This window comes from Mercenaria mercenaria, chromosome 3, assembly GCF_021730395.1.
Source record: "Mercenaria mercenaria strain notata chromosome 3, MADL_Memer_1, whole genome shotgun sequence".
Taxonomy (NCBI): domain Eukaryota; kingdom Metazoa; phylum Mollusca; class Bivalvia; order Venerida; family Veneridae; genus Mercenaria; species Mercenaria mercenaria.
In genome coordinates this window covers 61,988,253-62,098,583 of record NC_069363.1, presented here as the reverse complement: position 1 = coordinate 62,098,583, position 110,331 = coordinate 61,988,253, and the positions used below count along the sequence as shown (strand labels likewise).

General features: G+C 34.6%; 1 protein-coding gene and 1 long non-coding RNA gene across 2 annotated transcripts; one reads left to right on the top strand and one right to left on the bottom strand.

Annotated features, from left to right (window-relative positions):
- Positions 1–12,455: 12,455 nt before the first annotated feature.
- On the bottom strand, positions 12,456–89,745 carry LOC123524565 (tyrosine-protein kinase SRK2-like). The gene is made up of 12 exons (XM_045302851.2): positions 89,684–89,745; positions 80,200–80,280; positions 75,372–75,452; positions 39,815–39,914; positions 39,359–39,463; positions 34,375–34,466; positions 32,813–32,971; positions 29,509–29,655; positions 28,406–28,665; positions 27,509–27,662; positions 21,129–21,260; positions 12,456–20,659 (listed from the first exon to the last, which is right to left on the bottom strand). Exons 1-12 carry the CDS (start codon positions 89,703–89,705, stop codon positions 20,442–20,444), a joined length of 1,551 nt encoding a protein of 516 aa, XP_045158786.2. The 5' UTR covers positions 89,706–89,745; the 3' UTR covers positions 12,456–20,441.
- Positions 59,634–60,499, top strand: LOC128555666 (uncharacterized). Its single transcript, XR_008370253.1, has 3 exons — positions 59,634–59,823; positions 59,990–60,090; positions 60,394–60,499. It is a non-coding gene; the product is annotated as an uncharacterized LOC128555666 (long non-coding RNA).
- Positions 89,746–110,331: the final 20,586 nt, after the last annotated feature.

Sequence of the window (110,331 nt, the reverse complement as noted above, 5' to 3'; positions counted from 1 at the left end):
TTCCATTACGTGTGTAAGAGATTCTCCTGGAGGGGATTACTTTTATTTACACTGTCCCATGTCTTTGGAACATGGTGGGGGTAAGAGTGAGGTTAGGTGCACCATAAACCGGTTTAAGCTCCCCAGTGGTGTTTTTGCCACTGACCGTTCCAAGGCGGTGCCCCACTGTGTTCCTTTGTTTGTTCGTTTCGTCTTATGTGTTGGCTTTGTGTGCGTGTGTGTTGTTCGTTTTGTCCTTATGTGTTGGCTTTGGGTGTGTGTGTGTGTATGTGTGTGTGGTGCACGCGTCTGCGTGCTGGGGGTTTCGTTTTGAGGAGGCTACGTTTTTGGTGCGTGGCATTCCCTGTTTGATATTTTTCTTTGTTTTTTTATGCGCACAACTGTGTTGTTTGTGCCGTGTGGCGGCCGTAAAAAGTCTCCACGTACATTCAATCAATGTTGTTATATTTTCATCCTTCAGGGATTGTTATTCGCTCTAAACTCTCGGCCTCTGTCAAGATGAGAAGTATCTTATACCGCGTTGAAGGTTCTGTGTTCACTGACATTCCGGTCCATGCTAGTTATCCCGTCCTCTTGTATTCTGGGACCTCCAGCGCCTTTTTAACTGGCGCTTAACATTTTCACTTAACGAATTGAAACTGATGACTGATCTACCCGAACGCCACTTTTCACAGAATGGTATTATAATTATTACATTTCATGAGTATATATAATAGAGTATCGAAATTAATTCTTTCACCTCTTCGGTTACATTCTACATCTTCTGTTCATCTGCCTAAAGATAACAGTACTTTTTTAAGACATACGCCATCGATTAGCCTTTCTCCACTTAAGCTACATTCTGTTCAATCAGTTTATATTCCACGTACTAGATTAAATTCTCCAGCTGTTTTTCGTAATAATCTGTGTATTTGTCTATCACCTTTAACTTCTACTATACTGAAGAAATATAAAATTAAACATAAAAATTTTCCACAGAGATGTAGAGAGTACCGTTCTATTAACAAATGCAATTCTAAGAGGTGCGGTTGTTGCAATCATTTATCGCACAGGTCTACAATTACCTCAAACGTTAACGGCAGAACTTTTAATGTGGTACTTAATTCTGACGTTGATTGAAATACGTCCCACATGATATATGTACTGACTTGAAACGCACCCAATTGTGGTATTCAATATGTTGGCCAAACAGGACGTTCTTTAAAAATTCGTTTCCGTGAACATTCATACAAAACGTAGTCGGAACAAGTTTACTACATTTTTATACCAACACTTTCGTAAATCTGGCCATACATTTGATCAGGTAACAATGCAACCAGTAGAGCAAATCGTATATGATACTAATTCCACATCTAGTTTTAAAATTAAAGCCAGGCATGTAGCAGAATTCAAATGGATTAAAAATTTACAGTCACCGTTTCCGTTGGGCTTAAATGATAATATTTATCAGGAAGGTAATATCTCTAAAAACCCTGATATCGATATCTTTTCTATTTTAAATATTAGGAAACGTAAATCCAGGTCTCATGGAATTAGACGAAATGGTAATGTTAAACGCAAATCTAAAGTCAATATATCTGTTGCTGACCTCGATTTAATTCTTTCAAACTCTGGTAGACATTCAATGCTTTCTCGTCTTACATCTTTATCTATACAGTCTCTTAAAAAGCTAGACGAAGAAGCGGACCAGTATGTTATTCAAACAGATCCGTTTTACACTGTATCATATCTTATTCAAAGTTACACACAACATGTTCTCCGTCCACATATTGACACCCAATCTGACCATGAGAGACATTTTCTTAAAATTTATTTCATGAACAAAGGTATTGACTTCATCGATGTACCTAGTATATTTCGTGATAAACGTGTCATTGATTCTGTGCCTAAATATTTCAGAAACTCCGAAGTTCCCATTATCTGTTATAAATATAAAACACCTGTAAGAAATGTTATTTTCAATTACAATAAAATTGTTTCCGACTTAGATGTTCAAACAAATACTCCTTCTTACTGCGAATGTAAAAACTCAAAATTTTGCTATTCAGATGCAGGTCATGTCATCACTGGTAATTTTGATATTGTTAAGGACAAGCGTATTCGTAATTTATTCTTTAAAGGACCTAAATATAGAATTTCTTCAACTATTGATTTTAATGCTTGTCGTGGTCAGATTGCAGAATCCATCGAAACCTTTTGTGTTAAATGGTGTCGTCGTGAGAACGCTGATCCCAATGCATTTACGACTTGGAAACGAAATATTTTTAACATTGTTGATTCTCGAATAAAATTTTATCAAACTAATGAACACCTACTTCCACCAAAACCCAAGTTTACTTTAAGACATTTGAAAAAGGAAATCCAAGAATTTCATTCTAAGTATGTCTTAGTTCCAGCAGACAAGGCGGCCAACAATATTATCATCATTTGACGCCTACATTATATTAATGTTTTACAAAACGAACTAAATAGCACTAACACTTATACATTGAGTCTTTCTGTTGAAAATAAGTTGATTACTGATCACATCACTGAAGTTTCTAATTTAAAAGTTCGTATAGACGATCAACAAATTAAACTACCGAACATGTATTGGATTCCTAAATTGCATAAACAGCCATATAAAGCTCGCTTCATCACTAATTCAAGCTCTTGTACAACTACAAATATTTCAAAATTATTAACATCATGTCTAACTGCTGTGAAAGCCCACGTGGAAAGATACTGCGATAAAGTATACGAAAACTCTGGTAAACACTTATTTTGGTCGATTAAAAATTCTGGTGAAATCCTGGATAAGTTGAAAATTAATAATTACAAGGTATCTACAGTCAGTACATACGATTTTTCTACTTTTTATACCACTTTACCACATAACTTAATAAATGACATATTAACTGCCCTAATTCAAAAGACTTTTGCCAGAGAGAATGCTACATTTATTGCTTGCAATTTTGATAAAGCTTTTTTTACTAACAATATTATTAAACATTATACAATGTGGACCTGTGACGAAGTTTGTAAAGCTCTTTCCTTTTTATTGAACAACATTTACATCAGGTTTGGGAATGCAGTTTTTAGACAAGTTGTTGGTATTCCCATGGGAACAAATTGTGCACCCCTTGTCGCAGATTTGTTTTTATATTGTTATGAAAGAGACTTTATGTTGAGCCTCTCTCCAGATACGCAGGCAGATATTATAACGGCATTTAATAATACATCACGCTATCTAGATGATATTCTTAATATGGATAATCCGTTTTTTGGTCAATTGGTGGGTACTATTTATCCTAGGGAGCTTCAGTTAATTAAAACTAACAATTCGGATACTGATGCTTCATTTTTAGATTTACATCTCTCTATTTATGACAATTTTATACATACCAAAATTTATGACAAGAGGGATGATTTTAATTTTAGGATTGTAAATTTTCCCCATTTGGATGGGGATGTACCTCAGGCTACATCTTATGGGGTATACATTTCTCAATTGATTCGGTTTGCTAGAGCGTGTAGTCATGTCAAGCATTTCAATGAACGTAATCAATATATTACAGGTAAACTTCTTCAGCAAGGCTACCGTTATTACAAATTGCGTAAATATTTTGCTAAATTTTATTATCGTAATTCTGATTTAGTTTTAAAATTCAATAGTAATTTAAAGACACTTCTGCGAGAAGGTATTTCTAAACCCGTTTTTTATGGGGATGTGGTTTACAAACTTCGTAAGATCTTGGGTCACGGTAATTTTCCAAATGTATTTGGAAAGATTATCAAACGTTTTATTAAAAGAGGTTACGACCCAACTGTTTTGAGACATACCGCATGTTTAGTGTTCAACCCGTTTACAGTTGGACACTACGCTTCCCTCTTTGATTGCGTCTGACGGAAGAGGGGGAGGACTCTATGATAGGCAGTTTTTAAATCCTACCAGGACTGAACTGTTTTGATATTTGTCTTCTGGCCTGTTTCGTCGGGCCCTTAAGGGTGTTTCTCTTGTTGCTCTGTCTTCTGAAAAGGCATTTAGTACATACGTTTTAGGTTCTTAAGGTTTGTTTTTTATATATATTTATACACGAGCATTTTTGTGTTTTACATGACATGCCTTTTTGTTTCCATTACGTGTGTAAGAGATTCACCTGGAGGGGATTACTTTTATTTACACTGTCCCATGTCTTTGGAACATGGTGGGGGTAAGAGTGAGGTTAGGTGCACCATAAACCGGTTTAAGCTCCCCAGTGGTGTTTTTGCCACTGACCGTTCCAAGGCGGTGCCCCACTGTGTTCCTTTGTTTGTTCGTTTCGTCTTATGTGTTGGCTTTGTGTGCGTGTGTGTTGTTCGTTTTGTCCTTATGTGTTGGCTTTGGGTGTGTGTGTGTGTGTATGTGTGTGTGGTCTGAGATAAGAGATTCGTACTATAATCTTTTATGAACGTCCATGATTTTTTTGTAAAAAGTGATGTTTTTCTAACGACCTAGACTTTCTTAAAACAAATATTATATAAACATTTTTGATCAATGGAAAGCTTATAAAACAAGCAATATATTAATTAATTTTAATTGTTATTTTGAAATAAAATAGTTAAATTATGAACGCTCAACGTACAGTGTTTTTCTAAAGTTTTGAACATCACTACACCTCTATTAAAAGTAAATGTCATCTTAAACGGTTATCATTTAAAAAAAGATATTTGAATACGAAAATATTAAAATTATAAGTTTTCAAAATTTTGAAAATCCATAAATGAGCGAAAAAGTTATTAAAATAAAAATTATCCGATCCTACACACAAACGGTGGAAAAAACATTGTTCTTGCCCACAATCAGATAGACATATGTTTATGCATGATATCACGGCGATCTCTCCTATAAGGCCTACAACAACATTTACAGTTCGCGAAAATGTGTCCAGTCAGCGTTGAAGTTTGAAGATGCCTTTTGATAGGCACGTAGCCTTTGTCTAATATTTTGCGTGTATGATCCATATTCGTGCAGGGTAGTTTACGGGAGTTGAAAAAAATGTTCTTATTCGGGATATATTGGCCAGAGATATCAACGATAGCGGACGTGACACTGGAAGCACACACATTTACATCTTCGTTTCTAAGACTGTTCCAATTAGCTTCTACAACTTTTCTGTCTCAACAGGTTGGAATTACTGTCGTAATATCTTCAAATATGTCGCTGAAGTTTTTGCGAAATAGTTTTACTGAAATTGAACAAGCAATAAACTGAGCAATGATGCCGGAAATTTTGTCGGAAGAAGGGATCGCCGACAACCAAAATATCTAATGGTGAATTGTTGGAAACGAAGAGAAGATCAGTGATTGAAGAAGTAAGAAAATATGGACACAGCGAACTAATTTTCCTACAGCTGCTAACAACCTGTGTGTTCACATTAAAATCGCCTGTAATGATAATATCTCTGACTCCTGTATCAATAACGAATAAGAAAAGCGGAAAATCAATGGTCTCCCAACACGACATAACAAAAAACTTTTGATTGAGCCTGTTCATGGACGGTAGTGGAAATGAAAGCTGCAATTCACACCTTTTATCCCCGGGTTGAGCAGAAGTCAACATTTACACATGTTACAAGTACCGAAATAAAATTTAGAGACAACCGAAGATGTGTATATACGGCAGTGTACATGATACCTTGAAACTGCTAAAGGACAAAATTAAAGTTGTGGGTCAGACCCTTGTACTGCACCCTGTAATTCACTGGCAACCAAAAGAGCTCCTTCAGAACCGGTGTTATATGATTGCGAGGGAGCGCCTTAGTGGCATTTTGCAACTTGTTAAGTGTACTGTTTGGAATACCACTTAACAAGGCATTACAGTAGTCTAACCGTGAAGTAACCAGGCTGTTGACAAGGGTATTTTAGGCTTCACTGGTAAAATGTCGTCTGATGTACCTATTCTACATAGCTGTGCATATGCAGCTCGGCACACAGAGTTGACCTGTATTTCAAACCACAGGCCGCCTAACACAACATGAATGAAAATGTTATAGGCTCAAATTGACAAAGCCTCTTCATGGACGGAACTGTAAATGAAACTAACGTACACACCCTTTAGTCCCGGTTTGAGCAGAACTCAACATTTTCACATGTTACAAGTACCGGACACCCGCAGGTGTATTTATACGGCGGTGAAGTAGAACTTTCAATGATACACAGAGTGTAATTCATAAAAAGCGGCATATGTTCTCAAGTTAAAATAAAGTTTGCCCTAATTGAGAAAACAATGGGCAGAACTTAACAAACTGGAATTTAGAGAAGAAATCTGAGGGTATGAGTCTGCGTATCACAGAAACTGCCCAAAGAGAGAATTAAAAAGCAGGCAACATAGCCCAGTGGTGATTAAACTATACTCAAAGTTTTCAAAGCCAGAGTATTGGAACCACCCAAGCCGAAATTTTCAAGCTGAAATTTAAACAGTACATTTATACAACAAATATTTGCTGAAGGATATGAAGAGATCGGAATATAACGGCTCTGATTAAAAGACCCTGGGAGTTCTTTTCACAACCACAACACGGCACAGGAAATGCTGCTGTGATATAAATAGAAATATCGGAAAAGCACAGGTCGCCAAACACAACATAAATGCAAATGGTGATAATAATACTAGGCAAATTTTATGGAATTTTCAACAGGAGTAAGTTAGTTGACACTCGAGTTTATGGGACGATAGAACATGCCAAGTAATACCTTTTTGGTGTTGTACAGCTTCAATTCCAACCATATACATTCTGCAGTGAGAATCTCTAGATCTTGTTTTCTGACGAAATTGATATGATTTTAACAGCTTTTTACCCAAACATTGCTGCCACCAAAACGGTCTTTACGATTGGTTTGTGAAAACCTTAGAACAGTATATCGTCAGTGGAGATAAAGTCACTTAAACAAATTGCCGAAAAGGTTAAGACATCAAACGACCCAAGGTTACCTGCTTTTAGTTCAACTTCAAAGTGTAGGCTTTGGACGATTTAATTGACTACCGATAAGTGATTCGGGACCATGAACGACTGATCGCTGGAAGTTTATTCTTAAGTGAAAGCTGGTATGGTTAGTTCTGGAGTAGGACGTACGTCCCTAGCGACCATCAAGAGAAAGTAACTCCACGTGGCAAATGTCATTAAGAAACAAACCATACCTGACATAATACTGAATTACCTATTAGATCGGTATTGTAGTGTAGAAATCTGACGAGTATCCTGAATTACATAAGACAAGAACATTAGATTCCGTACAGCACAAGTATTTAATGTTGCAAAACTTAATAGTGAGGTGACAAGAAGCGAAAACTTGAAGCGAGGGCGATAATGATGCATGACATGGGTTATGGACGACTTACGAAGGACCAAGAAATATCTACTAGTGTAGAAGAAACTCATAACCAGGTGTTATGCTGAATAAACAAGCTACTATTGGTCAGTATTCTTTATTTCTTTAATTTCTACTTCTTTTCTGCAGAGATGACGAAATATAACCAAATACCATCCGAGTACGCCAGTTATTCAGTTGTTATTACCTTTAAATGAAATCTATGTTTCGCTAATAAAACTTCAAGAGTTCTTTATCTATCAGTATTGTACATTCCCATAACTTTTTCTCAAAATCGTTTAGTATTTTTCTATAACATACATATGAACTTGGATATGTAGGCGACAATGCAGACATTAAAGACAGCATTCTGATTCTTAGATCAGTGACGTGTGTAAGTACCAGGTTACACTTGTCGATTTAAATACAAAATTCACTGCTTCAGTTAGTATATATAAAAAACTCTTTATATTGTGAAAGACATAAACTCCTGTTCATTTGTATGTACGCGCATATTAAATACATGTTACTACTTAATGAACTAAAGTGACGTCGTAATCTTATTTAGATTTTGATACTACACGAAAATTGAAACAGAATAAAATATACCAGTATTTATATTTGCTTTTCATCATGTTTCCCACATAGCCCGCCCACTTAGCTCAATAGGTAAGAGCGTTGGTCTACGGATCTCGGGGTCGCGAGTTCGATCCTCGGGCGGGGCGTATGTTCTCCGTGACTATTTGATAAACGATATTGTGTTTGATATCATTAGTCATCCACCTCTGATTCATGTGGGGAAGTTGGCAGTTACTTTCGGAGAACAGGTTTGTACTGGTACAGAATCTAGGAACACTGGTTAGGTTAACTGCCCGCCGTTACATGACTGAAATACTGTTGAAAAACGGCGTTAAACCCAAAACAAACAAACATAACACGTATATGTCTATGGTAATTGTTTTTCAAAAAAATAATAAAACAATAAATGGTCTGGATGACCAAAGGTCGCCAGATCTATAAATCGTGACAAAAGGGGAATGATGACCTAAACTCATCTGAACTTGTGCAAAAGTTGAGCCTCTTCTGGTTAATGGTGGGCAGAATTTTCAACAAAATAATAGTTAGAGATATGCCATCTCATGGTGCTAAAGACGTATGAAATAAAACCAAAATGCTGACGAGGTCGCCAAGGAAAGACTGATGTATTCAAAAAGTGGAGCAACGTAGCTAGCATTGAGCAAAATTCAGGCGAGTTAATTCATTCTTGATTGATAAAAAAATTTGAGCTGGTAATAAGGTTATTAACCATTGACAACTGATTACTATTCAGTATGGGAAGTGTAATGTTCAACAACAAGTCCTTATTAACTTTTAATACCATCTTTTTCGACATTTCACAAATTATCATTTCTTCTTATGTGCTTAAAACATCAGAAATTTACCAATTGAGACCTTTTTTTACCATATTATTTGAAATGGGATCGTGAATATATACCTGTGTTCAAATTCTTCAACTTCGACTCGTGCTTGCTCAACTTCTCATCCCGACACTTACATATTCAACTTCTGTGTGTTCAATTTCTTACACTGACTCATACGTGTTCAATTTCTAACTGACTCATGTGTGCTCAACTTCTAGTTCTGACTTGTGTGTGTTCAGCTTCTCACTTTGACACTTTGTTGTAGATTTCTTTCAAACAATTAACCAATCCTGGTGTAAATAATGGCAAAAAAGTACATATTTGTATTTAGCCTTTGCTATTTTCGTAAGTTGTAACGTCAATGGTACAGACTTACGGAGAACATATTTTCAGCTTACACTGGTCGAAGGTCATCACAGTTTTCGTCTTCCTCTTACCGGGTAAAGATTAATGTACTTTTTAAAATCGCGTTCAACATGCAAGATCCATTAGAAAGTTAAAAAAAACAGGCAAATTCAGTCAACTGGTATCCCGAGCCAAATGGGATAAAGGTCTTACCCTTGAAGAAGAATTCATTGTCTACAAAAGCACTTAATTGCGATTTAAATTCAATTACTTTGAAAGCTATTCATTCTTAATTATTGATATTTTTTCTATATAAGTTTACAATGACCTTGACATAAGCTACTGAAAATGAACAAAACAAATGTCTTCTTGAAAGGTACCTGCTAATGGATCAGTCAAGACTGTACCGTATAGCGTTAACGCAAGCCGAACGTATAGGAAAACTGCGGCAGAAAGTTATCCGGTGAAGAAAGGCATCCCCCGCTGCTGTTCGGTGTTCTCGCGATCGGTGTATGGGGCACATCAAACGGGAAAAGAAAACGCACAATGACCGCAAGATCAACGCACATACACAGAACAAACAACGTTCAATTAACGGACATCTCCGTACTAGTAACGGACTTGTACCGATTAAAACGTAAGTGCATATCACGAGAAACTGACAAAACGTTCTTCGAACGTTTGACGAATGTATTGTCAGTTATCGTCCGTTGAACATACGTTACATGCGTTGCATGTCCGGTACAAGTCCGGCCGTGAATCAGGTCGATCAGACAAGTACGGATGTGAACCGGACAAGTACAGAAAAAGGAACTCAAGACTAAAGAACAAAACGCATACTAGCGCATTGCTACCGTACATTGAACGGACAAGTTAGTCCGGTGGTGTACGTTCCAAATTTTGAACATGCCGGACAAGGAGAGAAACGGAAAAGAAACGCATGCGAACGGACACGAACTGATTGAAACTTTTGTTATACGTTGGACGTCCGTTAACGCTATACGGTGTAGTGTGACTGACCCATTACCTCGTTTCTATTATTATACCATTATTATGCAAGATTTATATAGCGCCCTTTTCATTATAAACACTTTCGAAGGCGCTTTACATATAGCAAACGCATCCACAAAGCGCGAAATTCATCCTCTACTTGTACAGACACAGAGCGATTTGACCGGAGGGACAGAGTGAGATAAAGCCCCCAGAACAGATAGAGAGAAATCAGTTTTAGATACAGGAGTGTCCGGCTAGCTCTTTGCGAACATACAGTCTGGTTCTTTCCTGGGAAGAAGCAGTACAGATCTCTTAGTTAGGTAGGGACACTCAAGAGCATCTCAGAAATTTTCAGTGCCTGCACCGGGACTCGGACTCCGGACCTCTGGATTGACAGTCAAGCATGTTACCACTAGACCATCGGCCCACCCATTTCTAATTGAAGTTTTTGTGAGTAAACCACTTTATGACCTTGACCTTGAACTTAGCAACACAAAATACATCTTACACCATGGTCTATACGCAAGCCTCCTAAATTCCAAGTTTAGACACTATTCCCTACTTAAGTAATTGATTAGAAACATTTTCTATTTTTAGTAACAGTTACCTTGATCTTGAACTCAGCGACCAGAACGCATACCGTACATCAGTTTCTAAGAAAGCTATAAGCTTAGTGCATATTCACTTACGACCATTCCTAACTCGACACTTTTTAAGTTCGATTTTCTCGAATATGGTTCAATGTTTTAGTTTGAAAGTATACATTAAGTTGTTTGGCCGCGTTTCTTTATAACAGTTAACCTTTCTACCATGTTTTATTGAAATCCTACATATCAGTTTTGAAATATGACTCCGGGCGGACAAAACATCGAATAAAATTACTATATATGTAATTGCAAAGAGCCATAAATCTTGTCTTCCTAAACCAATCTAAATGGAAATTGCAGAGCCGCATTGTCCTATAGCAGTTAACATTTCTACTATGTTAACTGAAATTCTTCCAACCATGTCTGCGATATGACTCCGGACGGACAAATTGGAATAAAACACTTTATATACATAAACAAATGGCCATAAATCGCATTTTCCTACAGCAGTTAACATTTCAACCATGAAATGAATACTCTGCACCTTGTCATAGACATGGTTTCTGACGGTCGGACGCACAAAGCCGAAACTATATCCTTCCACCTTAGGAGTCAGATAATAATTTAAGATGCTAAGTTTCTATCACGACAGATAATTACTAATACAAGAGCTGCTTGTAAAAGACATAAATTATGCCCATCATGATGGGTTGTCCAATTTTCAGTCCCATGAACACTATCATTATGACCTTGAAACGCTAGCCAAAAATTGCAAAAGGGGTCATCTACTTCATAAGCCCAATCATTCTATCAAGTTTGAAGATACTGGGTCGAGTGGTTCTCCAGTTATTGAGCTGAGACCGTTTTCAAGGTTTATGAACCTGTGAACCTTGTAGTTTGACTTACTGACGCCCCCGCACCACCTCCCAAAGAAATAAACAATAGTCATCTACTTCATAAGCCCCACTGAATGTTCTGGGTAAAGTGTTATCAAGAAGTTGAGCAGAAATGGCTTTCAGGTCCAAATAATGCTATCAAGTTTTAAGGTTCTTTGTCAAGTGGCTCTCAAGCTACGGTGAAGAAATAGTTTTCAATTCTCAGGTTCTTGTGCTCTTGACCATTGACCTTTTGATCCAATTAACACAACGGGGCATCCACTTCGTAAGTCCAATCATGTTATCAAGTTTGAAGGTTCTAGTACAAGTTATTTCTAAGTTATTGAGCAGAAACGGTTTTCAAGGTTCATCCGTCTGTGACTATAACCTTTGACTTGACTGACAAACTCCAGATACAATATATTATTTTTACTTTAATATATAATTATTTGCCCAATCATGCTATCACAGTTTGAAGGTTCTTGGTCCAGTGGCTTTCAAGTAATGGTGGAGAAATAGGTCCTTGAGCCCTTTCCTTTGACCTATTAATCCAAATTACAAAACGGGTCATCTGCTTCATAAGCCCAAACATGCTATAAAGTTTGAAGGTTCTAGCTAGGTCAAGTGGTTTTCAAGGTATTGAGCAGAAACGGTTTTTAAGGTTCAAGACCCTGTGACATTGACTAACTGACTTCAAACAAAAATAGGGTAATCTACTTCATAAGAGTAATTATGCTACCAACTTTGAAGGTTCTGAGTAAAGCGGGTCTCATGTTATTGGATAGAAATTATTTGCTCTACCGACAGACTGACGGATGGACCAAAGCGACTGACATGTGCAAAGCGATAAACTTCCGCTTCTTCGAAGGGGGGTGGGGGCATAATAAAAAACACTAATTCCCAGCATTATATACATATATATTTAAATATCTATATAAAATGATAAAGTTAACAAGGAATGTGTGAATATACACAACTATTATATACCTGTACAACATTTCGTCTGGGAATGGTCACATTAAGAGATATGTTTCAGTTCAGAGGCAACGTAATACATCACATACAATAACAGTTTATTTAATTGCTCACATCATTTACCACTAATATCTAGTATTGAAATACTACCACTACTGTATGTTACCATTTTATGAGAGTAAAACAGCTAAAAATACGGCTAGACCAAATTTTAGAATACATACTCACAGTAACAGTAGAAACTGGGTAGTTATCCTAAAGTTAAGTGCGTACAATTTCTACAATGGACATTTGTAAGTATATTCACTAATATTCAGATAACTTAAGGTAACACTTTGTGTAAAGTGACTTACATTTTTTAAAAGGACATGTGTAAGTGTATACATTAACTTCAGGGTACTGTATGAGATATATGGTCGGACAAGCGTGAAAAAGAAAGGTGTAACAGACCAACATTGTGAACCTATCCAATATGATATAAACAATATTTTCAAAGTCTTAAACACTGCAATGCAACACTGAATTTATTCCTTCCATATGTACTTATAATCTGTCTATACACATGAAGGAAAACGTTTTTAGATTTTTCAACATAATACCCGATTTTAATCAAACAACACTTTACTTATTGTCTGGTGAATATACCAGACAGAAGAAGTGACAAACAATATGTCTCTGAGCTATACCGGACTTCCGAAACATTACTAATTGTTGATTTCCAATTTCTGACTAAAATGTTGCGATGAAGCCATTCCAGAGTCACAGTACATCATATGTATACAATTTCATTTATAATGAACACTTAAAAATCAATTATCCCATTTAAACCACTGGTACTAGAACAAACAGAAAATACAAGTGTACATGTAATACCGTAACACTAGGTATACTATATAATAAATACTATAAGAACCATGGTCATGAACGGGAAAATATACTATACATTTCATGCCTAAAACCCACAGTTCGGTAAATGTGTACTATGGATATTAAACATTGTGTACTGGTCACGTTTCTTCGATATTTCTTATCTTAGAGAAACAACGCATAGTTTATAGTTTTTTCAACGTTGCAGAAAAAAACTTTGTTGAATTTCCATGGTGAAGTCCCGGTCTAGATTACAAAACTATCCCGAAAGGTTAATGTGAAAATGTATGTCAGTCGTCGTTAAACAACACATGTACGCTGTCTATATTCAGCATATGTGCAATACGAATTAAATAAACAGTACAGATGTATACCAATGTATGACTTCAAATTCAAAAAACATTTCTAAAAGGAATTTCATTCATCATTTCAAATTTTATTGTAAAACTGAATATTTTGCATTCTGTTTTCTTTAGTTAACATTTCGCCCAATATGCGCACACTGCTGTGACCTCTAGACCGGAAGTTCATTAGGGAAGTTCACGCAAGTTTTTTTTCTGTAACGTTGACGAAAGCATAAAATATGTAGAGTATATCTGCAATATGAAATATTGAGACAACGTAATTGGTGCACGACGGAAGATGACTTACCGCTTGTTCAATATGATTGGTACCCATTCACCGATCGTTTTAGGTAAGAAATGTACGACTGAAATGGGTTAGTGCACTTTCCCGTTCATGACCATGGTTCTTACAGTATACCTATGGGTAGGGTATAACATACACAGTTGCATTTTCTTTCTGTTCTGGTGCCAGTGATTAAAACAATACATTCAAGATGCTCAGTATCTTTTGACAGAATTTTGCCATTACTTACAAATTCACCAACATTAAAACATACCATTTTACAGGAAAAAAATATAAAAAGATATCCTGTACAATGATGTGCTGTTTCTCATGTCTTCTTTTCAGTACTATTTAAATCAACTGAAAGAAACATGATGAATAAATGTCGAAAGTCTAAAAAAAAATGATCACTTTATCAAATCATGTTTTAACTGCTGAAACATTTTCATATTATGAAAAATTATTACTCACTGAACTTTCAAGAAATTACATGTCAAGGTATACATAGAATCTATGAGAACGCTAGAGGAGAATAAGGAACATTTTGCACATGAACTCCTGTTAAATCATTACTAAACATTGATGCTATTTCTATTTATTTTCATAATAAATCTTACTTCATGGTTTGTTGTATACAAATTTTGTAGTCTTTACAAAAATGACAAAGAGGACAAACATACATAAGGTTTGAAATGTTCAAAGTTAGGAGATATAAAAACACTGGAACAGTAAAATATATATAATGAAACAGAAGGTGTTTTTGTCACAAAAACATATGTCTCCCACCTATAGGTGTACCTTAAGCTCTGGCGGATATTTAGTGCAGCGAAGCCGAACGTGTCTGTGATATGCACACCTATGATTGGTTCTGATCAATCCTGTGAAGTTTCGTGGCAGTAGTTTGACCTGTGAACGCCGGACAATATTTTTTTAATTTTTAGCTCCGGTGGTGCGGAACGTGCCGGCAAAATGCACAAATGGGCTTGGTACTGATAGTGTGAAGTTTCGTCGAAAGCCAGCAGTTTGACCTGTGAAAACCGGACAAGGTTAATGTGGATGGATGGACAGACGGACGAACGGGAAGACGGACGGACGGACGGACGGACGTCCGTACAGACGGCGAAGGCAAAAACAATATGTCCCCCACCTATAGGGGAGACATAATTATCAGATGTAATAAAGTTAAGAGTACAGATAAATTTGTTTCACACAGGTAAACAGTGACAGCAACACTGACTGCGTATAGAAAATACATTTAAAAATCACTAAAGCACAAATGAAATATATAATAAAACTGTTGTAAAAGCATCTAGTTTGATAATTTTTCTTTATCAAGACATAAAATAGGCTATGGAAATTCATGGTCCCCTGTGAATGCCACATGGAATAATCTGTGTATGTATCATAATAGTTGACCTAAACCTTCGTGAAAAATGGTCCGAGATGCTGGTGATAGATTTCAGTAAAGAATATATGCATTAACTGTTATTCTATTTTTCTATTTTTGTTTTAAACTAAGGAAAGCTGTGAGACCGCAGAAGAAAAGTATATAAAGTATATTCCTGTATACCAACTGTGATATCTTATATACCAACAACAATTCTCGATGAATCAGCCATAAAGAAACTTTCAAATATTTTTTCGAAGCGATGATTTTTTGAAAAAATATCTACAATGACATGACATAATATGGTTAACCAGTCTTCTAAATGAAAATATGAAATAGAGATATATGGGGATATCATGTCCTATACACTTCTCAAACGGTAACGGCAGGCCTGAAGTAGTGGTCATTAGCATGACTAAAGGTTTAAGAGTGCAAATAACCAATTAAGGTACAACAATGCCATTTATTGAGCTGTTTTATTATATTATACCTAAACATAGCAATGACTACCTGACTGTTTGGATCAGTTAATCATATAAAATATCGATGTTATTTTTTTCGCGATGACACGGGGTAAAATGACATCAAACGTTATACATTGTATATCCTTCAGGGTTACTGTGCCTGACACTGGTAGCTGGCCTGAGTTACAGAATTTTTCCCTTTATAGTTTTGTTATGATTCAAAGTAAGGTATGTAAAAACATTATACTAGATTCGACTGTTAGAAGATTCCAAGCAAACAACTATTTCATAACATTTAAAAAATCTGTAAAAAGGCCCTTTGGAAGCAAAGAATGCATCCAAAAGGAATACTGTTCATGAGAGGTAATGAAATGTGCAATACCTCTCACGCCTCTAGTATCGGCTTTAAAGCGGAAGTCTATAACATACATGTTGAATGGACTCCATGCTTCCAGAAGAAAAGAAAATATATCAATACTTAATTAAAGTACGGGGAGTCATTTTACAGCGGCCGCACAGCAAAAAAAAATTACTGATGTGGTAGTTAATATAGTTGATAAAAGATTCTTTGGAAGTAAAGAATGCAACCACCTCTCACGACCTCCTAGCAAAATTATGGCACTGTTACGCACTTAGTACTTCAATAATGTAGTACCAACTTGTTGACCTTTACGCATTCTTGCATTATTTACTTTTATAAACAACATTTTCTAACACCACCTAGGGTTGAAGAATGAACTTTCTTATTCAACCGAAGGAAAGAATGAATTATTTTATATCAATAGATGACCTGTTTGTAGAGATAGTACCTAAAAAATTCAAATTCATCTTTACATATTTTTTCAGAGTGAATGATAGCTAAGTACACCAATTTTCTAAATATATTTATGGTTTTCCTCTACTCCATGTAAAAATAGAAATATTTGATATTTAAAAAATGACTTTTTCAAAATATCTGAAGCAAAATGAACTCTTGTATTGACCGTTTTTCAATGATTTTAGGATTTCCCAAATTATAGTCTGTAGCAATAGTATCCACAACTAAATAAATTCAATAGAGTATAGTGTAAGTTTAGTCTACTTTCAACACTTTGAAAGAGCCTATACTGAACTGCATTTTGTCTTTTTATAAAGTCAAATTCCAAGACTAGCCAAGAGTCTAAAACGCTTAAAAAAATCTGAGTGAAAGAGAATGACATGCTCTTTATTATAAGCTTACCAAAACCATTACATAAATTTAAAAGAAGTTATTAAAGATTTTATAATGTTAACAAACCCCTAGACCATTTTACCATCAATATTTTCCACTCATAAATGCACTCAATTCAGGTGATAATTGCTGATATAATTGTAAATGAGAGGCCCCAACAAAAACCTTTTTGTGTAAACAGTTTTAGTTGTAAATTAATGTTGATATCTGAAGTTACCCGCTTACTTTGTTAAAAACAATAAATAAAACACCTTATAGCTTGTTTAAGGTAGATGACCTGTATCTAAGATCATCACATTGAGTAAACTCCATATGCTTTTTCAGCATTTATTCATTTTTTAAGGAAAGCAATGATCATGATAGTTCCATCCAGAGAATGTTAAATTGCTTAAAATACATTACATAGAGTCATTACCTATCAGCTACCTTCAAATATTGTAATTACAACCATTACCTTAAAACATTGTAATTATATTCGATGACAATGAATTTTTGTGTTACATTATTTGAAGCAAAATACTCCTGAACTTAAGGATGTACGAGCGTTTTTTTTCAGGATATCCACCATTTTGAAAAATGTTTCTTCGAATATTGCTTTCTAACAAAAGTTTTGTCAAAAATTAATGCTAAATATTTAAAATATGGCTAATAATGTACCATTTAACCAAATATATTATGCTTTTTGCGGAAAAAATATTTTCACCCTTATTTTTGGCTGGCATTTGCCTAAAATTGACGCAATATTTACAATGGGGTAGGGGTAGGTAATTTCAAATATCTATTAAAGTAGATCAGGTTTGGTTTTGATATTTTTCTGACTGATAAATGTAATGTTAAGCTATGAATGAAATAAAAGTTTTCAAGATAGCACTTTTTATTATTTAGAAAATATAAATTAAAACAAAAAGAACAAAAAATATCAAAATTCACCACTTTTTAACAGTTTTTTCTTAATAAATCTCTTAGATGCACGGTGATCCCAACTCCTTTTCTTTCAATTTCGAAGCATTTTTGTGTGTCATTAATGCTGCAAAATATTTTGAAAATCTTTTTTTGAAGATCTAAATACGTTTTTTCCATTGAAAATAAAGTGGGTGGGGTAATTATGTCAACATGTAAAAATTAAAGAGATCTGTTAGTGACATTTATGCTTATATAATACTGACATCACCATATATTCATATTAACCTGCAAGACCTGAAATCTCTATAAGAATAAGTAGGATATTATATGTTTTATAAAGTACCAAAATTTTTTCAATTTTACAAAATTTCAGAAATGCGTAAACAGTGGCTGAAGAAAAAACCCTATAAAATTAAAACGAGTTCGGTGACCTATGTTTTTTCCGCTCTTGTTTGTCTTAGAAACTAATGTTCTTCAAGCTCACAGGGTATGAAAAAATTCTTAACGTAAGAAAAAATTCGCTTGTACATCTTTAAGAGAAACTCTTCGAAAGAAACACTTTCAAAATGATTCATTGAAGTGATAAATATACGCAATCTAGCTGCTTTGTTACACAAAAGTGATACCAATTTAACTTTTATTTGTTATTTCTCATTGTTGGATATATAAATTTTACATTATAATATACAGTTCAACCTCTGCAGAGCGGCCCTCTCTTAAGCGAAAACCTCTCTATAACAACATCATCAAAATTTCCCTAAGTTGAAATATACTATCAATTTTACCTCCTCAGAACAACAACCTCTACATAACAGTCAATATTAGTATCATCCAAAGGGTGTTGCTCTATAATGTTGCACTGTATAAATTTTGTGTAAACCAATGTATCACTATTGAGAACAATAAATAACTTTGACTCAAAGATATGAACTTAATAACATTTCTTAATTTCATAGATTTTCTTTAAAGAAATTTATGCATTATTTTACATTATCTTCATGCACTACTAAACTTTCTTTCAGGGCCTAACTACAACTTATAAAATAACTGTCAGTGTAAGCCATAAGAAAAGTGTACATGTTCTATATTGAACACAATGAGATTTATACAAATGTAGGTCATATTTTGTCTGCCTGATCAGTTGTTGGAAATAAAACCTATCTGATTTTTCTTTCCCTTTTGTCCAATGTTTTATGTTGGCTTCAGTTTTTTTATCAATTTAGAGCTGCCCCCCTTGGATTTAGTTTGGTAGTTACCATCTCTACTGTTTGGATTCTACTAAATTAACAAAGTTTGTTACGCATTGCAAATATACTAACATTGAGCAATTACTTGTTTTCTGATATTTTTATCACTTCCAGTTGTCTTAACCACTTAAATGATTTTTGAAAGTTTGGTAAAGAATTTTGTTGCATAAAGAGAAACACTATCGTGTAACAAGGCCACTGTTCTGCTAAATTTTAGATTGTATCAAAGAGATAAAGTAATGGGAACGAACAGATTTCTCGCTATTCATAATGATTGAATGCACATTTTGATGACAAACACATATGTTTTCAACAAACATTAAGATAATAATGTGCTGAACCTTAACAACCGAATGAGAATCTGCAGTGAAGAAGATTTGCACATTTAGTATAGGTGATAAGAGTATATCTACAACAAATCACAAATACTACTTCTGAATATGCGAGTACAAATTTTGTGTATAAAAATATATTTTTAAGGATAAAAACAGTAACATAATGTAATGACATTTTTCGTTCTTAATTCTATACTTTTCACTTTCAAATCAGTACTTGCAAGACTTTATCTTTTTAAAGGTTTAGGCTATTCTAGTAATTTAAGGGTGGTCAATCACATCTGAGCAACAGTTTATGACATTTTTCAGTTTTCATATATTCAGCCACAGATTTATTTAAGGAATAAAAAATCAACATTGCATTTAGTTAGATCTCTATATAGGAATTAATCTCTTTTCAATTTATCTTGGTTTCGCAAACGAGATGGAAAAAGGGAGGTAATAACACATTTATAAACTTGCATTTTCAATTAAATTTGGCAAAAAATGTATCCTTTACAAAGGAAATCTTAAACACCTTTAATAGAGTAGTGCTTATATTCAAGTTACCTCTTGGGCAAAGTATGTTTATTTAATTTATAAAATAACTGGGCAACTAGGATAGGGAAATCAAACTTAAGAAATACTTCCAGTATAAATTTGATGTGTATTGAGAGCACTATGAACACAAATTAGTGGACATGATCAGTTAATTAAGTTTTGAACAAATCCATTACTTAACCAAAATTTGATTAACCACCTTTAAACAAAATTGATGTTTCAAGTACAAATGCAACTTGCAAATGTAGCTCCGGTTTAGCAGAAGTAAGAAAACTGATGTTAAAGCTCTCCAGGTAACGACCATCCCTATTTTCTTATGAGTGCTAACACAGATGATCAGTTGTCCATAGCCCAGTACACTCTATTTATATTCACCATGTAGTTGTTGAAGAAATCTTTGAGATAAGCGAATGAAGGTCTTCTGCCTGCTGCCCTGTTACAACATTTCAACATGATATCATAATAAGGGTCAGGACAAAGCACTGGTCCTCCAATTGGTTTCTGCATTCGGAATCCTTCATTTACACGATTCAGTGTCTCATGGCCATTCATACCTGAACACAGAAAATAGGGAAGAGCTTATACAATATACATCAATGTGCCTTCAATGACAATTCCTGCTTGGAGGGGACTAATTTCCATGGATTTATATCAATCCAGGAAATCAACCATATCTAACAAATAATACTTTCTATTTTGGTTAGTTTTCAAATCGCCCCAAACAAAAGCCCCCCCCCCTCCAAAAGTGTTCCCACAATGCATTGGTTTAAGCCGAAATCAGGAAAAAATTACATCAACAAAATCAAAAGAGCTTTGGTATATACTGAAAGCATTCCTTTTTGAACGAGTTTAATTTTTGAATTCCTTAATGCATAACACACATATTAGCTGCACTAGAAAAATACGATGAACATCACCTACATTACCCTTAGAAATAATAAACAATTCTCTGAAACAGGTATTTTGTTCCTTCTTGATTATTATGATGATGCCACAAATATATTAAGTACTTAGGCTATTTACCAGGGTAGGGAACTTTTCCAAAAGTAATTAGTTCATACAACAACACACCGTATGACCACACATCTGATTTTATGCTGAATTTTCTGTCAAATGCCGCCTCTGGCGCTGTCCATTTTATAGGGAACTTTGTATCTATAAGAAAAGCAAAAGCTTATAGAACACGCAATGCCTCCCCCTCCCCCTTGATGTATACAATTACTGCGCAAGGAACAGAAATTATTTGGTCACTGTACACTGAACGTTTGAAGTACTGACCTCAGATCAATAATTAAATGTCATTTACCAATCATAATATGACATCCGCATCAAATGTGATCTTAGACCAAAACATTCTTTAGTTATTTGGCAAAAAATCTATTAATTCGGATCAATGTGACCTTGGTCTTTGACCTACTGATATCAAAATCAATAGGGATTGGGGTCATTGCTGGTGGTCATGATCAACCACTCTATTAAGTTTCGTGAGCCTAGGCCCAAGTGTTCTCAAGTTATCGTCCGAAACAGTTTAACTGTTCCGAGCCACTGTGATCTTTACCTCTGACCTACTGACCTCAAAATATATAGAGGTCACTTGTTGGTCATGATCAACACCCTTGTTAGATTTCAAAATCAATAAGAGTTATTTGCTGGCGATGATCAATCTCCAAATCAACTTTCATGATCCCTGACCAAAGCGTTCTTGATTTATCATCCGAAAACCGTTAAACTGTTCAGGGTCACTGTGACCTTGAGCTTTGACGCAATGACCTACAAATCAATAGGATCATTTGCTAATCATGACCAACTTTCCTATTTTCTTTCAAGATCCTAGGCCCAAGCGATCTTGAGTTATCATCCGGAAACCAATTAGTTTACGGACCGACTGACCGACCGACCGACCGACCTTCGGACGGGCATAAATATCAATATTTACATAATTGGTACATACATGAGTATTAAACAATGTTCTATCAATCATCACATCGAATTAAACTCTAACACTGCTAAATTTATATCATGAACTTGTCCATCTTTCAGTTTAGACATTACTGTTAACTGTTAATAGGGGTTTCCATATAAAAAATACTGACTGAATTGCGAACAGTACAGACCATGATCAGACTGCACGGATAGGCATCTAGGAAGCACCACAGGACTTCCGTAAGCCAGCTGGATGGTTTACTCACATGGTGAATTCAATGCCCCGAGTAAGGCTCGAACCCACATCGATGAAGGACAAGTGTTTCGATGTCAGTGACCTTAATCACTACATCTTGTTTAATCAAGAGCTGATGGCAAGATAGCCAATGCTTGACTATTCGAATTGTTGTCCCAGAGACAGTAACATTTTCCTAAATATTAAAACAGAGTTTCAATCCAGGATCAGTTTCATGGAGATAGTAACTTGCATGCAAAACTTTAACCAGAAGTTTTAAAGTTCAAAAGGGGGCATAATTATGCAAAATACATGTTATGGAATTTGATGCTATGGCCTAGTTATATGAACCTTAAGAAACGTGTTAAGTTTCAATGAAATATTTACATTAGTTTTTTTGAGGTAGTAACTTGCATGCAAATCTTTTACCCCAAAAGGAGGGCGGGTATAATTTGCAGGGTTTTCTTCCTTATAAAGCTACCACACATTAAAGAAGGCTATCCCGATGGGTAAAAGTATGTTTCATTCCCCATGTTGAAATTAAAATTCCCAAAACATTGTTACTGCCTAGGTCATTTTTTTTTTGCTTTTCAACAATAGTTGTGTAAAACGTCCTTCATTAAATTCAGTCAAAAATTATAAATATACCAACATACATTTTAAAATGTTAATCAAAAGAAATCAAGTATATATATAGTCTTCGTTATTCCAAATTAATATAAATTACAGAGGTATTTTCCCAACTATATCGATGGCATTCCCAAAATGAAGAGAAAAAGGCCTGGCTTGACGAAACTTAAAGTCAGAGTCATTGGACTGGATGCTTTCACTTAGTTTTATAACCCCGAAGACACATGTGAAGTTTCAAATCAATATCTGTTTTAGTTTTAGAAAAACTTGCATGCAAAATTTTAATCAGGATTTTCTTATCTAAACAGAAAGTTCGAAAGGGTAAAATTTGCCCAAAATACATGTCAGAGTTATGGGACTTGTTCCTGTGACGTAGGAAAAGAAACAAGAACTGTCAAACGAAACAGCGCTTTCGGCTTTTTCGATGCTAGACAGTGAAACTGGGTACATCTGAGGAAGCTGGAGCTATCACGGTAATGTTTAATTACTCCAATATGGATGAAGATACTGGACAAAAGCTTAAGACTTTTATTATTTGTCCAAAGGACCACGTATCTGGTTACGTGTTTTAGATGATATTTTGTCCATCTAGAATTACTCAAAGGAAAAATCATCAGATTTTTTTTGGTTAATCGAAAGATAATCTAGATCTACATTTTTAGATATTAACATAAAAAAGATGAAAATGGTATCCTACATTTGATATGAATCATTATAATTATCCAGAAACACATATAATGTTTCTGAACAGCTTTATTCTTAAGGACATACTATCCAGGACCTCTTTTTATGCCAATCGATGAAGTAACTTATCCTTGGAAAAGGTTTTTAAAAGAGACTTCCTGGATGTATCGTTTGAGCACTGTGTCTCCACAAGAAAAGATTTCAAAAATTCTGTATTAATGCCTTTTAAAATACATGTTATATACTTATATATCAACGATGCATTATATACTCCATAATCAGTTTTTGCTGGTGCCTTACCTTAACCATCGCACTTATACTGAATTTTTTCACCAGCATTTATACAGCATACTATGGTCCTGTTTATAATTTTACGCCGAACACTTCGATATTTTTTTGACGTTGTCATTGACGTCGTTTGATGTTGACGTATATTCCTTTGTTATGTATATTTTGATTCTATGAATGTTAAAACTAACCGACTAAAGGTTAGGGTTAGTATCACCATGGTAACAAAATATATACTTTTTAAGATACTTTTCGTTCAAACTGCTTGAATCCGGCATATACCGGAGTCTGTAATGTATCACAGGCGCATCGGATCTGTTTTATTTCACATCCTTATTTTGAACCCTGAAGAAGGCTAATGTAGCCGAATCGTTGGTGAAAAATAAAGACACTAGAAAAGAATAATAGGAACATGGTTTATGGACAAGTCCTGCAAAAGTAATGCACCATGACATTGTGTCATATCAAGTGGCTAATAATGTGGCGCTACTATTTGAAGTTTTAATCAAATAAGTGAGATATAGCAGAAGTGCATCACAATTTGAACCCGAAAGTTTAGTAAAAAGGGGACTAAACTCATAGCATTTTGGTTCAAGTACCATGAACATTGTGTTATATGATGCGGGTGACCATGTTGAACAACCATTTAAGTTTGAATAAAGCCGTCTGAAAGACAGCTATATTCCCCGCCGCTTTTATAGATAGTGAAAGAGTTGATGCTATTGAGTGGAAGCATTAAACATTTGGGTTGTGACCTTGACATTGAACTTGCATGGGTGAATTTTGAGTTATGCACAATAATATTGATACTTTTACAGTCAAGTCATATTTAAAGCCTCCAAGGGGTTTAGAAAATACAGAGCGGACACTAAATGGAAGGCTCATACCTTTGACCTTGAGCCGACATGGCGGAGGCTCAAACTTTGGACCTCACTTTTGACTCATAAGTTCTACACATCGTGTTGATAAGGTGATTATTTGACCAAAGTTTCATGAAACTCCTTCAAGGGGTTAAGGAGATACAGACCGGACACAAGATGGAAGGCTGGAACCTTTGAGCTTGAATTTTAACTTCACCTTTAGCTGACATGGCTGACTCATAAGTTCTGCGTTCTGCACATCGTGTTGATTAGATGATCATTTGACCCAAGTTTCATGAAAATACTTCAAGGGGTTTAGAAGATACAGAGCGGACACAAAATGAAGACCTTGATTTTGAACTGGTGAATTTTGAGTTATGCACATCGTCTTGATAATATTACAGTCAAATCATATTCAAAACCTCCAGGGGGTTTAGAAAATACAAAGCGGACACTAAATGGAAGGCTCATACCTTTGACCTTGAGTCGACATGGCTGACTTATAAATTATGCACATCGTCTTCATTAGGTGATCATTTGACACTAGCTTCATGAAAATCATTCAAGAGGTTTAAGTATATGGAACAGAAACGATTTTTACGGACGGAGGGATGGACAGAGAACATTCCTATTATACCCACCACTCGTGGCTAGGAATTTATGAAATCTATTTAGTAACCACAGAGATATAATGGGAAAAAAATCAAAATTAACTGAACTTTTAAGTAAAAGGAAACATGTCACTAGATATTTGTGACAGAATTATTGACCTTGTGTCATATATGAGGACGATGATGTGAAAGAACTATTTTAAGACTGAATCAAATTCATTAAGTTATCACAAAATAAAGTGAAAGTGCACCAACATTAACTGAAATTCTAGGTAAAAAGGGGCATAATTCATGAAATATTGGTGCAAGTTATAGCCCTAGTGTCATCTGATGTGGCTGATGATGTGCTACATCTCTTTTAAGTTTTAATCAAATCCGTTTGGTAAACACAGATATAAAGCGAATGCGCATCAAAACTTTAACCTATTATTTTATGTAAAATGGGGGCATAAATAAGGTGATATTGGTGCCAGGATTATGACCCTTGTGTCATATTATGTAGGTGATGATTCTGAACAATCCTTTTAAATTTGTATCAAGTCCTTTCAGTAATAATAGAGATGTGGTGAAAATTAACCTTGAATTCTAACAACTGAATTCTTAAAAAAAAAATGATACCAGAGTTATGGAATTTGTGTAATGTCATATGGGTGATGCTGTGCAACAACTATTTTCACCAAAACTTTAACTCGAAATTCTAAGTACAACGGCAAGATAATTTATGAAATATCGGTGCGAGAGTTATGGCTCCAGTGCCTGATAATGCAGGTGATAATGAGGAATAACTTTTTCAAAACTGAAGCAAATCCATCAAGAAATTACAGTGATAAATAGAAAAAAGTTGAGTGCTTGAACGGTTAAAAAATTTCTACAAAATATAAACAGGCAGGTACTATGTATGTGTACGTTGAGCTGTAGTGGAGAGGATGGGGGGAAGTTTAGACATTAGGGAAATGATTTGACATGACAGGTTTATATGTGAAGTTTCCACTACTTAAATTAGGTGACCACACCTTCTAGTGTCAATGCTTTTCGAAGAAACATAATAATTTCGAAGATCTTCGTAAAGGGTCACCCAAGAATCATTTGTGTAAAATTATTTTAAAATTGGACCTGTTGTTTCTGAAAAGAACATTGTAGAAGTTTCCAATACATACATATAGGGAGGAAATGGTCACACCCCTTGGCGACCATGTTTTTTGACGAATCAAAATTTGAAAATCTTGGTAGAGGGTCACCCAAGTACCATTTGTGTGAATTATTGTAAAACTGGACCAGCGGTTTCATCCAAGAAGATTTTTATGAAATTCTCAATAAATATATATAGGGAAAAGAGACCACACCCTCTGGCGGCAATGTCTTTGACGAATCGTAGTAATATGAACAGTCTTGGCAGAGAGTTACACGAGGACCATTTGTGCGAAATTATTTCAATGTCAGCAAGCATTTTCTTGCAAAAAGGTTTTTATACATATAGGGAAGAGTGACCACTCCCCCATGTTTTTTTTTTTGACGAATTGGAATAATTTTAACAAACTTGATAGTGAATCATACATGACCCATTTGTGTGAAATTATTTCAAAATCGGACCAGTGGTTTAAAGGTATTTTTTATTTTTAGCCCTGGCAGTCCCTATATGCAACTAAGTAGATCCATTTGAACAACTTTCGAAGAAGACCATCCAAGGAGCTAAAACGAGAAAGTGCATCAATTGTGGACACGGAAGAACGCTGACGCCGGGACGAGTAGGATAGATCTTCATATAATTCGTATAGTCGAGCTAAAATTAGTTTCAAAGCAAGCCTTTTAAATAATAGCTATATGAACTTGCATGCAAAAATTTAATCGGGATTTTCCAAAAGGGGGTATAATTTGGCCAAAATGCATGTCACGGTTAAGAGACAAAAGCGAAGTCTCAACATATTAATATCTGCATTAGTTTTGGAGCTAATAACTTGCATACAAAACTTTCACCTGGATTTTCTAAGTCCTAAAGGGGTATAAGTTGGTCCAAATACATGTCAATACATGTCATAGTTACGGAACTTGACCTAGTAAGGTTAGTTATTGACCTCGAAAAAGAAAAAAAATAAGTTTCAAAGTTATATGCCTTTAGATGATAGGTATACGTACTTGCATGCAAAACGGTGAGTAGAACATGTTTTTACTTACTTTCATTAGCCTCATAAATATCTTCCTGCATGAACTTTGCAAGACCAAACCCTGCCACTTTCACTTCGTTGTGATCGCCCACCAAAATACTAGCAGCTTTCAGATTTCTATGTACAATGTTCTCTGTCCCTAGATACGCCATACCGTCAGCTATCTGAATACACAAATATACCACGATTGATAAACCTTATAGAGTTGACACTCGGTACCTTGAATTCCAAGGAAACAAGCGTTTTACTTTGAGATAACAAAGATCTAGCTTAAAAGATTATTTAGTGCATGTTTTCTGGACGGAATTTGAAAATTGCTTCGAGAATTTTGAAATTTTGAGAAAGCGAGTTGAAGATACAGGGTTTCAGCTGTATGTAGAGCAAACAGACTTTAAAGATAAACTAAAAAAATAAGATTGAAAACTTCAATAACCCTATTTAGAATAAAACATTACTTTCTGTTATCACTATGCTGGTCTGATCAAAAACATCTTCTTTGCAATCAAAATTCTCCTGCCCCTTTTTTATGAGGAGAAGACAAGAAGTTACTCATTACAAACAAACAGATACCGCTAAAAATAATAGAAAACAAATAGGAAAATGAATTTCAGAAATTAAATATTCCTCTGGAATAAAGCAAAAAATGACACTAGTAATGAATGTAAAGAACTCATATATACATTTTGTAGTGTAAACATAGAGGTGTTTGGGTTAGTATGTCTACTTTCTTTCTTGTGGGAGGAAACTTTTACTAAGGTCTCCACAAACTCCAACATGAATTAGGTCAATGTCTCAAAACAGATACAGACTACAGATCATAGTAAAATCAGTTTAAAGAAACTGATGGCTAATATAAATATGTGTCTAAACATATGATTATCACAAGATTACAATAACTGTATCATACCTGGCCAGCCATGTGAGCTAGTGAATTGAAGCCGAGAGTTTTGCCCACATCTTTGTGTAAATAATCTAGTAGGGCCCCATTAATCATGAGCTCAGTTATAATCCAGATAGGTTCTGATTTTGTACACACTGCCATAAGCTGTACAAGTTTATTATGTCTTAAATGATGCATGAGCTTCGCCTCGGCCAGAAAATGGTCCGCCGTCATCTGACCTTGCTTCAACGTTTTCACAGCCACGTCTACTGTATAACACCAATTACCTGTCAGGTAGAAGAAAGTAATATGTAACTATGGTTACGATGATTTTATACATTGAAATCATTAATATCCGTGGGGGACTGTATTTTATAACGTTGTGCTTTTTTTCTCAATCCACGAAATTAAATCATAGCAAACATATAACAGTTCATTTTATCTTCAAAAGCTGAAATCCACAATTCATATCCCCACAAACTAGCTGTTTTACCCAAACTGCAGCATGTCATGCCGAATGAATTAAATAATTTCACAGAATAACTAACGATACAACCATAACAAAAGAGTCTTTCATCGATTTAAATCTAAAGTTTAGTTTTCTCAACACTATCTCATGTACCGCTTCTGCTGACATTATCATGCACCGGACTATTCTTACATATGCACTAACCAATACCTTCGAAAGTCTTCAATCTTCTTAAAAGTTAAAGAAGTCAAGATCCTAATTATGGTAAACATACAAAATTAACACAGGCAGCACCTGTCAATGCATAACTTGGACCAACTTGATATACCCTATATGGACTAATTTTAATCCTTCTCTCCCAATAATTGTCTCGATTTTCTTTTAAGGTAATGAATCTACAATAACAAGCAGCAATTTTCGGGTATTTACGTAAGGCAACTCGGCATTCTTCTGGCGTAAATGTAGCTAGAGACTAACATGACTCGGTACACACCGAAACATGCCAAAATCACTTGCAAAGAATATGTTATTTGTAGTTTTCATTATTGACCCACTACCATAAAACATAAAAAAGCTAACAACCTGTGTGCAATCTCTCGAGCTTTAAGAAATTAGATATTCCCAGACAATTTTTTGTATCATAATACATTAAAGTTCTTACCAGCGAAAACATCTCGAAAACAACCATTTTCAAGTTTCTTCAGAAGTTTCACCGACTCCCTTGATACTTCAAACTCCGTGAACTGTACAAGAGGTCGAATTTTTGGGCATGGAATCTCCAGCTTACAGCATAGTTCATCAGCTGCATCTATTGTATTTATAAGAATTCTAATTAGAAAAATCAAACACATAAGCCCCCAATGATGGTTTGTCAAAGTTAAATTTGTATGCAGTTATCAGTCTCTTTCATGCAGTGGACTCTGTCTATAACATGATGCTCAAGAAACAGTGGAAGTAACTTATAGATGACAGGAACTGTCTTAAATTTCAAGTTCAAGCTATAGTAATTGATAGGAAAACATCTTTCAGCCACTCCGACTCTGTAAAACCCTAATAAGACGTGTATACAATTTTTCCAGTTGACTTTTCGTTCTAATTTCAACTCGTCTCAAGCAGCCACTTGCCTTAAGCAACCAGCCCAGATTGCATCTCTCTTTTGGTTGGTTGCTTCATACAGGTTTGTCTGTAAGTGTTTATCTTATCTCCTTTAACTGCCAATCAAGAGACATCACTGTCAAGGTCCTGTTCATGTACCAAGTGATAGACTTCATAATTAAATGATTTGTTTGTGTTCTTAATTTGTGAACCTATTTTGTAGTTATAAGTAATAAGCAAATGTTAAATAATAGCTCCCTTTTCAACAGTTTGGGAATATCAATCAAATAACAACTCAGACTTGGGTAGGTGTAAAAAATTTTATATATTGATAGTGCGATATGTTATGATACTGTGAAATCATTAGTATTCGCGGGGGACTAATTTTCGTGGATTTCGTGGTTGACTCAATCCACGAAATTTAATCCCAACGAACAAGTAAAATTCCCTTTCATTTTATATTCAAAAGTTGAAATCCACGAATTCATATCCCCACGAAATTGGCGTTTTGACCAAAACCACGACATTTCATGCCTACGAAATTTAATGATTTTACAGTATGTGCTATGGCTATTTAAGTCATAACTTTGAAGCTAAAGCTTCACATACAAGAAAAAAAATTAAGGCTCTACTTTGAATAGCAGAATGTCTAACAAAATAATAATTTGCTTAACCATTCAAAGTATACTTCTATCTGGGCTTTCAATTTTATTTGTTGTTTCATGGGTTTTCTTTTCTTTTCTGATTGGTTCAGCATCATACTGACTCACACAATTATAGGTCATATGGCGAATTTCCAGCTTTTAATAGTAGAGGAAGACCTCAATGCTCTTCAGTGCATCATTACACCACGAACAGCGCCTGGGTAGAACCATTGACTTTCCGCAACCTAGCTGAATGGTTTTCTCACTTAAAAAAATCAGCACAAATATAAAAGCAAGGCTGAACCCAAACCGGTGATTCGTTTGCCAGTAACCTTTACCAACTAAGACAAGGTGGCTCTAATGTTCGGGTTTGAGTCACACAGACACAATTCAGGTAATTCAGCTAGTCATAATGTACTTCAACATTATTGTGCTCATTTGAGTTCATCGTTCTAAACTTTAATTACTGTATTTTATCACATGTATTACGTCGTGGAAGTGAAATAATGTCAATATATTTATATGATAATAAACTAGTGTAATAGAGCTTTGACGTTGACGTCGTTTTAAGTACAGAAAAAGTGGTCAATAATATGTAAGAAAGGTGAAATTTTGATGTTTCAGCAGGAAAAGCTTACATGTGACGAAAAGAACATTACGTTATTTTTCGCAAACAAGACAACCAACATGACCAACTTTATAATTCACCAGTTTCACTGCTCCAAAACATTTCTGTCACTGGCCAATTCAATCTTAAGATTTTCAAATGTATCCATAGGACAGAATTAGGTACATTACACTTTCCACAGTAGCTATGTTGTTTTCCTTTCAAATAATCAATATGATTTTAATAATTAAGACAACTGGTTTAGGAGATTGCTTTTGATGCTTTTCTATTTTTAGCTCTGATGGCAATTATTTTCGACGCCTCAGACTAATTTGAATAATTTGCCTAAATGGTTTCTGTAAAATTATGCTAAAACCAGGTAAAATGTTTCTGACATTTTTTTTTAAGTTTTCACACCTTCTGGTGGCTATCTAATTTTAGTAATGAATCAGAATAATTCAAATAAACCCGAAACAGGTTCACCAAAGAATTATTTGTTTGAATCTATTTAACTCTTAGGCTATAGCACATGAAGACATGAACACTTTTTACAGTTTCCACCATATACACATTAGAAAAATAATTTGAACAAACTGAAAGAGGGTCGCCCAAACTTTACGTATAATATTTTTTTTTAAAGTAGGACAGCAGTTTCTGACAAGAAGACTTTTAAAGTGACAATTACATGCGTATACGAAAAGTGACAAAATATCTTTGACAGCTGTGTTTTTTTAACAAATCAAAATAATTTTGTCAATCTTGGTTGAGGATCACCGAACGAGTATTTGTACGATATTACTTGAATATCATTTCAGGTACATGTATGTAATGTTAAACTTTTCTATTTTCAGCTGTAACATCCACCATGTGCAGCCAAACAAAAACGTTTGAACAAGTTTGATAGAGGATGATCCAAAGAACCTCAAGATCAAGTTTCATTGACTTCAACCACGTGTTTTTACAGAAGATGTCATTTGACATTGTTGATAATGATCAGTGATATTTCGCTTTTTTTTTCACAGCCAAATAAAGGCCATTTCTATATTTTCCCAAGATTTCCATAAAATTATATAATTTTCCGTAAGGAAGGTCATAACTTCCCTTCGAATTGAAAGAAAATGTTCCATAAAATACAAAGTTAATAATTGTACGTAAGTTGCAGTTTATGTTTTTTTCAACCCCAATCTTTTGTGCCTTGTCGCTGATAATTATATCATGTTAACTGCGGTTCAAAAGTAAGCTGACATCAGTTTTTTTTTTTTAAATTGGAACCGTTCTTGTTATTATAACATTCTAATATCTAGATTTCAAATTTTGATTTTCCTCTTTTTGGTATTCATACTGGGTAGCGCTGATTTTTTCCACTACAGATAGCCAGGGTGTCTCGAATGATAAAAAAAGTCACTAATGATGGACGGGGGACAGACGGTTAGCCATCACAATAGCTTATACTGAGTATGCTATGCTCCGATGATATAACAACACCAACTCTTGGTAATTCTTCTAAGACCTTTAAGAAATAACTAATATCAAAGAGCTTTACATTTCCTGCAACATTTCTTTAATTCCTGATTTGTTTAATGTCTCAATTAGTTTAGATCAATAAAGGTATGGCTTACATCTGTAGTGAAAGATCAGATCAAACATGTTGTCAAAAGTTCTCTTTGGATTGATGTAGAATCCTCCATTTTCTAACCTGTGTATTACGTAATGGTTGACAAACGCAACATGTGTCCTTTGATTACAATCTCGCACAGACAACGCAAATGCGGCAAGACCTGGAAGACAACAAACATATACCACAACAGACATATACCATAACAAACATATACCACAACAGACATATACCACAACAGACATATATGTACCTCAAAAATGTTTTCAGAAACTGACTAACTACAAATTTTATGCTGTTTCGAAAAAAAATCAAGGTTCTGTTTACTTAATCAGGCCATTTTATGCGTGATTTTAAAGAAAATATACCAAAATTCCTAAACTCTAATGCTTATATATCCTTATTAAAGCACTTGAAATGTGAACAAATAACTAATGTCAAAAAGCTTTATATTTCTTGCAACATATCTTGAATTCCTGATTTGTTTGAAGTCTCAAACAAATTAATGATCTTTAAAGGGAATTCCTATAGTTTTTTATGCGCATCTTTCTGCGCAGCCGACACTTTCTATGGAAAACTGAACTGAAGTCAACATTTGTTGAAACATGTTACAGACAATCTTAAATATGAGGAATCTTGAATGAAATAACATTTTTGATAAGTTATATCAGTAATCAAATGTTGATATTGGTTTATGTTGTATTGACAAGTATCATGCCTGACAGGTATCTTGCTATTTTTGTGGTTGTGTTTTCACATCGCATTTTAGTACAAAGACAGTGTTGCTCATATAATGTAAGATAATTGACTTAGTACTGATAAGACAATATCACCTTTCAGATTATATAGTATTCAATTATAGAAAGAATTAAGAATTTTTAAAACTTTTTTTTAGCTTTTAGCAGACATACATGTAATCAATTTGGCCAGGTTCGCGCCATTTCCGTCTGAACAGGTGTTGTATTCTAGCTGTCTTAACATAAAATTTAACCTGGTGACCCATACATTTTTAGCCATTTTTATGCTCACAATACAATTATCTATAAACAAGAAGAAAAAGAAAAAATTCTATGAAAGAGTTTTTTTCAAAATTAAAAAAAAAATATTCTTCACTATGGGTATTTTTCATTGAAAAAAGTTCACAAAAGTAAATATGAAACAATATTTTTTTTCATTTGTACCCATTATTGTAAGGATAGAGTATTACAAATATGACTATGATATCAAATAAGTATATAATAATATCTGTAAAAAGAAAAAACCGTATTGTGCTGCCTGCATGTATATTTTGGTTGGTATTTATAAAAAAAGCAGAAAATTATGAAAATGTTGAAAAATCGCTGGCAGTTTCAGCAACAGTGGGTGTGTTCCAAACAATTTTTCACAAAAACAAGCCTGGTGACCTATTGTTTTTATTTGTTCATTGTTTTCAGCACAAATTTTCCTATCATATATGTGAATTTAAAAAAATTCTATGAAAGGAAAAAACTATAGGAATTCTCTTTAAGTCCTAGGGGATGGATTTTCCGTGTATAAACAAAATTAGTATCATTTAAGGATAAATACCTAAGGCCTCTCTCACGAGAAAAGTTCCTGTAGGGTTGCCAGGCAACAGTAACTGTTTATCTGCTTCCTTCCTGCCTACATTAAACCACCAACTGTAATTGTTCAATTGGAACATTACACATGTGTTTTATAAAGAACTGAGGACAGATCTAATTTGTTTTACAGCAGAATTATTGTGAAAAGATAATAGGTAAGGGTAGATTTCTCGGAAGCATAGAGCACCTAAAACACAGCCTCAGTGCCACACGTTTGCAAAGTAGGCCCACAACAAAAAGAAGCTGTAATGGAAAAATATTACAGACGGATTGCTTCAAACATCTAACAAGTACATATCAATTTATGTGAAATATAGATAGAGGGGAAGGAAGTGGTAAAATGATGGGGGTGGGGGAGGAATTTGAATGGGAAAAGATGAACAAGGATGAATATACAAAGGGAATGCTACGTTCCTTAGTAACAGTCACAATACAACGTAAACCACAAAAGAGCAGATACTCATGTACCAAAATTAAACACACAACCACACACAACTAAATCATGATCACATAGAAAACATTAAGGCACTATCTTAGACACACAATCACACCCATACAAGCAGGAAAAAACAATTGTGTACCGTCTTAGGATTCCGTCAGCCTGAATAAAGCCACAGAAACTACCTCAAAGTAAAGGGGGGAGGGATGCAAAACGTCGCGCAAATGCAAGGGAAAGGAGGGGGCAATAGGGGGAGTAAGGAGGATACACGTTTTCGAAGGGTTTAGTGTAGCACTGCTACTATATTTTTTGCATTACAGATCATTTGGCGACTTTCCAGTTTTGATAGTGGACACCGCATTTTTTTTCATCACGTGCTGGCACCTCGGTAGAAGCATAGAACTTCCATAAGCCAGCTGGATGTCTTCCTCACATACAAAATTCAACGCTCCGGGTGAAGCACGAACCAACATTAAATTTGGGTAGGTAATTCAGAGACAGCGATCTCATTAATAACCACTCATCCACAGACGCCCCATGATGACACTTTGAATGTGTAAATCTATATAAATTCGCTAAATCATTGCATTTACATGAAATTTCAAAGGAAAAAAATCAATAGAACACCAAAAACTTGTTTCTAATTCAAAATGTGCCATATATCTAAATTGAATGTCAATGTAAATGTTTAAAGGCAAGGAAAATCTCCTATATAAGTTACCCCTCCCCCTAAAAGCCAGACATTTTAATCCCCAATAAACAGCATCATGTCTAGTCCAGTCTGATAAGGGTCCATAAAACCCCTGTAGACTTGACATGTAGTCCATGTCAGAGGATCATAAATTTTATTGATATATACAGATAATTGGTTATTTCCAGTGCTGTGCATTTCACCGATTGAAATACGGCTTTTTTTCAGATTATATACAAAATTATTTTAATTGATACTATACTAATTGAATTGCTCATTCTTGTTGAGTAATGTCCTGACCAAAAAAATTATAATTCTTACATCAAGACAATTCTCACCATTTTAGAAAACACTCACCTTTATTTAATGAAGAATGAAATAATTATTTAAAACTCGAGTACTTTTTTCAATTATTTATTAATTAATCATGATCTTTTTATCTAAGTAACAAAATAAAACAAGTTGCATTTTAAATAAATGAAAAAAATATGGACCTTCATAATAAAATCCAGCAATAAACAGATATCATTGTTCAAAATACACATGATTATTTATACATAAATTATTCATTATTTTTAAAAAGGTGCCTGAATGCATTTTCTTTTATTTATTTATTTTTTATTAATTAAGCAATAATGAGATATAACTGTTTTAAAGCTTGATTGATTGAAAAAAAGATATGCTGTTTTATGTTATCACTTTGTTTAGTCCCAATTTAATCAGGCTTTCTAAACTCATTATAAAAGTGAGAACTGGTTTGCTATAAAGGTGAAAAATATCACATGCAATCTATGTACTGCACAGTAGCTATACAGTAGCTTATTATGATAAACAGACGCAAGTCTATCGATCGTCCAGTCTGGTAAATTGGCTCTTACTGCCAATACGCAGACCATAGGCCACATACCTTGCATTACTTATAGGTGGAAATAGCTTTTATCTTAAAAGTATAGCATGTACGTAATTCTGAGCATTTTCTTTATTTGAACTATTTTTAAAAACAGCCATTATTTGCCAAAATATTTTTATGAGTCTTGCGTTCTAAATTATGTTCAATATTTTGCGGCTTTTGTGTAGTTATATTGAAATGTTATGAGGAATGTAAGAAAATGGATATTTTAAACATCTCTGTTACTATGGTTACTTTAAACGTTAAGATACGTAGGGTACAACGTGAAGTGTTTAGTATAAAACCTCTCAGTCATACAAATTTGTTTACAAATGAGAGAAAGTATGTAACCACGGAAAGTCGAGCCCCGCGACATATACACTTGAAGCTTATTTTAGAAAGCTATTGCGCCTACTTATAAATAATTAACTACATATACTTCTACAGATACTAGTAAAACCGAAATACACTGAAAAGTGTTAAATATCCGTATTTTTCTTCTTCTTTGAATATAAAATACCTTTGAAGGGTCATGTACTTCAAACCTGGATAAAACATGTACTCAAAAGAACAAAGATTAACGAATTATAGATTGTAGTTGCTAAAACATTAACTAACACGAAATTGATTTACAATAAGACTTTAGTGTAAGTTAATAAATGGGAGATTGGTCTTTGAGTAAAAATGACCCTGGCAAGGTGATAACAGCCCGAGGGCTTTTATCTTCTTCCAGGGCCATTAGCACTTATGCTAATTAGCTTTCTCATGTATTTACCTGTTTATTACATGTTTACCTATAATATAGTAAGAACAGTTTAATGTACAATTCTTATGGGTACTAGCATTTACCGGCATAATAACTTGCAACTTTTCACTTTCTACATTATTTGTATAAGAGGCTATATACTGTATAAAATCAAATGCCTCGATAGTTGTACTTTCTTGCTTAAAGCATAAGTTAGCGTTGAAATAAACCATTTCACGAAAAATTACACGACGTTGCGTTCAAGATGATAAACAAAAACTGAAATATTCGCTGTTTTTCCTCTATGAAACGTTATGCAGTCATTTCTATTTACGACCGACAATGTCATCTAGGTCATAATAGTCTGTCCAGTTAAAATAAATTCGAACAAGAAACTTAAAGTTGCAGTTCAGAAAAAAACATATTAAACTTTTAAGACCATTGATACCCCTCCTAATGTTGACTACTTACCTCCTCCTCAAATTGATCACTCCTAACATAAGCCTCTCCTAACATTGACCACAGAATTATTCCAAAAAAGACCTCATCTTAAAATGATATCTCCTAGCACTGACTTAACCTAATTTAGTAGATTTAGGGGGTACCTTGATATCTAAGCACGTTAATCTATGGGTCCGAGGGAATGATCTCCCGGAATTTCTTTTGGTATTCATACCTCCTGTGCTACATTCTGATGGGCACATCTGAGCTACTCTTCAACGACATATTATTGTCAATACAAAGTATATAGATATAGTTTAGATCAGGCTTTGCGTCAGAAAAATGTCCACATTCCTGTGTGAGCTGAAATGTGCCTTGAAAATCTGGTAAATACACGGCGTAAATAATGCTGGCACTTCTGAGTAGTGGTTTTTCAGTAGATTTCTCGGCGGCGGAATGATCTTCATTTTGTAGAGTGCGAGTTGCCACTTCTAGATAAAATAGTCGACAAATATATTGTATACTCTAATCTATAATTAATCCAATACAGATTCTACACTACGGTTGCCTGTATGCATAAATTTGCCTGCCAACACGCCTTAGTTTAGAAGGTTCAGTGCCGAAGTCTCTGATCATACGAATTGCAATTTCGTATAGGCACATTTCAGGGTCATTCCGCTCATTCGAGAGAAGTCGTAACACAACTTTTGTTACTGTAACGGCATTTAGTAGGTCCATATCTTTCTTCTGCAAAATGCTCGTCAGCGCTAAGATGATACTCACCACATTGTCAAATACAACAAGAGAAATGATAAAGAACTGCCTGCAGCAAGATACTGGCCTGCTTTCTCATCTCCATCTTCGTGCAGTGTTTCCTGAGCATGTATTACCACTGGAAAAGCGCTCTTGAACATGCAGACGGCATCATTCCGACATGACCACCGAGTCTTACAAAGAGTTTGCATTTCACTTGAACCTGCGTCCCTTGCCAGTTCCTAGGTAAACGCTACCAATCGTTTAGCTGAGTAATCGAACAGAAAGCTTATATCTTGTAAAGTTGTCATCATTGTTCGGACACATGGGATTTTAGGCCCAATTCAAACAGTGAGCATATTTTACATGCGGAGACCGTTCTCTAACCAGCGTTTGCACATCGCGGTCTTTTTCGGACATGTTTAATGTCCCATCATAGCACTGCGCTCTTATCTTTAAATTGTCTAGATCACCTACTTTAACTCAACAAATTTTAGAAAAATGATGGCAAGGAAAGGAGCATTTCTACAGTCCGCTAATAATGTTTTTTCTTTTATTTGAAAAGAGCAAATTTCAGCAAGTAACTTAACAATTTACCCACAAAAAATTAGAGGTGGCTTGAATGACCTTTAGCAGTCAATCATAACTTAAAACAATAAATATGCCCAGCCCTAGAGTCAAGCCTATTACCCCAACTGATTAAAAGTCTTGTCCTTTACCTATAAAGCTAACCAGACTGACAAGACATGTCTGATTGTCTGAACCAGATATTGAATTCTGTTGCTAACCAGCTAGTGTTATCTGTAGGAAAAACCTGTGATATGGATGTATCTTTGAAGTATATCACATCTTTTTAATATCATGAACATGCTATTGGTATCCTTGGTCAAATGATCAACCACTTCACTTGCCCATTACCAGCAACCAGCGTATACCACATCTCAAACATATTACACAGCCTAGTGTGTGATATGTAAATCTAGCGACTTACTCTTGAGACTGTGGGGTGTTATCATCCTTAGTGACATAGTTTCTTGGGATGTAGCCATTCTCTCCCGTGGTCAGATGTCGAGCTACCCACCAATCCGAGTTTTGACTGAAGTAAAAAGTATGAACTAAAACAAACAGCATGAACTATTTAATAAACAAACAGCAAAGACATATGAAAGGCAGAAAACTGCAGATGCTCATAAGATTTTGATTAAAGGTAGTTGCAAAAGCAATAAGGCATAATATTTTTCTGGCATACATTACGTAATTATTTTCTTATAACAACTAGTAAGAAACTCTACAGATCATAAAGATTGTTTGTTTTTACTGAAGAGTACTAAAACACTATCAACACATTAACTATGTCACAACATCAACTGTAAGTTATGTGGCCCATTTTGCAACTGGACACACAAAACTTGTGACAATTTCATTAGACAGGAAGGAAATTGTGTACCTGCTTTTCTCATCCACTTTTAACTTATCTCCCTTTCTGAAGCTTAGATCGTCATCTTTGATTGCATCAAAGTCATACAAGGCACGTACTATAAGGGCATCTGAAATAACACAGTATCAAAGTCATACAATCCACGTACTATAACATCATATGAAATAATACAGTATCAATGTCAAAGAAGGCACACAATTTACGAACATCTGAAACAACACAGTATCAAAGTCATACAAGAAACGTACTGTACGAATATCTGAAATAACATGGTAGTAAATTCATACAAGGCACATACCGCCTCGGCAGCCTAGTGTTAGAGCGTCGCTTTGAGTGCGGGAGGCCGTGGGTTCGATCCCCGGCCGCGTCATACCAAAGACGTAAAAAATGGTACTAGTAGCTTCCTCGCTTGGCGCTCAGCATTAAAAGGATAGTGCTAGGACTGGTCAGCCCTCTGTCAGTATAATGTGACTGGGTGGGGTATCATGCCACGTGCCAGTGAGGCAGCACTATAAAGTTCGGCATTGTGCTCACTGCTACAAGTAGACACCGCCGTTTGTAGGACTGAAAAATTGTTGAAAAAGACGTTAAACCCGAACACACACACATATACATACTATACGATCGAACATCTGAAATAAAACAGTATCAAAGTCATTCAAGAAACGTACTATACGGACATCTGAAATAACACAGTATCAAATTCATACAAGAAACGTACTAAACGAATCTGAAATAACACAGTATGAAAGTCATATAAGAAACGTACTATACGAATATCTGAAATAACATAATAGTAAATTCATACAAGGAACATACTATAAGAACATCTGAAATAACACATTATCAAAGTCATACTTGGCATATACTATGACAACATCTGAAAAAAACACAGTATCAAAGTCATACAAGGCATGTACTTTACGAACATCTGAAATAACACAGTATCAAAGTCATACGAGACATGTAATCAAGAGCATCTGAATTAACACAGTATCAAAATCATACAAGGTACATACAATGAGAACATCTGACTGACAAAAGCAGTTTCAAAGTCATACAAAGATCGTACAATGTGAGCCTCTGAAATAAAACAGAATCAAAGTCATACAAGGCTCGCGCTACAGTAACATCAGGAATGAAGTGTACCGTCAATGAATAAATATCCCCTATCCCATCAGGTGTTTGTCCGATGAGTGAAGTTATTTTTTAGGAAAGATATATTACAATAAACGATTTGTAAGAATGATAATTCAAAATTATGATCAAATTGCCATATAAAACCGTCAGGATACGAAATATTACTTTCCTACTGTCTCAGTAGATTACCAAACTTTGTGTCTCTACTTCAGCTTTCCGATGCTTAGCTTATTTTTGCAGTCGTTTAGTCTATAACATTCAGCTATCATTAAGATTATACTTCGGCTCTATATTTCAGAACGTAGGTACGGTTCTAAAACACTTATTTAGTCTAAGAAAGTGAAATATCTTCTTTTAAATAATTTATCCGCCCTGACAGCGTAGTTGCAATAACTTTGTCATCAAGGTACTGGGATGAATTGTAAGCTGAATCCTCGATGTGTCTACATCAATCGCTTGATACAGAATGAATTCCCTGTCATCGGTCTACCTATTTATACATCAGCATAATATTGCGCTTTGACTGGTGCTATTTATAGAACCTGTTTCTGATTGGTCCGAATACGAATATCGTATTTTACAACAAGTACTTGTTATTGTATATAAAATTATATGTGATGCTGGAATCCAGCTGTTACTGTAATATACCCCAATCCTATATCCCATATATAACTTGTTATTAAATATGACATATAAATGTGTGATCTTGATTTAGTGAACTTTTGTCTAAGGATGAGGATGATGATAAACTCACGTCTAAAACACAGCATTTTGTCAGTTCTGTCTTGTATATTAATTTCTCACTTATCGGACAGAAAAATCTCTATTGTTAGAAATGCTGGAAAATCTTATCTCACATGGGTTATCCCACACTCCTGTGACGGACTACTTCATGCACTGAATATACATATTATTTATGTAAAATAATTAAAAATCAGGTACCTTTATCGTTTCTCTCCGTTCCTTATAGTGTATTTCTCGATTCAAAATTCATTACTTTATGATAAGAACGTACCGTTACGCTACAAACGATAAAACTAAAGCGGAACTTTGTTATTGTGCGTCACTGAAATGTCATGACGTCACTTCTGCTTACGGACGTCAATTTCTCGCGTTTTAAATAGTTCCATATTTTCATGCTTGTTTTTATCATTTCTGTTGTTGTAATGTTTTGTAAGTGAGAAATAGAATCCATCATTGGTGTTCGGTGAAGATCAGAAATCCAAACCCTCGGGCGCACAGCCTCGTTTAAGACTTGAGCGGAGCGCCCTCGGGTTGTGATTTCACGATCTTCACCGAAGACCAATGACGGATTCTCTATATCTTAGGATAATGTTCAACTAATAAAACGGCATATATTTAGAGGACAGAAAACAATTTTTTTCTGTAACGTTGATGAAACTACGCATTGTTTCTCTAAGATAAGAAATACAGAAGAAGTGTGACCGGTACACAATGGAAGATAAATTATCACTTATTCAATATCTTTAGTATACATTTATCGAATTGAGAAATGCGCGATTGAAATGGGTTAGTGGATTTTCCAGTTCAGGACCCTTGGTTCTTATATGATACCTAGGGGTAGGGTATAACATTAACAGAGGCATTTTCTTTCTGGTCTGGTGCCAGTGAGCAGGGCTACTTAAAACATTTCCTTAGAAAATAAACCTCTTGCGAGTTTCGAACTCGTGCTAGTTTTCGCACTGCATTTGAAAACTAACAGCATAGCCACCTGAGCTATTTCGCCATTTAAGTACATGTTAATTTTTATTGGACAAGTATCATAAGAATGCTTATCTTAATTACCGTGACAACTGACCAACCTAAATTATCTTTCTTAGACTCGCCTGACATTTTTATTATCATTCGCCGACAGTATATTAACACATTTGCGAAATTGCATTAAATTGTATAAATTGCACAGCACTTAGTTAAAATCTTTGCCCTTGATATGCTGAAATCCAAGTTATAACCTTGGAGTAAAACACTCCATTTCAACAATCACTTAGTTTTCGTTTTGTTAATGAAAGTGGGAGGGTTATGGTCACTGAAGAATGCAATGGTGTAAATGGCCGCTCTTATGTATACTTCAAAGTGTTGATTTGCCACAATAAGAGCGTATAGTGATTTTTCTGATGTTTATTGAACTTCTTTAAGAATTAACAGACATGATGATTAATTCCAGAGTTATCTTCTTCTAGCAATACTAAACTACAGCTAATTCAAATGTTTTTTCTTCTTTTTTTTGTGGTGCCAGAAAAACGGGTCACTCTTAAGAATTTCCTTCAATTTCTCATATGATTTGTAGCATTGTACATTCCAGATAAATTTAGAAATTTTCGTAAATAAACATGTTAAGGGTTCAGCGATTAAAGAAAGATTTTAACAAAATAATTTATCTAACCATACAAAAAAGGCATTATTTGTCTTTTACGGTTTTGAAATGGAAAATTAAGAGAGAAATTTAACTTTAGCGTCAATGGGTATGACAAGATCCTGTCCCACAACATGACCTATTTGATAAACATGTTTAAGCAATAGTTTCATTTTAAGGTTTAATCCAGTACAAAGTCATGACAAATTGAAACCATTGCTGTTACTTGTTTAGCTTTATCTGTGAGAGAAGCTTGTCAAAATCCTTTTAACAAATCAAATTTTGTTAAAAAAATGAATGTCCAACTTTATCAATACAGTCATCAACTTAATCCAGAAATAATAGAATCAATAAACCGCTGAAAGGTTGCAGGCGAATTTTTTATTCCAAAGACAGGAATTTGCACTGAAATAGTCCTTCAGGTGTAACCTTTGCTGCAACTTGTTTAGCATTTTTATGTGAGATGAACTTGCCACTTGTACATTACTGGTAAGATTTGTCAGGATTTGGAACAATAATACATACAGAACTCTAGTTACTGTTTCTGGTTCAATGAAATAATTATTTAATATAGAAAAAGTGGAAACTCCACAGGTCGCTCAACACAACAAAAACGAAAATGTTGCAGGCTCGGTTTGATTGAGCCTGTTCATGGACGGTAGTGGAAATGCATGCTACCGTCCACGCCCTCTAGCCCCGGGTTGATTAGAACTCAACATTTACACATGCTAAAAGTACAAAAAACATTTTAGAGACATCCGCAGATGTGTTCATACGGCGGTGCACATGGAACCTTCAATGCTACACTAGTGTGTAATTCCATGAAAAGCGGCGTATGGTCCACAGTTAAAACAAATATTTTATATCTTTATTGAAATATCTCTATTTGAGGGTTCCTTACGGTGTTCGGTTTGAACCATATTCGGATAAGTAGATATCATTCAGTCACTCTGCTTGTTGGTGAAAGGATACGGTATAAACGCTGTTCATGCGGAAGCGAAACTTGAGTCCAATATAGATATTCGAGACGTATATCCCAAACAAGCTGTTACTAGAGATAGCACCTAAACTTTTAGATAATGAAAAACAGTGTAAAAATGATGCTGATTGCTGATATGTAAAATATAAGACTAAATATGGTACTTAAGTCTAAATTTGATCAATTTTAAGCATATTTTTAAGATTTTCTGAAGCTTCTTACTCAATTTCCATGAAGCTGCTCTTGAAGATAGTCTTCCCTATCAAGTCATTGATAAATATTTACTCCCCTATTTTACCTGGATTTTTGCGGAAAGAACTTATTTCAATGCAAAATGTTGTCAAATACATGATTATTGTGTGGCGTCAGAAAATGTTTTAAGTCCAATAAAATACACCCAGATCCACTATTTAAGTTGAAATTTAGATATAATGTTATCTGTACCATATCACACATCATACAAAAAAAAAGAAAATCCTTATCAGTATTTACTATGACAATTGATGCTAGATCTACAATGAAATGACTTATCAATATTTTTTTAACTATACATTTACTTCATTATTCCTATTAACTTGTTTCATGCAAGTGTACAGGTAAATATAGGATAGGATTAAAATGTGTGTCATTGATTGATCTCTAGTACTATGCCTACATTTGCTCTACACTTTCCTGACATTTCTCAAACATGTACTTTTATGATTTTTCTCGCACTGGTTTCAAAGCAAATTTTTTTCACTGTGGGGAAACGGACACCGGATATAGCTCAGAAAGTGATAAGTGAACAGGCAAACGTGCAGTTGCTTTTTCTTCACCAGAGGTAAGATCTTGCTGTATTAACGGTTATCTACCGTATCCACAAATGAAACCAGTGTTTGAACGAATAGTTGAATGCTTAATTTGGACTATGGTGTATTGTATAATGCTTACGATTTAGCAGATCATAAAAACTTTTAATAAAAAATTGAGATAATATTCTCAAAATTCACAGAATTTCGACAAATATTGTTAATTTTACGAAATATTTCGAATAAATTAAAATTCTGAATCGTACGCTTTTACAAGCATAAGCTAAACTAATCTTTTTATAAGAACTGGCAATGTAACTTTTAAACTGTCAAAGATATGCCCTTAGAAATGTTTTACAATAATGTACTGGCGATTGCCGTATAATGTACTGAGGATAGTTTCCAAGTTGACAAATGTGTACTGAGGATAGCATGTAAATTCAGGGACAAAAACCGTGTATTCCGCTTGATAGTAACACTGTTCATGTACAAAATATGCCTTTTTCAAACTTCTTCGTTTACTCCAGTCTTTAGAAATATTCAACTTACGTACGTCTAACACTAGTATCCAAATGCTACGTACGTCTAACACTAGTATCCAAATGGTGTGCAAGTGGTGCCTCCGTGGCCGAGTGGTTAAGGTCGCTGACTTCAAATCATCACTTGTTCCTCATCGATGTGGGTTCAAGCCTCACTCGGGGCGTTGAATTCTTCATGTGAGGAAGCCATCCAACTGGCTTACGGAAGGTCGGTGGTTCTACCCATGTGCCTGCTCGTGATGAAATAATGCACGGAGGGGCACCTGGGGTCTTCATCCACCATTAAAGCTGGAAAGTCGCCATATGACCTATCATGTGTCGGCGCGACGTTAAATCCAAATAAAAATGGTGTGCAAGTGATAACAAGACATATCACATTTTACTAGAGGCGAATAGGGCCAGGGCAACAACCTTAATGTCATCTTGGTTACCAGTTATTCGACTAATCACTAGGTCTTACCACAATGAGATGACAACTAAAACATGGATCTAAATAACAAACCAATATATTGCCGACTGTAACTGTTTGGTCTGTGTTATCTGTAACATATAAGTTTTCTGTGAATTGCGGATCAAGTTATCAACTACAACTTATCTTGAGGGGACTCCGTGGCCGAGTGTTTAAGATCGCCGACTTCAAATCACTTGCCCCTCATCGATATGGGTTCGAGCCTCACTCGGGGCATTGGATTATTCATGTGGGGAAGCCATCCAGCTGGCTTACGGAAGGTCGGTGGTTCTACCCAGGTGCCTGCTCTTGATGTACTAAGATCAACTGAATAACATAGAAAAACGAACAAGCAACACATAAGAAAACAGTAGGGCACCGTTATAGACTCACAAGCATATAAACGCACCCACACAAGTAGGAATAAAGCAATCAAGTACCGTCTTAGGATTCCGGCTGCCAAAACAAGGGAGAGCCACAAAAACTTGCTCAAAGTAAAGGGGGAGGGGATGCAAAAAGTAGCGCAAATGCAAGGGAAAAGAGGCGGCTATAGGGGGAGTGAGGCGGAGAAAAACGCTTACCACAAACAAGAAAACATATGCAACAGACAATACAAGACAGACAAAACAATCAGTTGAAAATAGGCGCACGGTCAGTATCCTATATAAAGGACACTGGGGGGTTTAAACGCGTTTAGGGCATGCCAAACTCGCACATACCCTATTTTCAACAAGTTAAACTACACAAAGTAAATGAAATCCTCGCTGAGTAAGGCTCTAACTTTAGTGCAAAAAATAACATATAAATAAAGCAAAACATAAAATTAAGGTAAATCTAAGGTATAATTACACCAATGTACTCAACAACTTGTCTGAAGTCAGAGCAACAAGAGCCTAACTCTTAAGGGCACGACTAAGAAAACTGTAAGACAAAAATCAACTCCCTCCGTCCGTTGTATGTAGGATTTAGGAGAAAAGCATCATGGAGTCCTATACTATATTAGTAATCGTACCATCAAATAGGAAAGCGTAGCAATTAACTGTGGAGGGGTCAATCACTAAATATGCACTGTGCTTTACGATTTCCGCATCGTATTCTCTTTTGATAAACTTTTTAACCAATTTTACAAATATTTGATTAAAATAAGGCCTATGTTTAATTTTCCGAATTATATAAACTACATCTTCATAGTATTCCGGGTGTGTAAGTCCAAGTTTTAAACGTGTTTTAAGGTTTGTATTGTATTTTTCTAACAGTTCCGACGATCTGTAGTAAAATTTACTTAAAGCTTTCCGCAACTTATGATAACGGTAACCCTGTTGTAACAATTTCTTGGTAATATCTCCATTTCTGTCATTAAAAACATCTATCTGTGAACAAGCTCTTGCAAAACGAATAAGTTGTGAAATGTAGACACCGTATGAAGTTGCTCGAGTGACATCTCCATCAAGATGGGGAAAGTTGACATTTTCAAAATTAAAATCGGCCCTTTTATCATATGTTTTCGTTTCTAGATTATTATTCAGAACTGTTAAATTTAAATCCAAAAAATGACGATTCTGAATCTGAAGTATTAGACTTGTTAAGCTGTAACTCTTTAGCGTAAATATATTTTACCATTTCTGAAAAATATTGGTTGTATATATTTAAAATATCATCAAGATACCTTGAGGTTCCATTAAAAGCTCCAATAATTTCAAATTGCGTCTCAGTGGATAAACTAAGCATGAAATCTCGTTCACAACAGTATAAGAATAAATCAGCAATGAGGGGGCGCAGTTGGTTCCCATCGGGATACCAATTACTTGTCTGTAAGTTTTATTTCCAAATTTGGTATCTAGTGGAAACTTTAGAGCTTCACAAACCTGATCACAACTCTATAGGTTGTATCTCTTAAATGCACTGTTAGAAAAGAATGCTCTTACTAGTTTCATTGCAAGCCAGATATTTTCTCAATTAAAGCTACTAGTTTGTCTTTAATAAGATTATGTGGTAAATTAGGATAAAGAGTAAAAAAATCATAAGTAATTATCTTCGAACATTTGAAGTGTTTGTTTTTTTTAGATTTTTGATAACATCTCCAGAGTTCTTGATGGACCAAAAGAGATTAACACCCGAGTTCTCATATACCTTGGAGCAATACTTCTGTACGTGGTCTTTAAGCATAGTAAGACAAGAAGTCAAAAGTACAGAAATGTTTTTTGTAGTGCATAAGGTTGAATTTGCAATAAATCGAGCTTTATATGGAGTTTTGTGAAGTTTAGGGATCCTATAAAGAGTAGGGAGCTTCATTTGACTGTCGTCAAGTGAAACATTAAAATTTATTCATTGATTTGTATGACTTTTTGCAATAGTTTCGTTTCCTCTAGTTGTGATAACTGGTAAGTTTTTGTATGTTTCAGTTCATTTTGTAATACTTCTGTGTAGTAAATGCGTCATATAATAATAATGATAATAGAAGCTTTGTCTTCAGGAGTGAAAACAAAATTCTTGTGTACCTTGGATAAAGCTTTCTTTAAACTTCGAAGTGAAAACGTTGGTTTAGGAGGTAATAAGGAAGAATTTGATTCAGAAAAATCAACTCGAGTTTTAATGATTTTAAATATATTTTCCATTCCGTGAGAGCGTTTTGATCTGCATTTTCCTTCCGACACAATTTTTAATATAGTTATCAATAGACTGAGTTATTTCAGAGAGACATTTTTCAAACTTAATGGATGAGGGAATTCTATATTTTGGACCGTTGGAAAAAATATTTGTGATTCTTTTATCATTACATATCTCAAAATTACCCGTTTTGACATGGCCAGCTGGTTGGTAACAGTATTTAGATTCTTTACAGATACAACTATTAGGAACATTAAGTTCTATGTCTAAATCCGAGACAATTTGATTGTAATTAATAAATATAACGCTTCTAACTGGTTTATTATATTTGTAACAGATAATAGATGTTTCTGAATTCTTGATATATTTAGGAATAGAGTTAACTACAGATTGGTCTCTCAAAATACTAGGTAAATCAATACATTCGATTCCTTTATTTATGAAAGATAATTTTGGAAAGTTTCGTTTATGATCGGATTCAGAATCAGTATGTAATATGTTATTGTAATTTGAAATTATTGTGTGCGAGTCTAAAGCATATCTAAACAGTGTCCGTTTTGTTGTATGGCATTTGATATTATATTGATACCAGCTATTGTATAACGTTTGAATTGCATTGAATTTTGTTAATTTTTAGTTGTAAATAATAGCTGCAGTTTATCATTTCCTTATCTATAATTTTCATCATAAACTTTTCATATCTTTTCCATACTTACTTTAGACTTCTAAGTAATTAAGTTTAGTAATAATGGAAGTAATCAGTGACGTATTTTAATCACGTGACGTATGAACTTAGTAGCACATGTATTTTGTATAAGTAGCACGTATTATTTATGGGAGCCTACGGAGGTATGGTGTACACAAAGGAGCAGTTTTATGCCCTGAATTGTTTGTTTTGCTATGGTGCTCACCATATGTTATATATTTTAGCTTCTTCCACCAGATGACTTTTACCTGGATATATTTTTAATATAGTTATCAATAGACTGAGTTATTTAATCAATATGATCATATCGAGGTCTAAGAAAATGTTGTGTATAAGTTTGTATCAATGAAGCAATGTCGTAAAATGGATGTGTATACGCATAAAAATATTATCAGCTTCTTGATCAATTTGCCTCAACGAAGAAACAGGGAAAGAGGTTAAACACGATAGCATAGCATGAATACCAGAGCGTTTTAGTATCATATGCCAATCAGCAACAGTCATTCTTTTGCGAAGTTTGCGTTTGATATTCCCATTTCGTCGGACACCATGGGAACGAGTACTGCGTCTTCTTGGGGAATAGATAGAGAATATATCAATTCCGGAATCTTTTGAAATATTTCCCTTTTGATAAGTGTTATCATTTAAACCTAATGGAAAGGATGTTTGTAGAAATTTAATACACTTAAGTTCAGAGACATGTCTGAGATTTGCCTTGAAGCCAGAAGTCATGTTAACTTCATGCTTTAATTGTTCAGCTTGAACAGAAACATCTTTAACCGAATGTCCATTTTTACGAAAATGATTGTATAATTTAAGAAGTTTCGAAATTTATTATTATTGCAACATTGCAACAGAGTTCCCGAAATGGTTTTAAGAGGTCTTTTCGTTTGCCTAACATACCGTATACCACAATTATGGGCATTTCATGTAAGAACAATTTTATCAAATGTTACCATATACAAATTTGTTACTTATAGTATACTAAATCATCCTTCTAATTAAAAGTATATGGTTTTGATATAATAATCAAAATTATGCTAAAAGCTAAAAGGTTAGGCATGCTTTAGTGTATACTAACTAGTGTAAGTATAAAGACCTAAAGTAGCGTACATAGTAGGGCACAAGTCCGTTACTGGTAGATAATATGGGGAGAATGCCTCCTTATGTGGCGGGGTCAACACCTGGTTATTTACTGTTCGTTTATAATTGTTTACTAACCGTGTATTATGGTAATTTCATGGTATATTACGGTAGATGTAGGTAGTTAAATAGTTTTGGGTAAAAGAAGTAGCGCGTGAAATCAGTCAAGTAGAACAATATCATGCGAATCGTTCACTTTCCACGCAGAGTTGATAGCTTGAGCAGCAGCTTAGAGTATTTTAGTTTTTATTGAAATTACTAATGATAGAAGGCACATTCCAGTATGTAGTAAAAGATACAGGTTTGTAGATATTGTTTTGAAATAGTAGTTAGCTTGATGTTTATCGTTTTAGTGGTGTATTTCGGTTTGAAGTCTTGGTGAAGTTTTGACGCCATTTGCAATTCGCTCAGCGGTTGTCAGAATGGTTATATTAATGCTCATGTTCTATAACATTTTAATGTTCTTATAGCACAGCTGCACAGTAACAGCTCGGAGAGCGATTGTGGGTGTAAGCACAGATGTGAGACAGATATATGCATTGTTGAAGGTCACTGATATCATTACATCACTGTAAGTTGTCTTCCTTACATTTGGTATTTCAGTCTTATTTTAGGAAATATTGTATGTACTGTTACTACTGTAATATTTCAGAACAGTTATTTATGGCATTGTAACACCAGTTGCAGTTACAAGTATTTGACTGCTCGGAATATGTGTATAAGGTTATTTAGAGTGAGTTAGGTATGTCAGATGAACCTATATAGTAATCACTAATTTACCAGTGTTTTATTATTATTTTTATCATTTATAATTCTGATATATTGTGGTAATATTATTTATATAGATGTATTTATATGTTTTTGTGATATAGGACAAGACTACAATACTACGATAGAACAATACAGATATAAAACTGAACCGGAGTTTGTCTATTACATCACTCAAGAGGTCACATTTTGGAGCCCCCAACAACAGGGATTGACGACGCCCTTGGTACTACCAATTTACTACTGGATAGAGGATCTCGTAGATGTTGCACTAGCGATAAACATTTTGGAAAATCTGCTCACTTTAGTGCTGACGACAAACGGTATAAGGCAATTTAAACATGTATAGTAAGTGTTCATGAATTAGACAGTAACTTAAAGATTTTATGTCGGGAATCCAGCTTAACGAGGAATTATCAACAGATTAGAGAGGATACAAATGAACTGTAGAGTGTTTATAAGACATTGTCATTAGGAGGGTGCTAGAATTAATTAGGATAATTTAACCATTTTAAATACATTTTTATTAGATTTTTAATAAAATTATTTTTAGTTTAAATTTGATGATAGGTTCAATGTTGTGAAATATGTTATTGTGAAGTAGGTATATACAATTTGAGAATATTTGACTGAATTTTTTACAAGTCGGTGTGTTACAGTAAAAACAGGCTGAATTCAGTGAAAAATTTTGGCAGTTATACATAGGTGAGTGTACAGGTGAAAAAGAATTACAAAATTTTTGCAGCATTACATTAAACACTTATTTTTGGAGTGTTAAATATTTAAAGGGTGAAAAAGAGACTTTATGAGTAAGTTTCAGTTTAAAATCACAATGTTCACTTGGTGAAGGTGCTTTGTAATATCTCACTGTAAGTTGCATGAATTTCACTTAAAATTGCTTATATTAACTTTGCTAACAGTAATTGTTCTGACAACCGGAGTGATATTTGACGTTACAGTTGCTCTAGTGTCTGGTTGGTACATAAGGGTTTCAGTAAGTAATTTAGTTTCAAATTGGTTTAAAGCATATAAGGTAAACAGGAATTAAGTAATTATAGATGTAGGAGTGTAAGTAAATTTTCAAGTAGGATTAAAAAAAAAAAAAAAAAAAAAAAAAAAAAAAAGTACTAACAAGTTTTCTTTCAGAATACAAAGTTACAGATTGTGTGAGCCCACCAGTTCCATTGAGTTTGATGAAACAGCTATTAACTGATTATCAGAACTGCAGAGGTTACAGATAATCTACTGTGAGTAGATAACCGGTCAAGTGGAAATTAGAAAGTAAATATACATTAAATAGATACAAAATAGATTTGATTTAATTAAGTTATAATTATTCTGAATAGGTAGTACATTTTATATGATTAATTGATAATAATTTTATATAAATATGCTAGTGTGTTAAATCTAGAACAGTTTCAGGAATTACAGATAACAAGAGTAGAACATCTACAGTTACCGTTCAGTTACAGTTACCAAGACCAGTTACAGTTAAAGTTACAGTTACCAAGTCCAGTTACAGTTACGAAGAAGTACTACAGTCTGTACAGTTACAGATTACAGGTTTATGCATGCTTAGTTTAGATTAGGTTAGAATATATCTAAGGAATACACTGTGATTCCTTTATTAAAGTTGAGCTATTTTTATTCACTCACATACCGATAGGTTGAGCTATTGCATTCACTCAAATGATAAGTTCTGGAAAAGTGAAACAAGCATCAAGTTATATTGGAGGATTTGAATTTCATCACACATAGTAATAATAATTTGGAGAAGAATTTCAACATTTGTGTTTAAATATCAGTGCAATTAAAACTGGTGAATACCAAGCAAAGAGACGAGTGAATGTACAGACTTCATCATACTGAATCATTGTGAAGAGAATTGAAAATACTAATTCTATATCAAAAAGTTGGAAATTGCGTAACATTCACCGTGCAACGACATTGGCGTTCCTGGGAGCAGTTGAAGTAGAATTAGTTGAAGTGCAAAGACTGTGAATGAAAAGACTTGTAGCAGAATATAGAGTGATAAATGACACTTTGTAATACAAGCAGTTAGTGACAAAAGACACTTGGTGATTAAGGTACTTAAATACAAGAGATACTTGAAATATAGACACTGAATGATTAGTGATCGTCAGCAATTACGTAAATAAGTCTTGTAACTTGGTTCAGGAGCATTTATCAAGTTAATACAAATAGAACTTGTGAAAACCAAGCGTAAAGATTGAAGCAGTTACTCCGACATACTTGAGACTGTGGAAAGAAGTGTGAATATTTTATAATAGACTGAGCGTCAAATAGACTCTAGCATTAACTCTGCATAAACTTAACTTACTATTCAGTCAAGATGTCGATCGAAGTGACAGAAGAAGAGAAACAACTTATAAAATCAATGAGGGAACTTGGGATCAACCTAAGGCTGACACAAAGGAGGACTTGGATGTTTGGGTTGAAATAAATACGGCGCATCAGGAGGAATTCCAGTTACCCCAACAGTAACATTGAACACTCAAGTACCAAGAGTGTCTATTTCTAGGGTGATACAGACACTTTAGTTAAAGGTGAAGTTGTTTATGACCAGTGGGGGTACGAAGTATCAAGTCTTATGAAGAGCGGCACTTACAAAGCAGATATACTATTACAAGCGGTAAGACGTTCATTACGTGGAGAAGCTGGAAGAATACTAATGAGATTAGGAACTGATGTGACAGTAGAAGAAATATTACAGAAATTTGAAAGTTTTATGGAATGAAAGAAACAAGAGAAAGCTTGCTGGCAAAATTTTATGCTGCCAAACAGACAGAATCAGAAGACATAACTGCATGGTCGTGTCGACTAGAAGACATTTTGTGTAAAGCGGCTGAGAAAGGTCTATTAAAAAACCAGATATGAACAATATGTTGAAATCAATGTTATGGACAGGCATGAAAAAGATCTTAAAGATATCTGTGGTTACAAGTTCGATAAAATAGATGACTTTGATAAATTAAGAGTAGAGTTACGAAAATGGAGCAGGAACATCTAGAACAGAAGTGCAAAACAACAAACACTATCAGCAAAGGAGCAACATGTACTGAAGAAAACCAGACAAAGAAGGAATTGGAAGATTGAAAGGGATGATGGCTACTATGTCAGAAAACATCACTGTTATGAGTCACCAGTTACACAGCATCAAAGACAGTTACAACAGCATACACCATACAGATATAACAACAGCAGATATAATAGGGGAGGATATAACTATTCATACAGTAGAGGTAGAGGCTACAAAAAAGGATACTCACAGAAAGAAGAGAACCGTAATAACAACCAAACACCAACAAGTCAACAAAAAACAGTAACAAGCAACCATGGAAATCAACAACAGAAACAACAACAAACACCAAGAAGAAATTTAGACAATGTAACATGTTGCAGATGCGGTCAGAAAGGTCACTACCAATATCAATGCAATTTAAGAGAATATTTTTTAAACTGGGAAGGGCCCAGATGAGGAGACACATGCTGGGCCAACAACAAACACAAGAAGATAAAAATGATGGTCTCGAAAACAATTGAGTCGGACAAAGCAATGAAGCACAAGTAACTGTTAAGAACATTTCATCAGATGCATTGATAGATACAGGGTCATGTGTGAGCACAGTGAGTGAAACATTTTACAAACAGAACTTAGCTAATTTAGAAATACAGCCGCTAGATCAGATATTAAAGATTGAATGTGCTAGCGGACAACATTACCGAAACCTTGGATTTATTGAAGTGGAGTTACAATTTTTAATGGAATAGACGATTCTACCAAACATCATTGTCTCCTGTTAGTCGTTCCACAAAGCAGTTACAGCGCCAAAGTTCCTTTATTAATTGGTACAAACATACTAAATGAATTTATTGAACATTGCAAAACAAAACATGGTGATAGATTCTTACGTCAGCAAAGCTCCATACACCATGGTACTTAGCATTCCGATGCATGACAATTCGAGAAAAGAGAGTTGCGAAAAAACAAAGATAGACTAGAATTGTTAGATCAGCTGAAAGTAAAACAGTGCTAGTTTAAACCTAACTCCAGTATCAACATCAAAGGGTATATAGATCAACAACTTGAATACAGCCCAAAACATGTGCCATGACAGAAGCGTGTGAGTTTTCAGTAATACCATCAATATCGACATCTCTCCAGTACTCATTAACTATAAGTACAAAGATAACAACATCATAGACATTAAGGTTTCAAATGTTACAACTAGGACAGTTGCTATCTCTCCAAAGGCAGTCCGTTGCGAACTACAACCGGTGAAGGTGGACGACAGTATCAGACTTGACACTGACGGGGATACCGACATATTCTCACAAATTACTATTGAAAATTCTAATCTTAGTGAAGCACAAACTAGCAGATTAGAACAGCTCATCAAAAAACACATTGATATCTTTTCTAAAAATGAAGAAGACATCGGTCACTATACAGGAATTAAACATGAGATACACTTGACAGATGAAAGACCATTCAAACAACGTTACAGACGAATCCCACCAGGAATGATAGACGAAGTTCGCCAACATTTAGAACAGCTCCTATCGCAGGTATAATTCGGAAATCACATTCTCAATATGCTTCCAATGTAGTACTAGTTCGTAAGAAGAATAACAGCCTCAGAAAGTGTACAGATTACAGATTATTGAATTCTAGGACGTTGCGTGATCAGTACGCTTTACCTAGGATTGAGACATTTTAGACACTCTAAAAGGCGCAAAGTATTATTCTGTAATGGATATGAAAAGTGGGTATCATCAGTTAGAGTTTTAGAGCAGCACAAAGAAAGAACAGCTTTTTGCGTGGGGCCGCTTGGATTTTATGAATACAATCGGCTACCATTTGGTTTGTGCAATTCACCTGCCACATACCAGAGAGTGATGGAAGAATGTCTGGGTGACCTAAATATGAAAATCTGTGTAATATATTTAGATGACCTGATAATTTTCTCAAATTCATTTGAAGAACATCTTGAAAGAATGGAAATAGTATTCCAGCACCTTCGAGAATGTAACTTGAAACTTGCTCCACAGAAATGTGTTTTCTTGCAGTCAGAAGTTAAATATGTTGGATATGTTGTATCAGAAAAAGGAGTTTCTACAGATCCAGGCAAAGTAGAAAAAGTTATACATTGGCCAACACCGAAAAATCCAGAGGAAGTTAGACAATTCGTCGGATTTTGGGATTTTACAGGAAATACATAAAAGACTTTACAAAAATTACCAAACCCTTGTATGAAGTAATGCCAATACAAAACCAGAGAAGTGGAAAGAAAACTAAAGAACAAACAATTTTATTTGGGGTGTTCAACAAGAAGAGGCTTTTCAACGTCTGAAAAATGTTTAACAACAGCTCCCATACTCGCATATCCAAACTATTCAATGCCTTTTGAACTACATGTAGATGCCTCAGGAGATGGATTAGGAGCAGTACTATACCAAAAACAGAATAACATTTTACGTGTAATCAGTTATGCAAGCAGATCACTAACAAAATCAGAAAGAAACTATCCCACACACAAATTAGAATTTCTAGCCATGAAGTGGGCTATCACAGAAAAATACCACGATTACTTGTATGGTAACAAGTTCACAGTCATAACAGACAATAACCCATTGACATATGTACTCAGTTCAGCAAAACTCGATGCAACAGGTCATAGATGGTTAGCATCTCTAGGATCGTATGACTTCAACATAGTATACAAGCCTGGCAAACACAATACTGATGCAGATGCTATGTCAAGACTACCAACAGTCAATAAAGATAGTAACAGTGTAGAAATAGCAACAGATGTAATCAAAGCAGTCTGTGGACACATTCAAGAACCACCATTTATAGATGAAACAGCATATTCTCCATCAATCGACTAATGGATGCAGCAGATATACCTGGTACTTTGACTACGCAGACAGATGTACATGAGATACGTAAAGCTCAAAGACACGACAGCATTATATCAATATGGGTCACTGCAATCAGAGATAAAATAAGACCAAAAAGGAAACTGACTGAGAAGAACAAACTTCACACTATTATGTCAAAGAATTATAACCACTTCACACTTAAAAGAGGAGTCCTGTACAGGGAAGTAACTGAAAAAGATGTAAAAAAACTTCAGCTTGTTATACCAAATGTTTTCAAAGAAGATGTGTTGAAAGGTTGTCATAACGACTTGGGACATCCAGGAAGGGAAAGAACATTGGCTGTTATTAAAGAACGATTTTGGTGGCCAGGTATGACATCAGACACGGAAGAGTGGATAAAAACATGTGAGAGATGTTTAAAAAGAAAAAGTCCATTAAATCAAAAAGCTCCACTTGTTAACATAAAAAGCACATACCCTCTTGAAATGGTGACCATGGATTTTCTGAAACTTGAACCTAGCAGAGGCGGAATTAGTAACGTTTTGGTAATTACTGACCATTTCACTAAATATGCACAAGCCTTTCCAACCAAAAATCAAACGGCTAAAACAACAGCAGAAACATTTTTCAATAACTTCATTCACACTATGGATTTCCATCAAAACTGTTAACAGACCAAGGCACAAACTTTGAAAGTCAGCTGATGAAAGAACTTTGTAGCATTTCAGAATTAAGAAACTAAGAACAACGGTTTATCATCCGATGTGTAATGGAATCACTGAAAAATTCAACAGAAGCCTGATAGATATGATTGGGACATTAGAAAAGGAAGAAAAACAGGATTGGAAACGTTTTGTAGCACCACTAGTATATGCATACAATGCTATTCCTCATTCGAGTACAAGTATCTCACCATTTGAACTCATGTTGGAAGGAAAGCAGTGCTCCCAGTTGATCTGATATTTCATACAGATCCAGCAGTACAGAAACTACTCAATCTGAATATATTTGTGACTTACAAAAAAGACTTAGAAAAGTCATATGAAGTAGCAGAAAGGATAGCAGACAAATCAAGATTAAAACAAAAACAACAGTTTGATAAGAAAGCCAAAGCTTCAAGTATCAAGGTAGGAGACAAAGTAATGGTAAAAGTACTAGCATTCGATGGCCCACACAAGCTGGCTGACAAATTTGAAGAACAATTTTACGAGGTGGTTAGACAGCCAAATACGGATATACCAGTGTTTGTGGTCAAGTCACCCGATGAATTGAGAAAACCCTGCACAGAAATCATTTGTTTCAAGTAGATACTAAGATCAGCATGCCACATTACATAAGGAAATAGACATTGTAAAGAAACAAGATGCAGTATTACCAGCACCAGAGAATATTGTTTCAGTGACAAAACCAAACAAATAGTTCTGAAAATGAAACGGAGTTTGATAAAAAAAGTGACGTCACACAAGATGAATCAGAGGAATACATATTAACTATGTTTAAACCAAGTGTGCATGGGACGCCCACCACACGGTAGAAAGATTCAGTGGAGATACAAGTAGTTCTAGAATGAGGAAAATGATCATAATAGTAATGATGATGATCAAAGTGAGGAGGAGGGGTCAGAGGATGACTCTGAAGCAGGTGGGAGAAGTGAAAATAGTGCAGATGGTAGTAGTGAAAATGGTGCAGATGGTAGTAGTGAAAACAGTGCAGATGGTAGTAGTGAAAATGGTGCAGATGATAGATTAAATGAGAACGATACTGTTCAACAACCAGCAGGGAATAGACCGCAAGCAGAACCCCCAGATACGGGTCAGATACAAACAAGGAGACCAGAGCGGACCAGGAAATTACCACTTGGCTTGAACCATATATAGTTGGGCAGTTGCAAACAAACCTAGAATAGTCAATAAGCGTGATTACTTTGTCATCTAATTTTGTTTCAGATGATGTTACATAAGAACTAGCTTAGATAGAATAGCATTACACTGTACATAGTTTTACTATGAATTTTTGATATTGAATAATATTTCATGTATGTAATTATTCAGTATAACAGAAGTTGCAGGGTGAAGGAGAATATTAGCATTATGTGATCTAAGTAAAGTCATATCTTTATTTCAGTGTAATTAGGTTAGCTTTGACTTACATTTGCTTCATATGCAGATTTTTGGTCAGATGCTGAAATCAGACATTGGAATATAGTTCAATGAAATATAAGAGTTAGTCGTAACATATTTTCTGTAAAGATTATTAGAACTAATTTATGTCATGATGTATTATAGTTTTACATTTTTATTTTTGATTTAAATGTCGGGACGCCCATTTCCGAGAAAAAGGAGTATGTGGCGGGTCAACACCTGGTTATTTACTGTTCGTTTATAATTGTTTACTAACCGTGTATTATGGTAATTCATGGTATATTACGGTAGATGTAGGTAGTTAAATAGTTTTGGGTAAAAGAAGTAGCGCGTGAAATCAGTCAAGTAGAACAATATCATGCGAATCGTTCACTTTCCACGCAGAGTTGATAGCTTGAGCAGCAGCTTAGAGTATTTTAGTTTTTATTGAAATTACTAATGATAGAAGGCACATTCCAGTATGTAGTAAAAGATACAGGTTTGTAGATATTTTTGAAATAGTAGTTAGCTTGATGTTTATCGTTTTAGTGGTTATTTCGGTTTGAAGTCTTGGTGAAGTTTTGACGCCATTTGCAATTCGCTCAGCGGTTGTCAGAATGAGTACTTTTATGCACATGTTCTATAACATTTTAATGTTCTTGTAGCACAGATGCACAGTAACAGCTCGGAGAGCGATTGTGGGTGTAAGCACAGATGTGAGACAGATATATGCATTGTTGAAGGTCACTGATATCATTACATCACTGTAAGTTGTCTTCCTTACATTTGGTATTTCAGTCTTATTTTTAGGAAATATTGTATGTACTGTTACTACTGTAATATTTCAGAACAGTTATTTATGGCATTGTAACACCAGTTGCAGTTACAAGTATTTGACTGCTCGGAATATGTGTATAAGGTTATTTAGAGTGAGTTAGGTATGTCAGATGAACCTATATAGTAATCACTAATTTACCAGTGTTTTATTATTATTTTTATCATTTATAATTCTGAGTATATTGTGGTAATATTATTTATATAGATGTATTTATATGTTTTTGTGATATAGGACCAAGACTACAATACTACGATAGAATCAATACAGATATAAAACTGAACCGGAGTTGTTGTCTATTACATCACTCAAGAGGTCACACTTAGGACTTACAAGTAGATTAAATTGACAGAACAAAATACAAGCAAACAAACAGAAGAAGGACTGTTTTAAATTTTGCTTCCTTCATTAAAAAACCTTGGTGCAGAAGTTAAACCTTCCTGCATTTCTTCAACAATATGTTATCTAATAAAAGCGAAATAAAGAACTTTTATCGCATGTAACTGAGTATTTTTAAAGATGTCTAACTCTGTCCCCTTCTGTTTCAAAGGTAAATTCACTTTGAACAGCTTGAAAAACTCACTTATCAAATGAAAAATTAAAATACCTTATGTACAATAAATTGACAATAAGTCTTGAAAAAAAGTTAAAACTTACTAGAAAAAAGGAATATAATGGAAAAAAACTTTGGTCCCAGTGGGGCTTGAACCTATGTGTCACAAACTGATATACGGGCCTCATTGTATCTGTAGTTTAAATGCAGGTATTGCATCATCTTTTTGTAAATTTTTAAGTTATTGAGGAAAATGTCAGATTTTATGCATGAAATACCTCTAATGTTTTTCTGTATTTCATAACTTAAATTTCCATGTAAATTTTATTAAATTCGGTTCAGTAATAAGAAAGTTGGTATCTTATAAACTTCAGTAATTCATGATTTTATTCCCAAAACCACTATAACGGGCCTTAAATTGTCAATTTCAATCCGTGCCAAAATAGTCAGGTTTCCCGGCTATATTGTGAATCCCGTGAAAATAAAAATAGTCAGAGTACACGCATAAGCCGTGAGTCCCATGAAATTTAGTATTTGGCGGGACATTACCCTACAAATAGACTGGACTAAATATGCCTAGCGCACACCACATTTCGACATTAGACGAATCTACGTCAAATTTATTTTTCTTGGTAGAAATTTATGCTCGAATCTAAAATGTTTCGTTTATATAAGCTGTAAGATTTGCACTGAAATTTGTGTAACATGATAATTGTAAAGTATTCTTTGTCAAAAACACATGTCAAACATTTCGTTGTTAATTATGGAACGCCATACTGCATTGCATTGTAATGTATAAATCTATGTGGCAAGTCTAGTATCATGTATAGAATATGTTATTGTAATTTGAAATTATTGTGTGCGAGTCTAAAGCATATCTAAACAGTGTCCGTTTTGTTGTATGGCATTTGATATTATATTGATACCAGCTTTTGTATAACGTTTGAATTGCATTGAATTTTGTTAATTTGTAGTTGTAAATAATAGCTGCAGTTTATCATTTCCTTATATATAATTTTCATCATAAACTTTTCATATCTTTTCCATACTTACTTTAGACTTCTAAGTAATTAAGTTTAGTAATAATGGAAGTAATCAGTGACGTATTTTAATCACGTGACGTATGAACTTAGTAGCACATGTATTTTGTATAAGTAGCACGTATTATTTATGGGAGCCTACGGAGGTATGGTGTACCCAAAGGAGCAGTTTTATGCCCTGACTTATTTGTTTTGCTATGGTGCTTACCATATGTTATATATTTTAGCTTCTTGCACCAGATGACTTTTACCTGGTGATGATGTCACGACCCGGAAGTACAATACCCGCGGTTCACTTCTCTTCACTTGGCTGGATGTGATTTTCCCAGCGCAGAGCTTTCGTCCGATGGTTGTGCCGTAAATCGCACAGACGATGACTTTTGTGATCCACTGAAGTCAGCTCAGGGATCCAATCACCTACTATCATAGGGAGCCAAAACGGAGTCAACGTATTCACGGTTTAAAGGGACTTTACTTGAAGATATGTTGTATTTTTTTGCTACTTAAAGTTCAAAGTTAATGGAAACATCTGTGTCAACGAACAGTCAGTGATAGAACTTTATACTTGATAGAAGAGTTACTGAGCTCAGATTTTTTTTCTTTCTTTCTGATAATAAGTTTTTTTTTTCACTTTTCATTTATTCATTGTAAATAAGCATTTTCTGTAAATAAATTTGTAAATATTGTAAAGGGTGTTGATTTGTTCTGATAGTTATTGTCCCCGGTACGTCCATCCTGTCACAAATGGTGTCAGAAGTGGGATTGGTCGACCGGACACAGTAGCTATTCGAACATTATCAACATTCATTAAACTGCAGCAATAATTTGTAAAGATTCCTCTTGTGTTGTTCTGTTGCTACACATATAATAGTTTTATTCATTTTTCAGAGTGACGACTTACCTCAGACAAGACAAGACATGTCCATAGCTTCATCTAACCAGCTTTAGTGGTCACAGACTGATAGACAGTTGCATACGACACTTGGATTCTGGGGTGAGTTCGTTCCTTTTATTTTTCTTTTGGGTTTATTTTGTGTCTTTCTATGATTAAGCCACATTATATCTGTGCTGAGAGTGACCGCCCTTGACAAGGAGAGTTATCCTACTCTTACTCACTCCTACTTGTGCGTCGCCCTATTCTCCCAGTGATTCTATTAGACCTTAATCACGGAAACGGACGAGGAAATGTAAACGTACATGTACTCTGTACTTCAGTTAAATTTGAGGGGTCATCTCAACACTGTAAATTACTTGTTCAAGTTGTTGAATGTGCTTGTACGTTAAGGATATATTAAGGGCTTTGTGCAAAAAGAAATTACTAGTATTTCATATCTTCATTTTTTCTCTCTATCAAAATGTGCAGATTAAAGCTAGGAATGCTGTAAATTTCTCACAATGGACTATGGTTTTCTGTAATTAATAATAATATGGATAAATAATGCTGATACATTTGCAAACAAGTTTTTTAACGTCATGGTGGAAATAACATTATTAGCGTTTCTAATTGTGACGTCACTGACGACGTCATTTATATGTGAAATACTGTATAACGCTAAAAAACGTCTTTTTGCTATAAAATAATAATATTAATGATAATGATAAAAACGAAAACAAAAACAATAACAAGAAAAGAAAGTAATATCCGCAATGGAAAAACTTTCCATTATTTACATGGCCAAGTGGAAGGAAGAGTTATCTCTATCACATAACAATATTTGTAAAGTTCACCGCTCGCGAATACTGGGTATTTTTCGAAGGTCTGACATCTTGTCAGCTTTCCTTTTTTTAAAGAAAACTAAATATCTTACTAAAATGATTTTCTGTTTATTTAAGGGAGTTTTTTTAACAACAACACTTTGAAGTTTGGATATATGAAAACTATCTTGACAATTTCGAGAGTCTATCCGGTAGATATAGTCCCTGAAGATTCGTAACATGATTAGATCTACACAGTTTGGCGGTAAGAGGTATTTTGGACGAGTAAAATATAATTCAACATTTTGAAGGTAACTTAGTCATAAATATAATGTGTCGCCTTCAGATTAACATTAATAAGAAAATATGTGTGTGGGTCTCCGTAGTTTGATAGCTACAGCGATGTGTCATGCATTACCAAATCTAATGAAACATACACTCTATATAAGTTTTATAATCTACACTGCTTAAAATCTCAAACTTTTAAGAATGCATCTAAGCAATCAACTTTTCATTCAATTTATCATTGATTTCAATGAAACGGTGGAAATTTCAAATTCTATACATTCTTTCAGCTTTACATAATTTTGATAAATATTCATTTGTGTGAATTATTAATCTTAATACTTGAATTTTACAGATGTTGGCGAAATAAATAGATGATTTTACATAAGTGAGTTCTTTTACGGAATTTATTTAACTAGTTAATTAACATAATAAAACGCGAGACTCGTGACGAGCATTTTATCTTTACATAAATAAGGCACGTGTTTCTTTCTCGTTCTTATAATTAACAAAATATTATTAGAAATCATAACGTTTTAGCAAACTAGTCCAAAGTTTTCATAAATTTCAGCGTGTGTCTGTGGCTCTAATCCGTTTAGTTTAGGAAAACAGTACTATATGTGTTCTATGGACAGTTAACTTTTTATAAAATCTTGTGACGTTATTACTGATAGTCGTAGTTATAAAATGGTACAAATATCTCAATTTTGATGTAATCCTCTTTCTTGCATTCCAATAAGCCCTTTTTATATCATTACACAAAAAAGTTCCGAAATAGAAATTGCCTGGTTATAACTACATTGGGGTAAGTTAGTTCTGGTCAACAACTTTTCAGACTGGCAAATTTCCAAGATATATAGTATATAGCAAATGTATTTGGAGACCTAGCTTGGGATAGTGTTTGGGGCGCTAGATTCAATGTCAAGATCAATATTGCTAAAGACATTTTTTTTAATGTGTCCTCTCAGTGAATTTATATTAGAGTGAAACCTTGCCTACAGGTAGCTTCAAGAAAAACCAAGACTCGAATTGTGTTTGCAGCCAGAAGGTTCAGTCTAAATGTGCTGTACTTGAAAGACTCCAGTGTGTGCTGGTCCAGAGTACATTTCACATTTAGGAAATTTGAAATTTTTGGTTAAAATCTCGATCGGAACTTTACTTTGTTTTAGCAGTGTTGATGGCATTAGGGTAAATGCTGCCAAGGTCAAAATATAAAACTAAAAATAGAAGAAAAATAATTCAGTAATTGGATCGTCCAGCAAAACAGATGGTTCCCAGTTTATAGCTGAAGTACGCAAATTGTAGATAGCAAGCTTCTGCAGAAGCTAGTGGGACTGCCTTAGTCTATGTCAAGGTCGCCAATATTTAGTATAAAACAGGACAGAAGTTTATTCAACCAAGAAGGTTATTCAATTAAGTTGACTTAAATACAGTATGATATAATCATGGTGTGATATTATTACTGAAATAGTAATGTTTAAAACAGGAAAAAATATCAGTGCAATAACTCGCTATAAGACTGAAATATCACCACGAAGCTTAGGCCACACCAAATTGATGTCTTGTTCTTCGGATTTTTTTAAAAAAAATATTTGGGGCGAGCGAGCGAAAAAAAAATTTTTTTTTTTCAAATCATCTGACTAACTGTCAGCAGGCAGGGTTTTACTGTCAGAAATCAAATGAAAATCCAGCACTTTGAAGGTTTAACTATACAAAGTATGCAAAAACAAATGGTGACACTTTTGAGTGATATATAAGCAAAAGTCTAGAATTCCTGATGTATTATCATGTATCATCTTTAATATCACTCGAACCAAATAAAGAATGTACAAAACCTGCGTTTGAGAAACACACATGCCCCCGGCGGATTTTACGTGGAAAGATTCATCTTATTGTATTAGAGCACAGCAGCACTAAATAACTCTGTAAAACTGCAGCTTGGGGAAATCTCAACAGCTGTTGCTGGAAATACTTGCAGACATAGGGGGCTGCCATTTTGTTATGTCCGATTTTTAAAGCGATCGAATATTACAAAAATTTAATCAAATAAACTGATACTACTGAGGCCTTCCGTGCGGTAGGGAGACTACGTAGTCGAATCGGTGGCTGTGTCAGAGAACATGTTCTTCCGATGTTCCGATAAATTACAAGCAAGGTACGTTTAAACTTCGGAATTTCCTCTCTTTTTTTCGTTCCTACTGATTTCGACCCAGCACAAAAAATACGCCAGGTGCGGGCGGTCAAAAAAAAATTAAATTTTTTTTTTTCATTTCCCCTCAAATTGGTGCGGGAAATCCGACGAAAATGTAATCAGTTTGGTGTGGCTTTACTAGGGTAGAAAGGCTTAGACTGTATTTGGGGCCGATCGAGGTATTTAATAGAAATAGGCGAAAAACAGTATTCGACCAACAACTTAAGCTTGGAGGGACATAATTGTTATCCACCAAACATGGTATATAACATGCTTATATAAAGACCCAATTTGTGACTTTATTTGCGACGCTGTTGTTTATTGAAATTGATTAGTTTCGAATTTTATGTTTTGAGAAATCCTCCGGATTTTTACCAAAGTACAGAGTACGTTTACATTTACATTTACACCTCCGTGTCCGTTGTAAAGGTCTAATATGTATTAGTGTACTGTATACATACTAGGTACAGTATTTTAATCTGTGTGTGTTAGCAAGCTTGTTTACTTGCATATACTTTAAACCTACTCTATGTTTTAGTGCTACACTGTTGTGTTATACCTACACTTTGTCATAGGATAAAGCACTTTGGTTTATTTTTGTTTTATTTATTACACTAAAGTGTTAACACTAGTTACAGTTGATTATAATTTGATAAGGCTAATGTATTGTTACAGCCTACTGTCACTGTACATTGTTGATTGTTGCCTATGCAACCTGGATTGACACATAGTACTGTTGCGCAACTTAGTGTATTATTATTTTAGTGAGGACGTTTTGTATAGTATATACGTAGAGTATAGTACTTTGTTTTGGCTTCAGTTGTAACTGTATAGCCTTAGTTTAAACTAGTGTAGTCTAGTATTCCCTCACGATTGTTTATCTAGTGTCTCAGGTTGTTATAGTAGCTATTGTACTGTAGTGTTGTATGGTGTTAATTTAGTGTAATCATTTAAACATGTCCAGTGTAGTAGAGTTAACGAAGGTAGGACAGGAGTTAGGTTACGAAGGAGAGGAGTTACGTAACTTTGTTAAGGAAGAGCAGGCTAGGGAACGTGAGGAAAGACATAGTAGATTAGAGGCAGAGAAAGATCGATTAGAGGCAGAGAAAATAAGAGTAGAGGCAGAGAAAGATAGGTTAGAAGCGGAAAGAGAAAGAGAGAAGGAAAGGTTAGAAGCAGAGAGAGAAAGAGAGAGAGAAAGGTTAGAAGCAGATAGGGAAAGATTAGAATTAGAAGATAGGTTGCAGAAGGAAAAGATTGAATATGAACGACAAAGTAGTTTAGAAGCTGAGAAGGAAAGATTAGAGTAAGAAGCTAGGTTGCAGAATGAAAAGATAGAGTATGAACGTAAGTTAGAATTAGATAAGTTAGAATAAGAACGTAAGTTAGAACAGGATAAGTTAGAAATGGGAAACGAGAAGTTAATGTTAGCTAGGAAATAGAAACAGAGAAGGAGGAAGCAGAAAGTAGGAAATTATAAACAGAGCATAAATTTAAGAGAGACTTAGAAACGATGAGTAAGAAAAAGGTAAAGGTTAAGATGTCTCCCTTTGATGAGAAAATTGATTCCATGGATGCGTACTTGAATGTATACGAAACGTATGCTGTTGCGCAGGATTAGGACAAAGAGATATGGTCACTCAACTTGCCATTCCTTCTGATAGGTACGGCAAAAGAGGTTTTTGATAGGCTTCCGTTAGAAGACCGGAAGGATTATGATAAACTGAAAGCCGCTTTGCTACGTCAGTTCAAACTCACTGACGATGGCCATAAGAAAAAGTTTAGAACTGAAAGGCCCCGTGATAATGAGACCTCTGTGATGTTCTTTAGCCAGAATAAGTAGATATTTAGATGGTTGGCTTAGATTGAGTAAGGTAGAGAAAACTTACGAAGGGTTGTTAGATTTTATGCTTAGGGACCAATTCTTAGATGTATGAAACAGAGAACTGTATCAAAATTTGAGTAGTAAGAGGTTAGTTAAAGCTAGGGATGTAGCAGAAGATGCAGATTTGTTTGCAAAGACTCGTGGAGGTCCCAAGTATGTCGTGAATCGAACCAATAAGGACCGAAGCCATAAACCATATGAAATACCCCAGAGACAGTATCCTAGTAGTCGTAATGTAGGCACTAGTAATAGAGGCAGTAGTAATGGTGCAAATAGAGGTAGAGGTTATCAACCCTTTGGTGTACTGAAGTGTACTAATTGTGGTTGTATAGGGCATAGCTCATATTACTGTAGGAGCGGAAAGTACGGTAATAGTGCTAATGCAGCAGCAGAGGTAGAGGTAGAGCAGGAACAGGAAAGTAGTAAAGGGGATAATAGAAATAGTAAGGAAAATAGAAATAGAGGTAGAGGCCGTGACCGATCTAGGAGCAGAAGTAGAGGAAGAAATAGAGATAGAGATAGGAGTAAGTCAAATAGGTCAGAGAGTGGAAATAGTATTATAGAACTCAGTGATGTTGAGGAGTTAGGTATACTTAGTGTAAGTACATGTCCTACAAAACCCGGTACTTGTAATGGCAGGGATGTAATCGCTATGCGAGATACAGGTTGTACATGTGTGATAGTGAAACGTGACTTAGTTGAAGCAAGTTAGTTTGTAGAGAAAACCCGTAGATGTAAGTATATAGATGGGAGTGAACACAGGCTAGATGTAGCTAGAGTAAATATTGATTGTCCGTATTTCAAAGGTACAGTAGAGGCATTGGTTGTAGATAATCCTACCAATGATTGGTAATGTAGAGGGAGCTGTAGAACCTCAGTTTAGTAGCTTAGCGTCAGCAGTAAAAACTAGGGCGAAAGCCAAAGTTAAGAAGCAAGTAAAGCTTAAAGTTCCGTCTCAGATTTTAGATATATCTAGAGAGGAATTCTTAGAAAAGCAATAGAAAGATAGCACTTTAGATTTGTTTAGAAAGAAGGCTGAGGAAGGTACGATTAAGCAGTGCAGAGGTAAGGGTTCAGTTAGGTTTGAGATTAGGAATAAATTGTTATATAGAGAGTATACCGCCCAGAATTTAGACAAAAGTAGACAGTTGGTTGTACCTAAATGTCTTAGAGAAACTGTGCTGAAAGTTGCACATGATTACTGTCAGGTCATTTAGGAGTAAGGAAAACTAGTGATAGGGTATTAGGTAAATTTTACTGGCCAGGAGTAATGGCAGAGGTAAGGAGGTACTGTCAGTCATGTAGTATTAGTCAACGTACTATAGCTAAGGGTAGAGTAAGCAAAGTTCCGTTAGGAAAAATGTCTTTGATTGATACTCCGTTTAAGAGAGTTGCTGTCGACATTGTTGGTCCGATCGAAACTATAACTGATAGGAAAAACAGATATATTTTGACTATGGTAGATTATGCTACTAGATATCCAGAAGCCATAGCACTACCTAGTATTGAAACTGAGAGGGTAGTAGAGGCATTAGTAGATATGTACGGTAGATTAGGAGTTCCAGAGGAAATGCTTACAGACTGTGGATCGCAGTTTACGTCAGACCTTATGGCAGAAGTTAGTAGATTATTGTCATTAAGGCAGTTAACTACAACACCGTATCACCCTATGTGTAACGGTTTAGTAGGGAAGTTTAACGGTAGTTTGAAGCAGATGCTGAAGCGTATGTGTAGTGAGAGACCTAGAGATTGGGATAGGTATTTGAATGCTTTGTTGTTTGCTTACCGTGAAGTTCCATAAGAAAGTTTGAAATTTTGTCCCTTTGAGTTGCTTTACGGCAGAACAATCCTTGGACCGATACCTGTGCTAAGAGAGTTATGGGCTGGTAAGACGGAGAATGATGAGGTTAAAACCACTTACCAGTATGTTATGGATTTGCAAGAAAAGCTGGAAGATACGTGTATGATAGCTCAGCAACAGTTAACTAAAAGTAGTGCTAGATACAAGAAGTATTACAATAGGAAGGCTAGAGATAGGAGGTTTAAGGCAGGTAGTAAGGTACTTGTATTGTTACCTACGAAACATAATAAGTTTTTGTTACATTGGAAGGGTCCTTACATAGTAATAGAGGTAGTAAATAGACTAGACTACAGGAGAGATGTAGACGGAAAGATGAAAACGTTTCACGCAAACATGCTGAAACAGTACTGTGGAAGGAAGGATGATAGTAAGTCTATATCAGATAAGGGTATATTAAGTAAGGTTTGAGAAGCTATTGTAGAGGAGGATCAGAGAGATTATGATAGATTAGATCCTAATGAAAGTAGTGATGAGTTTTCGAGTAGAGTAGAAAAGGAACCCTTGAACCAGTTCCAAATAAGGTACAGGCCATACAGAATGCCGAGAGACCGAAAACCAAGAAGGCAATACGTTCATTCTTAGGTGTAGTCGGATTTTACAGAAAGTTTATTCCAAATTTTGCCGCCATTGCAGTTCCACTCACAGATTTGACAAAAAAGGGTCAGCCAAATCTTGCAGAGTGGGGTGAATGTCAAAAAAAGGCTTTCCAGACTTTGAAAGCTAGCTTAATGGGTCCACCTATTTTGAAGTTGCCAGATTTAGATAAGACTTTTATATTGAGAGTAGATGTTTCAGATGTAGGTTTAGGCTCAGTATTGCTTCAGGAAAGTGATGGAGAGAAATTACCTGTAGCGTATGCTAGTAGGAAATCGCTGCCTAGGGAGCAAAATTACTCTGTGATAGAGAAGGAGTGTGTAGCGATAGTATGGGCAGTAACTAAGTTTCACCGGTATTTGTTCGGTAAAGACTTTGTCTTAGAGACAGATCATCAGCCGCTCACTTATATAAATCAAGCGAAACTTAGCAATTATAAATTTTCTTTTTAAGGGGGGACGTGTGTCACAAACTGACATACGGGCCTCATTGTATCTGTAGTTTAAATGCAGGTATTGCATCATCTTTTTGTAAATTTTTGAGTTATTGGGGTAAATGTCAGATTTTATGCATGAAATACCTCTAATGTTTTTCTGTATTTCTTAACTTAAATTTCTATGTAAATTTTATTAAATTCGGTTCAGTAATAAGAAAGTTGATATTTTATAAACTTCAGTAATTCATGTTTTTATCCCCAAAACCACTATAACAGGCCTTAAATTGTCAATTTCAATCCGTGCCAAAGTAGTCAGGTTTCCCGGCTATATCGTGAATCCCGTGAAAGTGAAAATAGTCAGAGTACACGCTTAAGCCGTGAGTCCATTGAAATTTAGTATTTGGCGGGACATTGCCCTACAAATAGACTGGACTAAATATGCCAAGCGCACACCACATTTCGACATTAGACGAATCTACGTCGAATTTATTTTTCTTGGTAGAAATTTATGCTCGATCGAGGTAAGAAATTTATTTGTTAAATTTTTGTATGATTTTTGAATTACGATTTTTATTTAGTAAATTTTTGGTCATTCTACAGAATTGTGTAACGTTTACTTTTCGGCATGTGATTTTGGTTAGTTTCGGTATGTCAGGATAATTTATTAAAGTTTTCAGACTTTTGTAAACCATTATTTCGAAAGAGGAATCTAAAATATTTCGTTTATATAAGCTGTAAGATTTGCACTGACATTTGTGTAACATGATAATTGTAAAGTACTCTTTGTCAAAAACATATCTCAAACATTTCGTTGTTAATTATGGAACGCCATACTGCATTGCATTTTAATGTATAAATCTATGTGGCAAGTCTAGTATCATGTATGTAATAGTTATTGTAATTTGAAATTATTGTGTGCTAGTCTAAAGCATATCTAAACAGTGTCCGTTTTGTTGTATGGCATTTGATATTATATTGATACCAGCTGTTGTATAACGTTTGAATTGCATTGAATTTTGTTAATTTGTAGTTGTAAATAATAGCTGCAGTTTATCATTTCATTATCTATAATTTTCATCATAAACTTTTCATATCTTTTCCATACTTACTTTAGACTTCTAAGTAATTAAGTTTAGTAATAATGGAAGTAATCAGTGACGTATTTTAATCACGTGACGTATGAACTTAGTAGCACATGTATTTTGTATAAGTAGCACGTATTATTTATGGGAGCCTACGGAGGTATGGTGTACCCAAAGGAGCAGTTTTATGCCCTGACTTATTTGTTTTGCTATGGTGCTTACCATATGTTATATATTTTAGCTTCTTCCACCAGATGGCTTTTACCTGGTGATGATGTCACGACCCGGAAGTACAATACCCGCGGTTCACTTCTCTTCACTCGCCCGGATGTGAATTTTCCAGCGCAGAGCTTTCGTCCCATGGTTGTGCCGTAAACCGCAAAGACGATGACTTTTGTGATCCACTGAAGTCAGCTCAGGGATCCAGTCACCTATCATCATAGGGAGCCAAAACGGAGTCAACATATTCACGGTTTAAAGGGACTTTACTTGAAGATATGTTGTATTTTTGTGCTACTTAAAGTTCAAAGTTAATGGAAACATCTGTGTCAACGAACAGTCAGTGATAGAACTTTATACTTGATAAAAGAGCTACTGAGCCCAGATTTTTTTCTTTCTTTCTGGTAATAAGTTTTTTTTTTGACTTTTCATTTATTCATTGTAAATAATCATTTTCTGTAAATAAATTTGTAAAATATTGTAAAGGGTGTTGATTTGTTCTGATAGTTATTGTCCCCGGTACGTCCATCCTGTCACACTACGCCACCTCAAAATTTAAATCAAAGTAGGTTTACTTTAGGAATTGGATATTCTTTAAAAGTAGGTACACTATTACATGGGTCATACCTTAAGGTAAATTACCAATTTAGACATCATCGCCACATCTCATTCAAGCGAGAACACGAGTTTGAGAGGAAAGCCTATTCTATCCACATAATGTTGAGCATATTAAGGGAGTAACTGGTACCATTTTTACATCCTTATTACGCAACCGGGGATCGAATACGTCAGCTTCCATACCAGAGGTGGACGTTCCAAATTAGAAACTAGAATGTGTCTGCAGGTAAATTTGTCACAAATAAGGGGAAATATTCAAATGTTTGCAGTCTTAATGGGGTATAGCCTAAAAAAGATTATGAAAAGGATTCATTATTCTATACCATATACTTTTTGAGCTATGAGCATCACAAAAAATCCACTATTTTGGCTATTTCAAGGGCCATAACTCTGTAATAAATGCTAAAATTCTCAAGAAGAATGCCAAGTGTGCACCTTTTGATAAAGACTCAAGCAAGGTTTCATGAATTTACATTAAATACTTTCTGAGTGAAGCACATAATTAGGTGAAAATGTGCATTTTTTGACTATTTCAGGGGCAATAACTCTGGAAATAGAGGACGGACCCAAATAAAAAATAGTAGGTGCGCAAGTTCATATCATGATAAAGGCTCATGCAAGGTTTCATCAATTTATATAAAATACTTTTTGAGCAAGGCGTGTCACAAGATGAAAATGTGCCTTTCTGACTATTTCAGGGGCCATAACTCTAGAAATAGGGCGCGGACCCGGATTAAAAATAGGAGATGCGCAAGTTCATATCATGATCAAGACTCCTGCAAGGTTTCATGAATCTATATCAAATACTTTTTGAGCTAGGCGTGTCACAAGGTGAAAATGTGCATTTTTGACTATTTCAGGGGCCATAATTCTAGAAATAGGGGGCGGAGCCAGACAAAAAATAGAAGGTGCGCAAGTTCATATCATGATAAAGACTCATGCAAGGTTTCATTAATTTATATCAAATACTTTTTGAGCTAGGCCCGTCACGAACTTCGGACGGACGGACGGACGCACGGACAAGAGCAAATCTATATGCCCCTATATTTTTCTTTTTATCGTTATTTCTTATAAAAACTATTAAATAGAATTACTTTTCTTGTTAATGTAGCTTCAAAACATCTTACTTCTAACGTCAGTAATATTTTAGTGTTATTTGCACTGATTTAAACAAAGTTTACAGTTTAAAATACATACAGCAGTACTCCTCGTCTGACATTTTTTATGGAAACATCGTTCTGCATGCTGCTATTATTCTCATGGATATTGTTGAAATGTAAATAAAAAGCCGAAGCTGTGTTCCTTAGATAGACCAGTGTCAACGCTTTTGAATTTTACATTTAGATATATAGGTCACGGGCTTCGTTTCCATGGTAACATCAATTTCATTCAAGAAACCGCAATTTTCTACTGAAATTTGAGAGTTCAGTTTTAATATATAAGTAACAAATTATCAACGGAAACTGGAAAATATGTATTACAAATCAAACTGCCCAATTTTTATTTGAAAATGGCCGTAATAAGTAACCTTTCACCCAGATATAATCCCAATAACATCAGTTACGATCATCCATTTTCTTACATTCCGCATTACATTTCAATAAAACTACATAAAAGAAGCCAAATATTGACCATAATTCAGAGTGAAAGATTACACAAGCTAAAACCTGATCTTTTACACATTTTGTTTAGATATAAAGCAACAAGGATTAGCGGAAATTTATCGCACCATTGTATTACATACTTGTACAATACAATTATTTATGAAATGACTGCAACAAACTTTGAAGATTTTATCAGCTTTTAAATGTAATAAGAATAATCGCCAGTTAATTGAATAAATGATTAACAATCGTTCGATACAGTGGACAGAGACACAATATGGAAGATACTAAGCAATACGGCATTCCAAGCAAGATGGTAAACACAATTCAGAGCCTGTACAGCAACAACCTTTGTCAGGTAATCCATGACATGGACCTCTCGGAAGACTTGTGCACAACGGCTTCTGACAAGTCTGCCATTTTCTCGATAGGAAACGACTGGTTAATGAAGAAAACACTGGATAGACCAAATTACAGTGGACCCTACACAGACAGATGGACAAATGGAAGACCTCAGCTATGCCAATGACATTGGCCTCCTGTCCAATATTTGTGTTCCCACACAGCAGAAAATGAAAAACTGCAGGATGCAGCCACATCAATAGGGCTAAAGTTCAGCGTCAACAAAACTTAATGCTTCAGGATCAAACAAGGCAACATGCAATGCATCCACATAGAAGGAAAAACCATTAAAGATGCCGACATAATATTAATATATTGTGAGAGCTTAAAATGTCTGTCTTATAACGTGGAAATCCCCCAAATATAGGACCAACCCATTTTGATAATATTTGGTAATATTTGATATTTTTTTTACGGAAGTATATTTGTTGAGACAGAAAGTTGTTTGTGTATGTTGTACAAACCATATTTAACATATGTGTACTCTTTGCTGGCAAAAGTCGATATTGCTCATAAAAGTAGTTGCTGTTTGGTGTAACATTCCATCAATAAATACATCTCTTTATTTCAACTGTATTTTTTATTATTTAAGTAACATTTGGATTTCAGTTGTGTATTCCGAAACATATTTGTGGTGTGGACATTTCGACATTCGCAAAAAAAAAAAAACGTTATAGAAATGAAAAAAATCGTTGTGATATTTCCATACCAAAATCGAAAAGAAAGACCTTAAAAGACTAATTTTACCTTTTTTTGGTACATATTCTTCGTTTCCCAGTTTGTGATCTGACTCCTGTCCCTCGTCATCGCCATGTAGATATTCCGGATCTGAAATCACAAAAAAAATTATATGTTTTGAACTGGCCCTAAGTCTATTGTACATTTTATAGAAATATTATTCTTGACAAGTGACCGAGTATTGCAGTAGAACGTGGAAAACTTAGTTAGTGTTTGTCCCTTTAGGTTGTTGACAAAGTGTTAAGACTAAAGATGCTTACAAGGGATTTAAGAGCTAAGAAACAAAACATATTTTTACTAAAATTCTAATAGTGACCTTGACGTACAGATCAGCTCAAGCGGAAAACCCACTTCCCGTTTTTCCTCGAAGGAAAAATCTTGCATAGCGAGGAATTCCTCCGAGTACTGCCTAATTCTGACTCGGAGTACCGACTGTTATAGTTTTATTACTTTAGCGGAATTTCGTCGAGTCACTCCGAGAAATTACTTGACGGAACTCCGAGTCGAAATTATACAGGTAACACTATAATGATTTCAGGTATTTTATGGCCACTCCGCGCGACTCCGAGTCTATAATAAACAATAAATCGGTCATTTCGAGTGCCGCGAGATGATTTGACGAAACTTCGAGGCAGTATTTCCTTACTTGGACGGATTGTTTTTTTATAATTAGCTTGTTCTTTTAATTGAATGTATGAAACTGTTGTGAATTTGTATATTGAAATAGTTTCTGACCATGCGAATTAGATTAAGAAGTATATTTTTGTATAAAAAACTAAATTATTAATCATACGAAATTAAACAAACTTTCAAATCACCGCCGTTAGTCAAGTCATTTGTTAAATTTTGATATTTAAATAATTTCTGACATTGCAAATTAAATTTAGGAAAAAGGTCGTGTAATTATTTATGCACTAAATTAAGAATAATTTATAAATAGATAAACGTTAAAATAACACCCGCTAAAAGTAAATTGTTTAGTTTGATATTCAAAATAAATGCAAATTAGATGTAGAAGTAAATTTATGTAGAATGGACTAAATTATTAATCATATATAATTTAACAAAGTTCCAAATGAGCGCCGTTAAAGGAAACTGCTTTGCTAGATTTTGATATAGAAATAATTTCTGACTTTGCGAATTTATTTTAGAAATAAAGTCATGAAAATGCACTAAATTATGAATAATTTATAACTAGATAAACTTTTAGAATACGCCCGCTAGAAAAGTAAAATGTTAAGTATTAAGAATTATATAAAACAACGCACAATTTCAAATAACTGCCGTTAAAAAATAGTTATTTGTTAAATATTATATTGAAATAGTTTCTGACAGTGCAAATTAGATTTAGAAATAAATTGATGTAAAATGCACTAAATTAGAAACTGTATAAGACTAGATAAACTTTAAGATAATGACCGTGAAAGAAAAATGACCTTTATTAATTAATGAAAAGTTTAGGAGAAATGATTAATTTTCATTATGAAAATGGTCTTTGTTTTATTCATTTGGAAGGAATTATAAATAGGATAAAAATACTACTGCCGTATCCACTCAAAAAGTGATAAAATATCAGAAGTAAACAGAAAATTTTTGTTTATTTAAAGTACGATAAAAAATACTTCAGTATTATTTTTATTTACAAATTCTGTGTTATTTCGCTTATCATTATGTAAAATATAATCACCCTGCTCCGAGTAATTTGAAATCTGTCCTCGAAGTTACTCGAAGGCCCATTTAAATTTGTATACTAAAGGTAATTAATTATTCGTCTCGGAGTCACATGAAGGAATTCCGTCAAGTGACTCGAAAACAAAAGAAACCAATACAGGTGTGTATTCCGCTAATTGGATTTCATCTCGAGTCACTTCGAGGATTTCCTTCGAGTGACTTCGCATAAATCCTCGGAGTCAGATAGCGAAATTCCTTGACGGAAAATGTCTGACTCGAAGAAACTTCGAGTCGGAGCCTTGGTACTCGTTTTGGCCATCCTCCGAGGATCGAGTAGAATGGGTTTTCCGCGTGAGCTGATCTATACAAGCATATATCATGTATACGGCACATTCTCTCATTATGGGAATATTTGAGTGCAGTTCTAAGTTCATCATTGCACATAAAAGCTAGTATTAAAATAAGCTAAAACAATTTACTTGAACTTCAATTGTGACCTTGTCCTTTGACCGACAACCATGTGTCATAAGCGCGACACAGTCTAATCATGAAGAACATTTCTCCCCTTGTATTTATAAGAAATCTCGTAAATGCAATCAAAAGTTATGAAGCACAAACATATTTCTATTTGATCTTAAACAGTCACTTTGGCTTTTAACCGGCAAGCATAGATCATGTGTTGAACGTTTGTATGTAGTACAAAGATAATCCATCAATGTATTTAAAAGTTATAGAGCGGAAACAATTTTACTTGACCTTCAATAGTGACCTTGGCCTTTCACATACAAGCATAAGACATATAAATGCATAATCTACATATTTTTCACATACCAAGTTTTATGAACCTAGCTTGAATCATTTTGATAATTGCAAGATCTATTTTATTTGTTTACGGACGGACGGACGGATGGAGGGCATTCCTTTAGTGCCTGCCCTGTAGTGTTCCGCCGGTAGGCGGATAATAGAATTATAGAACGCAAACAAACAAAATAGTAGCAGACTCTGTGTGAGTCTGTTAATGAAAGGTAATGAAAGATGCAACAGCCTTTTCGCTAACTAGGATCGGCTTTTATTTAATGAAAGAGCTCAACAGACGAAAAGAACCCAAATGATATGTATAAGAAGACTTTGTACGACCGCCACACGGTATTTAAATATGCTGGTTTGATAGTTATAGTTTTAAGATAAATATTTGAACGCATAGAATGTTAACCAAGCAAAACAATAGCAGACATTGTTTGATCGGCGTTATTAAAATATGAGAGATGGTGCCCTCTTTGTGCCCGAAGAACCGGCTTAATTGGACTTACATTACACAGATATTGACGTATATAATTTTAATGAAGCAAAACAAAAGCAAACACGATATGATCGGCATTATTAAATTGTGAGAGCTGCTACCCTCCTTGTGCCCATAGAACCGGTTTATTTGGACTTCAGTTACACAGGTATTGAATGGACTTCATAATAAGCAAGAGTATCAATTCTACATTTATACGTATTTCATGTTTTCCACATTCCATATTAAATGTGTTTATAATTGTTTTGTTTTTTATTATCATGTTTTTGTTTAATGTTTAGCTTTTATATACATGTACCTTCCATTAGTGTAAGTTCCGCCCTTGAACTTCTATTTTGATTTGTAAGAGTTGCGTCTTGAGTCGTAAACTCGTATCGATCTTTTTTTTTAAAGATTCATTAGATAATCCACGACATGGACCTATCGGAACTCTTGTGCGCACCGACGTCTGACGAGGCTACCATCTTCTCGATAGTAATCGACTGGGTAATGAAGAAGACATTTGATACACAAAAAGAGATACAACGGACATATGGACAGAAGAAAAACCTCGACTATGCCAATGACATTAGTCTCTTGCCCCATATTTGTGCCCACACACAGCAGTAAATGAAAAACTGCAGGATGTAGCCAGATCAACAAGGCTAGAGGCCAACGTCAACAAAACTAAATGCCTCAGGATAAACAAGGCAGCATGAAGACATCCACATAGAAGCACAAGCCATTAAATATATCGACACCTTCACATACTAGTATCTCAACAGCATTGTTAGCAAGACAGGGGCTATAAAGAAAGACATCAAGACTAAATAGGAAAACTCCGCCAGGGGTTTGCAACACAACATCCACTTGAAAATCAAGATCAGACTCTTCAACACCAACGTGAAGACAGTCCCCAACCAAACAAAACAAAAGAAACCCTGGACTGTTATACTCAAGGTACAAGGAGAAGAGAAAAGCCTACAAATTCTTAACACAGGACCCTTGATATTGACTTCCGCAAAACGAAGATGTCATGGGGAGAGGCTAAAGCACGTGCCATGGGCCGAACTTGAAGAGCTGTGGTGAAAGCTCTGTAATCCGATTTGAGTGAAGGGGATTAAGTAAATAATTCATAATACGTACATGCTTTGAAGCTGGATACATTTTTACATTTTTTGACTCGTTCGAAGAAACCTCTAAACTTCTCCGGAATCGAAGTAAACAGAAACAAGTAAACGCGTTTTGAAAATAAATCATAATGCAGATATTGTTTTGAGCATATAAACTATAATAATATCTAACTCTTTTAACTAACTTATGTCTATTTATCTGATCTTAACCGTTTCTAACAATGGATGACAATATGTAGTCAATTTTTATAAAAACAATCGTTGTTTTGTAATTATTTAAAAAAAATATGAAAAATTCATTTCAATCATAAACACAAATATAAGGTCACCTGTTATGTGCCTTAATGATGCATATTTAATTACTAGTTATAAATATTTGTGTGTGTTACATACGTCAGTTAAGATATTGTGTGAGCTTAAAATGTCTGCCTTAAAACGTGGAAATCCCCAAATATAGGACCAAAAAAATTGATAATATTTGATATCTTTTTTACGGAAGTATATTTGTTGAGAAAGGAAGTTGTTTGTGTATGTTGTACCATATTAAACATAATTGTACTCTTTGCTGGCAAAAGTCGATATTGCTCATAAAAGTAGTGAGTGTTTGGTGTTATATTCCATCAATAAATACATGTCTTTATTTTCGACGATTGCAAACAAAACGTTAAAAAATGAAAAAAAAATAAATGTCATTCTGATTTTTCCACACTTTGTGTAAAAATCGAGAAAAAAGAGCTTAAAAGGCTAAATTTACTTTTCATTGGTACATATTCTTCGCTTCTCATTTCGTAATCTGACTCCTGTCCCTCGTCATCACCATGTAGATATTCCGGATCTGAAACCGCAATAAAAATATATGTTTGGAACTGGCCCTAAGTCTACTGTACATTTTATAGAAAATATAATAATGTTCTTAACAAGTGACCGAGTATCGAAGTAGCAATACAAAAGAAGTTCCCTACCGTGGAAAACTTTGTTAGTGTTTGTCATTTTTGGTTGTTGACAAAGTGTTAAGACTAAAGATGCTTACAAGGCATTTAAGAGCTAAGAAACAAAAAACTATTTTTACTTAAAATCAAATAGTGACCTTGACGTACAAGCATATATCATGTATGCGACACAATGTCTCATCATGGGGATTATTTGAGTGTAGTTCTAAGATAATCCATCATTGCACATAAAAGTTACATGTATAGTATTAAAAATAAGCTGAAAAAAAATTACTTGTCAGCGACCTTCAATAGTGACCTTGTCCTTTGACCGACAACCATGTGACACTAACAGTCACATTGGCCGTTAACCGAAAAGCATAGATGATGTGTTGAACGTTTGTGTGTAGCACAAAGATAATCCAACAATGAATTTACAAGTTACAGAGCGGAAACAATTTTGCTTGTCCTTCAATAGTGACCTTGACCTTTTACCTCCAAGAATAAGTCATATAAAATCGTAATATACGTATTTACCTCTATTTACATACCAAGTTGTATGAACCTAGCTTGAATCATTTTTGAATAATTGCTGGCTAGTTTTAGTTGCAAGATGAATGCAAAGAATGTTAACTAAGCAAAACAATAGCAAACATGTTTTGATCGGCATTATTAAATTGTGAAAGGTACTACCCTCCTTGTGCCCCTAACACCGGCTTAATCGGACTTCCATTACACAGATATTGAATGGACTTCATAGCAAGCAAGATTATCAAAGAAAACAAAATTTTATTAATTTTCCCTAATTCAACAGGTGAAGTTCAGAGAGCTCCTAAAATGATAAAATCATAAGATAAGGGGTATATTGTACGTCATATTGCTGTGTAAAAGGTGTTCTTAAATGCTCCTAAAATGCTCAAGAATGCAGGAAATGAAGCGCTGAATTTTAAAAAAATCCGGGGGATATGACCCCGTACCTCTCACCCCCTTCCCACCACTGCTCATCGCCTAATTTTCTATTTCAGACTTTTCAACAAAACCTGTTTGAAAAACCGGTACCTGTAAACGGCTTGCATTTACGAAAGATACGTCAAAGTATAAAGACATATGTATGTTATATAAAGGGGTCGGTCGGACACCCTCTGAGAAAATCGGCTGGATCTGGGCATGAAATCGTACTGTCACAAGTGGCAAATGCTATTTTCAAAGCTAACGAGATGGAAAATATTTCATTTTACACAAAGATTTTTTTTTCGTATCATTTCGGCATTATTTTATTGATGACAATAGCAAAGTGTTTATGCTTTTTTTTTATTGTTAATTTGCTAAAGCGTATAAAAGGACACTATTCCTTGTTCCTGTTGACAAGTATATATCTAATGCAAAAGTGCTTTAATTTAGAGTGAAGTTGAATTTAGACAACCGAAGAGAACTGATTGCTGCCGACATATGCACTGAATGAAGAAATAGGAATTTTTTACTTTCCTTGCAATAAACTGTCGTTCTGATAAAGTGCTCAATGACAGTTTTGCTGGGCTATACATGAATAAATATTACCGAATTGTTTTTAAAATGTAGAACGAGTTGACTGACAGAACTGACTATTTCCCTTACAACTACTGGTAAGTCCAAACTATACGAAATGACACTATTTTTTTCTGTTATACAGGGCGAAATCACTGGCTTTAATATAAATCGAAACTACTTATATGTCGCGATGAATGACAATGTTTTTGGTACTCTACAGTGAAGATATCGAAATTACTTTCAAATTGAGTATATTGGAAAAGTTTACTCTGAAAATATCAAGCATATTTTTCATACATATTTCAGTTTTTAACGGTGGTATGTTAAGGACATGCAATTATATTTTTTAAAGATTAAATCTCGAGCGCACGACATCCCATCTTGAGCGATCAACATCTTATCTCGTGCGCACGACATCTTATCTTGAGCGATCAACATCTTATCTCGAGCGATCAACATAATATCTTGAGCGTTCAACGTATTATCTCGTGCACACGACATCTTATCTTGAGCTCTCAACATCTTATCTCGAGCGATCAAAATACCATCTTGAGCGATTAACATCTTATCTCGAGCGATCAACATATTATGTTGAGCGATCAACATCTTATCTCGAGCGATCAACATCTTATATAGAGCGATCAACATCTTATCTCGTGCGCACGACATCTTATCTTGAGCGATCAACATTTTATTTCGAGCGATAAACATATTATCTTGAGCGACCAACATCTTATCTCGAGCGATGAACATATTATCTTGAGCGATCAACATATTATTTCGAGGGATCAACATATTAACTTGAGCGACCAACATATCGAGGGCTCAGCGCAAAATTATACTAACTACATTTTGCACTTTTTTTCAGGAGAAGGAAAAAACTTTTTCTTTTATTCTTTATTCAATATTTTGAATTTAGTTCTGGAATCAAAATACATAGTGATTCAGTGTATACATATATGCTGTTGTCTTATATATTCTTGTGCTTTAAAGTGATTTATGAGGCAGACTTTGACTCGGAATAATTTTGCGCTGAAAATAGACTATATTTGTCACAATTGTTTGTGCAAAACTATTCTAACTCAAGTTGAACTACTTTTGCCCTGATATTCTCAGCAAAATACATTTGATGTCACAGTGCAAAACTATTTCAAGTTAACATATAGCTTAGTTTTGACGTTCCTTTTCAGTCAGATTTTCATACTTAGATCAAATTAACAAAGATAATGTCTTACAAATGTTATTTGTTAAGTTTAGTAGACAACAACTTACACATTATGACCAGAAACTGCTTTATTTAAAGGGGCATACCCTACAACTGAGAGCACTTAATTATCTTAAGAAACCATGATTAAATGAAGCTTTGACTTAAAAGGAATAAATAATAGAAAATCCAACATCAGCATTGTACATAACAAACACAACAGATAATAATATGAATTTACGGAGCCACAGCAGCACTCGAATTTGCTGCGAAAACCACACAATTTTGTTTTTTTATGGTGTTGATATTATAGGCACCTGTATTTAAACGTGAATACAAAAAACAACTCTGAAAATTTCCACTAAACATTCCAACAATAGCATGTACAACTCATGTTTTGTCAGTATCAAGTTGTTGTTGTACACTTTTTGGGTGGAAGCGATTTATTATAAATTGACGCAATTCATTAATATATGTAATATGTCGCCCCAAACAGAATATTTCGATTTAATAATGTTCTTCTTTAAAAGAGTATTTATTTAAGTAGGGTATGCCACTTTAAAGATAAAGAGATTTTGTACAAGAGGATCTTTCTTGTTTGTGTGGTACCAGATTGTTACATAAACTGTAATTAGGGTTGAAAACCTATACCTGTAACAATAGAATGATCCCTATAAATCTTGCACAATATTTCAAATGATGAAATGCGTTTTTCTTCTAAATGTTTTCTTACGTTTCAATACAGAAAATCTTTTTGTATGTCATTGCAATATGCACAAATTCCTTCGCAATAATTTAAACGATTACATGTTTGATACTATGATTTTTTTCTTCATTAAAATGCTTCAGTACAAAAAACCTTTTTTTGTAACTTGTATCATTGACAACTATTTTGAGTTCCACAATGCAAGAGGACCATAACAAATAAACAATTATAATAACATGCTGTCATTTTAATTATTATGCAGGAGTATAAATTCCACACGGTAACTGAAACATGTTTGATAATTATGACTATTCTTCATTTAAACGTTTCGATAATGAAACTCTTTTTCTACAACATTACAACATGCAACATTAAATCATTGACACCATTTTTGATTTCATTATGATGCATGAGGACCGTTATATCAATCAAGCAATACTATAAACACAAAAATAATTGCTTATTTTAAAATACCGTGCTGGAGCAGTATCCTCATATGTACAATATCTCTGTCTTTAAAAATCCAAACTGTTCAGGCAATAGACACTATCATAATTATATTAACATGACATGCTTCTTGTCCTGTTTCAGTTTGTGTAAAAATAGTTAAATACACAGGTGTATTATTATAAAGTAAAAGTAAGACTCCTTTTGAGTATATAACTTCGTCTAGTTATTTTCTCAGAAGTGCCAGAAATCATAAAATTATTTTTGTTAAAGTGGAATTTTGTATTTACATAAAATGTTTTGACTGCTTCAGAAACAGAGATGATGTATAAAATACAATTTATTTTACCCGGCATCTTTTGTGTATACAGTAATTATTTAAGTCTAATAAGAAATTTACATGGATCCATAAAATACATTGCTGTAGATAAACAATTAAAGCGATTTGTTTAGGTTTAGACTTGTCAAAGTACAGTTATACACTTTGAAAATACACAACCAGCAAGAATTAGAGCTATACTGTGTCTTTTAACTTGCTATTTATATGTACATTATATCTTCACATACTATAATGATTATATTTTGTTGATGAAAATTACTTTTACACGAAAATGTTGGATAATGTCCTCAAAGGAAATAAAATGAAATTTATCCCAATATATAATTATACCTCTTGAAAACTGAAGCATCGTTTGAAAATTGAAACGGCTGTGTCAATAATTCTTACAAGTCACATTATTCTTATAATACATTGAGCTCCATTCTTTGACAGTGAAATCTAAGCAATAATCTATCAAAATGTTCTATCAAAATGCTTAATTTTGTTCATATTCATTTCAAGAGTTATGGGACCTGGCTCTGTTACCATTTAAAGATGAGAAGTTTCAATGCAATGTTTGTTGAACTACTTTTAGAAAATCAAGAAGACACGATTGTGTGAAGTTTCAATCCAATATCCCATTTATGAAATAAATAATGAATGCAAAATCAAGAAAGAGGCATAATTTTAATTAAAATGCAAGTCTGAATGATATACTCTTGCCTACACATGACGGCCATGATTGTTAACAAATATTGAAAGTTTAAAAGCAATAAAATTATTCTTAATTGAGTGTACAAGTATAAAAAAACACACCTTGGTGACTAGAAGTGCCTTCATCTAAAAATCTGTTTTCAATAGTTGAATCTGGCAAAAGGACTTATCCTGAGATTTTCTAAATTTATAGTGCAACCTTGCAAGATACCTTGTGCTTGTGTAAAATGCTTTTACGAATACTTGATTAGATGCGTTTTTTATATACGTCACATACCACTACATTGTCCGGGATAAGTATTGATAAATTATTGAAGAATAAAATATAGAAACTGTTGATCTCCCTATATGTTTTGTAAGGAAAATCTGAATAAGTGATAAACTCTCTTCTTAGAGGTATAGATATACTTTGACCTTCAAAAATGACCTTTGGGTTCATTAACTAAGGTTGATCTGGTATTCGGATCATCTCGGCTGATGATTTACGTATGAAATAGGTATATAATGTAAGAAATTATTCGAGTTGCGAGTACTATGCAAAGACTGCATAGTGTATTGGTAAGTGTGATTGACCCTGATACATGGCATGCACGCAACCTGTGGGTTCGAACCCCAATAAAATTTCTTTTTTTATTGTATTATGAATTATAATTCATAAAGTACGTATCAGATTTTATTGCCTGACTTTAATATTTACTGTTTTAACTGTTGTTTTTTTTTTTTTTTTTTTTAATTTTTTCTTCATTTTTTCCCCATTTGTTTTCTTTTATATTTTTTCGCTCAAAATTTATTTCATATCAGAAAAAAATCATTTCACAAACAAGGTTAATCCTCATATTCGCTGGCAGTGTCGGTTTCTGAATTGTCCGCTGAATCATCAACGTTATTAACGACCTTCGTGAAAAAGATGGACTTTGTACAATGTAGTTATCAGAAAAGAGAAAAAAGTCTTACCTTTCCGGGATTCGAACCCAGACCTACACCTAATACATTGTATGCAACGTTCACTCTAACATACTGCGCTAACGAGACAAGTTTAGAACGTGCGATTGGTTGGTGTCTTTTATGTATAAGATATCTATTCAGTAAACTATAGCACCCCTTTACTTGGATTAGTTCAATATTTAAAGTACATTTACGCCCGAATGCACAACGTATATCTATAACTGATAATTTCTATAATGTTTACATACCTCACATTACCATATGAATGTGGCTAGTGGAAAGCGTGCATAATGTAACGCAATATCAAAACATCCTCATATTAGATTATAAGTGCTTCACATACGGAACATCTTTTCTAGTCAATAAAGGCTAAATGTTTAATTTGATATTTTCTGATCATTCTGCATGCATGGTCAAACAAAGGAATGTGAAATTTCTTTCCTACACCAAAATTTAATGTTTGACTATAAATGTTGATCTCACCTCAACGATTGATTTTTCTATTCATATATTTCTCAAAATAAACAAAGACAGGTTTCTTTTTGCCAGCTGTATATTACCTACTAGTATCTGGGAGCACAATGTTAAATATCCCTTAATTAATGTTTTTTGTATTTGTTTTGATGAATATGCTTAGTTGTATTATAATTACACTCACTAGACGGTATCAACAATGCTAGATAAATATACTGATCCACACTTACGTTTAGCCCTCATATAGTTTATACAAATGCTTTGCCATAATATTTCGAATAGCATATTGAACTCAGATGTGGATTTCCCATTATTTCATTCAACAAACATCAAATTTACATATATTTTTCTTAAAATATCATAATCAATGATCAAGCCATGTGACACAAGTCAAGAAACCACAAAACTACACAAGCAATCCTGTTGGACATCGATTTAATTTATTATATTTATATAGGCTATTATAGCATACGTTATATCTATCAGTCTATTATGGGAGATCAAATGGATACTAATACTAATCCTGGTCATAATACATTCATGGAACATTCAAACTGCAATTTGTAAAAAGTGTCTATTAAAAGTTATGTCAACAAGAGCGCCGCCTAGCTGGGCGTATGCTCGACTTTTCTCAGTGCTGGATAGTATATGGGGGTGTCAAGTTACTAGTATAAAGAGAATGCCATTATATTTTGTATATGCTTATGTTAAGAAAAAAAAAAAAATCTTGTGTGTGTGTGGGAGGTGGGGGGGGGGGGGGGGGGGTGCGTGGCAAAGCACCCCTCCCTTCCACCAGTGTGGGGTAATGGTCAAGTAAGGGGATAAAGAGTTAATAAACAGTCATTCAAAGTTTCAAGAGGATTTTGTGAAATTATTCAATAACTTCAAAATAGTGAAGATCAATGGAAAAATACATCCTCTATGATCGCATACACAAGGTTTTTCTTTGATTTGACCTAGTGACCTAATTTTGACCCCTGATGACCCATTTTCGATCTTTGCCTATATTTGATCAAGATTATTATTCTGACCAAAAGTTATGAAGATCAACTGAAAACACAGCATCTATCGCATACATAAGGTTTTTCTTTGATTTGACCTAGTGATCTACTTTTTGACCCCAGATGACCCATTTTCGAATTTGGTCTAGATTTTATCAAGGTTTTCATTCTGACCAAATTTCATATCAGTTGAAAAATACAGCCTCTGTCCCATACACAAGCTAAATGTTGACAGACGAAAGACAGACAGACGACACACGACGAACGACGGACATCGAGCGATCACAAAAACTCACCTGAGCAGTGAACGAACGAGCAACACGTAAGAAAACAGTAGGGCACTGTTATAGACTCACAAGCATAGAAACGCATCAACAAAAGTAGGAAAAAACAATCGTGTATCTTCTACAGCTGCCAAACCAAACGAAAGCTTTAAATTGGGAGATATCAATACTTATCTGTAAATAAATATTGTATGAAAACAAACCAAAATTTTCATCGACTTGAAGTCGATATTAACAAATGAGATCGTGTTTGTATACAAATCCGTTGATATTCTATTTTTGTAAATGATAAAGCATTGATCGCCGAACGTCCATGTCATTTTGTAAAAAGTGATGTTATTCTAACGGCCTAAACTTTAATTCTTAGAACACAAATTTATTTTAAAAAAATGATGAATGGAAAGCAATTCATTAATTGTGACTTTTATTTCGAAATAAAATGGATTAATTATGAATCCTTAACTACTGTTTTTCTTTCAGGTTCTGAACATTGCACTGCGGCTATTGAAATTAAATGTCATTTAAATTAGTTATTAATTTAAAAAGATATATATTAAAATACGAAAACTGTCAGTATTTTAAAACTGTTCTATTTTTGAAAATCCAGTGAAATATTTGTTAAAATTAAAACATTCTGATCCCATAAAGCATTGTTTTGCCCACCACCAGATGAACAGATTTTAATGAGCGACACCATGACCATCATTGATTTTGGCATTACATGAACATGATGAATAATGCATTGATTTATTCGAGACGATTAAAACTAAATCTTTAGTATGAATTCATACAAATTTTTTATGCAAATAAGTATCGATATCTTTAGTAAATGACAGGTATCATTACTTATTCATTAGGAAATCTATTACCGGACGGCTAGAAAATCCACAGAGTTTAAAGCTGACCGGACAGCTAGAATGTAGGCTTATAGGCATCCAGTTACCGGACGGCTAGACAATTCCAATATTAAAACAAGGTCTGAGAAGAATGTGCAACCAATCTTGGCTGGGGCTCGCAGATGAACCTTGAATAAATGGACTATTTATGAAATTCAAGTACTCCCTATCCCACCCCGCCCTTGGAAGTAGTTGTTTTTAGAAAAAAAAAACACCCATCCTCTCGAAAACATATTTTACCTACCTTTCCACACCCCGGTTAACTCGAAATACCCCATCCCCTTCCCCGAAAATACCCCCACAAGGTAATTCAATTTCCAAAGACCCCCAATTCCCAATTATTTGTAAAATGCCACCTCCCTCATCTTTAGAACTGCTTCCACATCATACAAACAAAATGCATCCCTCTTTCCTTTTAGACACCTCCCTGCTCCCTACATCATCTGTAAATTCTGTTAATTAGTAAAATTACACCCCAACCCCATAGGGCAAAAAATGTTTCAATGTGGGGAATTTTCTGGAATAGCCCATCCTGATTAAATGACTGCTTTACACAAGTTCCTCTATTGTGTGACCAAGTTAGTACCGTCACTACTGTGATATTTATATCTTGTTCATATCACACGTATTTAGTATATATAATATTTTACAGATTCTAAAAATCTTTGATCAGTTTGACCGTAATTTTTGTATGACACGCTAACTGCATTGAAATAAATCGAGGATTATAGGTTAATGATAATGAGAACTTCTTAAAATGCTATTCAAATACTGTCAAAATGTCTAATTTACCTGTAACTTGAGAAAAATCCATCTTTTAAGCAACCGATATCACTCTCGCATTACGTCACAACATGTTTTTATTTACCTTTACGCCAAGCTCTTCAAGTAAATCAGGAGTTTCGTCCCTTTACATGGCTATTTTTAGAGTAAACTTTTCCGACAAAAATACCGTATTTGTTCAAAATTTACTATGAGCGCACCTTAGAACAATTTACAATTTTCTCTCATGTATCATTCTTCGTGTTTTTGCAATCCTCAAAACATATTCAAAAATTAAATTTGATCTCCCTTGCGCTCGTATAGTACTTTGGTGATAAAGTGCACGAAAATGTCTAAAAATATACAAAATCTGTGTTGATGTCATGAAACTAGACCATGGATCATGACTTTTTACGCGAAACTGTTGCATTTTTACTTTAAAAAGTGCGAGAATAATCCTTTATCTTTCAGATAATTCATATCGTTGAAATGAATTTTTACTTTCATTTTCTTCAAAATTTGGGTGTTAAAACTGTGCCTTATCATACATGGTCCTTTCAGGAAGATCAATGGTAAAATACAGCCTCTATCGCATACACACGGATTTTCTTTGATTGGACCTAGTGACCTAATTTTTGACCCCTGATGACCCATTTTCGACCTTTGCCTATATTTGATCAAGGTAATTATTCTGATCAAAATTTATGAAGATCAACTGAAAACACAGCCTCTATCGCATACATAAGGGTTTTCTTTGATTTGACATAGTGACCCACTTTTCTACCTCAGATGACCTATTTTCGAACTTGGCCTAGATTTTATCAAGGTTTTCATTCTAACCAAATTTCATATCAGTCGAAAAATACAGCCTCTGTCCCATATCTGAAAGATAAAGGATTATTCTCGCACTTTTTAAAGTAAAAATGCAACAGTTTCGCGTAAAAAGTCATGATCCATGGTCTAGTTTCATGCCATCAACACAGATTTTGTATATTTTTAGACATTTTCGTGCACTTTATCACCAAAGTACTATACGAGCGCAAGGGAGATCAAATTTAATTTTTGAATATGTTTTGAGGATTGCAAAAACACGAAGAATGATACATGAGAGAAAATTGTAAATTGTTCTAAGGTGCGCTCATAGTAAATTTTGAACAAATACGGTATTTTTGTCGGAAAAGTTTACTCTAAAAATAGCCAGGTAAAGAGACGAAACACTTGAATTAGTTGAAGAGCTTGGCGTAAAGGTAAATAAAAACATGTTGTGACGTAATGCGGAAGTGATATCGGTTGCTTGAAAAATGGATTTTTCTCAAATTACAGGTAAATTAGACCTTTTGACAGTATTTGCATAGCATTTTAAGAAGTTCTCATTATCATTAACCTATAATCCTCGATTTATTTCAATGCAGTTAGCGTGTCATACAAAAATTACGGTCAAACTGATCAAAGATTTTTAGAATCTGTAAAATATTATATTTACTAAATACGTGTGATATGAACAAGTTATAAATATCACAGTAGTGACGGTACTAACTTGGTCACACAATAGAGGAACTTGTGTAAAGCAGTCATTTAATCAGAATGGGCTATTCCAGAAAATTCCCCACATTGAAACATTTTTTTGCCCTAGGGGGTTGGGGTGTAATTTTACTAATTAACAGAATTTACAGATGATGTAGGGAGCAGGGAGGTGTCTAAAAGGAAAGAGGGATGCATTTTGTTTGTATAATGTGAAAGCAGTTCTAAAGATGAGGGAGGTGGCATTTTACAAATAATTGGGATTTGGGGGTCTTTGGAAATTGAATTACCTTGTGGGGTTTTTTTCGGGGAAGGGGATGGGGTATTTCGAGTTAACCGGGGTGTGGAAAGGTAGGTAAAATATGTTTTCGAGAGGATCGGTGTTTTTTTTTCTAAAAAAAAGCTACTTCCAAGGGCGGGGTGGGATAGGGAGTACTTGAATTTCATAAATAGTCCATTTATTCAAGGTTCATCTGCGAGCCCCAGCCAAGATTGGTTGCACATTCTTCTCAGACCTTGTTTTTATATTGGAATTGTCTAGCCGTCCGGTAACTGGATGCCTATAAGCCTACATTCTAGCTGTCCGGTCAGCTTTGAACTCTGTGGATTTTCTAGCCGTCCGGTAATATATTTCCTAATGAATAAGTAATGATAATTGATTTACAAAACAGAGCAAGTTTAATAAGTGAAGGTTTGTCATTGCTATTCATAAGCTTCTCGAAGTTTCAAGTTTATTTATTTAGTCATGGCATATTACATGCATGAGACTATAACAGTATAACAAATAAAACATCAGTGTGGAATGCATATAGTTGGTTGTTGTAAAGTACATAATTGGAATATGTAAGTTTTACAATAGTTGCAAATACTTATATTTACTTTAATGACTAGAAAGGTAACATTTGACAGTAAGTAGAGTATACATATGAATACTACTTACAATACTCTGAATGACTAGAGAAAAAGATTATATATAGTTGTACAAGCAACTGACAGTAATTTAGTCACAATAAGCGTTAACAAGTCTAAAATTATGAAGATATGCCAAAATATGTTTTACACGGAGAATGAGTTGTATGAAATAAGGTTTAATAAAGTGTAATATCTAGCTAGCTAAAACATGTCATAATTGATTTACAAAACAGAGCAAGTTTAATAAGTGAAGGTTTGACATTGCTATTCATAAGCTTCTCGAATTTGTAGGTATTTGGATTATTCAAATAATGCTGTTCCAAATATTTAGTTCTGACATTTACAAATAACTGACATTCCATAACGTAATGATATTCGTCACCGAGACAGTTATTTGAACAAAAACCACACAGGCGCTGTTCTCTTTCAATACCCAAGAACCTGCCTTTTTCAATAGGTAATCTATGATTTGTAGTACGAAACTTACAAAGTGATAAGGCTAAAAATACGGTACACCAAGCATTTAGAAGAGTCATTCACAGTGCTTTTCCAGGACTGCAAGAACTGATCATATAACCTTGCTTTTACTAGAGCCTTGAAATGAAATACATTATCAACTTTTGATTTATGAAATATTCAGACAATCCTAGTTCGTTCAAACAATTTCTAACATATACAATCCATGGAGAGCTAAAAGTACCTGCATTATGTAAAGTTAACATTGTTCTATACAGGATTCCACAAATCTTGTCATTCTTTGCATTCAATATCTTACTCCAGTAACATAATAATCTTGCTTTAATAAGCAGTTATGGGTTTAATAACCAGTTCACCATATAACATAACATTTGGTGTAGAAGATTTAAGTCTTAACAAAAATTTACAATACTTAAATTGAAACTGTTTAATTATATTAATATTTTCAAAACCCCATACTTCCAATGCATATAGTAATATTGGCGTTACTGTTGCATCAAACTAATGCAGTTGTAAAGAGAACGGCAAGTTCAGTTTACGGACTCTGGCAATCAGAGCAAACATTGCTTTTCTGGCCTGATCAACTAAAAGTTTTTTAGTTTTCAAAAAGTTACCATTATAACTGAATTTCACACCAAGGTAAGAAAATTCATCTACAATATCAGTTCACTATTATCGTAATAGAGCTTATACTGATTCCTTTTGCGTTTTGACCTGCTGAACACAACAATTGTTGTCTTACCAGCATTAACTTGTAGACCCAACAATTTACAGTATTGGTGCACAGCATACAAAGCATTCTGTAGTTCTAAGTGATCTTCAGCAAGTATAACAGTGTCGTCTGCATATAACAATCTGAGGTAAACATCCACTTCATCGTCACTTAAACAATCAAAAGTAGTTTTGCACAGGGAGGACAGACCTTCAAAATTTACAGACATATATTGAGTTAGATCATTTAAAAATAGAGAAAAAAGGACAGGAGACAAATTTTCACCCTGTCGTACACCAGTAGAGAATAATTTGAGAGAATGCTGTTAACTTTAACACAAGATTAAGCAAGCGAGTACATATTACGTATGATTTTCAAACATTTACCGTCTATATTACAGGACAACAACTTATGCCAGAGTGCTGTACGATTCACAGAATCGAACGCTTTCTTGTAATCAATAAAAGCACAAAACAATGTTTTTTTCTTGGCTAGATAGAAGTCTACAATAAGTTTCAGTGAAAATATATGATCTATTGTACTATAACCTTTTCTGAACCCAGCTTGTTCCTCACACAAGATTATTGTCCTCTAAGTAACAATTTAATCTGTTATTTAAGACTGCAGTAAAAAGCTTACCAAAACCACTTAGTATAGTGATTCCTCTATAATTGTCAGGGTCATCCTTATTACCCTTATTTTTGTAAATTGGAAGAATAATTCCTTTACTCCATACTTCTGGGAAAATACCAGCATCTAGTATAACATTAAACAATTTACAAATAACCTCAATATATCGTTCATTACAGCAATATTTAAGATATTCATTAAGAATATTATCAAAAGAAGACGGGCTCTTTCCATTTTTCAGTGCACTTATAGTTTTTTTTTTATCTCATGAATAGTAAAAGGAAAATTCAACATATCGTTGTTGCTAGGTATAAAATCTAAATCAATATCATCAAAAGAGTGCTCTACATTAATATCTGATTGAGTCAACTTAGCAAAATGTTAAAAAGATACCTGACTTGATATTTTAGTAATAGTGTCTTTTCTATCACTTGTATATTTATTCAAAAGACTCCAGTAAGATTTAGGATCACTGCTACGCAAATTGTACAACTTCCTGTTTATACCATCTTGAAATTGACGTATTTTATTGTTCAACAATTTTTATAGGCTTTGCTATTGTTTAACATACTATTATAACTATCTACAGATCTAGCTTTTCTGTATTTGTTCTTATGTACATGATACTGATTTCTGGCATTTTTACAGTCTGCATCAAACCAGGGTTTATTAACACCCTTCTTCTTACGCTTGTGATTACTTCTAACAGTAAGGTTACAATTGGTAGCAGCCAGTTTAATATTTGAAACCTTTTCTGTAATACCACTAATACTAACCTCTGAGTAAGATTTTCAACGAGCATAGTATCAAGCTCAGTCAGCAACTGACTAATAACATTATTATCAAAACAAGCAATATATTCGTTCTTGTGAAGCTGTGACCAATTTCTGCCAACCATTAATTTAAACGAAATTAGATACTAATTGCTTGCTATAGTAAAATTATTAATAGTAAAAGTAATGTATTCATAAAACTGTCTTGGGTTGTTCTTTTTAGTATTATTATTTCTGTGCCAAGCTATCTTCAGTAATGTGTTTTTAACGATTACCATTCAAAACCTGTTACTGAAGGAGCTCTTATCCTGTTGTAAGGGCCCGCTTTAGCTTATGTCTTGTTGGTATATTAATATACTTGTTGCGATTTAATCTCCTTTTGGGTCCTTTCAGTTTTGCACATGGAAGAAGAAGGTCGTTTGCAAATAGATGCGAGGGTTGATTTTGCTTCTTATCGAAGGAATCCTCGATTGTTTATACTTGCTGATGTTTAATATCCCACCCTCCACTCCCCTTATTTTGCTTGTGTTCTCCTTTTTCTTTATAATTTCAGGTACATCTTATGTGTTCAAGTTCAGCCTACACCTTCCTTCCCTTCAGTCGTTACAGCTTCACATGGAATTTTGGCAGTTTTCACATGTTGATGTATGGACATGACAGTGTCTGTTTTCCAGAACTGTGAAATGTGTATGTGTCATATATAAACGTTTAACGTAGTCACTGATTCTGTATGTCTTTTTTTTGTATACCTGATCTCCGTTGAATTCTGATCCCAGGTTCGGCGGTTAGGTCAGCCTCCACCAGTATATCTTAACGTTGTGTAATAAGAAGTTTGTTTGTTTCAAATATACTGTATTAGGCCTCTGTTCACAGGGCCTCCACATCTGCATTTTAAACATATACTTTATATCATATGTATTTGTATATTGACATTTATGTGAAGCTGTGACCAATTTCTGCCAACCATTAATTTAAACGAAATTAGATACTAATTGCTTGCTATAGTAAAATTATTAATAGTAAAAGTAATGTATTCATAAAACTGTCTTGGGTTGTTCTTTTTAGTATTATTATTTCTGTGCCAAGCTATCTTCAGTAATCGTTCTTGGCAAAGCTGTCCCATATTGGTTTAACATTTACAGTTTCAGGTACATCATCATTATCATTATCAACAATTGCACAATCAATTTCAGTAGGAATATTCTGCTGAATGTCAAAAGAAAAACAGATACAAGAGTGTACATCAGAAAATATTGGATCAAATTCATGTACTTCAAATTCTTTAACACGTGGAAAATTACAAGCAGACATTATTACATAATCTACAAGACTTGCATTTCTACAAGTACTTCAGGCAATGTATCTATCCTGACCGCATCGGCCATTTGCTATAAATAGTCCAATGCTATGGCACAACTGAATGAGGCGGCGCCCATAATTGTTTATAAATGTATTATCATCTGACCAACGTTCAAGAGGAAAGCCTAGATCGGACAAAATATTTGTGGATAAGTTGTCACTTGTAGTGACATCTAATATGAAGTCAGAAATATACTGATCGATATTAACAAAATCAGGCAACAAACCACTTCTGCCGTTAAAGTCGCCAGCTAATACAAACGAGGCATTATAATCGCTTGTTTTGATGTTTAATATATCATTTTCCAAAACATCAAAAAGTTCAAGTGTGATGATGATCCTTCAGGAGGAATGTACACAATACCAAATATCACTTCCGCATTACGTCACAACATGTTTTTATTTACCTTTACGCCAAGCTCTTCAAGTAAATCAAGAGTTTCGTCCCTTTACATGGCTATTTTTAGAGTAGAATTATTTTCCGACAAAAATACCGTATTTGTTCAAAACTTACTACTACGGGCGCACTTTAGAACATTGTTCTCTAATGTATCATTCTTCGTGTTTTTGCATTCCTCAAAACATAACCAAAACTTAAATTTGTTCTCCCCTGCGCTCGTATCGTACTTTGGTGATAAAGTGCACGAAAATGTCTAAAAATGTACAAAATCTGTGTTGATGGCATGAAACTTGACCATGGATCATGACTTTTTACGCGAAACTGTTGCATTTTTACTTTAAAAAGAGCAAGATTAATCCTGTATATTTCAGATAATTCATATCGTTTGAATGTATTTTAACTTTCGTTTTCTTCAAAATTTGGGTGCTAAAACTATGCCTTATCATACATGGTCCTTTGTATGTACTAAGTCGACACAAGTCTTGAGCCTGTTGCAGAGGAGATTGTGTGAGTGTAAGGAACGACAACTCTTCGTAGAGATTCAGTAATTAGGGTATGTGATCTAATTACACGCACCTGGATGACTAACTGTGCTCCAGTCAAAGACTCACACAGCAAAGGATTTAACATTTTGCTTCTTACATGCTAATTTAGTGTTGTTGTTTTTTCTCTATTTACAGTGTAGTACTACATTTTAATGCTCATGATATAATTACCACAAAATAGTCTGGCCGTCTTGTGTCAAATCAAACATAAAATTGTAATTCCTGTGCCCATACCAGAAAGTTAAAAAAACTCTTTAACTTATTTTACCTGTTAGGGAGTATTACGCCTCACACGGTGGACTCATTGCACTAGTTGAAGCGGAAAACATTAAGAATTCTTAACATTTCCTTTTAAATTCCTTGTCTGTCTCAGAAAGCAATTCAACGTAGATGCCATACTCAAGATAGCAATTAAACAGGATAAGAACTGTTCAAGTTTTAGCGTTTTAATTACAAATGCCGATGTTATTTATGCGATGAGCAGTAATTGAAGACTTATTTAATGTTGATAGCTCAAGATAAGATGTCGTGCGCACAAGATATGATGTTGGTCGCTCGAGATAAGATGTTGATCGCTCAAGATAAGATATCGAGCGCACGAGATAAGATGTTTTTCGCTCGAGATAGTATGTTCATAGCTCAAGATAACATGTTGATCGGTCGAGATAAGATGTTGATCTCTCGAGATAAAATATAGATCGCTCAAGATAATATGTTGATCGCTCGAGATAAGATATTGATCGCTCAAGATGATATGTTGATCGCTAAAGATAAAATGTTGATCGTTCGAGATAAGATGTTGATCACTCAAGATAATACGTTGATCCCTCGAGATAAGATGTTTATAGCTCAAGATAAAATGTCGTGCGCACCAGAGAAGACGTTGACAAGATGATATGTTGATCGCTAAAGATAAAATGTTGATCGCTCGAGATAAAATGTAGATCGCTCAAGATAATATGTTGATCGCTCGAGATGAGATGTTGATCGCTCAAGATAATATGTTGATCGCTCGAGGTAAGATGTTGATCGGTCGAGATAAGAGGTTGTGTGCACGAGAAAAGATGTTGAGCGCTCAAGATAATCTGTTGATCGCTGAAGATAAGATGTCGTGCGCACGAGATAAGATGATGATCGCTAAAGATAAGATATTGATCGCTCAAGATAATATGTTAATCTCTCGAGATAAGATGCTGATCGCCAAAGATAAGATGTTGAGTGGACGAGATAAGATGTTGATCGCTCTAGACAATATGTTGATCGCTCGAAATAAGATGTTGATCGCTCGAGAAAAAATGTTGATCGCTCAAGATAATATGTTGACCGCTCGAGAAAAAATGTTGATCGCTCAAGTTAACATGCTGATCGCTCGAGATAAGATGTTGATCGCTCAAGATAATATGTTGATCACTCGAGATAAGATGTTGATCACTCAAGATAAGATGCCGTGCGCACGAGATAAGATGTTGATCGCCCAAGATAATATGTTGATCGCTCAAGATATAATATGTTGATCGCTCGAGATAAGATGTTGTCGCTCGAGCGCTCGAGATCGCTCGAGATAAGAAGTTGATCGCTCAAGATAATATGTTGATCGCTCGAGCGCTCGAGATAAGATGTTGATCGCTCGAGATAATATGTTGATCGCTCCTGATAAGAAGTTGATCGCTCAAGATAATATGTTGATCGCTCGAGATAAGATGTTGATCGCTCAAGATAATATGTTGATTGCTCGAGATAGGATGTTGATCGCTCAAGATAATATGTTGATCTCTCGAGATTATATGTTGATCGCTCAAAATGATATGTTGATCCCTCAAGATAAGAAGTTGTGCGCACGAGATAAGATGTTGATCGCTCGAGATAAGATGTCGTACGCACGAGATAAGATGTTGATCGCTCAAGATGTCGTGCGCACGAGATAATTTCATCTAAAAAAATAACATATGACCTAAACATACCACCCTAATAATTCATCTGACGACATAAATGAGATATTCATATATTGGAAAATCCGTAACTTTATTACAGCAAACGGATGCAAATCAAACATAAAATTGTAATTCCTGTGCCCATACCAGAAAGTTAAAAAAACTCTTTAACTTATTTTACCTGTTAGCGAGTATTACGCCTCACACGGTGGACTCATTGCACTAGTTGAAGCGGAAAACATTAAGAATTCTTAACATTTCCTTTTAAATTCCTTGTCTGTCTCAGAAAGCAACTCATATTTGTTTTGTATAATAAACATTTCATCTGATGGGTACTGTACACAATGTCGACATAATTTTGTAAGATCAAACTGGATATCAAAATTGTCAAAGATATTACTCTAGAATATTGTGTTCAGATTAAGTGAACATTATATCAGAACTGTTCACGTTATAGAGCAGAAATTTTCCAATTTTGCAATTCAACGTAGATGTCATACTCAAGATAGCAATTAAACAGGATAAGAACTGTTCAAGTTTTAGCGTTTTAATTACAAATGCCGATGTTATCTATGCGATTAGCAGTAATTGAAGACTTATTTAAAAGAAAAAAAAAATTAACATCAATTTTTTTTTAAAAAATGATACAGATATCTGATTTTCTTTTTTGTTTCTCTTTCTACAAGCGTTGATAAAACTATGAATTTAAAGACGATACATACATTGTTCCAACATGAAATCGTGTGTTTTTTGCGGACATTACTACAGTCTATTTATATAGAGAATTTAGTGTTGTTCATCCATATATTTCCTGTTCAAGTTCCGTTGAAAATTAACGCCAACTCGTCATCTTGACAATTTCTACAATGCTGAGTTTGCATCAGTGGACATCTTTACATATATTTTACATGCAGTGTGCTATCATTTACGTAACACCACCCGTAAGATACTTAAACCTCGGTACACATTACGTTTGCTGCTCCCACTACCAGGAGGCAATCCAGAGACCGACCTGCAGAAAAATTGACCACGTAGATTTCTATTTCAATTAAATTTTATGTGCAATATTTGCACTTTACATGTTTTACCATATTCAAACATAGATGATATAGAAGAACATACTTCAATCACAATGCCAGCTGAAGATTTAGAAAATAACTATCTACAGCTTGAATAGTTTAAATCTTTACAATCATCATGATTTTTAAACGACGCTGACTTCATGTTCTACACATGAACTTTCATTCTTTTTGTTACAGAGTTTTTCGAATAACACGATCTTCATACTTGCATTATGAGAGATTTTATTTCAGTTACTAACTCGGAGATTTCCTATAATGGCTCCAACATTGTTTACCAATACAGTGACAGACATGGGAATGAGTGTGAATATCAATCAGGTACGATTTTGGCGTTTGTCAAGAGAACTGATTACCATCAGATAACTTAAAACGTAAATTTTTGGATTGAACTGTTCTTTATCGAATTCAAAACTTACACTTACTGCTTCTTGCTGAAGACCGCAAAATCAAGCAGATTTTAATAATTTATCTGCTTTTTTTATCATAACAAAGGTCTGATATAATATAATATTTGTTAGGTGATTTTAACATAATGTTTAAGCAGTAAAAGTCTTCTCTGCACAAGAAACTACAATAGATAGCATTTCATATTTGTTTGATTTTGAAACTGGTTATTAATGTATCTACGAGGGTCAGGGTTACTCCCTTTTCATTTTTTATAGATCCCATTTTTTTTGTGTAACCGTCAGAATAAGATATTTCAGTTTGGTACTTCACCATTTGGAGTTAGTGATCAGTTGCCATTAACATTGACACGTAAACGGTCAAAGGTCAATAATCGACTAACTGGTCTAGTGCTTACATCCGAACACTTTTGGTGGTTTTATGACGATAACTTTGCATTCCGAAACTACACTTGCATCACATTTCAAATTTATTATTTTAGGTTCTTTATAAAACTCTTTGCAAAACAAGAAAGCCGTATATTTCTGATTTCATCATAGAAAAAGTCATCCGAAGTGGGGCAGTAAAAGCTGTCAAAATCGACCTTCAGAGTGCTTAAATATTCGGACACTATTTCGGTATGAAATGCATGCAACGAATCTGTGCACCAAAAAAAAAAAAAAATTAACACGACTTTGTTTGGAATAAAGCAGTCAGATTCAATCCTGTAAATGTAGACAAACATCTCCGTTCGATTGAAGTTTTATTACCTGTTACTCACGTGATCATGTGGACTAGTTTCTAATTTAATGTGTAAATGCCAAATATATAGGCACTGGACCAGTATAATAAGAACTCTAAAAACCTTTTTTTAAAGAAGATTGTATCAAAATGTTAACATTCAATTTAGCTAATTTGGATAGTGTTGTTTTTTGTTTTTGTTTTCGTTTTTTTTTTTTTTTCCTTTTTTTTTTTTCTTTAGCAAATTTGGTTAATTTGTCTTAAATTCAAAAAGAAGAAACTAAGGTTTTTTATCAGTCTTTTAGTCAATACAGACATTTAGTTATAAAAAAGAGCTAAGTCAGGTTACTTGTCCGGTAAAATTGAGGAAATTAGGATCAATTCAAAACGTGGAATCAGCTACAAAATCTTGGTTAAGGCAACACAACCAAAAGATCTCTAAGTATCGTGTTGAATATTGACAATAAAATTTGTTTCAATGGGAAACAGATTGCAAACCATTTTAAGGAGGTAGGTTACCTTAATATTTGAATTGCGCATGTCCAACCGGAAGCTGATGTGACGATTTACGACGACGTTTACGACAAACTAAATGTGTTTGTATATCCATTCTTCTGAAAAAAAAAATCAAGAACGTGTCTCCGATCTGATGCTTTATGGTTTAATAATGCAGAAATAATGAATGAATTTCCGGAGAAACGCTTCAAAACAATCTTGCCTTAAAATGACGTCATTGACGTCATAACGTTACGTGTCAGTTACCGCGCAAAATTAATAGCTTTTATTGTTAAAGTACGTAATTCTGTGCATTTCCTTTTTTTGAACTATTTTTAAACAGCCATTATTTGCTGGAATACTTTTTTTAGTATTTTGCTTTGAATAGTAATCAATATTTTGCTTCTTTCATGTTGTTATATTGGAATGTTCTGCGGAATATAAGAAAATGGATGATGGTAACAATGTTATCTCTATAATAGTTTGGTAAAAGTTTACGTGTTATGGCCATTTTCAAATAAATAAAAAACTAGCAGTTTGATTTGTAATGCCTATTTTTTCAGTTTCCGTTGATAATTTATTTCTTATATACTAAAACTAACATCTAAAATTGTTCAAATTTCAGTAGAAAATTGTGGTTTCTTCAATTGAATTGATGTTACCATGGAAACGAAGCCCGTGACCTATATATCTAAATGTAAAATTCAAAAGCGTTGACACTGGTCTATTTAAGGAACACAACTTCGGTTTTTTAGTTTCATTTCAACAATATCCATGAAAATAATAGCAGCATGCTGAACGATTTTTCCATGAAAAATGCCAAACGAAGGGTACTGCTGTAAGTATTTTAAGCTGTGAAATTCATTTGAATGAATGCAGATAACACGAAAATATAACTTACGTTAGAAATGCTATGTTTTAAAGCTACATTAGCTAGAAAGATAATTCTATTCAATATTGTTCATAAGAAATTATGACAAAAAGCAAGATATAATCTATTTTAGATATCTCTGTTGCCTTGGTTACTTTAAACTTTAAGAAAAGTAGGGTACCATGTACAGTGCTTGGTATTTTGCTAATAATATTACCCAAATATTCCATGATAGTCATTAACAGAATGGCACTGAAACCGTCGAAAACCCCGGCTTTTTATACATATTTGTTTAAAAATGAGAAAATGCGTTACCATGGAAACAAGAGCCCCGCGACATATACATTTTAAGCTTATATTAGAAAGCTTACGCGAATACTAGTAAAATTACCAATTATGCAGACTTCTACGGGTATCAATGAAACTAAAATACACTGAAAAGTGTTAAAAATCCGTATTTTCCTTCTTCTTTCAATATAAAATACCTGAGGAGGGTCATGTTCTTCAAACCTGTATAAAATTGACCTTTAAAGGACAGAGATAAACGGAATTGAGATTGTAGCAGTTAAAACATCATATTACACGACCTACAACCAATTGCTGCGGTTAAACTAATTTGAATTTACCCTAGTAACAAGGTAACCTACCACCTTAAAAATCTTTTACTAGTGACGCATCAATGCTTGTAAGTAAGTTGCTAACTAGTCCAATACAAATTCTTACAGTGTTAAACTGTTTCATAAGGATGAGAATTCATCCTCTAAGTTGAGTCAGTGAAGAATTTGTATTCAAAGCCCAGGAAAAGTACAACAGATATTATACATATTAGATTTCTTTGAGTCTAATGTCTAATAAAAAAAAAAAAAAAAAAAAAAAAAAAAAAAAAAAAAAACACTTTGTATTCCGAACACATTAATTCACAGAGTCCTGCCTTATTCATTTGACGGATTACATTGAAACTCGAACTTCTGAATGTCTATATGTATACAGGTACGATCCTGCTAGACTTACAAAACGCGTTTGATACTGTTGATCTTACCATTTTGTGCAGGCAATGGGTGTTAATTCTGTGGAGTTGTTTAGTTTGTATCTGTCGGGTAGGAAACAAACAGTCAAACTATTACATTTAGTGTTCCTCAGGGAAGTATTTAAAGTTCTTTTAAGTTTATGCTATGTATATAACATGCAATAAAGTTTTAGTAATGACTGCTAACTCCTTTTGTATGCTCGTGATATTGCAATCCGTTTTTCACATACCGATAGAAATACCATTTAAGAAAATTTGGCTTAGAGCTTGAAAATTGCAATATATGTTTTGCTGGCAATAAACTGTCATTACATTTATGAAAACCTGAGTATCTTCTGTTTGACAGTAAGTTAAATAAAGTGGATAACTATTTGTAACCTGCAACAACCAAGCCATTTAGATTCAGTCATGTATTTTGTCATATTTTAGAAAGTTTACAATCAAGTAGTAAATGTGCCAAAGATATCATTCAAAATGTAAATACCAGATTAAACTTTATGTAAACTTACAGCAATTCCCTTGATTCTACTCGAAAAACTCTATGTAATTATCTTGTTCAGTGTTTGTTTACTTATACTGTCTCCAGATTACTCAGAACAAAGTAGTCCGATTCATACTGAATGCGCTTGATCGGTCATCTCTTTCTTGTTTAGATGTTCATAATCTTAAACTTGGGTTGACGAACATTGAGGACAGAGTTATACAGGTGAGTCTCAATCATGTTCATAAGATTTATCATGACAATTGTCCATCATATATGAAAGTTAACTGTTTTAGGAAAACAGATGTTCACAAACATTGCACATGGAAACACTTGTTCATTCTTTTGTTCCTTCGGTTGAATCTGTAGCAGCCACAAAATTTTACTGAAATAATAAAAAGTTTGACATGGAATTCACTACCTGTGTCAGTTCAGGCCATAGGTAATCACACTAGTTTTAAGAAAGAATACCAGATCCGTATGTGATTTTGCAGAGCTTTGAAATATAAATTTTGAAACAACTGGTAGAGAAACAGAAAGTATTCATGACATAATTATTTAAGGACTTGAATTAAGAAATAATATATCTCATCGGTGATTTGTCGCTGAATAAATCACTGTTTGGAGTTCAGATGCGAAGGAATCATATCACGAGGGCGCAGCCCGAGTGATATAATGCTTCGCATCTGAACGACAAACAGTGATTTATTCACGAGCAAATCACTAAATGAGATATATTATTTCGATTCTAACACGTTATCAAGGACTTTAAAGTACACCTTTGTTGGCATGCATTAAATATTTGCCCGTTTTCAATCGGGTTCTTTTCCAGCGCGCCGCTACGCCGCTTGACGCTATGACGTAATAATTGTGATGTCAGAACAGTGAATTGTTGTTTAATAATTCACTGTTTCAAGCCTTCTTTGTTTAATAGGAAAATGAATCGGATCGTGTTAAAATTGTAAATAATAAACTCAAATTCTGTGAAACATTTGTTTTATTTATTCAAAACTGATCCACATAAGCATATGTATATTACTTTGTGATTTATTAACAAGAATTTCTGTGAGGTCCCTTAAACAAAAAGTTTGGATAATTTATTGCCACATCTTTCTGACTGAATGTCTTGCCTGAATTATGCCACACGAAATGACCCAGACCAAAACAATGTAATGAAAATTCTAACAATAGAGGATCCAAATTGCAGGCAGCCTTAAGTAAACTTAAAATGCAAAAATAGCTATATTTCTGCCGTGCACTTTACCAATACAATAATTTAGAAAGACTATAACAATATTTCCGCGTGCCATAATAGACCCATTCAATGAAGAATAATATTTCCGCCATACAATATGGACTAGCAAAAATTCTGCTGTATACAATACACATACCACAGTTTAATAATGATTCTGCCGTGCACAATACACGTACATTTATTAAGCAGTATTTCTGCCCTACAATATGACCAGACAAGAACAATAGCTTTTTCCCTGAACTATACCCTGACCATATATAATTTAGCAATATGTCTGCCATACAATATGTCACGGACAATAGCAAAATACAATGTATCTGCTATGCATAATACCCGTACCATAACTTAGCAATATTTCTGCCATAGAATATGACCCGACAATAACCATTTTCCTGCCAACACTATATAAATATTCGGCAGTGGTAAGCACCCAGGAATTGATCAGGCACTAGCAATTGGTGCAAAAATTTTAATGGCAACAGCTATATTTGGTAGTGCAATGTTCTATCCATCTAAATATTATAATGCCAAAAAGACACTTAGGAGATATCAAGTATAGCAACAACTTGTGGGCAAAACCCAGTGCTCACAGGAAAAAACTAAATTTTGAAATGTAATCAGGCATGTTCACCAGATTAAAGAATATTCTGCTAAAGCAAGACCAATAACTCAGTAAATCAATTGATTATTTACCTGACAAATTAAAATATATGCAACAATCTGCTTCATGAATATCCCACAAACTGTTTACCCCGAATGTGCAAAGAAACTAATACTGGGAACAACTCTAGTGCAGTTATGTCTTTAGTAATACCAGCACTATGCCAGTCAGCAGGCCAGGGTGCATAAGACCACTGTCCCTAAAAGTAAATACCAACTCCCAGGTTAGGACCACCAGCATTATCAGTATACAGATTCATATCCTCATTTGATAACCAACACCTGTCATGAAAAACAGAAATTCCGTTGAAAGCTTTAAAAAAAACTGTAACCACATAGCATGGTCTAATTGTACACCTTTATTAATGCGCAAATGATGGCGCGGTATTGTTAAGCCGCAGATAGAATTAACAAGCTTTCTGCAAAAAGGCCTACCAACTGCAATAGCCCTACAACAAAAAAAAATAAAGAGCCAGTCAACGACTGCATTATTCTCAATGTAGTTTTTCCCCCATTAGGTCTTCTATTTTCTTAACAACTTTGTCCACTTTACCATGTGTACTGAATCAATTTCAAAGCCTAGAAATATAATGACCTCACAAGGACCTTCTGTCTTTTCCTGCGCTAGTGGCACACAAAAAGCATTAGCACAGTTAAAAAGGTTTGCATGATAGTCTTACCCGACAAAAAGGACTTATCACCTCCCAAAAAGCCATCCAAATAATGAATCAGTTTACCAGATTTCATTTTCTTTTTAACACAGAACTCTAAAAATGTAGAATTTTTTTCAAAAAGACTACAGCTGATAGAGCAACCAAATGGCAAACATTTGTCAACATAGTACTTGTCAATATCTTCAATATTTATTGGCAACAACCTGAATGCATTTTTTTATATCCAACTTAAATAACTTGCATTTTGGACCCAGGTCTTGTACCATAAATACTGCTTTATCTAGTTTACTGAACAGAGCATAAGTTTGGATCAATAAAATCATTAATAGATTCAAATTTAGGATCAGACAGGTGATGTATAAGTCTAAATTCGCCAGGAGTTTTCTTGGGAACGAGACCAATAGGAGAAACTTGTAAAGTTAGCGGTCTATGAATAAAAGGACCTGCAACTCTATCAGCTATAATTTCTTCGTCAATTTTCTTTTACACAACTGACGGATTATCATATACAGAACTTATTTTTTTTATTCTCTTGCTATACGTGGACCTGAATAATGTAAGTTAAAACCAAAAGTAAAGCCGTTTAAAAGCATGACTGCATCCTCAGATTGATGTTGTAATAATTCATCACGTAAAACCGAAACATTGATTGGGGATTTGGCTGTTTTCTGGAGATTATGATTACTTATTGACACGGCCTTTGTATGATCCTCTTCGGACTGACCCCCTGTTTCACCTATTGTATGGTCTGAACTGGTTTCGAAAAGACGGTGGGTTTGACCCTACTATTTGTGAACTTGCAAAAGAAGTAGTCTGCATATTTCTATTAACGTGACAGTATGACGCACCATGGCGACTACTCCAACATGTACAGCATGTATGGCCTTACCTACAGGTCCGACGAAAACATGAACCCGTATTGAAATAGTTGAAATAAATTGACCCATGTTGTTACCTGTTGTGTGCTGCCTTTCTAAAGTACTACGCCACCACAAATCTTGATCCATGTGTGACCAATTTGACTTGGATGTAGTTAGACGCAGCCTGAACTGCTCGTCATATGTACGTCAAGCCAGACCACCATATTCAGCTGCCGCTTCACGAATATTAAACATGTAATGCAATAAACCGGCCGTTTAATCAGCGTGAGCTGTTAAATAGATGGACATAAAAATCACAAATGCATCTGTTCACTTATCAATAGCAGGAATAAATTTTTTGCTTGCCTTGGGCCGAGATTCAAGTTTCCACTTTCAGCTAAATGCAATGAAGAACCACCACAAATCTCATTTAATTCAATGTTACCCTTCAAAAGTAAGATAATACATGTATTGACATTGTCGCCCTTGCAAATCTGCTGTTTCAAGGAACATGGCACGTGGGCAGCAATGTCATCGTCACTACAGCGTGCGCTAGGTAACTATGCAAACTGACAGGCTGCGGATTTTTATCAGCTACGCCACACTCTTCACCTTTCTTTTCATTTATTAACTGTGACGTTCGAATTATTTCATCAAAATTAATGATAGATTGTTAGTTTTTCGGAGCCACATTTTCATTGACAATTTACCTGTGTTTTCCTCCGAATCCGGAGCATCCGGTAAATCAATGTGTTGCCTCTTTGCTGTTGTGGGATTCTTCGCCTTTCTGCGGACGCCTTTACCACGGCCAGGCGTGTTAAATGTGCAAGATGAATTTCGATAAGTCTCGATAAATTTTGTGTCTATTACACCAGCTGAAAATCAATCAATGCGAAGAACCGAAAGGACTCCGAATGATGTTATGACGTCATTGATAAAATAGACAGTCGTAACCAAACGATTCCGGATAAACAATTCAGACTGTGTTACTTCCCTTGAGTAACAGTTACTTTATTTACGACTCATACAGGAGTCAAACCAAAATGATTCTTGCCTAAATAAACACGATTTTATTTCTATTACAGAAATAATTGGTATTATCTTATGGGTATTTTTTGATAATCGGAAGTATGACAGATTTAGGAAAGCATTTTAGTTTGCTTTAGTTATATGTCTGGTCATGTTTTCCCTTTTAAAAAGGACATTTTTGGAATTAAGTCGCAATACTTCATTGGGTATTAACCTGGCTTCATGTGAAATTTTGTCTTTTTTACACTGTTTTACATTGTTGGTTGTTTTCAAGTAAAGATAAGTGAGAGGGTTTCATTTTTTGTAACTGACCTCTGTGATGTTTAAGTTATAATTATTGTTCTCTGGACATGTTTGACAAATAAAACTATACTTTACTACGACGACTGTGGAAAGATCCTTTCCAAACCGTCGAAATAACCGTCTGGCTTAAGCTACAGTTACACATACGGATATGTCCATGCGTTCAGGTACGGTGCGGATGGGATTGGTCTGTGTGGGGACTGACACGGATAAGAACTGAGCCGTACGTCTTAGTACGGGAAAATGGTTAGAAACGGTGAACAAAAAGATACAGGACGCGAATAAGTACGGATAGGTACGGCGTACTACGTTGAACTACGTTTTACTGCGCTTGACAAATTGCTCAGCGCATGGTCGGGTCTGTGGTGAACTACGTTGAAATATGCTTATATACGGGCAGCCTCGGATTAAGCTACAGTCACACATACGGATATGTCCGTGCGTTGAGGTACGGTGCGGATGGGAATGATCTGTGGGGGATTGGACACGGATAAGTACGGAGCAGTAAGTCTTAGTACGGGAAAATTGGTGAGAAACGGGGAACAAAAAGACACAGGACGCGAATAAGTACGGAAAGGTACGGCGTACTACGTTGAACTTCGTTTTACTGCGCCTGACAACTTGCCCAGCGCGCGGACGGATCTGCGGTGAACTACGTTGAACTACGCTTTAGTACGGACTGCCTCGGATAAATACGTTAAGCTACGGATCAATAAGCATTATTACGTTCGCATTAAGGTTTAGTAGCGGGTCGGTAAGTTTCATATAAATTGGGCCACGTGTAGCCAGCGTTTACATTACGATTATCTTTGACATCAAGTCAAGCTACGGCAAGGTATGTTTGAGTACGGATAACTACGTTTAGTACGTTTAACTACGGATGAATAAGTTTCGGCCAAGTTGGACTAAGTCACGCTCAAATGGCTACGGATCGCTCAAACTTTTGTGCATGTTCAAAAGTTGGAGAAACTTGCAAGTTGGGAGTACGTCTTGAATACGTTTTGACCAGGTGTCAATACGGATTGATACGGATTACTACTTTGAGGTACGGCACAGGTACGGATCGATACGGATAACTACGTTTCTATCCGTGGCTAAACGTAGCTATCCGCACCGTATGTGTGACTGGGGTATTACTATGTTCAGCTACGGATCAAAACGCATGACTACGTTTGCATTCAGGTTTAGTAACGGGTCGGTAAGTTTCATATTACTAGACCACGTGTAGCTAAAGTTTTCAATAAATTATTCTGACATCATGCCAAACTACGGCAAGGTACGTTTCAGTACGGATAACTACGTTTAGTACGTTTAACTACGGTTGAATAAGTTTCTACCAAGTTAGACTAATGTCACGTTCAAATGGCTACGGATCGCTCAAACTTTTGTGCATGTTCAAAAGTTGGAGAAACTTGCAAATTTGGGACAAGTCTTACACGTTTTGTCCAAGTGTTGGTACGGATTGATACGGATTACTACATTGAGTTACGGCTCAGGTACGGATCGATACGGATTACTACGTTTCTATCCGTGGCTAGACGTAGCTATCCGCGCCG

What these genes read in the sequence shown, in the direction of transcription:
- LOC123524565 (XM_045302851.2), bottom strand. Translation starts at nt 89,705, where the DNA reads ATGGATTTTTCTCAAGTTACAG. An exon ending in TCTCGTGAGAGAGGCCTTAG is followed by an intron (nt 32,972 to 34,374) that starts GTATTTATCCTT and finishes GTTGTCTTCCAG; the next exon opens with GTCTTGCCGCATTTGCGTTG. An exon ending in TAGCTCACATGGCTGGCCAG is followed by an intron (nt 27,663 to 28,405) that starts GTATGATACAGT and finishes TTGTGTATTCAG; the next exon opens with ATAGCTGACGGTATGGCGTA.